Here is a 104,968-nt window from a genome sequence, read left to right on the forward strand (position 1 = left end):
TGAAAATGTATAGGCTAGTGTGCATAAAACCACACAAATATATAGGCCTATTTAAAAATGAACAAATCAGGCATTTTTGGGCCAAAAAATATAGGGTTTGGTTAAAGAAAATATTCATTTCCATCTGCATGTGACTAAAATAGGTCATTATAATCATGCTCCTGGCTAAATTAGCAACAGTGACAGGATTTGTGAACTTTCTGACATGGGTGAGTCAGTGAATACTGTATAGTGAGATAACCTTGGCACGTAACGTGAGGCTGAAGCCCCATGACTCCATCAGTAGTTCATGCAATCATGTAGGCATAAGAATGTCACTTACATGTTGGCTACTGTATGTCCAGAAATGCCATTTTTGGGTGCTTGCATTTACTTTTGTAAATCGTTTAAATGACAGATGTAGTTTGCTAAGTGCCATTGTAGTTGTATAACAATAAAAACAATGTAGTTGAAAACATTCAATATCAGCACTGTAATGTCTGTGATTTTCAGATTTTAAAAGCCACAACCAATTAGGATTGAATATCTGCTGACATCCCAATGTTTTATTTAACACAGCATGGAGCTCACATTTAACTACACCAAAAAGAAAAAGAAAAAAAAGACAGATTTGTCATGTCTTTGTCAAGTGTTTAAAAGTAATTCCTGTTGGGAATGTATAGTAACAGAATATTGCCACCCAGTGGAACTCTAGAGAAGTGCTAATGGAGGGGTTTTTGCATTTAATTTACATTTTCTCTTCTTTTTCTGCTTTTGAACACCTCTAAGTAAGAAGGATGTGTTTATGACAATAGATACAGTACAATAATTGTGAGAACAATTGTGAAATGTTAGAATCCGTTATAATATACAGGTGCATCTCAATAAATTAGAATACAGTGGAAAAGTTAATTATTTCAGTAATTCAACTCAAATTGTGAAACTTGTGTATTAAATAAATTTTCTGTAAAGTAGTACTGAAGTAGTTTAAGTCTTTGGTTCTTTTAATTGTGATGATTTTGGCTCACATTTAACAAAAATAATTCACTATCATAATTTACCTTACCAAGGGGGCTGCACATAATGTGTTGTGAAAATTTGAACTGGTAGTTAAAAAAAAGCTAAACAAATAAATAAAATATTGATAAATTAAACAATTTTGTGTTTTTGTTCATCCCAGATGTGAAATTTAGAAATATATTGTTTGCAACCATTTAAACTTATGATGTATCTGATTGCCAAACAGTGTCATGGACTACATATGGATACTTGCTGAGGATCAGTAATAAGAGCATAGGGAGCAAGCATTATGTTCTGTAATGTGTGTTTAGTGACTCCGTCTACCACACAGCATGTTACTACACAGTTACTGTAGAGTAAGAGCAACCCATACATCCCTGATGCAGGACAATTACTTAATGTAAAGTAGCCTTTGAATTTACGTCTCTAAATTTTTGAAAAGGTACTGCTCCATTATCAGCATACCTTTTTTTACTTAGAATTTAATGTTCATTTTTAGACACAATTCTGTTATATAATAAATATTCCTGTTTTGCTCAAGCCATCGAAAATTGTTTTAAACAATGCCACAACAGAACTGAATCAACATGTTTGAACGAATCAAGTGAGTCAATGATTCAGTTACCCATTTTTCTCCTCAGAGATGTCCATTATATAGGTCTGTGAATAATGTGATCTCTAGGTCAATTTCAGGATTAAAACGATTATTAACCCAAAAATTCCTCACCATGAAATATCTAAAATCTATTCCAGATGCTGTATCCCCCTTGCACCTGCTTCTCCCTGTACTCCATGCCCCTGAGTCCGTTCTCGAAAGACCACAAAACACCACACAGATGACATTTTAATACATGGGAAGGGGAATTATTTACATTCTAACATTTTTTAATAGGAGATCTGAAGAAGTTGTGTTCTACAACGCTTCTGTCACTGCAATAAATGACTGACTGAATTGAACGTTATTTAAAATATTTCAAAAAGAGAAAATTAGATGTTAAACAAGCAATAGAAGGTAAACATATGTGTCATTTATATTATACTCTAGGGGGCGCTGGTTTATAATCTGCGTAATTTATTAAAGACATTACTGATCTGAACTGTCAGAGTCTAATAATGGGGCATCTGAACCATGTCTAATTTCCCTAGGGGCTGATTAATAAGTACAATACTTAGTAGTGTAGTAGTACAATACTTTTAAACAATTGATTGGTTGATTTTGTGTGTGTGTGTGTGTGTGTGTGTGTGTGTGTGTGTGTGTGTGTGTGTATATATATATATATATATATATATATATATATATATATATATACACACACACACACACACGCACACACACACACACACACACACACACACACAATCATATTTTTTTACTGGACTGCACAAGCCTCAGTGCCTCAGTGAAATATCTCTGTACCCCAATAAAATATTACTCATAAATTTCTATGGGCTTGTATACCAACATGAGAATAATTTTGTCTTATAATATTGAAGTAATCAAGTCATGTGCATTTTCAATCAGCTGTTTATCTAGCGATGCCAGATTCTTGACTGAATCGCTCATTTGAACTAATCGGTCAAACAGCTTGGCAACAAGGTCTGAAATTATTTGCAGTTCAGTTTGATTCATTTGACAGTTCACTCACACACTGAATCATCACATTGAAAGAGTAACGGGATATTTTAATTGAGCACTGGGTGATGTGATGGAAATGGTTACAAAAATCTAATAGCTAATATGAACTAATATGTAACCATACAATAGGTAGTTATCGGCATAGGTATTTAAGGGAAGTCTTTGGCTAGGAAGAAAGGTTTGTTTGTTTGTGTGGGTCGTGAAGGAAACAGCTACTTCCTTTTGTAGACACATTTACAAGTGAGCAAGAAAAGTGAAAGGGGTTGACTGAGGCCAGAGGCGTACATAAACACTGACTTTGACATATGTCCCAAATGTTTTGGAATGATAAATTGGCTCCTGCTTCCCAACAGGGACTGTCAAAGGAAAATCTGATTAAGTGTTGCTCACACAATGTACTGTAGTGACTGTAGGGAATAGTATAAAATTAACCTTTTTTTCCTCATCTGCCACAATGACAACTTGAAAATGAGAATTTAATTTATTTTTACATTCAGAGTTCTGAATGGTCATAGAAATTCTGATACAATCTGAATGCTCGTGGCAATTTATTTTACAATCTATGCTTTTTATATCCGTATTTTAAAAGGTCTTTAACAATAATGATGTATTTTTGGTTAGAAATATATGACAAATTGTATACGCTCTAATAATTCATACTTATTTAGTAAGGAAGGACACATTCAATTTATTAAAAGTGAGAGTAAAGATATTTATAATTTCACAAAAGATTTCTCTTTGAAATAAATGCTGTTCTTTTTAAAGGGGGGGGGGGGTGAAATGCTTGTTTTCACTCAATATCCTGATAATCTTGAGTACCTATAGAGTAGTACTGCATCCTTCATAACTCCAAAAAGTCTTTAGTTTTATTATATTCATAAGAGAAAGATAGTCTGTACCGATTTTTCCCAGAAAAACACGACAGACTGGAGGCGTGACGTGTGGGCGGAGCTAAAGAATCACGAGCGCCAGTAGGCTTTTGCGTTGAGAGCGTTTGGAAGCTGTGACACAGATCCAGAGGCTGAAATTTTTACAAGAGCAGCATCAGCAAACGATGTATCTATGTGCTATGTACTAAAACTGTATATATTTGTATATCTGTATATACTTTTTTTTTAAGCTGTACATGTGGAAAGTGCAGTTTGATGACAACATCGCATGTTGTTTACTTGACGTGCTTATGCGCCGATAGCTAAGTTAACAACACAGAGATATTTGAAACAGTTTTACTCACCGCATGCGGTTCCAACACACGATCGTGACCCTTTTTCGTTGGGACTGCATTATCCTTAAGAAATACACAATGTGCAAACCCGGTGTCAAACTGGGCCATGTTTGTAAAACAAGCATCTTCGAAATGCAGGGAACAAACACAAACACTTGCACAACTCCGTTGATGCTCTGTAAAAATAAACTCCATCCACTGGTCCCTTAATGCTGTTTTTTTTTTTTTTTTTTGGTAATCTGTGCAGGGTTGTCTTGCCCTGGCAACCAAAAACACACTTCTGTGACATTTCGCGACGCTCTCGCTCTGATCAGTGATTGTCTGTGCTCAGCCTCTCAGTGCTCTGCTATATGGGAGCGCGCGCTCTTCCGGCAGAAGTGCACTTAAGACCCATATAAGGAAATTCCGCTCCATCTAACGTCACACAGAGCCATACTCGAAAAAAACTTTCCGAAACTTGTGACAAACCGGAAGGAGTATTTTCGGAACAAAATTCATTAAATTCATTAAAAAATTCATTCTATTCATTAAATGCTAAATCACAGGATCCATAAAAATCCACATTAATTGTTTTCAATATTAATAAAATGGAGCCTTGGTAACCGTATGTGGCTGCTTTTGAACAGTATGTGCATTGACAGTATGTAAGACAGAACTGCTCGTGGTCTCAGCCAACCCAGCACTTCATCACAACTTCTCTATTGAAATATAAAAAAATATTACTTGGGGAAGTCGTGGCCTAATGGTTAGAGGGTTGGACTCCCAATCGAAGGGTTGTGAGTTCTAGTCTTGGGCCGGATGGAATTGTGGGTGGGGGGAGTGCATGAACAGCTCTCTCTCCACCTTCAATACCACGACTTAGGTGCCCTTGAGCAAGGCATCGAACCCCCAACTGCTCCCCGGGCGCTGCAGCATAAATGGCTGCCCACTGCTCTGGGTGTGTGCTCACAGTGTGTGTGTGTGTTCACTGCTCTGTGTGTGTGCATTTCGGATGGGTTAAATGCAGAGCACAAATTCTGAGTATGGGTCACCATACTTGGCTGAATGTCACTTCACTCACTTATATATATATATATATATATATATATATATATATATATATATATATATATATATATATATATTACAGAAGTATTATTTTCTTTTTAATTTTGCAATATAACGTTACCTAACTATATGTTCACAGCATCAAAGATAATGCTATTTTCCTCTACTCTCGTTTTAGTTTATTCTTTCTGCTTATTTAACAATCTGGCACACATACAGCAGTCAGAGTATGTAACTAGCCATTGATCCCTCTTAAGGGTAATTATAATCACATATACTGTAGCCTATAAGCAATTGCTGGTATCACTCTACTACGTTAACATCTCTCATGATTAGTTATCTCCCATTTGATGTCAGTTCTCTCAGAAGACATGGACATCCAAAGTTAACCCCAGATTAACCAGGCCATAACCAGAAGCTTCTCTGTGATGCAAAGAAGTATTTAAAACAGTCAATTAAGAACGCAACAGTTATATTTTCAAGAGGGGAAAACATGCTTTTTCCATTATCGACCGCTCTCTACTTCATATCGCTTCCTCTGATTTACTCTGATGTGCCTTTCCTGACATTCTCCTCACTCTGAATGCGATGGCAATTGAGATGGATGGAATGTGTAAAGGCATCCTGTTTTTCGAGCGGGACAAAGATGGCTGTTGGCGGCGCAGCAGACATTGAGCTCAAGGGAGAGATGGACGCTGCCATTGTTTCAACCATGAACATAAACATCGTAAACACGTCACATTTAGTACTTGTGTGTTCAAAATGATTGTATCTTTGGTAAAATGAAGCTCTTAAAGTAATATTTCACACACAAAAAGAAAATTCTGTAATCATTCACTCACCCTAGCTGCAGTTAAGCGACATGAAATTATAATTAAAGTGGCCCATAGTTTGTGCTGTGCGAAAATACTTTTGATGCCATTTGACCATTTAGTCCTTTTGATCATGTGATTAACAGAACGAAATTAAACTTGTTATTCGCTGATCATTTGTCCATTCAGTAATAGGGCTTGGGCGCCGAGTTGCATTCTGGGGCATGGCGGCCCTGTTGCTAGCCTTGCGAATGTAAACATACAGCAAGTTGAACGAGAAGAGATGAGTAGAGAGAAAGAAAAAAAGTTGTTAAAATCGCGAAAATGTTGTGGGATTTATAGGGATACGCTATACGCTATGTGGACAAAATCGGCACTATTAACGGTTTGGATCCATATGAAATTCCCAACAAATAGTGGAGTACCGACGGGGGCTTGCTGCAGCACTTTTGCATTACAGATATCTTCGGCTACCTTGTTTGTTTTGTGAGCGCCTACACTTCAGAATAGTTCCGAAGCTACAAGTCATTGAAGTCTCATGTACAGTTCACAAATGGATGGGTATTTTCCTGTAAAATATACCGTTAGCTCTTCAATCGGACCTGTCAAGTCTCTGTGTTGTTGTCCTGTTGCTACTCCTTGCCCTTCCAGCGAAACAGATGTTTTCAAAGCATTGTTTTGCTTAATTGAAAGAAACCTTAGCGTGGTGTTGGGCTTTTTAAGATAGTGTGGTTGTTGTGAGAGCACGATTTCATGGCAATCTGTAACTAAAGTCATGTTAGACTTAGCTTCACAAATCGCTTAACGTTAGTTAATGCAGCAGTTTTGTAGTTCGAATTTTTTATGTCAGCAGAGGGATAGCAACAAAAAGATGAATGTTGAAATTTCCCGTATTTTGGATGAGTAACCCAAGAAATTTCCCTTATTTTCAATGTTGACTTAAGCCATATAAATTAATATTCAGATGTTATGGTCTCCGTAGTTGCGCCTCCAAGCAGGAAAGCTGTGTAAAGTTAATCCATTCTCATTTTATTTTCCCCATGGCGATTATATGTTGCACTATTACACCCCACAATACAGCAACGGTTTACCATGGTTGAAATAGATTTTTAATTAATCAAATTAAGACACACAGATGAGAGGGAGTATGTCTAAACACCGCGCAGTAGCCCGAGTAGCAGTAAAGGAGGCTACCAACGTGGCGGCCACGCCAAGTAATGACGTCACGACGCCCAAGCCCTATTCGAGAACTAAATCAGTCCGGTTTATGAATGAATCATTCAGGCTGGTTTTGGGAACGAATCAAAGGATTCATTGAAAATATTCGACTCAAACGAATCGTTTGCGAGTTGGATCAGCTTACAGTACAGTGAATAAGAACTTTTAGTCTGTTTGTCACATACAATACATTAAAGTGCACAAGATATAATATATATTGTAATTTGGTGATTGACTATGTCAGTCAAAATTATTTTGAAAAGAGTGGCCAGGAGAAACATCATGAAGGTAAGTAAATGATAAGAGATTTATTGTTATTATTATTTTTGGGTTCCTGTTGTTTTTTTTTTATTCATTTATTTATTTTATTGTATTTTATTAGTTTATGTATTTATATTTTTTGTTGCAAAATCCCAGAATCCATCAAATTCTTAGTTTTTACCTGTATTGTTCAATATTTGATAATTGGGTCCAGATTTACACTGAATAACAACTTTGGAATATAGTGTACAAGTCACAATATTTGGTGCTTGACTGTCCCATTCTTTCTTATTGTGAAAAGACTGGCCAATGACTAAATGATGAAATGTTCCTTACTCTCAAAATCTCTCAAGTTCTTTTACCTGTGTTGCGCAGTATTTGATAATTAAAAGCAGTTTTATAAGGCTTTTCATTTCAGTACAGTGATGTAATGTTGACGTATATGTTTTTCCTCAGTACGGTGCTCATTGAAATTGCAGTTATCTCACCACCGGTTAATGCGGTTCATTCATGTGGCTGCATTTCTCACACTTACTAAACACGTTTAAATGAGCAGACATGGTGAGAAACCTTGAGGCAATAAAGGTTATGAATTTTCTTAAGGAATGTTGGGATTGGTATGAAACACATACAGTAAACATGCAATGCATGACATATTAAATAACAGAACAATGAAGTAATGCCCATGTTTTTAGTCTCAGTTTAAATGTGCAATAGTCTTAGACTAAAAAGATGACCACGTCAAATAATTAGGATAAGGATAAGGTCTTGGAGTTTGGAAACTAGCCTTATGTGCACTGTTGGCCTATATAATCAGTCATGACAGGAAGATGGAAACCATCAAGACTGTTGTTGTTCTGGCATTGTTTTTTTTTTTTCCCATGCGGCTGCAAGCTTCCTGCTCAATTCACCTGCTCTACAAGACTCTTATCTTTCACATCACAACAACATGTCAATGTGTTCAAACTAATTACTTTTCAACCATGTACACACCCTTCAAAAGTCTTCATGCCAAGGTGCTTTGTCAACCAAGGAATAGGCACTGATCCAGGGTAATTATACAAACCTATGTATGCAAGAGATTATGCCAAGGATGTTTTAACATGAAGTGTTATTGAGGGCTATTGCTTTATTTTGAACATAATCTGGCAATTTTCAGTTTCTGTCGGTGACAGACAAGACTACAGCAGGGTGACATTTAAATGTACTTGAGAAGGACACAAAATTAGGGTCAGCAATAATACATAATTTAAGATGAATTTATTAGGATTCTTTGTTAATAACAAATCAAATTCAGAGTATGTGAAAATAAATATGGAATACATAAATTGAATCATAATAATAATAATATCAATTTTATAACAAAACCATATTGTTTATATACAATACAGGAATCTTTCTCTACAAAATTCTTAACGATTAAACAAATATATATGTATATATATTAGTATAACAGCCAAAAGTCTAAGATGTTCCAGTGCTAATAAATAGGAAAGTTCTCCAGCTACAGATTGCACAACAATATATATACACAACTGTCTGCATCACTTGAATACTTAATGCTGTAAAGCTGGATTGATATGAAAAACAAGAGCAAAGTCCATACAAAGTGGTCATCCTTATGCTATATTCACTGAAACATTCCATAACTATTGTATTACTATCATTACTATCTAAGCCAACTTTAAAGGTCAGGTAATACTTGGTTTAAAGTACAGAGACTTGCTACTGCCAGTACATCCACAAAAATGCTGCTGTGAGCATATAAGAAATACTGCTGCTGCACATATAACACATATGAAATAACCCTCACATATAATATACATGAAATCAACCCCCAGCAGATCTATACAGGTGGAGCTGGGGAAGGTGGAGGGTTTCTGATATGTGCTGCAATTGCTACAGAAAGCTTATTGGCTGCTAAAATTAAAATAACCATAACATCAGCTGCACCATGAGGATAATGTTGTCATTATGTCAGATTGTGTATTTGTGCTCTTCCAACCAACTTTTCATTAGCACTTGTCTATTTTACCTCAAACTGTTCAAACGTGGTGTTTTTGACTAGTTATGATGCTGTCAGGTATCTCTAGCATAGCCACTTAGCTAATGTCCTGTTTGCACTACAGGACTGTTGCTAACACCTAAACCTCATCTGTGCTTTCCCAATGTACAGGTCTGATTTGTCCATAACTCACAAGTATCTCCTTTACGTCGCACACAACTTCATCTCTGCCATTCTGTCTTAAACCTGCAACAGAGGCTCAGTTTCCACAGGACTGTCCTTGAGGAATACCACTTCCAGATCGCAGCCTATGCATGTTCTGCTGCCCCTGGTTTCACAAGGGTCAACTTTTGTTCAAGTGCTCACACTTCCATCTCTCCCATGTAAGGACTTCATCTGTAGCCAGGTTGACTGGCCTTGGATGCCTTTCCCATTGCTTTGGCTCTAGCCCTAACCAGCTTCCTGAAAAGTTAGATGGATTTGTAGTAAGTAATGGTACTGACGCATTTGAAGAATAAGGTGTGTAAACATGAATTTCATGGTTTGTGTAATTTGGCCTTACCTGAGGAAGGTTATGACATTTGACTGAGCTCCAAGGGAGGAAGACTTCCCTAAAACCAGAACTCCTGGACTGGCATTTTCGGAGTTAATTAGGGCAGTCACATGATCGGATTTGGGTTGTTCCTGTTTTTCAGGCACAGGTTCAGATGGGTGCACCAGCGTGATGGCATGGTTTTCAGAGCTTAGAGAAATATGTGCATTAGTTAAATTAGTCCCAATAACTCTGCATTGTCTTAGATGACTGCTATAATGGCTAATCAAATATTTAAAAAGTCAATAAGTGTAGGGGAAGCACCTTCAAAAAAAAAAGATATGTCACTCATATGTCACTTTAATTTCATAATGAAGGATTTGGTGATGCTCCACCACTACTCATTACAGGTACAGCTAAGCTACCCTTTAGGAAAGTAGTAGTTGCACTACACTACAAACAAATCATTGCTAACTATATCATGTTTGGTTGCGCTACAATGCTACTTTTTGGGAAAAAAACTAACTTTTTAAATGTAAAAAAAAAAAAAAGGTTATTTTGAAAAGCTGAAAATGCTATTAAAAATATATTTGCATTAGCAGCATTGTACTTGAAGCTAGTTAATGCCCTTTCACACCAATGAACAATATAGATGGAATCAATTTCAGTGAGCCCTTTTCCAGCTGATGAATGATTAAAAACACTGACACTAAACCAGCTATCCAGGCTGAGAGACCAGCTGAGACCAGTTAAAAGCAGGTTTTAGCTGTTTTTCTCAGCAATTAATAGGAAAGCAGTTCAGTTTTTGTGGAAAAATCTAATATATCATCTATCTGGTTCTCATAACAACAAATTACAACAACACAACTGCATCGTTTATGCATACATAACAGTGATTAAAAGCTGATAATAGATAAGACTGCCTTAATGACTTAGCAGCCTGTCATAATGACAAATGTTCTTTTCTTTTTTCTTGTGGGATCAAATAGCGGTTATAGCCTGAAAGCTATTAGCTAAACTCTGACTCATTAGATGAAACTCTCTCCATCTTAGTGATTCAAATTCAAAAACACTCTCCTTTCATATCGTCTGGGTTCTCCAACTGTGTTTGTCTGGTATCACCTCACGCCCTCATGCTATCTCTACACACCCCAATCGTGCACACCCTTACATTAAATGAGCCTTCTAAAGAAGAATACCAATGACTGCCACTTCCCACAAATTTGCATATAGCTGTCACTTGATAGGCATCATGTGAGATGAGAGATGAGGCTCACCTGTAGTGACAGAATACATTGCATGTCCGATCTGCAGGATTGGCACAGAAGCAGCGGCCTGTAGACCTGCGCCGGCGAGTTAGCGGACTGCCCAATCCATACACAGTAGTCTTACTGTGGAGGAGAGGAGACACCCAGAAAGCATGCAGTCAATGATTAATTCATCAGAAAAGGCATCACAGGAATTAACCACAATGGGACTTTGTACTTCTTAACTTTAAGAATGAGAATTACAACCGGTGTCAAAAGTATTCTAGATAAACAGCAATAAAATGCACAATAACTCAAAAATCAATCTTTTGGAATTCTAAAAACACTATAAATGAAGTCACAAATGTGCAATGATTTACTTAAATGGAAACAGATTTACTGAATATGTCCTTAATGTTTCCTTTCACCCTCCATTGGCTGAACCTTCACTTTGTGGTTAACGCAGGTTAGCCCATGCATGGGTGAACACTCACCCTGGTGTGTTCACCCAGATGATGTCCAGATGGCAGAAATAGTGGCATTCCGAATCCAGCTGGTTGTTGCAGGAGCAGCGTTTGCTCCTGACCCTATGGGTTGCAGATGGGTCACTTGGGTCAGTCTGGGGCACTAGAGGCAACCCCCAGCCTGCAGACAAGAGATATATTGCGGTCCATAAAACTCATCTGTAATCATTTTGGGTCAAAAAGCTCAGAAAGAGACTGAGACTGAGTCTCAGAGAAATGATGAGCCTCATAAACCACATGTTATTATTATACTTTTACGATTTTGATTTATCACCTCATTCTAGTCCCACTTCTATCCGCTATCTTATGTAATGGCGAACAAGGTCTCAGATGATCTTAATGAGTAGCGGGCAGCTGTAGTTTATAGCTTTATTACACACATCTGTGCTGAGTTATCAATTTTAGCTTTAATTGTCGACACTGAGGCGACAGATTTGAACAAAATGAAAATGAAAGTCCCTGACTGTGTCTACATATTGTTAGACAGATGTTTAAAATGTATTTAAAAAGCTAAGTTTAAAGTGAATTTAAATTAATCAAAATAAAATGACAAATGGTTTATCTCAAGCTTGAGAATGAAGGCAGAGTTAACATATTTAAAATCTCAAGTTTACAGGTTTAAAATCAAGTAAAACTTAAATCGTAATTCCAAAATAGTTATCATATATATATATATATATATATATATACACTTATAAATTAAATATTGTTACATTTAGAAAATAATAAAAAAAAAAAACACATGAAATAAAAATAAAAAAATCTAATGAACACACACACACACACAAATACAAATATTTTACCTTCAAGAAGAATTGTGCACATGGTAAAAATGTAGATCAGAGTAGTTCTAGATTCCATGTTGCATGTATGTTTCGATAGAAAAAAGTGCAGATGTTCACCTAAGCAATCCCAATAGATCTCTCAGCCGCAGGTGCCTGTCTAATGTTGAACCGTCCTGTTTGGCCACACTTATAGCTCGTGATATGCACCACTCCCCACTAGGCTGACTGTTATGGGTGGTAGTTACACAACTCCAGCTTGTCTTCGTAACCTGTAACATTCCAAACATCTCTGCTGCCCCCTCGGCAAAACAGGGCCACTGGATTGTTTGTGAGGAAGAGACCCAAGCTCACAAACAATTATGATCAAAACAAAAAATAACTTAATCTTTCTTGCCTGGAATTTAACAATGTGAATCTAAATCAGTTAAATGGGACTTGGGGTGAGAAGCTGTGTAGGGCCAGCAGGAAAAGAGGAGTCGCAAGAGGATATCAGCAGATTTGCTGCTTTGCATGATTTTTGTTGCATGGGATTTGCAGGGAAAGACAATGTCCCGTGGAAAGAAGGAAGATTCTGGAGCGTAGCTCCTGTCTATGAGTTGTGGGAGGACAGTGGGCAAAGAAGCTTCCTGTGTCCTCTGGCCACTATTTGTTTCTGATAATACAAATTAGTCACAGATATGAAATCATAATTCAAAATTGATTTGATTATTTTGTGTTGATGCATAAAGGTCCAGCATAAAGCAGTTCATTTCCTTTTGATATTATTAAAGAGCTGTTGGGGTACTTTGATCAAATATGTAACATTTGCACATACAGTAGTCTTGTATTCAATTGTATAATAAATCACTTACTCAATGTCACCACTTATGCTTAAAAAGAATAATTAAAAAGCAAATCATTAAAAGCAAAAACTAATAAAAAATACAAAGATTTTAACAAAAAAATGTTTAAACTTAAATTAAATTGAAATGTGAAATATAAAAATACAATCCCTACATAAAAATGAGAATATAAATAAAACTTAATAAAACTCTATTAAACTATCACTATTAAAGGTACATTCCATTATAAGGGTGACCATACATATGGAGTGCCTCTATACTGCCAAAGAAATCAACCTTACAGGAACTGAAGAGGAGCAATGTTCATCAGTACATGAGCAACGTTGGGTTTCCGTGAAAGTTTGCCAATTCCCCTGCAAAGATAAGAAACATGGGCACAGCCTCGCAGGTATCGGGCTGAGTTTGCAAATGCAGCCCCCTAGTGTGGGATGTGCACAGTGTCCATTCACAGACATCCAGCACAAGAGTCAGCAGCAGCTTCTGTGGGGCGAACAGAATCATCTCACCTCATGCTTTGATTAGCATGTTTAATCAATTGCATCCTAAAACACAGATGAAAGTTTGCTAAAGTATTTCTCTCATTGCAGCTGAGAAAAGTCCCTCATGCTGATATGAATATTAATATGGAAATCTTATTGAATTACTAATCAGTGCTTGGCATAGAGATTGCATACTTCATTCCACACTTAGATGGAAAGATGTTATGCACTGCAAATATTTGGAATTGTGAAGTAAAACTTTTTTCCCTATATATATATATATATATATATATATATATATATATACAGTCTTGTTCAAAATAATAGCAGTACAATGTGACTAACCAGAATAATCAAGGTTTTTAGTATATTTTTTATTGCTACGTGGCAAACAAGTTACCAGTAGGTTCAGTAGATTGTCAGAAAACAAATGAGACCCAGCATTCATGATATGCACGCTCTTAAGGCTGTGCAATTGGGCAATTAGTTGAAAGGGGTGTTCAAAAAAATAGCAGTGTCTACCTTTGACTGTACAAACTCAAAACTATTTTGTACAAACATTTTTTTTTTTCTGGGATTTAGCAATCCTGTGAATCACTAAACTAATATTTAGTTGTATGACCACAGTTTTTTAAAACTGCTTGACATCTGTGTGGCATGGAGTCAACCAACTTGTGGCACCTCTCAGCTGTTATTCCACTCCATGATTCTTTAACAACATTCCACAATTCATTCCCATTTCTTGGTTTTGCTTCAGAAACAGCATTTTTGATATCACCCCACAAGTTCTCAATTGGATTAAGGTCTGGAGATTGGGCTGGCCACTCCATAACATTAATTTTGTTGGTTTGGAACCAAGACTTTGCCCGTTTACTAGTGTGTTTTGGGTCATTGTCTTGTTGAAACAACCATTTCAAGGGCATGTCCTCTTCAGCATAGGGCAACATGACCTCTTCAAGTATTTTAACATATGCAAACTGATCCATGATCCCTGGTATGCGATAAATAGGCCCAACACCATAGTAGGAGAAACATGCCCATATCATGATGCTTGCACCTCCATGCTTCACTGTCTTCACTGTGTACTGTGGCTTGAATTCAGAGTTTGGGGGTCGTCTCACAAACTGCCTGTGGCCCTTGGACCCAAAAAGAACAATTTTACTCTCATCAGTCCACAAAATGTTCCTCCATTTCTCTTTAGGCCAGTTGATGTGTTCTTTGGCAAATTGTAACCTCTTCTGCACATGCCTTTTTTTTAACAGAGGGACTTTGCGGGGGATTCTTGAAAATAGATTAGCTTCACACAGACGTCTTCTAACTGTCACAGTACTTACAGGTAACTCCAGACTGTCTTTGATCATCCTGGAGGTGATCATTGGCTGAGCCTTTGCCATTCTGGTTATTCTTCTATCCATTTTGATGGTTGTCTTCCGTTTTCTTCCACGTCTCTCTGGTTTTGCTCTCCATTTTAAGGCATTGGAGATCATTTTAGCTGAACAGCCTATCATTTTTTTGCACCTCTTTATAGGTTTTCCCCTCTCTAATCAACTTTTTAATCAAAGTACGCTGTTCTTCTGAACAATGTCTTGAACGACCCATTTTCCTCAGCTTTCAAATGCATGTTCAACAAGTGTTGGCTTCATCCTTAAATAGGGGCCACCTGATTCACACCTGTTTCTTCACAAAATTGATGACCTCAGTGATTGAATGCCACACTGCTATTTTTTTGAACACACCCCTTTCAACTAATTCAACTAATTGCCCAATTGCACAGCCTTAAGAGCGTGCATATCATGAATGCTGGGTCTCATTTGTTTTCTGAGAATCTACTGAACCTACTGGTAACTTGTTTGCCACGTAGCAATAAAAAAATATACGAAAAACCTTGATTATTCTGGTTAGTCACATTGTACTGCTATTATTTTGAACAAGACTGTATATATATATATATATATATATATATATATATATATATATCTTGTGAGCAAAAGATGAGCTTAAGCAGACATTTGGCAGAGAGTTTCTTCTCAGAGCTGCCAAATCCCATCTTCTGCAGATGGATGAAAGAATGTGTGACACTGTGGAGGAAGTCACTGCAGAATGATAGAACACATTCCACAGACAGAGGAAATGTGCTCATCCCTCCAAAATCCTATCATGTTCTTTCCGGTCTCTTCCTTCAGAGCATGTAGATCAGAGAGCTGCTATTTCATATGATGACTGTTTTTTTTTTTTTTTTATTGCTCATCAAGGCTGAATTTATTCTATCAGAAATACAGTAAAAACAATACTGTGAACTATTATTTTTAATTAAAAGAATGGTTTTCTACTTTAATATATCTTAAAATGTAATTTATTCCTTTGATTCCAGTCCAGCCATGACTCCAGTCTTCAGTGTCACATGATCCTTCAGAAATAATAATAATGAATTATAATTATTATTCTAATATGCTCATTTGATGTTCAAGAAACCTTCCTCATTATTAGGCCTATCACAATTGTAAAAGGCTGGTCTGTTAAATAGTTCTATGGATAATGTGATTAGATCCACTGCGCTCAACTAATACAGTATCTAACCAGTGGTCTCAAACAGTGATACTTGAACAGTTCAAATGCTTTAGCCTTGTTATTTTCAAAGTACAAAGATAAACAGACACTTAAAGCATAGCAGGACATATAATGATTAATGAATAAATGTTGTGTTTCCCCGGAACTTCTTTTCATAAATGTGACCTTTACATTTTGGAATGCCATATTTTACATCTTATCTATTGATACAACTTCACATGAAACAAAATAAAAACATTTATTGATTGAAATAATAATAATAATTTTCTTACAATATTTTAATTATTTCAGTAAAAGTGAATAATCCTGCAAAAACTGTAGATTTTCTTTATAGGGATTTTCTTTTAACTAAGTAGCTTTTTTGCGTTCTTTAAAAAATTATGGGGAAAAACTGAAGTGTGTAATATACACAAATGCACAGCCTTGAGTCTGTATCTTCCAGTGTTGTATAAAGACAATCCCAAATGCCAGACTGTTTCGAAAACGGAAACAGAAAATAAAATGCATTGTTGTGGAGTGTATCGCTAAATGAGACTGGTTAATATTTACACCAGACTGTATTCAAGAGAAAGTGATAAGGATAAGGCTAATAAAGATCTGGGCATGGCACTAACTGCGCCTAGCTTGAACCACATTTAAATTTGAATCACTTGACCCATTTAACCTGTAGATTTCGATTTATTAATTATTGTATTACTTACATTTCTGGCTCATGGCATGAGAATGATAATTACACAAAGCCGTCCTGGTGGGATCATATAACTGAATATAACTCAATATCATTGCATTTCATATTGAAGGAATCCAGACTGACAGAACATGGCCTGTTCTTATTCACACAGAGCCTAAGTGCACTTATTTAGTAGTATTAAAAGTAGTGATCTAATATAAGCATGAAATTTGCCATAAATGATTACATATCTCACATGAAGTTTTTTGTCCTACTGTATGCTTATGCCGATAGCATTTCAGAGGAAATGAGAGTGTGGCTTCAAGGTCTGTGCAGCATTCTCCACGGCCAACACATCCATCACATGCAGCTGTTAAACTCTACATGGATAAAACAAAAACAATTACATTACAAGAAGAATGAACTAAAATAAAAAAAAAGAGACTGGAAAAGCCTTGGACAAACTGCCTTTAGGAAGTGAACAGATGATCTGCCATATCTCAGACTGTCCCTGTGGGAGTGGGAGCGCTAGAAAATGAGAATGAAAGAGGCATGAATGAACAGACTGCTCCATCTGCTGGATGCAAAACACTGGACACCATCATACGCAGGTTTAGTAATTCCTGATGCACCTTTATTGGTTCAGAAATGCAAAATGTCTGTGACAAATTTGGAGAGCATTTGATCCATCCAGAACCTCGCCTATTGACCAACTTCACTGAAAGCCTGTCCAGTTTCTTCATTTCAAGTCTTGAGGTCATAACAAAAAAAAAAAAAAACTATTAACAAAAAGTGTAAAGAATAATAAAAATGACAATAGAAATCCCTTTGAAAAGCAAAGTAAACAAAACATAGGCATTTTCTTATTTTCAAATGGCAATAAATAAGGACCATAGACTTTTTATATGTACAGAGACAATTGATCTAATCATTGAATCACTTGTATTATATAAAAAAAAATGACTTCAGTGCAATTTCCCTGCAAGGCTCTCTGCCGAAACCTGTTTCTTGTTTATTCAACAGCAATGCCTGTCTCATTTAACCTAATGTGTAAAGAAAAAAATAATCTATATTCATGAAAAGAATTCACAGCTTTTCTTCTTTGACACTTCAAGGAGTAAATCTGGACAGAAAAAGGCACACATCACTAGAATTTGTGCAATACTGGACAAGAGACGAAATATTGGAATTACTCTCGATTTAAGTTTATCTTGGTCGCTTAGAAATGTATTCATACCCATTCTTAATGTCTTACAAGTACATGTACATATTCAAATAGATATATTAGGATTGCAATGTCAATAAAGATAGGAGGGACAGACGTAATCAATTTAAGGAAATATTTTTTCCAAGAAAAAAAAAAAAAAGTGCATCATATTACAATCTTGAATATTGCAGAACAAACAATTACCAAATTACGAATAGTATTGAAAATTTTGGATATAAAAAATTAGCGCATTACAAAACAAAACAATAGTAGTATAAGCAGTAGAAAGCAGTTCACAATTGTGCACAGAGGCTTTTAAGTGCTATCTGGATCACCTTCCTGGCTCTGAGGTGCACTGTCAGATCCTGAACATCCTTCTGAAAAAGAGCCACGTCCCCTGAGTGCCGGCGCTACAGGCTTTTCAGTCTCACGCAGCTGTCTGTTTCACCTGAAGAACTCGCTCCTTCCTGTGAGATTCTCTCAGCTCCTGCATCGCTGTCTGTCACTGCTTTCCTAAAGGTTTCGGGACTGAAGGTGCGAGTCTTTGTGGCAGAGCTCGAGTCGCCATATTGCTTTCTGACCTTTGCAGTCTTTTGCTCCCCTACACTTTGTTGTAAAGGGGGGAGTTTGGATAACATTAAACTTGTACTGGGACAAGACCGATCAGACCGGTTGGCTCCCTCATCTTGGCTTTTTGTCCTTTTGTCTGCCAGAGTTCTTTGTGGACTGGTTTCCGGAAGCGAGATCCACGGATAATCCCTCCTGGTGAGGGAAAAAGGGGAGTCCTCTTTGGGAGAGGTGGGCGAAGGGGTGGAGGATGACTGTCGTTCCAGTTTGGGGCGTGATCGGGGTCTGAGCTGCACCATTTGGATGCCCCCAATGGGAATCATGTGATATGGCATGCGGGCTTGATCTTGGGAGTGTAAAGGAAGGTGGCTAAACATGCGGTCTGCGGTCCATGGCGTCACAGGAGCGGGAGGGAAAGACTCACTTGGAGAGAAGCGTAGGGATGGGGAAAGCAGGCAGGGATCCCGGGGTATACGCTCCTGTAGAGTTGGAGTGGCAGGCTTGTCCTGTAGAGGGAGATGTGACATTGCAATCAAACTTTTTTTTTTTTTTTTTTTAACTCTGAAATGGCTTCTAATTTTAGTCAACGAAAATAATTCGACAGTATAACTGACAAAAATTTGCAAAATGTTTACATTGTAAAAAGGGTCATTGTGAAAATCTGACACATTAGTAAACTAGTGTAAAAGAGTAATACAATGTTTCCTTGTTGAAATAATGTTGAATGCATTTGCAACATAACTCACATTTTGACTGGGATACATTGGATTCATGGATTATTCTCCTTTAAAAACACTTTTTGTGCATTGTAAATATCTTTCAGTGTTTTTGTTAATAATTTTTCCTCAACAGTATATATTCTTAATTTAACTTTTTTTAATTTTTTAATTTTTGTTTTTTAAGTTTATATACATAAATATTTTTCTAATTATCACAATTTTTTTTTCCACAAAATCCTGAAAAATCTGTCAAACACATTGCTTGCTGACAGTGGCATTTTGAAGCTAAATAAAATAAAAATAAAAAATCCAGCATAAGTGCAATATTATCTTAAGCATGCCTTTGCTGTAATACATACCAAGTTGACAAATTCACGTTCATGTTTCTGAGAAAACGGTGCTTTTAACTAAAGTTTGCCTTTGTTAGTTAGGATTAAGTAGTGTAGGTAGTACATTCATTTTAAATGTAACAAAGCACTTTTCATTTCTGAACTCACACCTTATGTACAGCAAACAACGTATAAAAAAAGTTGCCACAATCGCTTTAATCTGTTTCTGAGAAAACTGCACTTATCTCATGTTTGTCTTTTCTGGCAGCTGCTGTAAGCATGTTATTTTCAAACTTGACACAGCATTGACCTTTCTTTTCTGAGCTGCCGCAATCCGTACAACCACCAACATGATAAAATAATGCCACATCTCTTTTTTTTGTACTAGCACACTCACTGGACATTTCACTTTAAAAGTTCTACAAAACATGCAAGAAGAAATGTAATATATTTTTGCTGAACTGTCACCACAGACACAGTTTTCCAATAAGCCTGGACTGAAAATATTATTTAAATTGTGTTGTGTTACCCACCTTTGGACCTTCAGTAGCTGGTGGGCTAGGTTCCCAGTGGAGCCCTGCGGGTGAGCTGTGTGGCCGATGCTGGGGCTTTAGGGGCATATGAGAGGAGAGAGCTCTGGGACTCCTGTACCGCGCCGGGGATACAGGCCTCAGAGGTGAGAGAGGCCTGAGAGGGGAGAGGGCTCTGATGGGTGATGGGCCCCTCTCTGGGGAAGGAGAGAGATGACGGCTAGGTGAGGACAATTCAAGCCTAGGAGACAGGCTTCTAAGGGGAGAGCCTTCACTGCTAGGGGAGAAGGTCCTTGGGGAAACCTCCCAGCCCTTGCGGGAGAACGATTCATCATGGGATGAGAAGTCCTCTTCCTCATCCTCATCATCTTCTGTTTCAGAATCTTCAGCATCAGAGAACTGGTGACCCTCCTGTTCTTCTGACCCACACACTCGCTCCTCACTGTCCCCTGTTGGACAGAAACAGATGGGGTCATAAATATAACAAATAGACACAACTTAAAAATGAAACCAATGGGGAGACCGGGATCAGTGTCACACTTTTTAATCCAGTTAAGATTTAGAAGTCATTTTGGTACTACTGTTCAAAAGTCTAAGGTTGATAAGTAACGTATGCTCACAAAGGCGTTATTTATTTAATCAAAAATAAGAGTAAAAAGTAATATTGTGAAATATTTTGCTGAAATGATTGTTTTATTAATATTTTGAATTCATTTTTATTTTTATATTTTTTGGTTTTAATTTTAGTTAAATTTTAGTGATTTTTTATTTATTTTTTGTAGTTTTTGTTAATATACACTTACTGGCCACTTTATTAGGTAGACCTTGCTAGTACCAGGTTGGACTCCCTTTTGCCTTGGGAAATGCCTTAATTCTTTGTGGCACAGATTCAACAAGGTTTTGGAAACATTCGTCAGAGATTATGGTCCATATTGACATGATAGCATCAAGCAGTTGCTGCAGATTTGTTGGCTGCACATCCATGATGCAAATCTCCCGTTCCATCACATCCCAAAGCTGCTCTATTGGATTGAGATCTGGTGACTGTGGAGGCCATTTGAGTAAAGTGAACTCATTGTCAAGTTCAAGAAACCAGTCTGAGATGATTTGAGCTTGATTTGGTACTCAAGAAACATTTATTATTACTATAATTTTTTTTTTTTTTTTTTTCATCTTACTCCTGTTCTTCTTGTCATGGAATGTAATTTTGTGTGTTTGTTGGTTTGTTGTTGTGGTATTTTGTGTTGCATTACCATGAAAAGAGAATAAATAAATGAAACGAATAAATGTTAAAATCAGTTGTGCTGCTTAATATTTCTGCGTAAACTCTCTATTTTTTTTCAGGATTTGATGAACAGAAAATATAATTTTTTTATAACATAAATATCTTGACCATTACTTTTGATCAATTCGATACATCCTTAAAAAAAAAAAAAAAAAAAATTACTGACCAGAAACTTTTGAATGGTAGTAAAAAATGTTTGAAAGGCAAGTGGCAACTCAACTTGACATTTATGAAAATTTCCCTTGTCCTAAAAAATCATATAAACTCTCACTAATCCTCAAAATAAAGCTATATATAACATTCTAATGCAAAAAAAAAAAGAAGTGTTTTTGAGTTGTGCTTCATTCATCAGCTACATTTAAAATCTAGTGAATGGAGGGGGGCTGAATGAAATGTCCTTGTAGCTTTTAGATACACTGAGATTGAGAAATGTCAAGTGTAGACTAAGTAAGAGAGATATATTTTCATTGGCCTCTTTCAACTTTCAAGTCTGAAAGCACACTGCAAGGTTGACATCACTTTAACACCAATTAAGCAAACAAGCTAAAAAATATCTAAATATAGTAGAATATGATTCTGAATTAGTCTATCGCCCAAAGGGTGAGCATTGAGCAATATGCATGTACTTTGTATGCATGTACCTGTAAGAAAATAAACCATGCCTGAATGTGTATAATAATTCCTCACTTATGTAATGCAATGAATCATTACTGAGAAACGTTGAAGATGGTTTATATTATCAAGCTGCATTTACATATTACAGTTTCCATCAAAGCACAACAACTCTTTTTGGCAATCCTACCTGCTTCCTCAGTTTCCAGCTCATCCACAGATGACTCTGACACTCCCATCTCCAGGCATTTCTTACCGTGGGCCTTGGACTTCATGTGTTTGGTAAGGTTCCCTTTGAGGAAAAGATATTCTCAATGACAAAGGATATAACAAAAAACAAAAATAAAACCATTTTGTGCTAAGAGAGAAAAACATAGAGGAACTGTGATGTAACAGGATGCGATGAGTTTGAAAAAGAGGTATAGGTCTACCTTTGGTTTTAAAGGCGAAGTTGCAGTGCTTACAGACGTAAGGGCGAACATCTGTATGAGTGCGAATGTGCTTTTTTAGCATGCTGGGCTTCTTGCAGCGAATCCCACATTCCCCACAAACATATTTTCCTCTTCCCCTACCCCGAACATACACATAGTCCTCATTTGACCTATACCTGCTCAAGTGAGACAGAAGAGAGAAAGAGAGAGAGAGAGAGAGAGAGAGAGATACAGACAGACAGACAGAAAGGTTAATAAAAATAATAGACTCATTAAGATGAATAATATACTACACTTTGACAGGATCCTGATATGAATTTTCCAAAACATTGAATCCCTCATTAAAAGAGGTCTGGACTGCCACTATATTTTCAGCACTTGTCAGTCCACTGATGGTCTCAAGAAACCACGCTTTGGCTGAAAACTAGGTGTTTTTTTGCTGGCAAGACAATCCCAGTTCAGAACAGATAGATAAAACTGGCCTTACATAAAAACCTATTAACTCCATATCATGTGTCTACTGAAGCTCTCTTACATAAAATACAAGTTTACCCAATAAATAATGTGTTGCACAAGGGATTTAGTTGTGTTTAATGACATACCTATATGTTCTAAAATGAATTTATAAAACATTGCTCTTAAAAGGAAATTTGGCTACAACCAATAAGAGAGAGTTGGATGAGACAAAAAGAAAGAAAGAAAGAAAGAAAGAAAGAAGGACATGTTACACTGAGGCTAAATATGCTAGATTGTTAGTCCATAGAGAAAGTAATTTGTGTTGAAGATTAACAACATAATTTATACATATAAATTAATTTTGTAATATTGTTCTAGTGTTTGTTGTGCTGATTTTTGTCACATTGGACTATTCTTCTTAGCAGAGACCTTAACCTAATCTAAGATAAAAAGATAACAACCAAAATCCTCATTTCATACCCATATATATGTATTTATTTGGGATGAGCAGCCATGCAATAAGTGTAAAATTGCAGAGTCTGTCAGTCAGCATTGCAAACTAAACCCATTTAGGGTGAAATAAGACAATCAAAATGGTCTTAATCAGCCTCTTGGGGTTAACAAACATACTTTGTTTATGTAGACAGCATATGCATTTTGAAAGCTGTCTGTTGGCTTTCATTAAAAATGTAAAAATGGATGGGGTGGAGAGACAAAGACTCACTAAACATCTGTTTTTAGGTAAAAAAAAAAAAAAAATCTAGAACACTCCATTTTGTAGGACCCAGCTTTCATTCAGGACACTGCAAATGCAATCAGAGGGATGACATTAAAGTATTTTAATATACAAACACACCTGTCAACTATTTTTAGAAAGGTGCCATTGAAAGGGGCCGGTGACTACAGAAAAACTGGTACCTTTGATTGTCCTTCAGTAAGATTGTGTTCTACTCGTGAGGAAGAAAGCAAACAACAATAACAGCTATGAGAGGTGCAAAGACAAAAGAGTGCTGATGGATGTGAGAAGTTTTGGAGACAAAATGGAGTGTGTGTGCGAGACAGAGAGCGCAAAGACTGATGTGATTAGGCAGTGCGTGGGTGTGCAAGGTGGAAGAGCCGTATGAGAGAAATAAAGGCAGTGAGAGAGACAAAGGAAGCAGGGATAAAAATGCAGGCTGTTTAAGCCCTTAACCACACTGAGAGCCCCGCAAAAGCAGATGACTACAAGAGACCCAGCTAATGAATCCAAAGCTTTTGATGTTTACAGGTCAGCTTTCCTATTTCTGCTTTTTATTATCCATTAATAAAACATTCTGCTGTGCTTTAATTTTTTTATTAAAAATGATATTATTTGAATCATCTACAACAAACCCGGGCTGAAAAATTATTAAAATCTTAACTGTTTCCCTTTATAATGCACTCATGGCTATTAATGTTGTGTGGCATTTTGATAATCTCATCTCATCTAAACAAGTAATAGTTCCTAAAAAATAACAACAAATTATTATCTCAGTATTTACTCTATTCATTCAAGGTGATTTTTACTCTTGACGTTAGCTGTGCTATGCAGATATAGTTGGCATAACATTAATGAGCAGCAGACTTCAAAAATAAAGCTGCAGAGCTACTGTCTAAGTAATCAGCACCTGCTCAACATGCCATCCAAATTCATACCTTTGAGCAAGGCGTGAATTTTGCAGACAACTGAAAAAGGTAGGATAAATGAAGTCCCTAATGTTTCATAGTCTCAACTGTACCACCATGTCTTTGTCACTCACACAGCAAATAAACAGAAAACCTCAAGCTGAGCGGCAACTGTGCAGTAATTTGCACTTACAGAAATGCACCTTCATGGTGGGAAGATAATAAACTTCTCTTAACATGACTTTAGACTGTATATGCTATATATATATAGCTCAACTATTTTTAAATAATACATTTCCAGTAACAAGCTACTTGTTCTAATAAGCAGCAGTGTTGCATTACAACACTAAATTGCTATTTTTACAAAACTGTATTTTTAGTAGCTTGTAGTTTAACTATTTAAGCTAGACTGCATCTTAGCTTGACAAGCTAGTTTAAAAAATAACTTTTACTTAAATAAATTTACTCACCCGCCTTCAAAAATGCAAATACGTGCTGCCTCACTTTGCGTCGAGGTAGTGGGCACGTCATCAGCACTCTTCTCTTTTTCACCTCTTTCATATGGTGGTTCCTCTTTTACTTTGATGGGTGTGCTGGGCGGGGAGGCATGTACCTACACTCCAGACAGACAGGTTACTTAACCAACACTGTAGTAAATTTATACACAACAACAACAGCAGGCAGTTTATAAAATTTCTTATTTAACAATCTCGGCAATGTGTTGAAATGAAAAATTACAGTGATGTTTACCTCTGACGCACTGGTCGCCTTGTTGTCAGTTGGAACCAGCTTGTCAGTGGTTGGAGGTGGAGTTGTAGCCATAGTGTATGTCTCAGCACAATGTTTCTGTTTGGAGCGCAGCAGGGACAGTAATATTTTGGTGGACAAGCCAGGTATATTGGGGTTATGCATGCTAACACTCCATGAGGAATAGACGGAAGCTGAATCTCTATGTGTAGAGGGGTTGGGCTTTGTGTAATTCAGGTAGCACCAGCTGACAGATGTAGTGGTATGCAAACTGGGGAATGAGGGTTCCACAGATTTCTCTGGACTTGTTACTCTTGGAGAATACTGATGTCCTGCCTCTTTCCTTCCCTTCTCATTCAAGGTTTCTGATTTGTGTTTGGTTATGTCCTGCTTGCTTAACTTTTCAGCTTCAATAACTTCTCTTGGATCTTTGGCCCTCCTTACAATCTCCACTGTTAGCCTCTCTTTAATTTTTCCCTGACTCACCCCCTGAGATTTACTGTTACATTTGTTATCATCATCTTCCTTGTCAACCTCTTCTTTCTCCTCCTCCTCTTTCACCCGTTTTTGGTGACGCTGTGCCTCTAAACTGAGTTCTAGACTACCTGCAGGGGACAGCATTCGTTTGCTTCCTCCAGCACTGAGCTGCCCACAGCTGTCATCAGATGAAGCACCTGCTCCATGCTCGATAGGCAGCGGCAAGGGAATATAGCTCTTGGGGTTAGGTGAAGGAAGCCTAAGGTAAGATCTCTGAAGCTTGTCTTCCTCCAGCTTACCCATGATTACCATAGCTGTGCAGCAGACTGGATGTTGCGCTGTGGCTAAAATTTGTGAGATGGTTGTATACATGGCACTAGCATAGGTAGGAATGTGGGTCTGTAAGCGCACAGGCACCACAAGAGACATCTCTGGCATAAGCTGTTGAAGACAAGGAGCAATCACTGGATAGGGGTTGTGGCGGACAACTAACTGCTGTTGTGAATGACTGGGTGTACACAAGGAGGAAGGTGATGACCTAGACTCACTGAAGAGCGGCCCCGAGGGGACCTGAATAGTCAATCCACCTGGCAAACAAACAGCCTGAGCATTGTGATTTGATTGTAGAGGGAATAAAGTGGTGAGTGGCTGAATTGGTAATCCAAGGCGTTCTACATATTCTATGGGTCTCGGATGTGACAGAGGTGGCTCACTGTGAAGGAAGTCTTGCTGAAACATCTGAGTAGAAACAACTGCTGTAGTTACTGGAAGGAATCTATTGAAATGACTGGGGGGACAAAAATCAGGGTTTGCTTGTTGAAGGGGGAAAACTTCTGGTGGGAGGGAAAGAGAGGACTGGAAAAGCTGCAAGGTCTTTTCTATATGCCTAGAGGTCCTGCCTCCCATTCTATGGTCTGTGATTGTAAATGGAGCATGACCTGTGTAGGACTGGCAAACGGCTGAGATGACAGGTTTACATGACTCCTCCTGTTCAGTTTCACCAAGGGTTCCGTGCTTCACCAAGAGACATTTTCTCTTCTCCTTCCAAGTAGCAGAAGTGTGCCCTTGAGAGAGGGACCCATAGTCAAATGACTTACTTCTTGTTTCCTCTACTTGTGAAGGGTGTGGAGGACTTGCAGATACCTGTTCAGAGGTTGAGCGGCGCATCTCTCTGTGAGAATGATGGGGTTGATGGAGACTTGATGGAACAGTCAGCATGTGGGACACTTGGGAGCTCCAGGGACCACTTTGCATTTCAGAGTCTGGCCTTCCTGATTCCTCAAAGGATGCAGATCGACTGGAGGCATGGGAAACATTGCTCTCTTGGCTTGGGCTGTGTGGCAGGGATACTGACTCAAAGCTAGATTCTCCTGAGGATTGGGCTGCCTCAGCCAAACGGAGACGCTTCTTCTTTGGCGGTAGCTTCTCTGCAGGGAGCTGAGCCAGACTTAGGCTTCTCTGAGGCCACTGGAATTCCTCCACCTTTTCTGACTCTTTAGAGGTGTATGTGTTTGCTGGATGGGAGACCATTTTGGTATCTGGCTCCTCTGTAACCAGAATTTCTGGCACTTGAATGTTGGGTTGACGGATTAACCGGGATATGGAGGCTGGTTTTGGCTCCTGGGATTGCTCTTGTTCTGGCTGTGCTTCTTGACTTGCCATAGAGATGCTTTCCTGTTTTTCAAAGGATCTGGTATGCTGGATAACAGAAATCTCTTTCCAGGGACACCTCCTTTCTATCTCACTTTGTGAAAGGTCACAAGGTGGGCCCTGATTATCAATACTGACTAGCATGGATGGAGGCTGGGTGCTGAAAGATACTGCTGTTGGACCTGGACTGGGAGGGTCTTCCTCAAGACTTTCTTCTTTTTTTTTTCTCTTGCGCACAGCCATAGCCATTTCTTTGAATTTGTAGCTAATAGTTTGTGGCTGATTCTCAGTAAAAAAACTGTCTTCCTCACTTTGTGGACAATGTGGAAATTTACTCATACACACTAGTCTGTGTGATGTGTAAGAGTCCTGCTTGTTCAAGTGATTCCCACAAATGTCACACTCATGAAGGTGTAATTCCCTGTCTGGCTTCTTTCCTAATTCTATTTCTTTCAAATTAGAAGAAGGACCTGCATCCTCAATACTAAGGTCCACTCCAACCGGCACCTCAATAGCAGGTTGACGTCGTAACATTCGTTGATGTGGCCCAGTCCTCATTTCAGCTGCTATGGCCTGCTGATCATCAAAAGAATGACTTAGACGAAAGCCATGTGAAGCTGTATCTGGAGTATTACAAGAAGATGGCACTGATTGACTCCTAAAGAGAAGAGCACTGGACCTCTGACCAGCCAATGTTTCTGTTTCAGCCAGGTATGAGCCAGGTAATTCACTTGCAAAACCACCAGGAACAAGTTGAACAGCAGAGACGCAAGAGCCTGGTGCATCCACTTTTGGTTCAAAAACACAGGGTTCTTTGGGTGAAGAGAACTTTACAGACTCAATGCTACTTCTTCTAGAGAGTGAGGAACGTCTTGGTTTGACACTATCAATTTCACTTGTATCCACCACTGCTTCATTTATAGTAATTAGCTTAGTTATATGCTCAATTACTTGTGTCTTAGGTACAGTGAAAGAGACAGATTTTTCCTGTTGACCTGAAGATGATGATAATTGCAGTTGTTGATGTGAAATTCTTTGTTGTTGTCCTATGCGTCCGTACTTTCCTAGAATTATTTCAGCATATGTCTTAGCACTGGCATTTGGTGGGCTCACTTGGGAGTGCTCAGCACTCCCAGAACTGGAAAAATAGCCAGATTCTGTGCTCCCCTTACTGCCAGGACCCAGTGAGGATCGGGTTTCATCTGAAGATGCTCTGGGAGCTCGCTTCCTCTCACTTAGCCTCATTGCTAACCTTTGCCTGACTGCCTGTGAGTCCTCAGTTTGGGGACCCTCCTCTACAAATGACAATTCCACTTTACTACTTTTTTTCAGAGTTGGCCTGCCCTGTGAGGTAGATGGTTGGTGTTGCCCTGTCTCATCCTCAGAACCTGTACTCTCTCCTTCCGTACCTTCTTCTTGTTCATCTCCCAAAGCTCCACCTTCCGGCCCAATAAAACTGGTCTCTTCACGACTTGAAGCCATCCCTGCTTTTATTCGATGCGCATGGGATTTGCGGTGTTTGTACAAGTTGCTTTTGGTCTTGAAGGAGAAGCCACATGGGACACATGGATATGGTCTCTCTCCAGTGTGGGATCGGATATGTTTTTGGAGGACGCTAGGCTTTGCACAAGGACGGCCACAGTATGTGCACACATATTTCCCTGGTTTTTGGGGCTTACGTTCGCGTCTACATGGTGTGCCTTCCTGTGCTTCTACACTGGGCAGAGATTGAGTTTGCTTAACATTATGAATTCGGGGAGATGGATCTGAACAGCTGCCTCTTGAAGGACCGGGTACTTCTGTAAGCTGCCAAGATGACTCACCCACCTGTGACTGTTGCTGCTGCTTCTGCCTTTGGAGCATTTTAAAGTGTTTAGGCTGCCTGTGGCCATGTGATCCTTGGACAGATTGCGAGGTAGATTGTTGCTGTAACTGAGGCAGCTTTGCAGCTAAAAAAGACTCTGATGGCTGCTGCTGTCCACCAGACTGCTTCCCATCAGCTGACTGCTTTTCCTCCGCCTCCATAAGATGTTGGGAGGAGGCCTTAAGTATGCATTGAGAATGATTCTTTGAATACCAATCCGATAAACATCATTGAATCAATCCTCTTCTGACAGGAAAAAGTCTTTACACTCACTTTAGGGGGCTAATTGTCTTATGGCATAATTAATGTAAGATACTGGATGGTGTCTTAACCAACAAAGGCATAATTAAACAGTGTCAGTATGCAGCCGCCATAAATTTGAGTACTGGTTGTGTGCTAAATGTTGCCTCTCCTGTTCACATATAGCCTTGAAATTCATCTTTGTGTGTCTTTTGGGCTGATGCCTGGCAATGGGGCTTGACAAAGATTGTCTCAAGATGCTTTTGAGGCACTTTCTCTGCTGACATTGAATAATTCTATAATAATTATTTGTCTCCCATCTTCAGCTTGTCACTTTACTGGCCCTGTAGAGACACAGAAACATAAAAGAAGAGTTTAGTGTTGGGTAAGGCCCCGATATAATTTAAAAGAAGTCGAAGAACAAACTGATATGACGTCATTTCGAACAAAATCGGGCAGAATTCCTTTTTTGAGTTTGTTTCAGCATGTAGAAGCAGCTCACCAAAACATTCTGAGGGCATTCGTTTGGGTCCTAAACACCTTTGAGCTTCCACTGGTCTGTGGCAGTTACACAATTGGTGGGTGTGGTCTGGAACTCCACTTTCTTTGACGTGCAAATTTTTTTCCCGGCTCATTTCTCTTTCAACGGAGGTCAGCATGGTGCTGGGGGTGCTGCAGCACCCCCTAGTGACGAGAGGGAGATAAAAAAAAATGTAGGCCTATTAAAATATTTGGAACGCGCTTGTAACATTTATTTTTTTGGCAACAAGTGTGGGATCAGCTTTGACTAGCCAAGCAATTGTAAGTAGTACACTATAGTATTTTTTTAAGGTGGTGGGGATGGAGATGGAGAGTATTATTTCGTTCGTGTGTTCTTTGTGTAATGGTTGTGGAGAACTGTTAAATAACGTTTAAATAGTAGGGCTGGGTATCGATTCAGATGTTCCAGATCGATTCGATTTCGATTCACAAGCTCTCAAATCGATTCGATTTCGATTTTCGATTCGATTTTCTATTAGAGCTGTAATCGGGCCTTAAAAGTTAAGCCCGATATGTCCCGAGCCTGACACGTACATTTTGATTGACAGCTTTTTAAAAGCCCGAACCCATTTACAACCCGACATTATTCAAATGTACGCAGCACACAGCTCTTTTGCCTTTTATCAGGAATGAGTAATTTATACATAGTTTAACATAATTTATACATGACTAACGTAATAGGCCACTTGGAAGTTTGAACAAAGAAATAAAATAAGTCCTCTGTAACATCGTAACATCTCAGCACTCTATAAATAGCCCTAAGGTATAGGCTCATTTAGCATATAAATAGGCCAACGCACCAATAAAAACAAGTCTTTCTTAAAAAATTTAATTAAGATAAATTATAAATTTAAAATGGGTATTTGGCAATAACGAAATGAATTAAGATAAAGGCTCTGCCGGATTTGCTTCGCCATAGCAGCTGACATAATAAAATAATAATGCCAACATTAGCTTATATAGCCTACTCTGTCTACATTATGCATTTAAGACTCAAGTAATATTAAGTTATTATTTGAAAAACATTTACTCACCAAGATTAGGTAAGGCCTAAGTGTTTATGTGGAGGAAAATGATTGAATCCACTGTCTTCAGCGCGCTCCTGCGCTCACTGATGGTGCGTCATCATTCACTCATTATTCTCATGATGGTGATTCATAAACATGGTCAAAACTTTTCCAAACCTCAGACTTTGCTTTAGTTGCTGGTGCTACCAAAACGTAATCGTTAGAATCAAGCTCCGTTTCAACTACTCAGCACACATTTTCGCATCTTTCTCGCGCTAATCGAAACACATGACCGCTCATTTACCGCACAAGCCCAAGCCCGAACCCGATTGGTTCGATTGGCAATGGGCTTCTTCACACTGCCTGAACATGTGCAATTGTGCTTTTGAAGACAACTGACCACGCACACCTGTCCGCGCGGTTGTCTGCTCAGACTCGGTACACACTCTCCGATGGCGATGTTTACATCAAGCCATAGCGGACTCGAGGACGCAGAAAGTATAAGAGGCTTTAAGATGCAGTCTTTAAAACGCGAACGGGAGCATGACCTGATGCACATTGCAAAAATGTGTTCAGCATATGGTGAGCCGCATTTGAATTCGTGATGGAACCACTGCTTTAAACTGAATGAATGAATGAATGATAGATTCGTTGGTAACATCGCACAAGGCACATAAGAGGGTGACATCTAGTGGAGAAGATTTGTAATTAGATAAACGCTAATATTTTGGAGTTAATAGAGTTGCGTGTGACATAAACGTGCAGTGACTCAAGCCAGCTGACCAAATCGATTGCATTGTTTTAGCGTTATTGTGAAGTTTGATTAATATTATATTTTGTTGTAATATTATTTGTTGTATCTAAATGAGTTACATGTATGTATAGGCTATCTGAAATTGTAATGAAAGTAATAATTTCGTTTTTTTCGATTATTAAACTATTATTTAAACTATTATTTCTGCTTCTGCTTCAGATTAATAGCGCATTGCGCATATCTGAGAACTGATGTCTGTGTGTTTCAGACCCTGGTTGGCTGTGCACTGAAGTGTATATGACAATAAAGTAGTAAATCTCAATGTATATATTTTAAAATGTATTTTAAATAGGCCTATAGGCTCATAGGTTTTTTGTTAAAAAAAAAATTCACAGCACCCCCTGTTCAAAATTACTTCCCGCGGCCCTGGAGGTCAGGTGGCAGGAGAACAACAGATCCTAGTCACTAGCGACATAAATACACTATGTCACATTGCTGAGCTGCCACAGGTATATCTGCACCTGTACGATCACTCGCGGAGAGACTTTAAAGATTCAGAGATAGCATTTAATTCCTAGAAACCTCAGATGCAAGTTTTCCAAAGCCATGAAAAGAATCAGAGGAAAGAGTAAAGATAAAAGTTAAAAGTACCAAATACATGTGTTTCAAATAAAGATTACACCATACTGCTGCTGTTGTTCTTTCAGTAAGCAAATTTAAAAGGTATACAATAAATGAAATGCCACAGGAACGCACAATTATATACCTTTGTTTTTATCAAATCATGACACCAAATAAAATATAAAAAGGTTTAATAATTCATCCAGTTTAATAAAATAAATAAACACTAATAAAATAAAGTAAGAAACTGACTTTTTAGCCACATCATGCTTAAGTTTTCAGACTATTATGGAAATGAAAAGGTTCTTTTCAATTGCAAACTTGACTCTGAACTACTGCTAACCATTATTCTTTTGTTTATAATCAAACTATCGGTACCCATCTCACACCTACTGTACATACACCATCATTGCATTGTTGTTGTGTTTAAGGGTACCTGTGAGTGTCACGAGTCATGTTTACATTAATCTACATCTAAATCTCCAGCAGGGGTGTCGAAAGTTCGGAAACAGTATAACATCGCTTAGCCTTTTCAATCTTCTTTTTGCCCCCAAACGAAGAATGAAAGTTAACTTTGTTTGAAGTATATCGGGGCCTTTAGTCTATTGCCATTGTGTTTGCTTCTGTGACAGTGATGAGTGCTTATGAGGATCAACTAATCGCTGGATTTTCAAAATTATGTGAAATTTACAGCTTGCGGCATAGAATCTTTAATATATGTCCAAGAGTTTTACAGACCGGTCTGTTATTGTGGGGACATTTCCATATCCCTAAACATGACACACACAAAACAAAACATTATTGGTTGCTTTATATGTCCGTCATATGACCTTTTGGATGGTCCTTGGCCATTGAAAGTGGCTAAGGTTCCCAGACCTTCTGCTGTCAGTTTGAAGGTCTTGCTACGGGTAGTCTCAGCCTTAGACGTCACGTCCACGGTCCGTTGGCTAAACGTCTGATGCATATGGGACACAAAAGTGGACACACTTTAGTAGTGTCGAAGCTGTCATCGGATTGGTTGAGTTATACAGGATGTGCAGGCCTTGGCCAATGAAAGCTGCCATAGATTCCAGGCCTTCAGCCGTCAGTCTGAAGGTCTGGCTATGTGAGACTAGTCCATGGGAGACTAGGTAAACTATTCAAAAATACAGCAAGCTAATCTACCAACTACTGCTTAGCTAATTTTAAATTATTCAAATAGCGCTGTGTTCGATTCCAGGGAATACACATACTGGTAAAAATGTATACCCTGAATGCACTGTAAGTCACTTTGGATAAAAGCATCTGGTAAAATACATAAATCTAAATTTATATTAGGTAGAATTTAACTGGAAATCAACAAAAATGTTGGATTTGTGCAATTATTTGCTGTTTCAGTGAAGTGCCTTACACATTGTCCATACGTTCTCATAAACTACAGTATCTTCGGTTTCCAAACTTCCTGTTCACTGAAGAAAAAGCAGTGAGCAGAAAAACTGCTTTCCTCTTGAAATAACTTGACAGATTCTGAGTTTGCTCTCTCAAACAGCTGCTGCTGGCTGAGTGATGCGCAACAATTTAATGAGCATTCTCAGCGCAGAGGTAGGTTTTGGTTACACAGTGTTTTTATCAACAGCAAGCAATTGTTGAAGATATGACAATACTAAGACCTTCATCATTATTCATGAAATAGGTGTACATTTGACTTGAAAATTATCTGAACAACAAATTTATAACAAACGCACCTGATTTGCACGGGGTTATTACTGCGAATGGTGCATACAGTTAATTATAGAAATACATTGTTTGATGGTTGGAGTTTCTGTCTGGATTTATACAAACAGATCTAAACTAAAAGGGCAGAGAGAAAGACAAATGTAGACAAGAGACTACTCACTCTGTAATGTATGTCTATTCATTCGTCATATATAAGTGAGAGAAAACTTAATGACCTCTGACACAGTATTGATGTGGCTCTTAAACAGACCAATTAAGAGGCTTTCGGATGGAAAGAACATTATGTGAATTATTCATAGGTGTCTATTTGCAATGCATTGGATTGGGAGACCCTCTATTACGACATTTTCATGCAGACAGAGAATACTGAAAGTAAGTTTGCACATAAGATCTCCAATCTCCATCTTAGTGATCACAAAGCAGCAAACAAAAATTATCATTACTCATATCATCTTTATAGAAAACTAGAATTGCAAGCATATAGTCAAATCTTCACAATGGCAATAATCGCCATTAAGAAGAGACCTTAGTCAACAAGTTCTATTGATTTCTGGCTCTGTTTCATATCTATCAAGAAATAAGTATTCATTTAATATTTGCTTGATTATGTTTAAATCTCACTTAAATTATAATGATGATACTAAAATTGCCAGAGAGAGAGAGAGAGAGAGAAAAAAAAACAAGGCTTTGACATAAGAAAAAGAGAAGTGGAAGAGAAGGATTTGGACTGTGCGTAGGCAGCAGAAAAAAAAAATGATGCTGGACCATGAATACAGGAGCCCTAAATAAAAAGACTCTATTTTGACACTTTTTGTCAGCCTTTCTGTAACAGACTCATGAAACATCAACAATAGCGAGAAAACAAAGCCAGGCAGAGGTCAATTGAAGGAGTAACTGAGGACACAAGGAGAATGGGATAAAAGATGGTGCAAGATACTCTTTCCTTATTCTCTTGCTCCCTCTCTCAAACATATGGAGGAAGAGGGGAACTTCTCAAACTTCACAACACCATCCTACTTCCTATTTTGTTTCCTATTTATGTGTGCATGCTAAATGTAAAAAACAAAACAAAAACAAATGAAATGTTTAAATAATTACTTTAAGCAATGATATGTACTATTTTCACCTAGTGTAAAATAATACTTGTATCCCAAAGCACTATCAACATTTCCTTAAACTATAGTTAGTATTAATATTGCACAAATGTTTATACGCAAAGAAAAGTCACTAAAATCCAACTGTATTTTAGGTTTGGTTTCACTTTCAAGATATGCTGGCATGGTAATCTGACCTGGATCATAGACTGTGGATGAAATATATAGCAAACTTGCCTTTGTATGTAGAAAGTCTTACATATTGGGAAGACAATGTAAAATAAGTATGCTTGAGTATATGAAATAATAAAATCGTCATGCCATTTCCTAGAATAGCCCACAGACGCAAGACAGGAATGGAAAAACACGTTTTAAAGCTCTCCCTTCTTGCTTTTTCTCTGCCTCCCACTCTCCTAGTGACAACTCGCCAGATTTGATAACAGAAATGTCACCTTGTTCGTCGTATGCTAATTGCACCACCAAGAATGATATAAATATCTCTCAACTGGATGTGGTTGGCTTGTTTCTAGTGGTTTCGGTGAGCTGACCCAGCTGATCTATAACATGGGCTTTTTTAAGGAGTTGAGAGTAAATTCAAGAACCCCAGAGGCCGCGTGGCGGCTTATCAGGACTGTAGTAAATAAGTAGACCGTCTTGATTAAAGGAGCTCATTTTGTCTAATGCTTGTATAATTAAAAAACAATACTTACAAAACTGATGGCAGCGTGCTGGCTTTTAAGTGATCATAATAATCCGATCACGCTCTATTTGAAGACAATAACTCATTGTTGTCATCATGTCAGATCCATTAAAATTGTGTTTTTTATTGTTAGTTGAGCAGAATGACGAATCAAGAGTTAGTGCTTCACTTTCCAGCTCTTACTCTTGGCAACCTGGCCCCGGTTCCCATGGATACAGGCCTACAGCTAGCCACGGCAGATGGAGGGTGAGCTGGAGGTCTAAATTTGTCCCCCAGCATCCTATCTGAGTGTAGTGGCATGCAGGCAAGAGGAAGCAGATAAACAGGCTGACCTCCGCACACCAGTGGCAGAATCTCATGACCTCACACGTGTCCCCTTGCTGAGACCTCAACATGTTCATCAAAGACAAAACGGAGGAGGCAGTGCCACTGGCCCACGCCGCCAGAAGGCCCCTCCTGAATGTCACGCTGCAGGAGTCAGAGGCACATCTCTCCACCCCACCTGTACTGGCACAAACATCAACATTCACTAGAAAGCATGGGGGGAAAGACATCACGACCCCTCTAAACCGTGCTGGTTATCGTCTCTGTTCAAAACACAGGAAACATCCTTTCCTTGTGAAGGAATAATCACTTGTGACTTGTTCAGCTACATGCCAGAAAGATACGCTTCATAGTTATGTTTATAGAGCAATGGGCAGCCAATAAGAATATCATTTGCTTATGCAAATCAGTCAGTTTCCGCAATCTGTAGTCGACCGTACAAGCATAGAATTACACCTTGTGACTGTTTTCAGGACCTCACGTGGAAGTCCACACGCCACACCCTATTGCAGGCATGCAGTCTGTTGGCTCAGTGAAGTTTGTGCTTGTGTGCAAACTGTGATTAAATTACCACCAAAAAAATTAGTTTTTTGTTCTATCTGAACAAAAACATGAGCTTTCCAACTTTGTGTGAATACTCAGTCCAAAAGCAAAGCTGAACTTGGACAAAGGAGTAGAAAAAATTAATAGGCTTTGGGATTTAGGATAACCAAAAAAAGTGCTAAATGCATCAAACAGTTGTGTAACACAAAGGAAAATAATAGTAAACCGATCGAATCAAAACAAGATAATAGAACATACAACATCATTCAAACGTTCAGGTTCAGTACGATGTTTTTCTTTTAATCGATCAAATCAAAGAAAGAAATTTACAGTGTAACAAAAGATTACGATTTCAAATAAAAGTTGTTCTTTTGAACGTCAAAGAATCCTGGGTGGGAAAAAACAACAACAACAAAAAAAAAAAACAATATTAAGAAGCACAACTGTTTCAACATTGATAAGAAAATATGCTTCTTTAGAAGCAAAACAGCAGATTGATTTCTAAAGGATCATGTGACACTGAAGTAGTGGCTGCTGAAAATACAGCTTTGCCATCACAGGAATAAATTACATTAAAAAAAAAAAAAAATTATAATATAAATATATTATATATAAATGTTTAATTTAAAACACAATAATATTTCCTAATATTACCGTTTTATTATAATTTTTGATCAAATAAATGTGAAAATAAGACTTCTCGAAAAGAAAAAACTTTTGAATGTTTAATAAAAATAAACACACTGAATAGAATTGAGTGAAAAGGAAAATATCAATGTTAATATTGCAACAGAGCAAAACAGGCCTTATAAACGTACTTAAATGAGCCTAATATCACCATGCATCGCAAGAAAGACCACTTGTAAAGCACCACACATGCCGAATAACTCACAGACTTTCAGATGCTGGCAGACAGACTTGTTTCAAGAGGCTTTACTTTGATTAAGAAGCAACAAGGGTGAATCAGGTCAGCAGGTCTTCAGTTTCACCAGCCCATGGTGCTTGTTTCTAAGCAGGTATGCATATCAGCAAAGAAAAAACAAAAACAACCAAGCCATCAATCAGTTTATTTGTTCAGCCTCACCTTATTTAAAACGGAAACTAATGTTTTTAAATTAATAGTTCACCAAAACCAAATAATGTTGTGAATATTTCTCATATCCCAAACTCTAAACTTCAGAATCTGAGGTTTTCCTGATACTTTTAAGCCTTAAAAAGCACCATAAAAGTATCATGTGGTCTGCGACTTGTGCAATACTTTCCAGGTTTTCTGAAGTTCTACTATAGCTTTCTGTGATGATCAGCCCAAAATCTATGCAGTTATTAACTAAAAGTATTTTTCATTCATCCTAAGAGATTCTAAAGAGATCATGACAGAAGTAGTTATGTTTATGAACAAATCATTCTTTTAAAACCAGTTCACAAAACCAGTTTGAATGACTTATTCGCAAATCAAACTGATATGATTCAGTGAGCTAATAATCGAGTCCCAATTTATGGAAAATATAGATTTGAGTGCTTTCCTCACACAAAACTACCGTTTAGCTTGAGAAGATTTGAAATACTGCACACAAGTCATATAAATACTTTTTATATACCTATGGTGCTTTTCATTGTTTTTAAAGCTATAGGGCCCTATTTTAACGATCTAAACACAAAGTGTAAAGCGCACGGCGCAGGTGCACTTAGGCCGTGTCCAAATCCACTTTCGCTATTTTAATGACGGAAAAATGGTTGGCGCGCCTGGGCGCAAGGTCTAAACGGGTTGTCCCAATTCTCTTAATGAGTAATGGGTGTTTTTTGGGCGTAATGTGCAATACACTAATCAGAGTCTCATCTTCCATTCCCTTTAAGAGCCAGTTGCGCTCGTGCCATGATGGATTTGCTATTTACACGGCGGAATTTGGCAAGCACAAAGACAGAACATGTCTCCGAGATGAAACGGAGCTGTTCGTGTGCAAGGAAATAGATAACCAAATTCTGATACAGGCGATGACTATCCATTATGACATGTAGGCATTTTTATATTTGATTAGCCTATAAAAAATTATTATTCACTGCAATCCTTTAATTTTTTATATTTGGCATGTTTGTGTGCTGCTGTGCATACCTGTGTTCAATAAGCAGCGTGTACGCTCTTTAAATAACAAAGAAAAAACATTGCACCAGACTTTAGACTATGTTTGAGCTGGTCTATTGCGCAGTCTATTTTCAGCTCCTTAAAATAGCAATGCGTCAGCAATGCCTCTGAACACAGCTCTTTTTGAGACCAGCACGCCCATGGGTGCAAAAATGGGCGCAAATGCACTAGCGAATTAAACGACGTGGCGCTGGATGGGAAAATGCGAACGGCGCCAGACTGAAACTAGCAAATACACTTGCGCTGTGCCTTGTGCCGGTTGTAACGTAGGGCCAATAGTGTACATTCCTTGTAACCACACGGAAAACTGTCTTCAAAAATTATTTTTGTATTCAACACTACGGTGTGAAAGAAAGTCACAATAGTTTGGAACACCTGTGTACATAATGACAGTTTTCATTTTTAGATGAACTATTTCTTTAAAAAAACTTTAGACTACAAAAATACTGGGCGACACATGCTTACTAAACACAGCCTCTCAGGGCTTCCATAGTAACGCGAGACAAAGAATGAGAATGATGAGCTGTGTGAGTTTCATTCATTTACATTCACAGAGGAACAAGTGGAATGGTTCAGTCTTCCATGCCACCCACATCATCATGCTCATGGGCCTGGCAATCACCTTAACCCTTCGGCTTTCAGAGCACAGGGCTGATAGGAAAATTCCACCCACATCAGGAAATGAATCAAGCAGTGCTTCTAACAGGGAGCGATGGTGAATCAGGTGGCCTCCAGAACTCTAACAAGCGCACGGCCAGCCCACACAGCCGCCGCTGAGCATTCTGACATGATTAGTCATACTCCGGCTGCATTTCTGAGCTTCTTTATTCCCTCGTTAGTGCCACCTCTCAGGTCTCTCTTGGCTTTAACCTTCTAAAAACAAAGCAGCGTTAATGAGGAAGCCTCACAAGGCTTTTCAAGCGTGCACTTTACCTGTACTCCGGCATCTTTCTCCAGATGGAGAGATTCGCTAACTAAGACATGGAATATAAAGGTATCGGACACTGCAAAGGGTTCAAGCTCAAATTCAACACCTAGCACACCCAGTTAAAAACACATGGTAAAGATCCTACAATAACACAGCATCATGAGGTTTAAACTTAACAGATTCTTAAAAAAAAAAATTGTTTAGTTAACAGGTTTCCTTGAAACACTCTGCACAGCCCTACAGAGGGGCAGGAGGACGAGTGGCATTACGAGCACAATCGTGATTCAGGTGTGTGTGGGAGGGGGGTGGAAGTGGTTGGCGGGGGCTGATATCGAGGTCCGGGGGCAGCTAGATCGAGGGCACTTTAGTATTGCCGATTAAAGGGGCAGGGGCTAGAGCTTCCCTTCCCTGAATGCGCAAAACATGTGAAAACACTGCAAAAAATTATTTAATGTTCTTAGTATTTTGAGGTAAAATAGAAGCCTCCACATAACATGCGAGGGCAAACAAAAAAAATAAAATAAATATCGTGGCCATGATTTAAGAATTCGCTCCCACAATCAAGGTTCAGTTAAATCAGGGCTACGTTGAAATGAGGAAATTAATTAGTGCAACGTGGCCACAAACTTAGTCGTGGGAATGAATTGTTCATTTGTGGTCATGATAGCTATATTTCTTCTGCATGAATTTATAATTTTGTGAATTTACTATTTATATAGTAAAATACATACAATATACAGTACATATAAATACATACATGTGGTTAAAACGAAAACACTATTTTTTATTTATACAAAACAAGAATTAGAAAAATGATTTGACATCTAATTTCAATGAATTATATAAAATGACAATAAACAAACAATATTTTATTATTTACTTTCATTAATGACGTCCCAAAGCTGGTTTTTTGGAGTGAGCGATATTTAACAGATTGTCCAAGCTACTCTTTTCCACACAATTAAAGTGGAAGCAAAAAACAAGGTCAAAAAGGTTTGGAATAAAATAAGCAGATTATATAAGACTATATAATGACAGGAATTTATTTTAAAGGAACTATGTAATTTCAAGGTACATAATAATGCCTTAAATTGACTTAAGCAGCAAAACTACATAACATCCAATCTTACTTTAGATTTTTGATGATAAGATATCTTTACTGGAAAAGGAGACCAAAAGAATTACCAAACAAACAAAACAAGATTAAGAAAATGTTTCAGTGAACACACACATTCAGTCTGGTGTAACTTAACTCAGATGCCACATATTTAAAAAAATGTGATGATGTTAAACCTAAATGCACCATTAACAAAAACAGTGAAATACTCACTCTGAAAGCTGATCCCCTCATATCTAATAATTCCAATTAGCATTCATTCTTCAAAGTGAACAGATCGCACGGTTGGATAGATGGCAGTGCCGTCCATTACCTGAGGAGTTCTGCCACCTCACACTGCTAAAGCATGAATGAAAGCCACCAAACGACACAGCGGATATGAATGTTTGTGTTTGAGTGGGTGTACTTCTGTGAAGTGACGGAGGGGGAGGAGGGTGAAGAGGGGAGAAAGACAGAGAAACGCGAGGGCGAGAGTAAAAGTGAGAAAGACAAGGAGTAAGAAAGCGAGAGGGTGTGAGAGAGACATGGAGACACATGGCGGGAATGAGGTAGAGGAAAAGGGTGTGTGAATGAACATGGTTACAGTGAGTGAATAACAAGCTTCTCCTCCATGCACAAGGACAACCAGGAGTGTTATTGCTGTGATAACCAATTATGTATTCTGGCTTTGTCAGTTGGTCAAGTAGATTACAGGGCCATGATCATCATAGACACTGAGAGAGACATTTACACTTTGACATGAATGATAAATTATCATTACAATGTTAACTTAATTATGCCATTTCATTTTCTTTCCATTTTTCTTTTCCATTTTCTTTCCATTAATGATGAAAATTAATATATCTAAATAATTATAATATACAGTATATAAACAAATAGATATACATTATATTAAAATATATTTAATATATTTTAACTATATATTAAATCATTTTTAAATATATTAAATATGTATGATACATTTTCCTATTAGAAAGTTCTCAGTCTTCTAAATCTTACTGACTCTAAACCTATACTATTATCTATTATTTACAATAAAATACTTTAGATAAACGATACATTGTAGATAGTAATCAGTGACAGTGAGTAGATCATATTATCTCATTACAAATATAAGAATTTGTAGACTTACGGTTAGTGCATTACTGCCAGGTCAACTCAGTCTGGCCTAACTAACTTCCACTCTTCAAATAAAAAGCGCAGGTCCATATTTGGATGATAACATCATGATGAACTGACCACTGACTGGGTGCACAAGTAAGAATTTATATAAAGAAATGTAAACTGATTTTGAGCCAATTTTTTTTTTTTTTTTTTTTTTTTTGAGCTTTGTGAGAAGTTCCTAGATATTTAACTCAATTAGGATTCTGGAAAAATCAGAGTTTGCTATACTGTACAAAAGATTCAAAGCAAGATACATATAACTACAGATAGCTTCCGCCCAGCTCTCAAATATTTATTCTTTCAAACTTATAGTTGTCCACACATATTAATACACACACATCCACACGTGCACATGCCCAGATTTATCACAAAAGCTCCTGAGCATGAAAAGAGGTCATAGTTATAGGAAATTGCTCCAGGTCTGCGGCTCACAAATGTTGCTGCTGCACAAACAGAGAGTTGTGATTGAGAGTTGCATTATGGGCTATTGAATCAACTCACTCCAAATGGGGGTTTCTCAGTGAACCAATGACACAAGCACTAAGAATCCTGAACCAGCTACAGTACTTATGACACCAACTGCACTGAAAAAAACCTCTATATATAGGTGTTTTTAAATCAACAGGTTTTCCTGATTCTGGATTTCTAATTCATGCCATGACATTCTACTACAAATGATCAACTAAAATGCAAGTAACTTGCAGAGGTGAAACAAAATCTAATGAGAAAGCATGAAAAAGAGAAGCTTTGACTGATTTCACCCAGAAAGTGACACATTTCGAGCAGGGGACTATCAACCTAACTAAAAATAACGAAAATTGCATAGATATTTAAAATGCAGGGACAAAGCTTGTTGAATGTGTTGCTAATATTCAATAAAATAAAATAAAAAAATTGATCTCTAAAAATATCAAACATGGAGATTTTCCACTTTCCACGTGTTTTTACGGTTTGGTTTTTCTTCTTCATTTTGTACAACATTAATTTTGTGACCTTTGACGTCATCTTGAGCAGGGCAGTATACCGGCCCTGGGGCCGAGCAAGTATTGGCTCCATCACAATGTGATCTGGTCAGCCTATTTAAAGGAGGGGGGCCTGTGGCCAGGCATTGCCCATACTGTATCCCCCTGGGAGGGGAACTCACATTTCCATCATCTCTTTCTCTTCTGTTTTTCCAAGAAAAGATGGGACAACCGAGGCTATGTAGATCTGATCATCAGACCAAGTGCTGTACAACAATGGCATGATGGATTGTCTTGTTAGAGCGATCTCCTTTGCCACAGCATATGAAAAGAGCTAGGCCAGTGTCCTTGGACCTGGTTAGACAATATAAAATAAACTGCACTGAATTAGAATATAATCTACTGTAGACTGCCATTTCCACACTAAAACAAAAATAACTATTGGTATACCTTGATATCACAAAAGCAACAGCGATTACATAAATAAAATGGGTTTAGAGCCAGTGTTGTTTCTACAAACTGGAACATAAATGGTTTCAGCCTGAGGCTCTTCACTGCTGAGGCATCTGTTTGAACATGACAGGGTGCTTAAGGACCATTACCTTACCAGATGTGTTTGCTTCAGACCACATTGTACGTCAAGAATTCAAGGAAATGGCATTGTGACACAACAAAGATTTCGCTTTTCGTTTCTTCATAGAAGTTTCTACAAGTTTTGTCAGCCCTCACGCTAGAGTCTTGACAGTGGTTGCCAGTGTGTTGCTATGTTGCTGTTATGTGCATTAACAGTGTTGCTAGGGGGTTTCTTACTATCCAAAGTCAAAAGAGCCAAACCTTGCTATGATTTTTCATTCCCAGACTATTGTGACACAAAGCTCAAGTTCAACTTTTTAGACAGTCTCAGAGAAGACACACTTTGTCATTTTATACCTGGTCATCCCTTACCCAAAGCATGAGCAATAGTAATTACAAAGCAAGCACTACTACTAAGAATGAGCTTTGTGTGGTTGCTGAAAGTCGGTATTGCATTTCCTCCAGGTGGAATGACATGCATAAAGAAGCTTGCCATTAGTCCATACCTCCAGGGTGCCATCTCCACATGAATCCTGTTCGTTATTCTCCTTGAGACTCTTAAGCAACTAATGCATCTTCTCCGGAAATTCAGCTGCAGGCGCTAAAGCAACAGTTTAATCTTTTATCAATGTCTTTAGAAGCAAATAGATTTAGAGGGGTTTAAAAATGGATACTTGGACAAAAATGCTGGCACTACCGCAAATTTTTCCAGCATCCTAAAGCTAAACCATCACTTCTGTTAGTGTTCTCCTGAAGTGGGAGCGATGAGGGTTTGTTTTAGAGCGAGAGCAATATAGGAGGCCTTTGTCTCCTCACCTGTCACCACCCAGCCTCTATGGTTAAAGGTGGGGGATTGAAAGTCAAAAATAGCACGATCCCCAACAATAAAACACCCACACATGAAAAAATGAATAACTCACAGCCAATGACACTCCCTTACACCACTGATGGCAAACAGAGATAGTAGTTTGGTTTGGAACAAGCATACCACAATGCCCCTCATTTCGACCATTATGTGCCCCCTTGGGTAATTCCACACTATTTTCTCTCATAACCTGTCAGGTTTATCTGTCATTAAGGTTGCATGGTTAATCTTGTAACTTCGACTTGAGTCATACTTGCTAGATGGGCAATGTGATGCAACGTGTATGTATCAAGCTTTATGAGGCACATTTATGTCATTTTGGCCCAATCCTGGATTGTAATTTAAATCAAATTAGCGGTCTTGGATTTGTAGACAGATATAAAGTATTTTTGCACTGCCGCCCACAAAACGAGGACCTATAAAAAGGGAAAAGGTATAAATGGAACTGCTTGTGAAAATATTTGCTCAGAGATTTCAAATGTTGGACTAAATAGACAACAGGGTTTTGGAGTAAAAAAAAAAAGAACAAATCAACAATTCAGTAATCCTCAATAGTGGTAGACCGATTTATCGGCCAATATTTGGCATTTTTTCAAATATAGTTGTCGACCACTAATCCTCAATTTAAAGTGTGTGTGGGGGTGGTGATTGACACTTTGTAAATGCTTTTTAGGCAAGACTTGGATATCTTGAAGTCCAGGTCGTCAATTACCCCCACCTAAAACTGAGCTTGTGACTTTAGTAGCTCCACTGGCTAGAACTAGAAAATAATTTCCCAGTAACATTTGAATTGAACATTTGGAGTCATAAAAGCATCTGCTAAATGCATTCATGTAAACAGACATTCAATGTACAGAATGTGTATGGCTGTAATTAAATGGTAAAAAAATAATGATTGAAAATTAAGATTTTTATTTCACAAAATACCCAAGCTGCATTTGTTTGATTAAAAAAAGAATAAACAAATTAAAAAATATAAATTATTCAAATAGAAAATAATATATCTATGATGGCAAAGCTGTCAGTGTCACATGATCTTTCAGAAATCATTTTAATATGCAGCTCTTGTTATCAATGTTGAAAACAATAGAAACTAAGAGGCTTTTTATTGAATAACCACAGTTTCTACAATAATATTATGCAGCAATAATGGTTTTTAATATTAATAAAAAAAATAACCATTATTAATAATGCAGCAGCAACAATATCGGAATGATTTCTGAAGGATCATGTGACATTGAAAACTGCAGTAATGGCTGCTAAAAATCAGTTTTGGATCACAGGAATAAATCACATTTAAAAATATATATTAAAATATAAACCAGTTATTTTAAATTGTATTTATATTTTACAACACTTTTGTTTTTATTATATTTTAAAGTAAAAATGCAGCATTTGTGAGACTTCTTTTCCTTTAAAATAAATAAAAAAAATTTTATGGATTTATGCCAAAAATCAGGTCGACATGCATATATACATAAATACATACATACATATGTATATTCATACCGTATATACTACACACACACACAGACACACACACACACAGACAGGTACACATGCACATCCTCCCAACCTCTTGGCCTAATGTGAATGAGATCCTGACTGACTGCTGCATGCAAGTCCTTTTTGTTTTATGAACGATCAATAAGGCTGCTCTTTGGCTTTTATATGTGATCTGATTATGTCTGAACAGAGTAATCCTGATTCTGTGTGTAGTCTGCATTACACTAGAGCACCAATATCCCTCACAATTCTCTTAACCAAGCCGCAGTATACAGAAAAAACTCTTAGGCTCAATGCCAAATTCAAAGTACACACAAATCTAGTCTGTTCAAACTCAGGTGGCACAGTGCAATACTGCAGCTTGAAGCTTTCAGCAGAAGCATGAGTAGGAGTGAAGCTCTTCGGTGGTATGTGTTGTGTAATACAGCACTGGTGCATCCTCCCCAATCATTTGCATTACCGTACACTTATGCCTTTGGCAGACACTTCATCAGTAGGTGTGTTCCCTGGGAATTGGACACTATGTTCTACCAGTTCAGCTACAGGAACTACTGTTGGCATCTGTGTGTTCCATTATAGAGGTTTTAGTTGTATTGTCATTATGAGAGAAAAGAAACAGCTAAAATACTGGAGAAGATGGGAGAAAACTATGTTCAGAAAGCAACCATATAAAAAAAAAAAAAAAAAAAAAAAAAAAACTGGGACATCTGTGAAAGTAAAGGGACACATTCTGACAGAAACTTCCAGCTGTCATGGCAACAACCAGAATCTCAAGTTACTTAGCAGAAGAAAAATTAAAGGGTTCAACAAAGGCGAGAGAGAGAGAGAAATAAGCATGACATGTCATGGGAAGAGAACACAAGTGATAAAAATAGAAGGAGGAAGTCACACTTTTAGAAGCCGCCTACTCATTTCGAAGCCGACAAGTTTCACTTGTCACTGCGTGGGTGACAAGACTCAAAAGCACAGGGAAACCACAACACACACTGTTCTATACACTCCCCAGCAACAATTAAACTTGCTGAGACATGATCGACAAGACCAGGAAGTGGTACTGATGCAGGAAGTGACATTAAATTAAAGAGGGGGCACGAAGTCAGAAAGAACAAAACTGGTTTCACTTGCATTAGGTTAAAAATGAGGCGATCTGAAGTGGCCAGCTTTAACTAACTACTGATTTTTTTTAAATTCTGAACTTTACTGGTCATTATTTTATAGATTAGTTCCTTTCAAATTTATCAGATATTTTTCAAAGACATCAACCTGACCATGACCCAAGAGGGAATTCATCAGTGTAAAAACAACGGAAGCGTCAAAAAATACGCAAGTCTGATTCCCAACTTGGCACATGAACAGAGCTTCTCCAACTGTGTGTGAAGAAAAAGCAAACACAGCCAAGGTCAAGAAGACTAACTCATTTTTTTTTTTACTCATTTGCATGCATTGCCTCTCAACTGCACTAGACTGAGTCCAGCACTATGAGTGAGTATATCACAAAAACATACAATATAAACAGGCAAGACATTGATCCAAAACCTACGGCCAGAACAGCAGTATCCTTGTCGGTCCTGAAAAAAAAGACACCCTTGTCTCTGTGCCTTGTCTACCCATAAAGTGTGCATACTAGTTTCCTTAAAAGTAGTAATATGCACCCTTTATGATTAGAGAACAGGTACCAAAGTATACTTTTAATGGTATTGTCCCATTGAGGAACTAAAAAGGACTGACAGAGCACCAACCATTCAACTTTTAGGGTTAGTGCTCAGCTTAGAGCTGAGGTTAGGGATTAAACAATACTCTTATTAATTGACATAAGTTTATATCTATAACTATATCTATAGTTGTTAATCGCTATAGTAACAGCTGATTTAATATCTATAAAGCATTGGGCCAATTCAAACACATATAATAACTATATTTAGCAATGGCTGCCCGTAAAGCTGTTTATTTTAAATAAATGTTTTTTGGAGCTTTCTATTCATCAAAGAATCCTTAAAATGTATGACAGTTTAAACAAAATTAAGGAACACAGCTGTTTCCAAGAATAATAATAAGAAGAAACATTTACTGAGTACCAAAACAGCATATTAAAATTATTTCTAAACAAAATTTTTGCAAATTCAATAAATGTTTTCCACACAAAATTCCCCCCCCCATAATACAATTTGAATACATAAAATGCTCATTTACCATTAAGGCTGTAAGTAGTAAATCACAATGTGGTCACATCAGTGGTCACTGACCAATACCAATAACCTCAAAATGACATTATTATGCACGGTTGTAAATTTAATATTGGGCTAATGATACAATAAATTCCCTGTAATTCCCCTGCTGACAAATAATGTTGTCACATACGAGTGTTAGCACTGGGTTTTACAGTATCACTGATGGACACAGACATTTAATGAAATGGGAATTGAATTCAATCAAATACTTTTGTCTTTATTTCGCCTATTCCGTGCTGAAAGGCTTTCTGTTTATCTTTGTAGATTTATGTCCAAAGGGTAAATCTGGTTTACTACCTAAGTGTTTTTCAGCCAATCAGACTGCAAGGCCAGACCTCAATTGTAAAAAGCTAATTCAACGACTTCCTGGACAAATTATTCCTCTGTAATTCATATGTACAGCATCATGCTTGCTTATTGTCGCCTATTTGCACAGCTCAAATCATGCACAGCATATTCCCCATAAGGCTCTCATTCCTAGAGGGCCATCTCCGTGTTTGCATTTATCAAACACACGTTAACATAGTTTGCAAGAAAGCAGATATCATCTCATCAAGCGCTCCTAATCAGCAGACATAAGCTGTGCACCATCTGCTCTCCATCTCTCGTTGAGCGCTGAGCTAAAGACACTGTAAATCACGCATGGCAATAATATTAGGGATAGTTCAGCCAGTCGCACATTAAATTACAGTTGGCAGCCATCAGTGCAGTGCGTCTCCAGTGCAAAAATCGCTGCAGTTTGGTCCCAAACAACTCTCCTCGCAAATAAACTGCACATTCACAAAAAAAAAGGAAGAACCACAGACATAAACAAGTTAAATGGAGGAAAAAAATTACTCTCATGTGCCCGTTGGAAACGCTTAATTAGCTTTCAATAAGGGCACAATGGTTGGGAGTCAGTGACTTGTTGGTAGTTTTTCTTATACAAACGGCCTGAACAAAATGAGGCCTAATTCACAGTTAGCTGTCATTCAGAGACACATTATGCCAGGGTAGGTTACTTTACATTGTGTGGTTTATGTTCCTGGATGAGAGCCGTCTCGAGGACTCTCCCCAGATACCGGCGTCTATTTCCATCCTCTCTTGCTCTGGTCTCCTGGCTCACTAAAGCTAGCAGAGAAACTGGGGATTGACTGTGCACGATATCCACTGCAAGCCTCCATGGGGAGCATATGGATGGCGTATGAACACACACATGCAGACAAATATCATTTAAAAGGGTATTTCTCAAGTAGGGGTCTGAAAAGTACCCCAGGGGTTAATGGCAAGAAAACTCATTCACCACCAGAACCTATTACTCCATTTTGGAGGGAAAAAATGATGAACAGACCATTTAAAACTTCTCCTCCTGTAGACAAATCAATCAATCATTGTGGTGAAAATGAGCTAATGTTTCTTGGTTCAGAGTAACTCTAGGTCATTATTCTAAAAGGGTGACAGAGATTTGCAGCAACAAAGTCCCAAACAACGGGGAAGTCGTGGCCTAATGGTTAGAGAGTCGGACTCGCAATCGAAGGGTTGTGAGTTCGAGTCTCGCGCCGGCAGGAATTGTAGGTGGGGCGAGTGAATGGTCAGCACTCTCTCCACCCTCAATACCATGACTGAGGTGCCCTTGGGCAAGGCACCGAACCCCCAACTGCTCCCCAGGTGCCGAAGCATAAATGGCTGCCCACTGCTCCGGGTGTGTGTTCACTGCTGTGTGTGTGCACTTTGGATGGGTTAAAAGGAGAGAATTAATTCCTAGAATGGGTCACCATACTTGGCTGATTTTTGCTTAAGCAAAATATATCTATGGCATATATTTTCAAATATACTTTTTTTTTTTCTAAAGTCAAAAATGTATTTTTAATTGTGCATACTTATTTACACTCATCTTTTTACATTAATACTACCATTCAAAATGTTGAGGTTTTGTAATTTAAAAAAAAAAAATCTGAAAGAAGATTTTATACATTTATTCATTTACTGTTTTACCGATCCAAAATAGAGTAAAAAAGATAATATTGTCAAATATTATTACAATTAAAAATAATATTATTCAATTTATTCATGTGATGGCAAAGCTACATTTCAGCAAACATTACTCTAATAAGCTGAATTGGTTCTTAAGATTTCTTATTATTATTGATAAACAGTTGTATTGTGTTTGTGGAAACTGTGATACATTTTTTTCAGGATTCTTTGATAAATGGTAAACTCAAATGAACAACATTTTTATAAAATAATTTTTTTTGCAAAGGCGCAAAATAATAAAAAATAATAATAACAATAATGTGGTGGCTATCGGTCACACTGAACATAAAGATGAATTAAAAAGAAGCTGGCATGATGTGATATGGCAGTATCAATTCTCTCTGGCATTAGTGAAAGATTCTTCTCAATTACAGACCTAACTGGCCCAGTTTTCCACAATCAACAAGGCAGAAGTGTGTCAGAGGAGCGAGAAAGGCTCGCCGGTGTCAGGAATCAGGTTAGAATGGACTCCAGGGATGTGGTCACACACACCCAACAAGAAGCAACATTATTCACCGTAATCACACTGGCAGAGAGGAAGAGGAGTGGTTGGGGATCCCTTTCACGAGCTGAAGCAGTATCCCATATCTACTGCACAAGCAATGCATTTCAGATGACTGCTGACAGAGCAACTTTAGCCTACATTTCCATACTATGCCACATGTGTCATTGAGCAGTTGAGGGTTGGCTCAAGTAATTGAGGCAGGGGTCACATGACTCTTGTCAGGGGGATTGGCACCACACTCCAGCAGCTGTCATCAACTCATAAAAATCTGTTGAGGGGAAATCTGACCTCGCTTCCACCATGGCCCGTCGCTCCCAGCAGCTCTCAAACAAAACCCCTAGGTTCTCATCTTCCCTCTCACTTTGGGAGGGGGGCACATATAAGTGTCTCTGGTTGATGGCTCAGAGCTTCTGCTGTGTATCGATTTTGTTTTGTCTCTCTCGCTCTCTTTTTTTTGTGTGTGTGTATGAGTCAATGTGTCAACCAATACCAACAAAAGTGGGAAAAGGAGACTACTTCTTGAACACTGAGAACAAATGGGCGTAGAGAAGGAATACTTCAAATGAATCACTTGAAATGTTCCGTTGGAACCAAATGAAAAAAAATTTAAAAAATTGAAAAACCCACACCATCTACTGTATAGTTGAGTAACTTTACTTTTACTAACATCATACTTCTTTTTAGCCCCATTATTTAATTTTTTTTTATGGATTCACAGTATTTATGTACTGTACCATATCAGTTATTTGGCCGATATTAGATTTTTTATATTTGTTTTATAATCTGTCAACACAATGTATATAAGCCAATATTGGATGGTGTATCATTTTCTCTATTTTTACATTTAAATTATCTTTGCAGTCACCTTACACTCACATAAAGTTTAAAAACCATAATTGTTAATAACACTGTTTAATGTAATCTTTAGCAAATTTCTAAATGAATATCCATTTTTCATACTGTACTCTATTATGCTGGGATGCCTAAGTTCACTAAAGCCTTTAAATTCGTTTTTAATGTTTTACTTGAATTTATTTGAATGAAAATAGTGTAGAATTTGAATACAGGTTATGACTCATACTTGGAAATATCAGCTTATCTGTATTGGCCAGAATTTAATATTGTGCATCCCCAGTTCAAATAAAGAGGACCCTTGAATTAGACCAACATAATACAATGTTAATCTGTTAAGGTGTGGTGGTCACATGCACTGTTGTTAATACATTTTTTGTGGGTGAAATCCAGTTATTTTAATAGGAATTCATGCATTAAGGAATTTTGCATGGAGGCAAAAGATTTCCCCACACATATTTCACAACAAATCAAGTTATTCATGTGGATTCTCCTCATTGACCACCAGGAAAGTGCTTGGTTTGAAAGCGTTTCTGTGAAGTGAAGTTGTGCTGAGATGTGCAAACATCACTTCACTATTGGCAATCGGCAATGGGCATTTTAGCCTAAATTTTGACCTTAAGTCTGGGTAGACCGATGAAAACAAAAAAAGGTTAAAAAAGTTAAAATGTCAAACAAAGGTAAAAGCAGTGCAATGTCCTACCAATAAACTCTAAAGTGATAAATGACATCTCCTGACTTAGCCACCATGTTTTGACGGATGCTTGGTTTCTATTTTTAACGCATCACGCTGAATTATCCCACACACGGTGATGCGTCACACCTAGTTAGAAGGAAGACCTGTAACAATTTGAGAGGTAACATCTCCACATATAACTTTGAGAGAATCTGTATTCAGCAAGGCATACTTATTTTTCATTCTTCAGAGCAAGGACAAAGGATAACAGCTGTAGGAGGATGTCAATGTTACAGCACCCCAGAGAGATTGTTCCAGCCAGCCCAAAATTTGTTTCGTTCAAATGCATTGGGTGCAAACATTTATTAGATCCTACAACATTCACGTATGATAAACCACCTGAGGTTTATGATGCAGTCTTTATAGGTCCTTGGGTTGTTGATTTTGGCCTCATGCTGTCAAACTGATTTAATACCAGTCAAGCACTGGGCTCCAATAAAGATGCTTTCCAATTTAAAACACTGCCTATTCTGTCTCTGATCTACCCGCTGCTTGAAGAGCATTGTGTGTCTGTGTGTGTGTGTGTGTAGAGGAAATAGATGAGGAAGGGCTCTGATCCACTGAGCTCACAGCCTGTCTTTTTGTTATACTCTAAATGTGCTGTACAACGACATCCTGCTGTTACGGAGTCAAGAGTGACATAGTCAAAGTATTCTGTCTTAACGCTGACATAATGCTTCATTAATCTTTCCTGATGATCCCGAGGCACATCTGAATGATTATGATGGGTATAAATGGTACATGTGCACAAATATCAGTCATTTTAAAGGGATGGTTAACACAAACATTTCCAAATCTGTATCCTTCTTTCTTTCCTTGGACAATTTAGGAAAAAATGTTTGATATGTGTTCCGTTTGACAGGGCTCCTATGCAGTTTTCGCTGCTCCCTACTTAAATTTCAGTTCACTTGAAAAAATGCATTCATTCACAAAACCTGGCAGTGTCATCACACACAGATGAAACTTGATTCGCACACATTATAGAAGTTTTCTGTAAATAAAAGTAATATAAATTATTGTGGTTTCAATTAATATACATTTGTTTATAACTTACACATTCATTTATATAAATACAACATTATAATAAAATATAAACTGTAATTGTTTAAGTGCTAATATGTTTAATATGAAACGTAATTTTGTTATATGGGTATTTCATGTTATTTAACTATAATTATGGTGGTTGCACCTGTATTGGTTGCATCTCACACACATTATACCCACAAACAGCCGTGTACAAAACAAACCTGGTCATTAATAATTCTGAAAGGGATTGTTCACCCAAAATGGAAAATTCTGACATCATTTACTCCCCATGTCGATCCAAACCTGTATGACTTTCTTTCTTCTGTTGAACACAATAGAAGATATATGGACAAAAAATAAATAAATGGAAGTCAATGAGAACCAAAACGGTTGGATTGTCAACATTCTTCAAAAGCATCTTTTGTGTTTAGGTTTCATAATGTTTAGAATGACACGACGGTGAGTAAAAGATGTCTGAATTAATCTTTTTTGATTGAAATATCCCTTGAAGTGATAAGCAAGGACCAGTCAGTATGTACGTTTCCCTTTCCACTTCCTGTGAAGTGATGTTCCCTATGCGGTTCATTTTGCCCTTCAAACTAAACATGTGCATTCCATTCTGATTGGGAACTCACATAACATGGCAGAATACACTGTGAAGTCAAATGGAACGCACCTGTCGTTTTATTTTGGTTTTGTGTTGTTTTGACGGCACTGACTTTCAAAATCTCTTCATTCTGCAGAAGGAAGAAACTCATACAGTTTTGGAATGACATGAAAGGTGAATAAATGATGATGCAATTTACATTTTTGGGTGAACTATCCCTAAGGACGTGTGTATAGCAAAAACAAGCGTGAACTTAGATTGGTGCTTTTACCATTTATATTCCTGGAAAACATCATATGCAACTTCAAAAATGCTGCAAACTAATGCTGCTAATGATTGTGATCCATTTTTACCAACATAAGATTTTTTTAACATAATATAATTTTTTCTTGTAAAAGTGAGGGAACCAATATAAGGATTCTAAACCACAATATCTGATATCCCAGGGCCTCTATCTCTGGATCCCACCCAATGACCTCAGCAGCTCCAAGCAAGAAATGAGGAGACAAAGAAAAGACATTCTCTCTCTCTTTACTCCCGAACTCTTCTACTCATGAATTGCCACAGAATGGGAATGGGCCAAGGCCTTCAACTCCAGCACTCCACTCAGAAATCAATATACAGTATGTATTGAGTTTGGAGAACACACAGAGGAAGCAGAGATCAAGCAGAGATGTTTTATCGAGCACACCAATCCTGGGTTCCTGCCAGAAACTTTTCATTTCAAGGAACTGATCAACTTCTTTGACTTAAAACCAAACTGCTGTATAATGAGACCAGGGAGGAAGAAAGAAGAACAAAAAGGTCTTCTGAGAATGAAAGCTAAATGTGAGTGAATATTTGAATATAACATCTGGCCTGCATTTAAAGGTCCATGACATGGATTATTTCTTTTTCTTTAAATGCTTTTTAATGTTTCCTTAGGTGTATTTATATTGTTAGTATGATTTTTACATTTAAAATTTAGAAATAAAAAGGATTTTTATATCCTGACATTAGCCCTCTGGCTTGAATGCTCTGTTTGAAGGGGCGTGTCTGCTGTGAGACTCCGAGGAAACCACAGCTGTTGTGATTGGCTGACATCTTTGCATTCGAAATGCATATTACATGTGAAACCCCTCTCAAATATTTATATATTTTGTTTATATACAGCTGTTGAGATTAACGAATCGTGGTAGTGTTGATTATATAATTATTTTTTCGATCTTTTCCCCATCACATGAAAGGCTGCAGTGATGAGCATTGAGTAGACAGAGTCTGTTTATCGCGTGGATGCAGTGATCTCGTCATTATTGCAACACGTTTTCTCTCACAAAATGCTTTCACCACAGCTAACAGCAAACACATGAATACAGTAAGAGCTCCGTTGTCCAGCATAAGAGCGTCATTCATTGTAACGGCAGTTTTAGGCAAGAGTGCAGATATACTTGCGATGTGTAACAGCTCCGGAAAAAAAAAGAGCGTTCTTTGATCGCTCTCTGTAGTTAAATCACAATTTAAATAACAGATTTGTTTCATGCTACTAAGAGAAACAACGTGAAGTTGATCGTTTAGTCACTGGCTTGATTCACTGATGCATCAGTATTAAACGATTTAGAAAGAAAGTCTGTGTGAACTTGAATGATTAGCTACACATCAGAAATCACTGATCACAGATCATACATTAATGAACACTGTTACTCACTGTTTGTGCCAGTGCTGTCGAATCCATATCATAAAAGTCTGTTTGTAACGCCTGTGCTGAATTATATGTAAATATTTGGGCGTGCAAAGCACAGAAAGAGGAGGTAACAATTCTCGTAACAACGTCACAACGAGGAGATTCAAGATCAGCCCGTTTGAGCTTCCATTTTTTCAAAGGCAGAGAAAGATAGAAAAATTTCAATTTACACCGATTCAAATTTCTAGAAACTTGGGGAGCATATACAGGCTAGGGGAACTCATATTTATTTTTAAAAACCTCAGAAAGTGAAATTTTCATGTCATAGGACCTTTAAGGTCCTTTGATTGAAATGCCAAACCTTTTTTTCCAGTAACAAAAAGGATTTGATCACAATAATGAAATGTCCACTTTGATTTTAAGATTTCAATATTAACAGCTCTATTATGCTGCGGGCCATATTTGCTGATCTGAAAACCACCATGTCACTGTGTCCTTCAGGTGTTCAAAAAAAGTGTTTATAATCTCTCAGTAATACATTATTCAACGGTACTGTCCTAGGGTGAAGGTGGGGATTCCATTTTTGGGCATTTTTGATTCCATGAAGAACCTTTAAAATCAAATGGAAACTTTTCCTTGCACAAAATCTTTTTTTTTTTTTTTTTTTTATGTTGGAAAAAAAGTTCTTCAGAACATTGAAATGTTATTTAAAAAAAAGAAATGGTTCTGGCCAAAAAAGTTTTTAAGAACTGTTCGCTGAAAAGGTATTTTGACAAGAATATAAACACTGAACCTCTGTGACAATTTCAAATCACTGTTCTGATTTGTTGATTCTGACATGCCAACCAATGACTCGAGTTAGATCAGGGCTACCTGACCGAGGGTGTATATGAAACCCTGTTCAAAACAAATCACTATTTTTGAAATTTATATACAATATTTCAAATCAGACTTTTGCATCCTTGCATAAACATATTTCTGTTACACTGGAAAAATACACAGTATGTGCAGTACAAGGGAAAAATTATCCCTTCAGGGTGTGAAATACATTTCAAATTACATTTCATGACACAGTAACAGTAATATCTTGAAAATGATCCGAATAAATGGTGGTTGAACTCAACTAATGCTGCGTGAACTCAACCAGTCAGGATGTTTAGCGCCCAAGTCCTGCCCCAGAAAGTTCCGGAACTTTGAAAAAGTACTTCCTTGCCAGCAGGGTCTTTCTGAGAACTTTTACCCGGAACTTTATTTAGTTCCTGGTTCCTGCAGTGGAAACACACCGAGTACCAGGCCAAAGTCTCTTAGTCCCTGGGTAAAGTTCCTGCGGTGGAAACATGGCTTAACTGAACCACGCTCTTGCACATTTGCTACTGCTAAATGGAACGATCACACTACTAAAACAAACCAGGCTTTGGCGGTCAAACGCGATCTGGCACGGTTAAGATTGCCTAGTGTGAGCACACTCTAATTATTCTCCTCCACACACCAGTCTCTACCCGCTCCTCAAGTGTTGTCCCGCGCCGCACTCTGCTGCGATGGATCTCGCGATCGTGCAGGTCTCTTAAAGGAAGGTGCCTGTTATAATGTTATGATCGAGGCTCTTTACTCATAAATTGTTTTTCTATAACTATAAAATATTTGCTATAAAATAGTTAATGTCCTGGCAGTGACAAATAGCTTGTTTTATATATAATTACATTAATGTTATAAGTTAAGATTTACAAGAAATATTTTTACTGCTACTATGTAAAAGGAATACCGTGAAAAAAGCACCTAATTTCTATACACACACACACACACACACACTCACACATCTATCTCTCTACATATATAACTAAAACAAATAAGTTGGAGTTTAAGTGCTTTAAAATTACCAAAACTAATAAATTAATTGAGAAATACATTTTAAAAAATGCATTAAAGCAATAGAAAAATATATATATATATATTACATAAACGCATAACAAAATTACTAAAACGAATACTATTGCATAATCAAATGTATATATATGTATATATAAAAAAAAATTAAGCATTTTCAGAGTGTCAATAAATACTACTACAGCACATAAAAAAATACTGGAACACATAACCACAAGACAAAGAGAGCACAAAACCTTTTCTAAATTATGTAATACAATATTCCACAAACTGAAACACATGGGAGGGCTCAGTGGTAATTGGGAGGGGCACGAGAGTGTGAGTAGAAAGTGTGGCGCTCCCTACTGAGTGTGAGACACAGGCAGACTGTTGCAGAACAGGGCTGCCTCCTGTCCTCTGGCCCTCATCCAGTTACACATACACAGCCATCCCCCCTAACACTCCAGCACACATACACATATCATCCTTAATCTTATTTACTGGTGAGCTGACATGTCCATTTTCTGGGTGCTAGCATGGCTGTAAGGGGTTGAGGTGGGGAGGTCTCCTCCAGGCGGACTGAAGGGCTGAGTCAGCTCTAACAGACACAAGGCCAAGAGCATGATGGATAGATCTGGTCACGCCCAGCACATCAGGAGACAGAGGGGCCCCTGGGTCAGTCACATCCAGTCCACATACTGTACAGGGCCTCCGTTGAGCTGCTTTTGGACTAACTGTCAGTGTTTCCCCACACATAGACTTACTTGAGCGGGCCATATCGTTACATTAATGGCTGCCCAAGTTTATTTGGAGAAACATTTTTGCAATTATTATTTTTATCCTTTACCCTTTAGCAGTGGTCGACCGATATTGGTTTTTGTTGACAGTCGATGCCAATGCCAATATCTTGGAAAGCAGGGGTGGGGGCGATAGTTGATATAATCTTTTACTTTATTTGAATTAATATTTAAGAAATATGAAATAATTTGACAATGGATTAAAAAATAAATGTGTAAAATATACGTTAGATGACAAATTATTTTTCACAAACAAATAAATATTTAATAAAAATATAACTAAAAATGAAATGAACACTGTAACCAACAGGGCATTCAGTACTCTGGAAAGTTTGTGTGCATTGTGAATCATATTTTTCTAATAAAGCCAGGTCAACACTTATTTTTCATACAGCACACAGATAAAATTACATGAATATGGCAGTGGGCAAATGCATAAAGCGCAGCAAAATTTGAAACCACAAGTTTAAAGTTTAAAGCATTCAATTAACACAGACCGACCACCACACAAAGGACATGTGATCATGCTGGATAAAAATGCACACTTCAAACTGCTGCAACTGATGCTTCCTAGACAAATCATTCACCCCAAAAAAAAAAAAAAAAGTTGAAAATGACCAACAAACGGAAGACCTATTAAAAACACATAACTTGAAAATTGCTTTTTCTTTTTGTGAACTGGATCAACAGATTCATTGAATAATAATAATAATAAAATAAATTAAAAAAACTGGAAAAATCACAAGTCTCTTTTGTGAGCCCCAGCAAAAACAGAGTACATTGTTTTTTAAGTGCATAAACAGCTGGAATGAGTTTTCGGGGAGGAAAACCTCTACAGCGGCTAAGCACAGACGTTCCGGTATAGTCTTCCATAGACTAATGACACAACCCAGCTGCTCCAAGTTGAGAAAATGGATTGGAGTGAAAAAAAATAAATAATGGATGTACACAGGAACTTCAGACGAAAGGAATCTGCATGATGTGTTTGCAGCATGTAAGTCTGTACATCCCAATGCAAACACCCAAACAAAGAAAGGCAGAGACACTGAGGTTATTGTGCTACACCGCACAATTTTCTGAAAATCAAAGCATTCAGATAAGCAAAGTTCCTCCAAATTTAATACTGAGCCTATTTTAGATCATGGAAGGAAAATAGTAACAGCCGTTTCTCTGGTGAACAACGCTGCATGCAGCAAGAATTACTGCATCCTGTGATCTCCGCCGGGTCAGTTGTGGGGTGGGAGGATGAGGCGTATACATGAGCCAATCCATCTTCGTGTGCAGAGGGAATTCCTCTCAAAAACACAATGCTATTACAAATGGCCTTCTAGGTTGACCATTCAGGACATGAGTGAGTATAAACCGCCTTTTATGTTCCTAAAGAGCTGCAAAAAGCTGATCCACAAAGAGTGTAAATCAGCGTACTAATCAGGTGCAAAGCAAAAGTGGTGATTAAAATTAGGCTAATTGCTTTGTGTGTAGTGTTGTGGGAGTTTAAATTGAAAAACTTTAAAAGACAAAGGCAGTGTGCAAAATATGCGGTCTTAACCGTCCTGCTACAACAGTAAATCAAGTCTGAAAAAGTTCTGTAAGTAGTAGCCTATGCCTACGTATATTGTTGGCATTAAAAAACGAGCCGCTTTTGCCCGTCGTGTTAATCAGTAATTTTACACATGATAAAATGTGCAATTAATTTACTTGGAAAATACTTGCGAATATGGCACACACACACACACACACACACACACACACACACACACACACACACACATATATATATATAATGTAAAAAAACGGCAGTAGCCCAGCCTTATAATAATTTGTCTATATTAAAACCGATCTAAACAGACCTGTGTGTTTTGTATCAGTAGTGCAGTGTCCGTTCTCTAAGGATACAATCCCTGACCATGTGTGGCGCATCGCTACCGACTCGCGCTGTTCTGTAGTTTATTAAAAGTGTTGCACCAAAATGGAAAACTTCACTCCCTTGGGTCCGCAGCAACACACCCGCCACACGTGAAGTCGACTGGATGAATGGTTCTCGACATAATAGAAATGCAAACAGACAGACAGACAGACACGCAGAGATTTCTGCCTTTTTTAGAGAGAAGAATATGTTCAGCCCCTCCTTCCGGAGCTTCGAATATTCATTGTTGATTACTACCGAAGCTTCGGAGCTCAAAAAATGGTATTTGGACCAGCCCTAGACTGCACAATAAGGATTGCCCTAATTTCGGAGAAGCAATTTATGGATAGGACAGGACAATTTAAAAAAAATAAAAATAAATAACAATAAGGTTTTTCACCAACGAGGTGATTGATTTTTTGCAGTGTGCCATGAAACTGTATTTAAACTGAATCAAACAAACCAAAACCAAAAAAAATAATAATAATAACACACGTTCAGAGTGTTTCCCTGCCTTTGGCCCAAAACACTACATAGGACATGCGTTTTAGAGAACAAATGGAAAAACTTCAACAATGGTTGCTTCAAGGAGACTGACCCTGTTTTGAGTTCACGAAAGACCATAAACCAAAAGAAGTGTGATCACAGAATCTCAAAACTAGCCAACACATCAGGGTGAAATTCATTTCTGAGAAATGAGTCAACGACTGGACTAAGCCAGACATGCTTTCTTTACACCTCACATACTGACCCGGCATACACTCATGAAGTCATAAGTCTGTTGAGCTGTAAAGTTATTAACAAAACTCGGTCAATGCAGGGATGGTGGGTCAGTGTGTCAGTGCTCAGCCTATTCAAAGTCAGTTGATCGCTGACAAAACATTCTGCTTGGTACTTCACTGACCTTCCAAAACAGTCTATTTTTCACGAGTGGGAACAGTTGGGACCTGAGCCTGAATTAGAGTTATCTGAGACTTCCAGTGTGTTCCCATGGTTACTGGTTTAGCAAGTGTGTCTGGGTTCTCATTACATTTTAGGTTGCTAAGTTTAATATCAGCTCAGTAAAGATAGAGCCTAGATGAAGCCTGAAACTGGTGTGACATTTGTTTAACACTTTTTTTGGTTTTAATTCCATGAATGCAATTTTAGTGTGATTAATCGCAGCCAAAAATGAGCACATGGGTAAGACAGTCCTCTATTTGTCATCTTAAACCAGATTGAAGTGCTTTGCAGGTCATAACCCACAAAGACCCACTGCAGAGAAACTGCCACAAAGCGATTAAATACCTATTTCGACATAATATCACCTAAAACTACATAATAACAACAGTTCATACTTTTAAACGATTCAGATGAGTTTAGCATGACATCTTCCAGCCTGCAAAAATCACTGCTTACTGACACCCCAGGTAACTGTTTTGGATATAGTATTAAATATAATTTATAGTATCTATGCTATTCTTTCCCAACAATGTTAAGGTGATTTAAACGGTGTACTAAACATATATAATATATAAATATAGTACATACATGTAAAAATGACATTTTCAGAGCAGGAAACCAGCTTAGGTTGGTTCAAGCTGGCTTTTACATGCTAGCAACTTCAGCCCAGTGGAACTCTCTTTCCCACCTCACTATTCTAATCAAATACTCTCAGTTATTAATAAAAATTAAAATGAAATCAACCAATTTGAAAAAATAAAAACAAAAAGTGTAGGCCTATGTTTTATTTCCTCTTTGATCCTTTGACAATACGTTCTTCAAACACTGAGCCTTTTTGTCAAACAAAAGAGAGACCATAAACCACAGATCTAGTCTACTAAAGGACAAAATCGCTATTTACAGGAATATTCCTCATATTCAGAGATGGAGCCTGAACATTCATAAAACCTGGCCTATACAAATGTTACAGGGTGACAAACAGGCTTTTTTCAAATTTAGAGGCTTACTATAAACACACTGTCAATGCCACATGGACTAGCATTAATCTACTGTTTATTTTCTCTATATATTTTGCATCAGCGGGAAGAACGAGGGGAACCCAAGCCTCCCTATGGGTCCGGGGGGATTTCCTGAGTTGCCCTGTAACGCCACAGCATGAAGGCCCTTCAGCAATGTACACTAGACACAGCATGAGGCCTAAATGGCCCTTCAGTAGCTCAATTTGGGCTATAAAAACATAAACCTGGAGAAGTGCTGAACCCTTAGTGTGCATGCAGAGCTATGACGCATTGAGACACACATTATAAAACAATTCAAGCACTTATTAATAAATCTGGCTGCATTTAAGAAAGCATTATCAATACTTGGCGGTGATATGCAGCACTTCAGCTCGCTATCAAATGGGGTCACATTCTGAGGAAATAGGAATGAATTTGACACTAATGGCGGGCAGTTTACAAGCTAAAATCCGTTCCATTGGCTCATGCCATACAATGTTATATTTCAGCAATGCTGAAAATAGATGCTGTTATGGAAAGATGAACTGGCAGAGAAGCAGAGCAGAGACACGAGAAGGCGTTCGTTTGTCAGAAAATTTCTGTTCACTGAAATACCACACGGGTGTTGCGTAATGCAGCGCGGGCCATTATTGGATCTTGGGGTGAATCCAAGGAAATGAGCTAGCGCATTCAAGATTCTGTTTTACAGGTAAAGTGGTTCATGCAGAGCAGAAGGAAAAAAAAACAATTGGTTCTCAAATCTTCAAAGAATCAACATTAGCATTTTCTTTCTATTTTAAGCTTTTGCCACTTTTATTAAAAAAGAAAAGAGAGAGAGAAAGGAACTGGGACATCTTACAGGGTCGTTTCTAGGGATGCATCGATCTGATACTCAGGATCGGTATCGGTTCCTAAATGGCATTTTTATGCGGACTGGGTCAGACGAGACCAATCCAAATCCTATACTGTGCAAATACTATTCTGTGTTATTGTTGAGACCCATGAAAGGCACAAAAACAAAGCATCAAAACGTTTTTTTTGCGCACTATATTTCAAGTCTTCTGAAACTGTTCCATAGTTCAGTGTGAAGTACAGATTAATATTTAAGTCAATAAATTCAAGTTGTCATCCTCCATTTAGTAATCAAACTGTGTGTCACATTCGGTTACAGTCATAACGATGAAACTCTCATTCTGCACACGGGATGCGCATAAGTGATCTGTTCCGCTCTATATTGGCGCCTTTAGTATAATAATACTTTTCTGTGAAATCAAAGATTATTAAAAGCCTTTCTTATTCTGTCGTATCTATCACATGTTGCTGCCTATTACTGTACTATACATATTTTTATATAAATGTATAAACTTGTTTTTCATTCATGTATTTTACAACAATACGAAGTGCAATGTGCTTGTTATTAATTTGCAACAGAAAAGCTACATTCTAATGTGATACAGTCAAAAAAAAAAATAATATACAGTTTCATGCCCGGTAAACATTTGCAATTCACCTGCCACTGACGATTTTAGCATGCTAATGACAACATCTATTTAAAAATAAAGACAAAAGGACCCTATAGATAGATTGGTGATAGATGGTTAAGATATCTGTTGTCATTTAGCTTTGTATGGCCATCGTGTAGATCCAAATCAGGTTATTCTTGTCGTCTGGCACATGTCTGAGTTGGCACAGACGAGTCTGAATATGTGCCCTCTCTCTCTGATAACAGCTGTGTCTAGAGGCAGGTAGTTCTCAGTTGAGGAAGCTCAGTGGCCTAACACTGCAGTCTAACTTCACACATTACTTGAGTAGTTGTGTTTACAGAGGGTTGGGGCACAATGGCAAAACCAACATAACATAGACAAACTGATACCTGATCTTTAAACACTCAAGTGCACACTAGTTTAAATACTTAGACAAGCACGAGTCATGAGTTTGTTGCTCCTGTAACCAGGCAATGTGATGGACAAAGCAAACAAAAGTACATTATGCTAATCCATGCATTCTACATTACAAAAGAGTTCAGCTTGAGCGCAAACCACAAAATACTGCCATTTGCATTTAGCCAGTATTTGCATTTTTATTTACTTTGTATCTTTTGCTACCAGGTGCTTCCAGAAATGAAAAGTTATCATTTTGCTCCAAATCTTTCTTCTGTGGAACATGAAAGGGGAAAATGTGAAAAATGTAATTAGTCGTTTTTTTTATGCAATTCCAGGGGCGACAGCAGCTTTCAAGTTGAAAAATTATGCAAAAGCATGATGAAAGTACCATAAAAATTATCCATGTGACTTGTGCACTATTTTCCAAGTCTTCCAAAGTCATTTGATAGCTTTGTGTGAGAAATAAAACAGTCTGATTCTAATGCAAAAACCATTGTTTGAATTCAGAAGACCAGTAATATAGCATACAAACTTGTATACAACAATTCTAATATGTTTTTGAAACTTGGAAGCTTCAGCCCACATTGCTTGTAATTGAATGGAAAAGAGCAATCCACCACAGAAGGAAAAAAAAAGTCCAACACTGGTTTGGAATGACATGAGGCAGGGTAAAGAATGACTAATTAATTAAATCATCCATTGACACACCAAATAAGTGTTTCTGGGCCGATCATTCATTACAACAAGGCATGAGACTGACAGACTGGACTGTCAAATGAAGGTGTAAAGTCGGCTTCGGTGCTATAGGCAGCTTCTGTTGGACTGCGAGGATGTTTGGCAGCTCTCTGACTGCTGGCAGCTGGGCAGACAGCTGCAGCGACGAGCGACTCGTAGGATGTGTGGTTATGTAACCATCAACATAGATTTAGACACGCAGTGTAACATCAGCGTCTGTACAACCAGCACCACTGACTGACATCTGATACAAATATGCACAGGTGGCCGAGATGCACTAACAACCTGTGCAGTATATACAGCAAATAATGAAAGAAAAAAAACCCATAATTTTCCATGCTTGTGCACACAGCCAAACTCAAGACCACTGAAGACATAAAAGGCAAGGCAGAATTCAGATTCACAGGTGCGGCATATCACAACTAGATCACGCTGAGAGGCCGATCAGAGATTTAGGGAATTGAAGCGGACCCATGCTAATGACAGAGCTGATGCCAGAGATGCTTTGCTGGAGCACAGCCTGGTGCTGTTGATCCCCTCTGTGCCTGGGGATTTACCAGCCAAAGTCCCCTAAAGCCCTCCTTCCATCTGAGCGAAGAGAAAAGAAGCAGCTCCAGTCACACGGCCGATCGCCAGGCCCGCACCCAATCAGTGCGTTGATTTCCACTGAACTAAAACACATTCATTATTCATCAGCCACGTTCTACATATTCGCCACCTCCTACATGCTCATTTATTAACTATTTTGGCTAATCTGATTATGTTTCTAGCCACCAATAATGTCTCTGATATACTGTTCAAGTTTTTCCATTCTTTGCTTCTCTTAAAAAGAAGTTCAAAATAACCTTTGTTAGCGAACATTTCAATGCCACCCTGCTGGTTCATGCTGCTGGTTTAAATGAATTTTTACATATGTGCTGAATAATATTTAATAATGCGCTTTCCTCTCAATATCAAAATAAACACACAAAAAAAAAATGTCAGCAAAAACAAAAGTTAAGAAAGCATCCGATCATAGTGATGCGGATATGTTTGCACTAGCTCTGCAATTTTACATTCTCAAATCATGTCAAGTACAATTAGTCAAATTTCTTGGAGGCCACAATTATTTAATCGTTCAAAGTGGCAATTAATCATTCAAAGTCCACTTATGTTATTCTGCATGCTTAAGATGTGTTTTTTATTTCTAAATGTTATCTTAAAGGGGGGGTGAAATGCTATTTCATGCATACTGAGTTTTTTACACTGTTAAAGAGTTGGATTCCCATGCTAAACATGGACAAAGTTTCAAAAATTAAGTTGTACGTTTGAAGGAGTATTTCTGTTCCAAAAATACTCCTTCCGGTTTGTCACAAGTTTCGGAAAGTTTTTTTCGTGTATGGCTCTGTGTGACGTTAAATGGAGCGGAATTTCCTTATATGGGTCCTAAGGGCACTCCTGCCGGAAGAGCGCGCGCAACGGACATTCACTGATCAGAGCGAGAGCGTCGCGAAATGTCACAAAAGGAGTGTGTTTTTGGTTGCCAGGGCAAGACAACCCTGCACAGATTACCAAAAGAAAAACAGCATTAAGGGACCAGTGGATGGAGTTTATTTTTACAGAGCATCAACGAAGTTGTGCAAGTGTTTGTGTTTGTTCCCCTGCATTTCGAAGATGCTTGTTTTACAAACAAGGCCCAGTTTGACGCCGGATTTGCACATCGTTTATTTCTTAAGGATAATGCAGTCCCAACGAAAAAGGGTCACGATCGTGTGTTGGAACCACAGGCGGTGAGTAAAACTGCTTCAAATATCTCTGTGTTGTTAACTTAGCTATCAGGGCATAAGCACATCAAGTAAACAACATGCGATGTTGTCATCAAACTGCACTTTCCACATGTACGGCTTAAAAAAAAAGAAAAAAAAAAAGTGGAACTTAGTCATTTTCCAAAACCGCTAGGCAAATATATACAGTTTCAGTACATACCACATAGAGACGCCGTTGCTGATGCTGCTCTTGTTAAATTTCAGCCTTTGGATCTGATTCTGGATCATAAATATACGGCTGAATCTGACTGTTAGCCATGGTTTGTTTTGGTTGGTTTTGTCCTCACGGTAATGTCACAGCTTCCAGACGCTCTCAACGCAAAAGCCTACTGGTGCTCGTGATTCTTTAGCTCCGCCCACACGTCACGCCTCCAGCCGGTCGTGTTTTTCCGGGAAAAATCGGTACAGACTATCTTTCTCTTATGAATATAAAAAAACTAAAGACTTTTTGGAGTTATGAAGGATGCAGTACTACTCTATAGGCACTCAAGATTAACAGGATATTGAGTGAAAACGAGCATTTCACCCCCCCCCCCAAGAGTTTTTCCCATTGTTTACATTTTAGATTTATTATAACATTTAAATACCATTCATATTTTTACTTTTTTTATAATATTAAGAAGAAACCAATCCAATGTATAGTTGACATTTGAGGCTTAATACTATAGAAAAATTCTAAAAGTTTTTCAGTTAGAATGTTTTCCGTTTGTCATTCAATGTAAACTGTGATAATCTTAATTAATAAATCGCAATTACACTTTCAAGGGAATAATCGACAATTATGATTTTTGTCATAATCGTGCAGCCCTAATGTCAAGTTTATTTTTATAGTATTATATAAATGCTTTAGTTGGACAAATATTTTATGAATCTGTCTGTCTTTTGCAAAGTCGGACTAAGGTCCAAGCGAAGTTTTGATGCAAACTCATGAAAATGTGTACAGCTAAATGCATAACATTCCACGTATACTTTGGCCTTAATGCAATTTTTGGAAAATAATGTAACTGTAGCTCATCTTAGTCACATAATATGTATTTAATCCTTTATATTTGGTCAAGTATACTTGAACAGACCAATGAAACCTGTAGCTCAATGACACAAATACCAGCTGTAGTTTGATTATAACTGTACATGTATTTTGTACTTGTCGATTTTAAAAAAATATGTAGTTTACTGCATCTCTAGTAAGACCATAAGGGAAATAGGGAGGAGCAATGTGTGCGAGAGAGAAACAGACAGTGAGTGTCTGTCTCTGACTGCTGAGCTCAGCCGTGGTCAAGTGTCTCGCTCTCTTTTACACACACACACAGATCTCTCCAATGTTCAAGGAAGAAGTAAGGCCAGGTCAAGCGTGAAGACACATGCAGATACACACGTTTTCAGTGAGAAAAGGACAAGAGGCGGAGAAGTCTTAGGCAGAGAGTAGAGATTGCCCTTCCTTGGGGTAGAGAATCTTATTTCTGTATGATGTTGAAGTCAAGAGACGTTCATTCATGGTTGTCAGCACTCAGATTATGGGAAACCATATACATCTGACCCTAAGAGCAACAAGATAAGACAGTTTAAAATATCAACAGCATACACCAGGAAGTGCCGAGTGTTCTCCTCCCGTTTAATATGATCCATTTCAGACCAATCAATAATTATGCAAGTAAACCGCAAACAATAGGAAAAATGCCCATCAGACAAATGTCTCTGCACTACAGCGAATATCACAGCTGTGGCCAATCTAAATAACCAAAATGTTACTTTTGGGTAACGTTGTACATACAGGGCTCCAAGCTGTAACTAAAACATTACATGTGAAGTTTATGCTGAGGTCATCACTGACACGTTATAACTTAAAACTGAGTAATCAGTGACAGTAATATAGAGTGCCGTCTAATGGCCCGAAGATCATGGGCATCCAGTATGGTTTTTCCCCGACCTTGACCCTTACGCACAGAGATTGTTCCAGATTTTCTGAATCTGAGAAAATCCTTTCTGATATTGCTCCACTATTTTTTGCCACAGCATTGGGGGAATTGGTGATCCTCTGCCCATCTTGACTTCTGAGAAACACTGCCACTCTGAGAGGCTCTTTTTATATGTTGCCAATTGACCTAATAAGTTGCACATTGGTCCTCCAGCTGTTCCTTATATGTAAATTGAACTTTTCTGGCTTTTTATTGCTACCTGTCCCAACTTTTTTGGAATGTGTAGCTCTCAAGAAATCCAAAATGAGCCAATATTTGGCATGAAGTTTCAAAATGTCTCACTTTCAACATTTGATATGTTATCTATATTCTATTGTGAATAAAATACAAGTTTATGAGACTTGTAAATAATTCCATTCCTTTTTTACTCACAATTTGTACAGTGTCCCAACTTTTTTGGAATCGAGTTTGTAAAGATGTATGACCTAGAAGAGCCTCTGACAAATGGGAGCCATTTGTTGTCTTGAAACTGTTTAGGACAAAATATGAACCATTAAAAGAGCACAAACACACACACACAAAAATCAGTATTAAAAAGAACACGGGACCTAAGGGAAGAGTGAGGAATTATTGCTCCTACTTTATTAACTCCCAAGCCATAATTCTTGATCTATGTCTACCTGTTTTATTAATAATCATGCAACACAAAATATAGACTGCATGTGTTATTGTTTATGCTGTCATTAGTATTGGCCATGCACATAGTTATTTGCATAATGGGAGTTTACTATCCTTGCCTGTACCAGACAAGGTAATGCAATCCTCGTGAGCAGTTGCAGCCAACAGTTTCCTGGGATCATACCAGACGATGTTCAACACAACTGCACAGCACAAACACTAACACCTGACCCAAATTTTGCACAATAAAATGTAGCTAAACGATTAAACTAAAGTGTTGCGTATAGAATGATGCAATTTAAAGACATGAGGCATTTTCAAGGCATAAGCAAAACCACCCTGAATGCGCAAATGTTTTCTGTTTTTCATTTCCATAAAGTTAAACTTTTCAAAACTTTTCCACATTGGTGAGCACACCCACATTGCATCAGCGATGGTTGTCCATGTCACCGGAATTCGATTACGTTCACTAAAAATGAATGATTTCCATTTGCTTTGTCAGACCAACATTTAAACAACAGTCATGCTGGTACTTTTAAGATTACAATCATTTGAAAATTTACAGCAGTGTCAGCCTAAATGCTAATAATAAAACACAGATTAAAATGGAAGCTCAACAAAGGCATTAGTATAGTATTAAGGCTGAACCAGAAAGACAAAATCTTCAAGCACAATGCAAAAATTATGAACAGAAATTATGTTTCTAAACACTCTAAAACCCTTAAGGATCAACACAAGATCTCATTGGAATGTTATGCATCATGAAGCTAAAGAAGTTGACCTGTGAAAATACAATGCAGAGAGTGTGGTTAAAATGTGGGTAGTAAAGTATGTGACGGCACCCAAGCTGGTATGTGGAACTGCTGTGGAAGGACTAATTATTAACCCATTGCAGCTGTGGTCACAGTGCTTATTCACAGCAAAGCGTGCAGTAGTAATTGTGCTTAAATGGCATCTTTTAAGATGATGCACCAGAGACAGCACAGAGTGAGCGTTCAAGTATCAATTTTGTTTTTATTATAAGTTTTACTGACTGCTGCAGTACAAAACAATGCAAAATATGCAACAGCTAGTTGCCAGTGCAACATTTCTCATTTTTATTTGGTTTAACTTTAAGTTCTAAAATAACTAAAACTAATAAAAATGAATAAAAACTGTACATACATACATACAGGTGCATCACAATAAATTAGAATTTCGTGGAAAAGTTCATTTAAGTAATTCAACTCAAATTGTGAAACTTGTGTATTGAATAAATTTAATGCACACAGACTAAGTAGTTTAAGTGTTTGGTTCTTTTATTTGTGATGATTTTGGCTCACATTTAACAAAAACACACCAATTCACCATCTCATCTGCATTTTTTTGGTCTCTTGTTTCTCATTCTCCTCTTGACAATACCCCATAGATTCTCTCTGGGGTTCAGGTCTGGTGAGTTTGCTGGTCAGTCAAGCACACCAACACCATGGTCATTTAACCAGCCTTTGGTGCTTTTGGCAGTGTGGGCAGGTGCCAAATCCTGCTGGAAAATTAAATCTGCATCTTCAAAAAGCTGGTCAGCAGAAGTGCTCCAAAATGTCTTGGTAAACGGGTGCAGTAATTTTGGTTTTCAAAAAACACAATGGACCAACACTAGCAGATGACATTGCACCCCAGATCATCACAGACTGTGGAAACTTAACACTGGACTTCAAGCAACTTGGGCTATGAGCTTCTCCACCCATCCTCCAGACTCTAGGACCTTGGTTTCCATATGAAATACAAAATTTGCTCACATCAGAAAAGAGGACTTTGGACCGCTGGGCAACAGTCCAGTTCTTCTTCTCCTTAGCCCAGGTAAGACTCCTCTGACGTTGTCTATGGTTCCTGTGTGTGGTGGCCTCAGTCCATTCCTTGTGAAGTTCACTCAAACTCTTGAATCGATTTAGCTTGACAATCCTGCGGTCCTCTTGGTTGGTTTTGCATCTTTTTTTTTTTTTTACACACTTTTTCCTTCCACTCAACTTTCTGTTAACATTCTTGGATACAGCACTCTGTGATCAGCCTGCTTCTTTGGCAATGAATGTCTGTGGCTTACCCTCCTTGTGAATTGTGTCAATGATTGTCTTCTGGACAACTGTCAGATCAGCAGTGTTCCCATGATTGTGTAGCCTAGTGATCCAAACTGAGAGACCATGGTGTTTTAATTTGATTAGCTGATTGACATGTCACCTTATTCTAATTTGTTAGTGAATTGATGGATTTTTGTTAAATGTGAGCCAAAATCATTACAATTAAAAGAACCAAAGACTTAAATCACTTAAATTACTACAGTCTGTGTGCATTGAATTTATTTAATACACGAGTTTCACAATTCAAGTTGAATTACTGAAATAAATTTACTTTTCTACGGCATTTTAATTTATTGAGATGCACCTGTATTTTAAAAAAAATGGCAAAGCACAACTAATTTACTAAATCTTTAACTAAAATTAAAATGAAACCAGACAATAAAAACAGAATCAAATTCAAAGTATTAACCAAAACTATGGTAACACTGTATTTGTATGGTTCAGTTCTCACTATTAACTAGTTGCTTTGTACTAGGATATTGGCTGTTTATTAGTACTTATAAAGCAAGTATTAATGAATAATTCTGCATGATCATACATCCCTTAATCCTAAACCATACCTAAAAACAACTACATTACTGAACTATTAATAAGCAGTAAATTAGGAGTTTATTGAGGCAAAAGTTGTAGGTAATAATGAATGCGTGCTCCTCATACTAAAGTTTTACAAAAACTATAACAGTATATCATACTAAAATAACACTGATGTTACCTTAATAAAAAAATTAAAAGTAAAAAAAAAAAAAACAACAACACTGGACTTAAGCATTACAAAATAAGCCATAATATTTAATGAAAGAATATGCAAGTTCTCAATGATATGAAAAAAAAGCGATGAATGATGAATGATTGACCTGTTAATAATTAAATAATCTGTGTCCAAATCAGAAGATATTTTTTTTTGTCTGGCCAGTCAAGTTATTTCAAGGATTTTTGTCTGCATTCAAGCAACATTTTAAATATGTCAAGCAGGGGTGTTGCTAGATCTAAAACTCTGCTGGGGCCCAGGTCCCCATGACTTTTTCTATCACTTTTTTTCTTGAAAGCCTGCTGTGTGCAAGTGTGCGCAACACAATGCACAATGCACTGTAAAAACTTCCGTTGCTTTAACCACTATTCTTACAGTGCAACAATACTGAGGAAGGTAAACATGTATCTATTTACAAATATTTAAGTATTTTTTTATGTAATTAATATGAACAATTACATTGTTTATAGGCATAAATGGCATAGACTGTATGGAAATAATAAAAGAGAGAATTTTTCTTGCATTCTTCTACATTACACAATGATAACAATGAATAATGACATCTTTTCAAGAAATTACAATTACAATATTTCTAGAAACCAGCCATTTTATGGCTGGACTAATAAAGAGAATATTTAATCTAGAAAACAAACAAACAAACGAACAAAGGTATTCTCCGGTTTCCCAGCCAAGTCCAAACAAGGTTGGTTCATTTTTTAAAGCATTAAACTCTACTGCCTAGCACGTAGTTATCTCAATCATAATTATTTAACTTTTTATGTATTTATATCCTAAACTAAAGCTAGTAAATTAAATATTAATTTTATATTTGAAAGTACAGAACACATAAATGTTTTTTTTTTCTTCTAATGTATGAGACCTGTCTGGCTGGGGATGTACAGTAGTTTGTTTATCAATTCTTACCTTCCTCAAACTCATCATCTCTCTTTCACACAAAAAAAATCTGATCTTCATCTAAAGGAGATAATAATGATAGTCAAATAAGATGATTGATTACTTTTATTTCGTCATGTTTTCACAGCTTACCTCTGTAAAAAAAAATTTGTGCAGTTGTTGCAAGGAAACACAGATGCACTTAAAGATGCAATAAAAAAAATAAAAAAACTTGCTACAGGAGTGTGGGCAGGGGGAGAAACGTTGAACTTGATGTCCACAAACATTTATGGTGGTGAATATGTTTGAGAATGAGTAAAAGAGGAGAAAAAAGATGCAGTGAGGGCTAATAAGGACAGGGCACTAGGCACATCGGCCTACTGTGATAATAATGGCCATTGAGTTCTTCCTCAGATCTACAACACTTCATGCCATCCACCACTGATGGTGCCCGCGTGGCATGCTGGCATAAAACAAAGGACATTAACATCAGTAGAAAACGTTTTTATTTTTCTTCACAGAGTGAATTTCAATGCCATTGTTTTACTGAGACTTATCTTTCATGTCCTCCATTTTGCATGTGAAAGAAATGTAAATGGAGTAGTTAAAGCCAGGGAAAACTTCAAGACAAAATTCAGCCAACAGCTCATTAGTCTGACGGTTAGAACACACCATAGGTGCTGCAGTGTCCTGCCTAATGAGGAAAGCAATGGTCATTAAAGATTCTCTCACACTTACAGGAGACACACGGCCGTTAACCTCTGCAACCTCCGTGGATTTCAAGAGAGTCTGACTACAAAAGTTACAAATGTTTTTTTGACCTTGCCATGCTCTTTTCTAATGAAACCATTAGAAGGAAGATACGAAATTAAAATTCTGTTTCTTTAGAAATAAAATTTCCTTCAACATAATAGGTCCATCTTTGAGAGTTATAGGGATAGTTCACCCAAAATGTATTAGGGCTGACACTTTTGTGTAAAAACATTTTTGATTTTTAAGACATAAGTGTTCATTGAATCGATTGTAAAATCGATTTTCAAATGTCAAAAAAAAATAACGTTTCCTTTTTCAACGTCAAATAACGGACGAATGCAAAGAGAGCGCTGGAAACGCACAAGTCACCAATATTTCTTATTTATTGGCATGAAGTTTTATGCAGAACAGCAACAGGAGTGCAACATTCTCGAAAATAACAAAAGAAAAACATCACTGCAGGCTTCAACCCGGCTGCATTTATGATTTAGGCAATTCAAAAATCTCCAAGATTATTTTAAATAGGCTGTTCCAAAACATTAAACTTTAAATGGACTTGAGAACAGGCCACGTGTGTTTTTTTGATTGAACGTAACCGACACTTATAGGCAGCACTAGGCAGGCATAAAGAAATGCACCAAAAAGCTAGGACCATTACAAATTTATTGGACAGGAAAACAAGTCGATCAACATTTCGGGGTCCAGAGCAGAGCGTTTTTTATTCACTGTATGTCCAGCTGTTAAGAAGATGTGCTCCGACCGCCCTGATCAGAATCTCCTGTAACTAGATTCGCGAATGAGGCGAATTCACGTCTACCGCGCCGTGAGAACTCAAGACGCGCATAAACTCGTCTTTACATTGACTTAACATTGAAATCATTTGCGCCAGACACTATATTCGCGTTTGTTGTGAACGCAGAGAGGTCGATTTCGACGTCACTGGGTCTTTTAGGTGCGTAAAATTGCTGATATTTTATATCTAGCTTTCGCAACGCATACTGCACTTTCGGAATCTGCTTGCCCTGAGTTTTGTTACATCTATATTTTTTAATTGTTTAATTCTTTTAAAATGAATAGTGTACATATTTGGTTAAAATCGATTCCCTATTTCATTTTCGAAACTTTTTTTGGTTGGTCCGATCGATTGTGCAATCGATTTTCGAACTAAAAGTGACAGCCCTAAAATGTATTAATTAGTAATTACTCATGCTTATGTCATTCCAAAATTGTATAATTTTGTTTTCTACAAGGAAAAAAAAGGAATGGAAGGAGAACACAATCCAGGTATTTATTCTGTTTTTTAGTATTCAAACATACTGCCCACACACTCTTAAAAATAAATGTGCTTCACGATGCCATAGAAGAACATTTTTGTCTAAATGGTTCCATAAAGAACCTTCAACAACTGAAGAACCTTTCTGTTTCAGAACTAAAAATGGTTCTTCTATGGCACCTTCATGTTTTTTCTCTACAGAGAGCATACTTTCTAGCATCCATAGTAGGGAAGTAGGCATATTCAAATGCAGGAAGTTAGTTTTTGAATGAGTTCTTTTCAACAGAGCCAGTACCATAAATCAGACTATCCAATCACTGTTGCCAAAAAGTCACTTACAAATATTGCAAATTGCAAAAAAAGTATTCGTAATTAAAATTTAAAGTGTTTTAACTTAACACAATGCATATAGACAATGAGTAATTTAGTCTCTAGTCCATTTAAGGAAGATTAAAGCTTTAAAAATGAATTCTTTAATGCAGACTGCAGAGTAACTCCAAATTAGCAGGCTAAAAGCAAACATTTTTTCCTGAGTTTTAGAAAAACAAACTATCCTTCTTTACAAAAGTGTTGCTTATGATATATTTAAACAATTGTGACATTATGGTAAATTAAACAAAGGAAAGAGGCCAACACCATTCCTCCCTTTAGATTCTGCTCAAGCACCATTGCAACCTAATTCAAGCAATAACATGTCTCAATCACGGAGTTCCTCGCTTTGTGCTGATACACTCGAAAATAATATCATTAAGCTCTCCCTCCACACCACCACAAACTGCATTAAAGGAAACTAGCTCTAGCCAACTGTGTCGGGGGCGAACGAAGCCAAGTTCTTTATGTTACTTGATATAATGGAAACTGTTTGCATCACATTAGAGGGTTGACTCCAAACAAAACCAGCCTGTATCAAACATATAGTCCCTGACATCAAGAACAGTGCATGATTATATTATCACAATATGAAAGATGATCATACTCAGTTAATGATGATACATTTTCTAAGCAAACCTCCCAGACTATAACATCACTTTTTAAACCAGTGTCAATGTTAAAGTCACAATGAACGGAAGTAGAGACAGATCTGTTTTCTCTTATTGTGACATACATCTGAGTGAAATAGATTTTCGCAAAATAAAAATATAGGGCATGGACATCTGTGGTGCATTGGTTGTGGATTTTGAGATATGGGCGTTAAATTCAAAAGTGGAGGCAGATGACCGTCAGCTCGAAGGGGCAGGATTTAAATGGACAAAATGATTGGATAAGTCCTGAAAAGTCTGTCTTTTTCATCAAAAGGTCCAATTGTGACATTCATTAAACATTACGAGGTCAATATATATATACACACATATATATATATATATTTTTAAATGAAGCATGCACAGATTAATTTGTTCTATACATTTAAAGATCTATAATTGCATTTAGGAAATAAAGTGTACATTTTCATGCCAACTTTACTACACTTCAAAAATCATTAAAAAATATATGTAGGCTATGACTGAACTGGATTAGTGACTGTATTGTTCCAGATTTTTTCTCATATGGTTTATAATCGTTCACAAAACATGTTCGACTAACTAACTCTGGAAGTGGATGATGACTGAGGTTTGTCAGTCCCCTAACATCCCGTCTAACATCTCGCTTTGTGTTGGACGGAAGACAGTCATGCGAGTTTGGAAAAACATGAAGTTGAATATTTACATAATTTACAGTTTTTGAGTGAACTACCCCTTTTACCATAATTTTTCTATTAGCAGACGTCCAGTGCTCCATATGTATACTCCACAGACAAGGGACACCGTCTAGTCGTTTCCAAGAATTAGGAAAAAGCGTCAGATTCCTGCGGTCTGTGGTTTGCAATGTTACTCTAATGTAGCAAAACGTTATTCCTGGCTGACCGTCGGGACAAAACCATGGGCTCGCGCTACATTTTTCAACTTGTTTGAACAACCCAGCTGATTTGACTCATTGCCGCATTGTTTACAGGAAGTCAATCTTCATATTTAACGTATGAAAAGTGTAATAGCTTCTACGATTTTCACTTGAAGCAGCAAAACTGTTTTTCATGCAAAACGCCACGTCTAAGTTTTACTGAAAAACTCAAAATTTTTATTCCTGCCTAATCAAGACATAAAAGGAAAATACTTAACGTTACTAAATCTGCTTACTAATTCTCGTCCATCGACTAAGACGTATATAAAGAGAGACAAAACATTTACACTTTAGACCATACCTGACACAGATGCTGTAACCATTTACTCTCCAGGGCAACGTGCCGTGGTCCGCATCCCATCGCTTGTCAAACGGAATCGCCGCTGACGCCTCTCTCGGAGTTATTTGGCCGCTCGCGAGCCAACAGGGCTTCCCCTCCTGCTTGTCAAACTCGAAGCACGTATCGTGCGTTCAGCTGATCAGCGCAACAACAGCCAGTGTCGCGCAACGCAAACAGTCCACACCGCACCACCCTGCACGCGACTCACGCCCCGGGGGTCCCGCCCCCTCCCGTGCGCTCGCAGTTATAAGGGTGATTAATAATCATGAGGTAGTATACTTCCTCGACGCCCATTGGCCGAAGAAAGTACCTTAATTTTTTAGCTCCCTCCTCGCTGTCGTCCGCTGCGAAGTGACGTCATGGAACATTCCAAAAATTCCTTGTCCCGGCATTCTTCATTTCATCTGTAGATATTAGTAGCGAGTACCCAAAATGAAAATTCTGTCATGAATTCACCCTCATTTTGTTCGACACCTGTGATTTTCTATTTTCTTTCTGCAGTATTCTATTTAAAATATTATTATTATTAATAAAAGCTCTTAAAATGTTTTTGGAAAAGTGGATTTCTACATTAAACAGTTTGTGGGCATGTAACAAAACGAGGATGAGTAATGATAAGTGTAGATAATATTCACAATCAATACTCAAAAAAGGTGTATTATTATTTTATGTACTTTATTAAATAAAATCACACACACACACACACACACGTATATATATATATATATATATGTGTGTGTGATGTGTGTGTGTGTGTGTGTGTGTGTGTTTCGATGAATACCTTTGGGGGGGCAGCAGGGTCAAGTACTCCAAATAATTTCAAATAGTTTATGTTATTTCGAATTGCTTGTGGAATTTCGGTTAAACTGATATTATTAACTGTGATCATAACCAAAGTCACATATTTTATGGAATAAAGGGTGAGAATGCCTTAATACACACAGAGCAAGTGTTTCATGAGCAAGCCCTACTGGGGGATGCGTACTGGGCTGCTTATGTCAGCACAATTCCCTGACTAAGTGAGCTCTTTAGTAGGACTGAAGCTTCTCAGTTGCTCTAATGGTAGCATGGTCCACATAGGGACTTGCTACTTGCCCCACATTTTAAAACAGGACTCGATTTGATGCAGTTGAGTTCAGCAAAACACGATGAAGCTTGGGTATCTGTTTTTTTGTTTGTCTCTGAATATACTATAGTATTCACAACACGCTATGAATCTTAACAGTCACCCTGACTACCATATGACAAATGGTCGACAAAGGAATGCTTTGTTTAAAGGATGCAAATGCAGTACTGGGTCGATACCCCAAGGGCAGTTTAATTACTGTGCATAAATATAGCTTTTCAAACTCCACGCCTGTTGGGCCTCCAACCTGTTATTATGCTTTTTTATATTTATTTTACAAGAGCCAAATTACTTTCAAGGAAGCACAGTAGTGGTGCTTGATGAACTGAGCAAAAACTTGAATGTGTAAGAATAATAACCATATTTTTCATGTGGTCTCAGACTTTTGGACTCCACTGTAGTACCTTTGTTTTACATAAGATACCACCCAGTGTTACTTTAAGATTATTTATGTATTACTACAGTATTTATTAATAAAACTTTTACTTGAATATTTTCAGTTTTCAAGTTGATCTTACTGTATAGAAAGTTTGTTATGCACTTTCGTCATTTTTTTAAAAAGTTTTTGTTTCCTATTTTGTTTTACTATAAAATTAGCTTTAATTTATTTTCATTATATTACAGTATAGCCTATTGTATAATATTATTATATTATATTTTCAGTTTTACAAATTTTAGTTCATTTTTTTATGTAAGTTTTTTTTACATCCAATATTTCTATTTTATTTAAGCTTTACTTCAACTAACTAAAATAATATGTTTAATTTCCATTCTAGTTCAACTTGGCACCTGCCGTGTCAGTGTACATTTATATATATTTATTTCACAAGAGTCAAATTACTTTCAAGGAAGCACAATAGTGGTGCTTGAGGAACTGAGTGAAAACGAACTTGAATGCATAAGGTGGTCACCATGGGGTCAATTAGAGTGACATTGCGTGACAAAACTAGTGTGTTATTGTGCATTTTTCCACTGTAAAGCCCCGTGATGTCACAATAACGTAGGTTCAATGTTCTGGCTCTAAAATTAGCGAAGAGATAAGGTGAGACTCATCTCAGTGGGGTTAACGCTGTGAATTTAGAAGGATTAGACGGACTCCTGGAGCCTTTTTGATGTCCAGTAAAGTTCACCTGGCATTCTGGTGATAAGTCATATCCCTAAGCTGCCTGATCCTGTCACTGGATGCCACCGTCGTTCAGACAACCTATGGAGAACGAGAGGGCTGCTGGCTCCATTGTCATGACAGCCACCTTCCTCGCCTGAGTCAAACAGGACACCTGGTTGGGCGTTTGGCTGTGAGGTGCGTGACGCCGCGTGGGTGGGGGTTTTAGGCCACACAGAGAGGTCTGCTGTGATTGGCAGAACCGTGATTGCACAGTTCATGCTAGTTGAACTGCATTGGACCACACTTATGTTGGGCTTTCTTTCCCAAGACCTAGCGAGAGAGAGACGCACAGTAGCAAGGACACTGCGTTGTAAATGCACCACAGTGTGACAATTTGATCCTAACCGGCTTATGTAACAGGAATGCCTGCATGCTCATCTTCCAGCAGACAACGACTGCACCGACTGTTATATAACTAGATCAGGCTCCCCACAGAGCCAGGGTGCGCCTATGCACGGCACACAGCAGCCTGCCAAAGACAGCAAGAAAGACAGAGACGTAGAGAATAAGACAGAGAGAAACAATGCTGCCTGCTGCAGGAACACAAAGAGAGTCAAAGACTATGCAGGAGTGAAATAAAACATTCGGAAAAGGACACCATCAGTGGAGTAACAATAAAAGTAATGCATTTATTAATCTAGCCATCGCTCATGTAATACAGTTTTTTGGGGGGCATGTATGAACAATGGAAATACTGTTATATATTCAGAAATAATTCAGTATTTGTATAGTTTTATGTAATATTATTAAAAAAAATCTTGATTTCAAAATGTCTGTTTCAGATGTGATACACTGCATATGTAGTAATATGGTTACATTAAGTGATATTAGTACTTCAACTTAAAACTATTTTACTTGCGTTATTTACTTTTTCAGTTTTAGTTTAATTCTAGTTTTGGTTAACAATGGCGACACTGATAACACTGCAGTGCTTTTAGAATACTTTTTGTAAGGGACAGGAGACATTATATAGTGACCCTACATATCATGTTTGTAAATATTTAATTATGGTACACATGCAATATAATAGTGGAAAGTAAAATCAATAGGTTGTAATACATCTCTCTATGTTGGTAATTCACACACCACCCTTGTGGTATCTGATTTTTTTATTTGTCCATTAGTAGCAGTATGTACAGTACATCTGGGGGAAGGGGAAGGGGGAAAGTGACATTCAGCCAAGTATGGTGACCCATACTCAGAATTTGTGCTCTGCATTTAACCCATCCGAAGTGCACACACACAGAGCAGTGAACACACACACAAACTGTGAGCACACACCCAGAGCAGTGGGCAGCATTTATTCTGCGGCGCCTGGGGAGCAGTTGGGGGTTCGATGCCTTGCTCAAGGGCACCTAAGTCGTGGTATTGAAGGTGGAGAGAGAACTGTTCATGCACTCCCTCCACCCACAATTCCGTCCGGCCCGAGACTAGAACTCACAACCCTTCGATTGGGAGTCCAACTCTCTAACCATTAGGCCACGACTTCCCTAAAGTAGGGCTCGTCCGGGATTTGAACCCGGGACCTCTCGCACCCTAAGCGAGAATCATACCCCTAGACCGATCTGAGCCTTCTCCCCTACTGTACATGGAGTTCATATTGTCCCAAATGTATTCCATATTTAATGGCAGACAATATGATTTGATGAACAGGCTGAAATGAAAACAGATTATGAAAGAGGATCTGCTGAATTGATTTAAACATAGTAAAATGTCATATTGTCAAAATAGTGATTAAACACATAGGCAAGATGTGAGCCTGACAGTGAGGAATTACAAAAATGATCTTGTGTTTTCATCTATGACCTTTACATTCCCTCAGAATGTTCCTGCTGTATCATGCCCATGTGGATAATTTATGTAGTATTTTTGCATAGTGCAGCAAAAGCCAGAGGTGGTTTCTTGCTCTTGGGCTTCAGAGCAGATAATCCACCCTTATAGGAAGGCATCACAATCCTCTGGCACTCTGCTGCCAGACTCTGGGTTTTGTGGAGTTTAATGGGTGGTAATGTTGGGTAAATGTTTCCAGCATATACATATGCCAGCAGGACCAAAACTCAATTAGCTCTGCTCCATACTGCAGTCTAATTCAATGTGCTCGGGTGCTACACTTAGAATGCAATTACACCTCTGACAGCCAGTTTCAGTCATTTCACTATAAGAGCAGTGCCTGCAAATCGAGTACAGTTGCTCTCTAAATGATTTTTTCGCGTCTCAAAAAACGTTGATCTAAAAACCAGTTGCAGCTTGTCTTGTACAATTTCTCAAATGGTCACATAAAAACAGAAGACTCACAGGAAATGATTGTCATTGAAACTCTACTGCTTGTGGTGTAACTCCTGGATCATGTTAGAAAAGTAGTAGCCTCCCAAAGCCAATCAATGGGTCATACTGTGACTAATCCTGGAGTAAACCACCCACTTAGACAGGAAATAGGCATCTGACTGATATAGAAAGTGAACAATCACAGTTTTTCCGGGTGGGTAAATATGTATAGATGTACAGATGCATGAATAGACATGCAGACAGACAGACAGACATAGAATTTAGAGAACATTTGGTTTTTCAGATGATAAAAACGAATAAAACATTGTACTGTGTATATGTAACAGTTTTATGGTTGAAATATACAGTTTTTTTACAACAACTGATGCAGAATTTCTTTAGTGAAACTCGTTTTTAAAATGCACAACTGCACGTCTCATCCCACTGATAGCAGGCTGAGGATCAGTATTGTGATTTCACACTGGGTCAAAGGGATCCCTGGAGATACACTTACCCGTCTGGCTCTGGGAACTCGGGAGCAAAGAGGGTCAAAGCAGAGATAGAGCATCCTGAAGCACTGCTGAGTCAGTGTGTGTTTGCTGGTGTTGAGGGAGTGAGATCATTTGGTTGATGTGTCTCTCTCCCTTATTCATTGTTAGGCAAGCCTGCCAGAAAGCGAGAGTTTCCAGACAGGAGTAAGTAGTTTATATGAATTGATGAGGGGAGTTATTATTCTTTTATGTCTCTTCCAAAGTTTGTTTCTCATATAGCAATAAGACATTGTGTGTGCAGCTCTGAGAGAACAACAAAAGCCTTTAGATGAAGAGTGGGCTGGGAAATGATACAGTGAGAACACATTACTTCAGAATTCAGGGAGGAACACTGCATTATACAGAACTAAAGAATGTCCGAGATGAATACCCAGCATGGTTTGTTTGTCTTAGCTGGTTTACACTGGTCTCCCAAGCTAGAAAGCACTCAAATCTCCTCAAATAAACCAGCTGGCCAGCCTGAAAGACCAGCTAACCATATTAGGTTGGGGTTTTCTAAATGTTAATGGAGAAAACAGGAAAGACGCACATCAATGTTCAACAGTTGAAAGAAGTCTATTGTGCTCACGAAGGCAGCATTTTGGATACAAAGAAATTGAATTTAAAAAGTTATACTGTGAAGTGTCATTGCAAATGATATTTTTATGTAAATATAATGTAATTTAAAAAGTAATTTCTTCTGGTAAAGCTGAATTTTCAATCGTTTTAATATGCTGAATTAGTGCTAAAGAAATACTTATTTTTATTATTTTAATGTTGTTCTTGATAACCAAACATTTTTATAATTTATTTTTATTTTTTTTTTTACATATTTTAAACATGTAAGGTTTTAGAGGGTTCAAGCCGTGAGACCAGTTGACAACCCAACTAAACACGAGGTTGGCTGAACTGCGAGACTTTCGAAAGGCAGTTAAGACCAGCAAAGGGGAAGACTCCTAATCCCAAGGTTGTGGGTTTGAGTCTCGGGCCGATAATACCAAGACTGAGGTACCACTGAGCAAGGCACCGAACCCCCAACTGCTCCCCAGGTGCCGAAGCATAAATGGCTGCCCACTGTTCCGGGTGTGTGTTCACTGATGTGTGTGTGTGCACTTTGGATGCCTTAAATGCAGAGCATGAATTCTGAGTATGGGTCACATCACTTTCAAAACAGCTTTTCCTACATGGTTTTACTGCAGAGTTTCATTTTGTGGCATTATTGAAGGGATGAAAATATTTGTCATTCTAATAGTAAAATCAAAACAACATAGAAGAATGCTTTATGCTTACTCTGATTTCACGTAATATCAAGTTTGTTTTAGTCTGACATGGAGAAAGACACATAGTTCCGGCCCTGAACAGCTGCAAAGCCCTATTTGAATAGTATAGAGAGACAAACACAAACACACCCTCAGACACATTTATTATCCTCTGACCGTGTTGGCACCAAGTTCATATAGTTCTTAGAATCTCTGTTCCATTCTAGGCAGAGTCCCAAAGATCCTGAACTCTAACAAGAAGAAACCAAAGGCATCAGCTAGGAGACAGACCTGATTAAAAATGAGGACAAAGACAATGTGAAATGTTATATTCCACTACCGCAGCCAAAATCAACTGTACACTCTGGAGTTCTGTGACACAGCAGTTATGTGGATCAAGAGTAACATCCTACAGAGCATTCAGTCAATATCTCATGTCTAAGTGGGAAGCTTTATCTGTGCAAGAACACATTAGCTCTCTGTCTTTATTTTTCAGCATCAGAGTCATTACCATCTTTTCTCATTGGCTGCTAGTGTCGGTAAATTATAGCTATGGCCATTTAAATCCTCTCTCTCTCTTTGGTTTATTTTAAGTCAAAGTGAAACAGGACTTGCAAACCATTTAACTTCGGTTATGTGACCGTTTTCAGTAAGATTTTGAAAGAGTACACACACACACACGCGCACACAAAAGACTTAATATTTAACAATTTGTCTCCTCTGTGTCTCTCCGCATCACTGTAGCGCCATTTTGGAGAACTTCTGCCGAACTCAAACTGCATAAGAGGAACAAAAGTTTTGCAGGTTTGGAACGACATGGGGGTAAGTGATTAATGACAAAATTTTCATTTTGGGGTGGAGTATCACTTTAAGAGCAAGGCCAGTCCTAGAATTTGCTTTAAACAGCAATGACTTTTATAAATGTTTCATTTTATGCCATTCAATATTTAAACTCCATTGCTTTTATAAAACTACATGAAATACCCCCGAGTCTGCCCACAGAGGGTAAATAAAGCACCACTGAGCTCTTGACATCATCTCATTGGTCTGTTACACACCCACCTGGTTCTAAAGGAAAACCACAGAGAGAATCATGGAACCTTGACCTACAGATACAGACCTCAGCCGACCTTCTGTTGCGCTAGTGTTACACAAGTGTGCATAAACATATCACACTATTAGTAAAACACTATTGCATAAGCAAATATTATCTATACTTAGTCAAGCTGCCAACTGATAAACCACACATTTGAGAAGAGGGGCCTGATTTGCAGGGCCCAAAAGCACTTAATGTTCAATACCTTCCTTATCCGACCGCAAGCCACTCAAAACATCTCCAGCACTGAGAGGAATTCACAAAACTCGCTGCCTTTTGGTATCGCTGCTTTCGCAAAAGGTTCCAAGCCTGTTTTTTTAAGTTTCTCTGGCAGTAGTCAAGTAATTTTGCATTGCACTGCCAAAGGCTACACAATTGGTGGAGGTAAAAACAATAACTAAGTCACTATGTGAAGTCATTGATGGGACTTTTTATCTTTGAAATAGCGCTGATATGAAAATGCATAACTGGAGTAGTATCAATAATTAAAGCCTACATTGTGATGTCCATCCATACTGAGCAATGAATATCATTCAGAACATCAGTTCCACCTGGTGGGCAGAGAGACAAATAAAAATACAACCTTCTCATTCTGTTGTTTCAGACTTCATTTAAATGTTTGACATCCAATATCAGTGCTCAAAATTATTCACAATAAAAATAAAGTATAAAAAAAATAATAAAATATGCAATTTAAATCCCTTTAAAATGTTGTATTTGTAATATATATAAGATACAATTATTACAAATATTTGTAATAATTTTCGATTTATCATTCTATTTGTATTTCAATTATTTTACATTTTTAATCATTTAATGTATTTAAATGTTGTTTGGAGAGAGACCCTGAACATCAATCACTGCCCTGGCATTCAGTCTACATCCAATAATGAAGTGCAAGACTCTTAATTTGATTTGTAAAGACTGGACTCTGACTAACCAACACTTTGCATGAGTTTATTGAAATACAGCATTAGCACAGATTGAACAACACCATATCACTGAAATAGTACTTCTACTGAAATAATGAAAAGAGAAATATTGTCCATGGTAAGAAAAATGAAATGTTATAAAACAGCAAAGGCACTTTTTCATAGTTCTGAAATAAACCTGTTCACTTTTGATAAGTAGTTTTCGTAGAAAGGCACATGAAGAGATACTCATCTTGCATGTTGCTCCTAATAATAGACTACAGATGAACCGTCATGCTTGTGTTAATCTATTACTTTGGGAAACATTCAAATATACTTTATATATACACAACATACTTCAAAATCAGTTTCTTCCAATGTCACCAGCATAACACAGGCAATACAGAATAACTTGAGGCAGACACACCTACAATACTTAAGAGTTATGAAATTCATATTTTGCTTTCATATATTTTTAGCAGTGTTAAAAAAAAAGTGAAACTAAATGCATGGTTACTTTTAGAACTTTTTTTTTTAAATAAACAAAAACGTAAAAAAACAAAAACATAAGTGTCACAGGCTGAAGGATTAACAATCTGTTTTCAGAAACAACATCTACCCATTAAATATATATATATATTTAACATAGTACCCAGCCCTTAATTTATATATAAGTGATATTTAAATGTGTTACTCCACAATAAATGACCTACTGCCACACTAAAAACCTTTTACACAAGTATACTGCTAAACAACAAGCTAGATACTGTATGCTAACATGTGCCTCTGATGGACTGGTAGCACCATAATATATAAATTTGGATCAGCGGTTAATATTACAGCACAGTCTGTTGTTCATGGCAGTGTGGGAGACCCCGGTCAGAGCTTGTGACCTCACGGTGGAGTGAGATGTATGGATGAAGGGTGTGTCGGATAGGGCTTATCTGTTGGATGCACAAGTTTCAGGGGCTCTACAGAGGACATGAGTGGAAACGGCCCCCTGTTTAAGCCCCCATGACCCTCTCTACACATTGCTAAATTGTATGTAGCGAAATTGTATATTATAGAGTGTCTACTGTACAATGCATTGAAGAAGTTGAACCCTGAAGTTGAAATGCTATTACTGTAAAAAAAAGGTTTCTTCTTTAGGTAGAGTAGGTTTCTAGCAGCAGTATCATGCATAATTGAATTCGTGGCTAGGACCACTTTGTTGACGGTCTGTAGGATAGTTATTAAGTTTATTTGTAGCACTGTAAATGTGTGGCCTTAGGTTTGAGTAGCTTGCACCTGTTAAACCGAAGAGTAGTGCTGTTACCTTAATGCTTAACAAGATAAACTAACAATATAGACTTTATAAAATATCAGCAAAAGAAAAAAACAGCAAAATAACCCTTAAGGACCATGAGAAGTGAATTATAGAGGATAATAACAACACGGTAGAAGCAACAAGTACAGTAAAAGTCCTTTCATTCATTTATCCTTCATGTGTGGAGACACAGTGACTCCTATGATAGAAGTACACTACTGCTCAAAAGTTTGGGGTCAGTAAGATTTTTGGGTCGCATTTTTTGATGCGTTCAATTAATCAAAATGGCAGTAAAGACTATTTCAAATAAATGCTAAACAACTGTTTTCACAATTGCTAATGATAATAAATATTTCTAGAGCACCAGAATGATTTCTGAAGGATCATGACACTAAAAACCAGAGTAAAGGCTTTTGAAAATTCAGCTTTGCTCTCACTAAATAAACAGAGAGCAGTTATTTTAAGCATAAGTGACTTCATTCAAAAACATTTAAAAAATCTTACAGATGCCAAACATTTGAACAGTGCAAGAAGGGAGACAGCTGTGAATCATTCATTAAGCAAAAAGGGTGCTTCTCATTTCATTTATTGTCCATCCACTTTACTTTTTCTTGCAATTTAGCTTCTTTCTTTTTAGATCTTAAGGACGCGAGTATGAGATAAAAGGATGGAGGAATCAAAGGAAAACGGAATATGCTATTCACTCGAGCATTACTTCAAACTGACATTTTTGTGCACCTATATTACTTAAAAATATATCTATCAGTATGGCAACTATCAGCACAGCAGTAATCCTTACATGTTATGCGTCAATTTACTGAACAACTGAAACACTTTGGTGTCATTTTTGCGTTTTTAAATACTTGTCATGGAATCATATACTTTTGTTGTTGACCATGCATTTTTTTTTAATGACTAAGTACCTACCAGCCCTATGAGACTAGTCACCAATCATCTGTTTCAGATTCTAATTGCTTTAAGTCTTGGCGATTTAATGGTGTTTGCAGATTGCGATATTTCTAGCGCAACACAAACGGGAGTAGTTTGAACAGGTGAGAGAGAGTCTCACCCACTGGAGCTCAGTTGAAGTCTCGATTGGGTAAAATAACAGGAGCCACCAGCGTCCACAGGTAAAGCCCCAGACCCAGCCAGCTGGAGCTGATCTTCACCCACACTGCAGGCATAGTGCTCTGCATGGCTTGAGTGTTTGTGTCAGGTCTGAAGAGAAAAAAACACCTCAGCTAGTCTATGGTGCAGTTCTGTTGAATGCTTTGTGCCTGCTTAAAACATTTCCAGTACATCCTTCAAAATTTAAAAGAATCAAAATGAAAGAATGTCATACAGGTTTGGAACAACATGATGGTGCCCAAATGATGACTATTTTCATTATTCTGAGAACTACAGTATCCCTTTAAACTATGATAGGTGAAAGTATTTTAAAATGACAAACTTCACCTTTAACCTTTTCGGTTCACTCCAGAATCAAAAAGGGGAAGAATGAGCACTTACTTGTACCAGTTAGTGAGTGTCATCATGATGTAGAGAGAGGCCAGTAAGAGGTGGAAGTGGAAAAAGGAATAATTGTATGTGACGCCGTCCTCTTCATTATCCACAACACGCCGCAGTCCGTCTTCCCCCACCTCCTCTCCTCCCACGGTGCCCTTCCCCTCCTCCGTCTGCATCAGCCGGTTCACCTGAGCATTACTGGATGAACGGATGCTGAAAAGAGAAAAGACATGGACACTAGCATGACAACCTCTTTCAGATTCAATTTCAGTTTTAATTGAGGTTGAGCTATATTGGGGTAGGGTTCAAAGAGGTTGTTTTTTTCTGATATGGTAAAATGTCAAATTTTCTCACACTTGCCAATGAATGGCAAATTAACTGAGAATATTTTGGGGTTAAACGTTAATACTTAAAAGACATTAAAACTGACAGTAAAGAAAAAAATAATTTAAATAAATGCTATTATATTAAACTCTATATCCATGAAAGAATCTAAAAAAACAAACAAAGTTAATGATCATAGTTAAACGGCACAACGTAAACGATGTGAACAGTAATAAATGTGTCTTGAACAACAAATTATCATATTACAATGATTTCTGAAGAATCATATGACACTGAAACCTGGAGTAAAGGCTGCTGAAAATTCAGCTTTGCCATCCAGTGATGTGTCGTTCGTGAACGAATCGTTCTTTTTGAATGAATCTTTTAGGTGAACGAATCGTTCTCGTTCATGTAATCCACTGACTCATATTTCTCGTTCAGTGAAGTTCCTCCCTCCACAGCAGCGCGGCGCTATTAGTAGCGCATGTGCAGCTCGGTGCTGAACCATTTCATCCTGTCAAAGAATTACTCAACCTCGAGCCAACAGCCTTCGAGTATGAGATGTGACAGAGTATGTGATTTGTTAAATGTAGTGAACGAATATGCCCTTCAATGAACGAGTTTCATATGAGTCTGAACTAGATCTAGAGATCTTATCGTTCGTGAACGAAATGACTGATACCCATGTCGCTCTTGCACGGGTTGAATGATTTAGTACATCTCTCTCATGAATGAAATGACTGAACTGAAACACATGTCATTCGTGAACGAGCTGAATGAACGGATACATGTCATTCGTGAATGAAATGAACTGTTACATAGCTTATCTCATTCGTGAACGTAATGAATGAGAGTAAACCGGGTTAGTATGCCATTTAGCATGTCAATCTCGGAAAACGCAAAGGTAAAGTACTGTGACACATACGCTTGTTTTGATATTTAGCAACTCCACGTTTAATCCCCGATTTATGAATGTGAATATATAATATACAAACTGTCTGACCAAATAATTAAAATGCTAATTAGGCAAGAAAACCTTGTGCTTTGTTCATCTAAACAACTTAATTAGACTTTATATATTGAATGCTATTATACACACATTTTAATAAAGCCAGATCAGTTTTTGTAACAAGTGAATATGTTCATTGACTAAAGACATAATACACTCTTTTTTTGCCACCTGCTGGCATATTTTGTGTATTACGTAGAAATGATAACTGAACGAATCATTGAACGATTCTGAAAGAATCATTGAACGATTCTGAAAGAATCATTGAACGATTCTGAACGAATCATTTTGGTGAACGAACTGAAAATGAACGAATCTCTAGAAAGAATCATAATTTCCACCACTACATCAAAGGATTAATTTACATTTTAACTTATATATAAAGAGAAAAGCTATTTTACATTGAAACAAAATCTCACAATAGTACTGTTTAATTGGGTTTTTAATCAAATAAATGCAGCCTTGTTTTTTAATATATATATAAGTGCCATTCAAAAGTCTGAATGAAAATGAAGAAAAATAGGATTCGAAATCTGATTTTAACCTGCAAAAACTTTAGAATTTTTTTTTATTAAACACTTTAGGAGTCAGAAAAAATGAAAAATGTTGACACAAACTGAATATAAATGTTTAAGATCTTAAGAAGCACAATTAATAAAATAACACATATAAGACACTAACCATGTTAAAGGTCAAAGCTACCATTTAATGAGCGAGTAACTCTTTACCGTCTACTTGCCGAGGCCAAACTGAACTCACAGTTGCTGCTTGGCAAATTATAATTTTGGACCCTGCCTTCAGGTGTCAGCATCTGACACCACTAATCAATCAATCAACCATGTCTCTGTGCAGCTGGATACAAATGTTAAATTGTAATGTACAATGAATCAGCATGCAAAACAACAGTTAACTACAGTAGCTGATGTAGTAATAGATGGTCTTCATACATTTTAATAACACTGATAGTAACAAGATCTCAATTAAAGAAACCAAAGTCATGTTCAAAGATGTTTAAGCTTGATGTACCTGGCATAAAAGGTGCAGAAGAGGAAGATCACCAGTCCCACAATGCCTTGAGCATCCCACCATTGCACCATCCCAGGGGAGCTTGTGGGCATGGCTTCAGATGTGCTGATATTGGACACCAGGCTGAGCAAACTAGGGTTACACTCACGATCTATGGGTGGAGCCAGACAAACAAAAGGTTTGAACATAGTGAACATACAGAAACAAAATATAATACAACTACAACAATTAATCACTTACTTCTCTAATAAAGACTACGATCAAACACCTAGTCATGAGCTAATAATTTTTTTAAACTCATCTAGGTTGCTAATAGGTATACTTACTAGACCATAACAGAATGTGGAGCTAGTGGGTTAAATTTAAAATCTGGATTCTAATAGGTAATTTGGCTTCTTTCAGTAACAAGCATCAGGAGACTATAAAGGTTGAGCAGCTGGTTTGCATGAAACCACACAACTCACCAAAAAATGCATCAACCTGAGTAGGAACAAAAGGAAAGCTCATAAAATAAAATAAAAAAAGGAAAAAAAGTCAGACAGTAAATATTTACTGAGGTTTTTTTGCATGTGACTTACTAGGGTTGTTGGTCATGGCGGACCAGGTGACGTACATCGTGTACATAGTAATAATAGAGGACTGAAGCAGACCAGACTGAGGCGAGGCATCCTACAACACACACACAAAAATAGCAACATATTTAGTAATGCATACATCCGATTTGGTCTGCCCTTGTAAGAAACAACTGAATATAAACTGCAGATTTTCATAATGGCTCGCACAGTGAAGAAAGCTTGTCTGTCGTGGCAGGCCAGCATTGATATTCTGTATGCAAAGAAGGAAACAAAGAAGTTTCCTTACAAAGACAAAAGCTGGAGGGTAATGTCAACAGTAGATGACCTTTAGTACAACGGAGAGGCTTGTTTCTTATGCACATTATTATAAATCAGCATTCATGTCAGGATTTGTGTGCTGAGGCAATCGCATATCTTGAAACAGCTAGTTAAAGCGGTTTCGTCATTTCCTGTTTGGTGCTTTACGTTGAAGGACTTAATGCTGCTTAATATGGTGGTCTTTTATCAATATTGCTGATTAAAATAGTTTTATGCTTTAGTACTTTCCTTTTACCTGCACTTTAGGCAGAATGGAAACCACAGATATGATGACGCAGAGAATAAGGTTGAAGCTGATGAAGAACTTGTGTTCGGCGCAGTTGTCGGGTTTGGTATAGTAGAGATAAAACAGCACAATTGCAGCAAAGGCCAGGGCGTAATGCAGGATAGTGAAGAACAGCAAACCTGTAGGCATAGAAAATAGTCTCATAGTTTCTTTTTCTGAAAAGAGTGGATTGGGACACACTTGCTTGCAAGACTATTGTGATGAACAGGATGTCTTGCAGTGTATGTGCTCTCTATGTACCTGAGAACCAACACTTGCTGTTGCCTTCCTCAGCATTCCTCACCCACACCTCATTCCAGGAGTGGGCAAAGTCGATCAGGAGGATGAGCTGGATCAGGATGAACATGAAGGAGCCCACAATACCAAAGTAGAACCAAACTGTGATTAAAAAAGAAGTTATGCATCAGTATTATACTGGTTACGTTTGCTTAACAACAATACAACATCATGGTTTTTAAGTTAAAAGAATGGTGTTTAACTGAAATATAAATATTTTATAACTATTAAACAATTTAATGCAGGGATGTCAAACTAAATTCCTGCAGGGCCAGAATTAAACCTAATTAAAAGCAGGGCTGGGACAAAACTCTGCATGGCTATGGCCCTCCAGGAAGTGAGTTGACACCCCTTATTTAACCCCTTATGAAGTCGTCATCGGACTGGTTGAAATCTACAAGATTTCCGCGAGACGTGTGTGTTGCGTTCTTTAACATTCCACCCGGCAACAAAGATACTGCGGCGCCAAACCCCCTCAAGAAAGAAGAAAACCATCGTGTTTACAATTGTGACGACGAGCACTTATCAGGATCAACTAAACACTGGATTTTCAAAAGTATGTAAAATATTTAAAGTTCGCAGCATCTTTAGAATATGTCAGGGAGTTTTACACTGTAGTCTGTTACTGTGGCGACATTTCCTTTTTTTAAGTGAAACACAAGCGAAGATATTAAAAAAACATTTTGGTAATCAAACTCTTCTAGAGACCATCGACTTTTATTGTACAGACAGAAAAAAAACATATAAAGGAAATTTACACCGGTTTGGAACAACACAAGAGGATGAATTTTAGTTTTTGGGTGAACACGTTAAACTATATTTATAACTAGGCTTAATAAAACATGCTTCTCTGAAGGGCCCATATTCTAATACTTAAATTCACAATGCAACATACTAATGTCAAGATCTTGTTCTGGAAGTCACCCGTGTTCTGCATCTTTAATTCCACACCATGAGAATTCTGGCAAGGCAGTAACAACATGTTCTCACTGCTAATGTAATATGCTATAAAAAAATAACATCCTATTCCACTTTTAATACGGTCTTTTCCCATGCATCTCACATCTCAAAACAGTCATTAAAAAGTAATTGACTTCTTCCCCGCAGGAGACTAGGTGTTTTCTGCATCCCTTGAAATGTAACCCTGCCTTATGACAACGGCTTCCCAAAATAACATTATCATGACTATTGTTGCATTTAGAGTTTAACATCTTTGCCATGTTGTCATTGCCTTTTTTTATTTCCCTATGAGAATATATGAAAATGGAAATTGTTCTATTTTGTGCTGTTAACAGAATAGTTCAACCCAAAACGTACCATCATGAAATGTTCCATCCGGAATGAAAAAGGCTCCGACAGTGATGCCAACAAGTATCAGAAACTTGAAAAACCAGAACCTGACGAGACAGTCAATGATAAAATCAAGCTAATTTCATTTTCAATTAATTTAGCAAAGTTACAATAGTAGTAGCATAATAATTTAACAGTATATAAATAATATTAAAGGGCTTACCCGTTCTGAATAGCAGCACGAGGGTCTTTACTGCTCTTTACACGGATCATGATTGCAGAGAAAAGGAAAAAGAAGCATGCCATAGCAAAGCACATGCGGTACACTGATTTGTAGCCTACAATCACATCACAATTGACATGGTTCTCGATCCCTGGTATTGTGGTTCCTCCTTGACAAAAGCCAGGAATCTGAAGAGACATTAAAAGCAGAAAATTAACACACTGCAATGAAAGCACGAATGAGACAAATTTAGACTGATGGTGGGCCCACCTTGCGGAGCTGCGTCTCCATGCCAGGCAAGATCATGATTACAGACACCAGTGTCCCCAGCAGAAGGAAGAAAGAGAAGAGCAGCCGAGTGACCGTGGAGTTATTGGAAGAAGGACAACAGCCACAGAGCAGACATGGAGCGGAGCCACACAAACACGAGGCCTGTAACAGAGGGAGTAAGAGAAAGAGCAATTATATCACCAGTTCAAGCATTTATTGTTAAATTGCCATAGTTCACAAAAGAATCTGCAGAACATTCTACAATTTGATATATATTGCGCTTGGGTTTGTGAGTTCTTTTTTTTATTTTTTGGATGTCTCTTACACTCACAGATATTGCATTTAATTGACAAAAACTTTTTAAAAAGTTGAAATATTATTAACATTTAAAGTAACTATTTTAAGTTTTGCATTTTACTATATTTCAAAATGTATATTAATTCTTTGACTACAAAGACGAATATTTTCGTGTCACATGATCCTTCAGAAATCATTCTAATATGCTCATTTCTTATTATTAGCAATGCTGAAGAATTTGGTGCTTACTAATTTTATGGAAACCATAATACCATAATACATTTTGTTCAGGGTCCTTTAATGAATAGAAAGTTTAATAGAACGACATTTATTTAAATATAAATATTTTTAAAGAATATGTCTTCACTGTCACTTTAGATCAAATTAATGCATCTTTTACTCTGAATAACTATAAAAGCATGAATTTTTCAAAAGAATAAATATATATATATTATATTATATATATTATATACTTACACACACACACACACACACCTATAATATTTTTTTTGTTACAAGATATACCCCCCACCCCCAACAAAAAAAGGGTTTTGATAATGAGAACCTATAGTGTGTGTAAATCTAATGTATAATTTAATTTGATCTAATTATTGTTACATTTTTTTCCAGGCCACTTTGAACAATTCCTTTAAAGTGTAAGTGTATTCTTCTCATTTTCATGACATTCATGGCCTAATTTGTATATGACCTCAGACGGAAGGTTTGTTTTGCTGCAGGAAACAGTGAGGAAATGACGCTTGTAAATCCAGTCATGCATACTGTATAAATGTCATTTTAAACCCGTTACTCATGCTGGGAGTGGTTGATCAGCTCGGATTTTTTTTTACTTTTTTTATTGACACAAGTCAGACCTTAACTTTTTCAGTATTAAACTGATGTGTACGTTAAAGTTTTTTTTTTTTTTTTTTTTTTTTTTTTTATGGCCAAGGGACATTACAGTTTAACCCTAATTGTTATCTTCAATTACAAAAAACTGACTGCGAAAACTGAAATCCTGTATAACCTGATTATGAGCAAATCATCTCAAATAAAAATAACATCGAAAATAACTTACAAAAAGACCAAATCACACCAAAGACTACATCATACATAAACAATTAGCCTAAGAGCCAGCTTGGCTGGTTGAAATATCATCCCCTGCATAATTGCTGTACAATTTATATAAATAGTTCAGTTAATAATATCGTTTTTATTTGTCAGGAAGCCATGGAGGATCATCTATAACTAACGTTAATCTCAATGCAAATATGAGCACACCTCAGTATGCTGTTGTTTTTCAGAGTAACGTTAATGTTAAAACTCTTCGAAACCACACATTTTTTGTATTTACATATCGCCGTCCAGTACGTTATTTTCTTTATTCATATGTATTCATATGTTATATTATTTAGTTTTCGTTACAATTAACGTTAACAGTTTAGAGACGCTGTTGGGTAGCAACTCGGTTAGCTAAACCATGAAAAATAAACCAGAACACTTACACAGCTCGCGAGAGAACACAAAGCCATACAGGCTCCCATTTTGTATTAGAAACAACAACAACAAACGACTCCACGAACTTTCAGAGGATAAACTGACAGTAAATTACAGTATGAGCTATTTAACGTTCTGGCAGTTAATTCCGGTGTTTGAAGGTGACGATTGTAATGAGCAATTCGTTCTATTTCATAATAAAAGTCCATATTCTTCAATTCCCCCATAAACTCTACAAATAGATTGAAAAACATAAGTATTCCTCATTAACATAAGATTACTAGTAGGCTTGGGTATGTTCATATTAATATGTTCATATTCAGTAACTCCTGTTTGTGCTGAAGTCAACATGTAAATTCAGCAAAAATGTCTTTAATAATGTATTTTAAATTATTTGTTATTGGATATAACTATAACAATGACTAAAATACAGTATTTTAATAGTATTAATTTCTTTTTCATATTTACATCGGTTTAGAATACTTAGTAGGCAGTTTTAGGATACGGTAACTTTCATTTTGAAAAGTGAGCTTAGTTCAAAATAAACCTTTATATTACTTATATTATTTATGATAGTTAATATATTAAGCTTAAAAAGTATAAAAAAATATACTAAGCCATGTATCTATATAAATCAGTACACTAAGAGTAAATGTATATGTGATATTGATATTTAAATTAATTTGATATTATAGATAATTAAATTCCAGTTATGACATATGTATATTTCTATCAAACTGATAACATATTTTGATTGAGTGGTTCATGTGTTTCACAAACTGATGTAATTAACCCACATCTCTTTTTGACATTGCAGTGATATTTAAGTGAAAATTGTATTAGATTTATGAATGTGTAAGTAGATTAATTTAGATAACGATTCCAGAGAACGTAGGCATACATAGAATATGTGATAATGTCAGTATTTCTGAAACATAACAGTGTTGATCATAATAATTTTATATAGAAATCCTGGTATAACTGTTAGAAGTGGATAATGTCCCAGCTGCATCTTTGAGATGTAAGGTGGACCATAGACTCTCAGGGTCAGTTTGACTGTTACCATTTTGACAAAACGACCATCTATGATTTTGTGAGTTTTTATTAGACCCACAACAACTGTATATGTTAGATTTGTGATTTCACTCTTACTGACCAAATAACCAACACTGACCAAACAGCAGTAACGTTATTTACACATTTTAATGAAGCGACATATTTTGAAATCTGACTGGACAGACATTTGTGTGCGCAATGGGGATTTGTGCTGACATTTCAAGCTGAATTATATATATTATATTTTTCTTTATTGCAGAAGATTGTGCATCGGAGGCCCACCTCTCTGACTTGTTGAATCAAGCTAATCCGTTTGTAGAAAAAAACATATATAATAATTAATAATCAATAACCAGAAAATCATTACTTTGCCATCTTTATGCCATGGTTATTTTAAACGACAAGATTATAATTTTTTTAGCCTATTCATTCTCGCTGCAGTGTAGCGTAGCGTCCCCCCTACGAATAATTAATGGTATCGTCCTTTCCTCTTTGCCTGTCAATTATTCCTCTGAAATCTCGATGGCAAGCGGGAGCCGAGATGATGTCAGACCTTAGGACTGGGGCAGGTGCTCTCAAAACACACCGTCTCCCGTGAAAAAGGTATATTAATTTATCAGTAACGTGAAAAATCTGCATCCGTCGGGGATATTGTGGATATCTGTCAACACCGCGGGTAAGTTTTCGCCTCTTCCTTTGGCTGTTTAAGCTTCAATCACAGTTTACAGTTTATCACATTCATTATCATTATTAATGTGAACCACTGAAACGAGGCTTCGAGGCTTTGCTGTAACGATCACTTGCACGGAAATACATTCAAGATTAATAATAGTATAACGACATATCGGGAGAATAACCGCCCCCTTTATTGACAAAAATAAATGAATAAGGATGCTAACAAAATTCTACAAATACAAAAATAAACACATTATTAGATGAATCGCTGCCAAACTGTTGTGTGATGATGACAGAGCGCAGAGGTGAGAATCAGGGGCGGCGTGAGCAACCTTTAGACATGTACAGCCAGGGCTGTCAGACCAGTTTCAGCTGTAACCCGAGGGCAACTTTAATATATTCACTGTAAAAACGTGAAAAAATTAAAATGCTGGAGTAGGCTTCTTGTTACTGTCTAACTGTTTGTTACCTTAGTATAGAAGAAAAGAGTATGAATTACTTTATATTTTAGGACAACATTTTATCCTTGTTATACATATTACATTGTTACACACACACACACACACACACACATATACATGTTTGTTTTTGTGAAAAGTGGGGGCATCCCATAGGCGTAATGGTTTTTATACTGTAGAAACTGTATATTCTATGGCCCCTGTATATTCTAACCCTAGCCCTCACAGGAAATTGTGTGCATTTTTACTTTCTCAAAAAAACTTATTCTGTATGATTTATAAGCGTTTAGAAAAATGGGGACATGGGTTATGTCCTCATATATGTCATTATACAGAGTTGAGTCCTGATATGTCACAAAAACAAGAGCACACACACACACGCACGCACACACACGCACACACACACACACACACACACACACATATATATTAGTCAACATTTTGAAGTGGATCAAAACCTTTCATCAAAGTTGTCCTAAAACCAAAATTTGTTCCTGTCTTAGGACAATTTTGATTAACTTTTTTGATCGACTTCAAATGTCAACTACTGTGTGTGTGTGTGTGTGTGTGTATATAACACATAACAGCAACACCTGTAATTTATTATTTTATTATCCTGTGTGTTACCAGTGTTTTCTGTTTCTGTGTGAGATTCTGTTACCCAAACACATATTTTCTGGGTAACATTTTATTTTATGATTATTTTATTTTATTTTATTTTATTTGTATCTTTTTATTGTTGGATACCGTTTCCTGAGAGGCCCATTTTGAACTTGTGTCCCACTTGTCATCACACATTTTTATAATTATAATTAGAAATGGATTGCAGATTGAATAGGTTTGTGCATAAAACTTACATTAAATACAGTTAGAAACGGTTAAATATACAGTCACGCTGAAAGACGCTGGTAGTATTTGTTTAGCATACTTTTTATGAAGATGCTTTTATCTCATTAGATTTTTCTCTCTTTGCACTCTACATTGTCAAAAAAAAGTAGTCATTCCACAAAAAAGTGTCATCTTATTGGAGCAGCTGAAGAAGTAAACTAATACATTAATGTTTTTGTGTTTAACATCATGTGATTCTATTCCTAGTGTGTAATTTGTCTAATTATTTCTAAAGCGAATACGAATTTGTTCCAGATCATTAGACATGATGTTATGGTGCCTTGGAAGTCTGTGTGAAACCAGTGAAGGAAATACCTTCATACACAAACACTGCCTGAGAAGTACATGGGCAGTGAGGCAGCTGCCTTAGCTTCCAGACACAGTCATTGTCACTAAATATATATATTTTTTATGGTAAAACATGATTAATAGGCTTAATCATCTGCCCCAGTTTAGCTCAGATTCAAGTCTTCACTTCATCAGGGCTAAGCAAATTCTTTCGAAAATTAAGGCCTGCATTTTAAAGAAAACAAAAAGTGTCCAATTATGTTCTGTATTATTTTCATCTAGACACATGGAAATGAAGCGAAAGAAGGATCTGTCATCTTGAGAGTGATCAGACGACAGTTCTTAAGATGACTGTAGTCTCGTTCATGTTGTTGTCCTAAGATTCCCCTAATCCAGTGTCCAAATGTGTGTTGCCCAGTTTGAGAGACAGTATGAGGTCATGCCCAAAGCGTGGCCAAAGTTGTTCAGTCTGAATGTTTGGAGAAGTGAAGTGACTCCTGCAGGCCACCTTTGTTTACAAAGTCTGTCATATAAAGTCTGTCACTTCCTCTGCGTTTTATGCTACACTCTCTCTTTACACTCTTGTTGAACGGTTACTTACCGTGATGGACTTGTAGCATGATATTTTCCTTTTCTGTTGAACAATCACAAAATGAGATCTTTCAACAGAATGTGACATCAGTAATCTGGGTGCACCGTGTCCCCTCTAACAGAATTAGGTTTTCAGAGTGAAGGTCATTGCTTTGGGCTTCCAGCTGTTGCCTGACTGATCATGTGAGTCTAACAGAAAAACAAACACATCTCTCAAAAAAAAGAGCATTAAATCAACGCCATGTTTAACGTACAGCAGGTTAGATTATTGTTACCCAAACACAGATTGCATTTTACTTTTATTTGTGTGAGAAAGCAAACAGGTACAGATGGTGTCATTCTGCACAAGCTGCTCAAACGAACCAATTATTTTCTTACAAGAGTTATTTACAGATTCGTCTTCAAGCAAAAACCAAGTTGTCAGGGACAAACAGGTTAAATGGGTGAAATATCCATCACAGGACTTTATATTTTTATAATTAATCTGAAATTAAAATAGTTATTGTTGGCAACAAATTGTGAAGTACAATATAAAGATAAAAGTAATCAGAATATATATTTCACAACATCCAATAAAAGCAGCTTTGGTTACTTTAGAAGATCTTTTTCAAAAGAATGATAAAAAATCTTTTATTTGATTGTTTTGTATAACATCATCTTTTCTTGCATTTCTCCAACTTGTACATAAAATTTGAATCAACGACTGTGAACATTGTTTTATTCTGTCTTTCCTGCAGTTGCGTGATACAGGCACACTCACTGAAAGCAGTAGATTTCACCTTTCCACTTATCTACTAGTACTTATCTACTTATTCTTGGGTGAGGCTTTGGCAGAAATCAAGAGACACTGTTCTTTGTACCTTAAGTCAATGACATCAAGTTTAGCTGAAGATCTGTGATTAAGCACGTCTCATCTGGACGAATGAGAAGTTTAAGTAAAAATAAGGAGTTTACTATAAATAAAGTGTTTAGCTCAGATTGCATTGGATCCAATCCAGCGCTGTCTCTCATCCATAATCCTCCAGTTTCTTACAATATGGATTATAAAACTACAAGAGCCACAGCTAGTCATGCAGCCTGCCAGGAGACAGACAAACAGAATGAGAGCGGGACTGATGCGGTCTTAAACTGTGTTTAGCCTTGCTATGCTTTTAAAGGAGTATTCACCAAAAAATGAAAATTTGCTGGGGCCATCCAAGATGTTAGATTTTTTTTTTTCATCTGAAACAGATTTGGAGAAATCGTGGATTACAACACTTGCTCACCAACGGATCCTCAGCAGTGAATGGGTGCCGTCAGAATGAGAGTCCAAACATCTGATAAAAACATCACAATAATCCAGTCCATCAGTTAATGTCTCGTGAAGTGAAATACCGAAGTGAAATCCATCATTAAGGCGATTTAAAGGGTCATATGATGTTGCTAAAAATAACATTATTTGGTGTTTGTGTATTGAAATGTTTATGCGATTTAAGGTTAAATAAAAAAACACATTATTTTCCACAAACTGTACATTATTGTTTCTCCGCTATGCCCTGACTTCTGAAAACCCGTCAATTTTACAAGGCTCATCATTCTGAAAAGCGAAGTGTGCTCTGATTGGCCAGCTATCCAGTGCATTGTGATTGGCCAAATACCTCAAGTGTGTGAAAGAAATGTTACGCCCCTTAAAATATTGTGATGCTCTGTCCGACCGGATCGATGAGACATAAACCTAAAACCCATTATGAACGTGATATAAACATGATTTCTAGTCGTGTCCTCTTCTGGAAGGCCAAACAAAGTAGTTTCACTTTCACAGTGAAACACACAGCGTCTATATGACATGGCGGCGGCGCGGCAACAATACTGCAATGAGAATAAAAGCTTTCTTGCTTTGCGTGAACATATGGGCGACGTTATGGAAATCTTCCCACATAATGACGTAGAGATGTGGGGGCGTGTTAGACATTTAAGGAGCGCGTGGACGATTCTTAACTTTTATAAAGAATATCTCTGGACTTTAGACTTTAGTCTTTGCAACTTTATTATTGTGCTGCATTTATGAGCTGTTTGAACACTAATGGGTGGACTGAGATTGAGTAAATCTTCATCACATTAAAATTTTTGGGTGAACTATTACTGTATATACCTGAGAAGAGTTTTTGAGATCCTCAGCAGAGAGAGACTTGAATAATAATTTTTAATAGCATTAGTAGGCTGTAAAATGATGCCTACATTTATTGTTTATCTGTGTTGTATTGATGTTTTAGCATCCACCAGGCAAAAAGGTGCTTAGGAAAGTGATAAAAAGTATGATTTCCCTCAAAAACTGTACGATATGTGATATTTAAGAGAGAACAAAGTGTATGTATATAAACAATAATTGCGATGCTCAGAGGGTAAGGTTCAGTAAACAGAAACTTGCACGTTTAAATTATGCTGCTTTTACACTGCAGTAAACACTTGAATTATGCCATAAGAACAAATAAAGTTTTATGTTTGCCATCATAAAGATATGTTATCTTTGATAATATGAGTCAAAGAAAATCTCAGTAAAAAACACCTACTTTCAGTTTTCAGTTTCCATTCACCATGGCTTTAGGTGTCAATTATTTATTTATACTGCACAAGCACTGATTTATTAGTCTGTTTTTGGAACATATATATGTATATATATGATTTTTTTTAAATCAGTTACATACAAATGTAGCTTGTTCTAACTAGAATCCGAAAAATAAGATTGGTTACCCTTAACTAACTGTTAGTCGGCCAAACTAGTTCTTAAGACAGTCATAGTGGCTATGTTTATGCAACTGGTCTAAGTCTTATAAACCAGTTGAATTGGCCCTGATGTAATCAGCAGATTGATACTAGTCCTGATGGTCCGAAGATGCACTCGTGCCATGTGATTTCTGCTATAATTATGCACAGACATATGTTTAGGCAAGCACATGCTAAGACATATGAATGCAAGCATATGGTCAAGACACCCAAGTGTTCACTTACACATGCGTGTGATTACATATACAGAGACAAGCCTCGCATGGGAAAGGCAACGCATGTCAAAAGAAAACCGAGCAAAAGTGCATCTCAGCACTGTTTGTTAGAAGAGATTACCTGTTGCTATGCAATATAGGTGCTTCGTCTTGTTGCTAAGGCAACTGCTTCCTGTCTGAGAGAGAATGGAGAGTAATTTGGGAGGGCTTTGCGTTCTAGAGTGGCCTGTTTGTGCTTGTGAAAGACAATCTTTGGGCCACAGATGGGTCAAGCATAAAAAATTTTGCTTATATAATTCTGTTGTTCCTCCTGTGGGGGAGAAACAATTTCTAGGGTGTCACCTCCATCTGGTGGTCAGAGAAGACAATGCATGATCAGTTGTCACCATTGTACTGATTGCAAACTTCATGTCAGCTCTGCCTTATCTTTAGAGATGACAGAGGTGGAGCCGGTGTTGGATTTTGCCTCATCGGGCCGCTCTGGCCGTCGCAACGCATTGCCGGACATCCTGGGGTCTCCTGTTGGAGTCCCGCCTGACCTGCCTCTTAAACTGGCAGAACTATCCCTCACAGGTAATGCTTTTATACTTTGTATTTTATGTATTCTTTAATGAACATTTATTTAATATTTATTATTTTAATAAAATATTAGATATATGATTATAATAGATCTATTTATAAATAGTTGGTTTATATATATATATGTGTGTGTGTGTATTAAAATCAATTATTGATTTTATATATAATAAATATATTAATCATATATGTATGTATATATAAAATAGAAAAAAATATAAATATAATAATTTAAAATATTTTTTAATAAATTAAACTATAAAACTTAAACAATATATGTGTAATTATAAAGGCTTATAGACATTAGACTATAAGCTTTTTATGATAACCTGTAACAGTCCAAAATGTTTGAAAATGTGAAAATAAAGTAAATATTGCAGAAATGATAAACAGGTATTATATTATTAATGATGTCGATGCACTGCAAGTAGCTATATAGGGTTTCCTCAGTCATGGAAATCCTACAAATATCAGTTTTCCAGTCTAGAAAAATGTATTATAATTGAATGAATAAAATCTTAAACGGTTATTTAAAAAATATGTAATTCTTTATTCCTCAGTCTATTTGGTTACACTTTATTTTAAGGTGTTCTTGTTACAGTAATTATACATCGAAGTACTGAGTAATATGAATTAACTACATGTACTTACTATATGATTAGGGTTAGGATTAGGTTTTGGTTTAGGGTTACTTGCTTGTAATTATGTATAATTAACTGTTATTATAATAATAAGTACATGTAACGTGTAACAAAGGACAACTTAAAATAAAGTGTTACTGTCTACTTACTGTTACTGTTTCAGACGGTCCAGGTGATGCTCAGTCCCCGTCTATGGAGGAACCCCCCACTCCTACAGAGAGCCCAGAGGTGAAGGAGGGTTCCTAGGTGGCTGAGTCTATGCCAAAACCAGAGAGATGGGGCCTCAACAGCCCCCGCCTTTCCCCTGGAGCTCATCCTCTACCGGCTGTTCCTGATGCCTGTCAGACTGCATTATAGGAAGCAACAGAGGGCAGCTAAAATGCTAAATGAAGGACAAGGTCTTCAAAGGGTTTGAGCAGTGGAAAAAAAGACAGGAATGGAAGCAGAATATTGCAAGAGGAAGAGCAATCCTCACTTTTTGAAACACAGACAAGCCAAAACGCTGGGGGATCTGCTTGGGAACGCTTTAATGAATTTTACGCATTTGTTTGACAAAATGCTGTTCTTTTTATGAGCTTTCTATCCAATAATGACTATTGTGAGTTACGTATACATCCAGTTGTTGTTTGATATTGTATGATATTATGTGATCTCAGTAATGTGTCTTTAAAAATCGCCTCTGATTTTGGAAAGGGTAACCATGAAAAGAATATGAGCAGATGTTTGCGGCTATTCAAGCGGCATGTAGCATTATCTTCAGCCTTCAAATAATAATAATAATAAATAAAAAAAGATATATATATATATATATTGCAAAACCAAAATAGATATTTGTGAGTAAATTAATCAGAACTGCCAAACACAAAATGCAGTAGAAAAAGCATAAATCAGGAAGGGAA

General features: G+C 37.4%; 3 protein-coding genes across 5 annotated transcripts; all 3 read right to left on the reverse strand.

Annotated features, from left to right (window-relative positions):
* Positions 1-8,678: 8,678 nt before the first annotated feature.
* LOC113059655 (endothelin-2-like) lies at positions 8,679-12,577 on the reverse strand. The gene is made up of 5 exons (XM_026228201.1): positions 12,310-12,577; positions 11,477-11,627; positions 11,013-11,126; positions 9,766-9,945; positions 8,679-9,665 (listed from the first exon to the last, which is right to left on the reverse strand). Exons 1-5 carry the CDS (start codon positions 12,365-12,367, stop codon positions 9,596-9,598), a joined length of 573 nt encoding a protein of 190 aa, XP_026083986.1. The 5' UTR covers positions 12,368-12,577; the 3' UTR covers positions 8,679-9,595.
* A 4,885-nt stretch (positions 12,578-17,462) lies between these two features.
* On the reverse strand, positions 17,463-77,586 carry LOC113059194 (transcription factor HIVEP3-like). 3 transcript variants are annotated; one of them, XM_026227520.1, is made up of 7 exons: positions 77,328-77,586; positions 25,381-29,952; positions 25,101-25,243; positions 22,531-22,706; positions 22,290-22,391; positions 20,206-20,651; positions 17,463-19,130 (listed from the first exon to the last, which is right to left on the reverse strand). In XM_026227520.1, the coding sequence occupies exons 2-7, from the start codon at positions 29,527-29,529 to the stop codon at positions 18,468-18,470; spliced, it is 5,679 nt and encodes a 1,892-aa protein (XP_026083305.1). In that variant the 5' UTR covers positions 29,530-29,952; positions 77,328-77,586; the 3' UTR covers positions 17,463-18,467. The 3 variants fall into 3 exon arrangements, with proteins under 3 accessions (XP_026083305.1, XP_026083306.1, XP_026083308.1); XM_026227521.1 differs by lacking the exon at positions 77,328-77,586 and adding an exon at positions 41,306-41,819; XM_026227523.1 differs by lacking the exon at positions 77,328-77,586 and adding an exon at positions 30,111-30,330.
* An 8,164-nt stretch (positions 77,587-85,750) lies between these two features.
* On the reverse strand, positions 85,751-96,100 carry LOC113059195 (serine incorporator 1-like). Its single transcript, XM_026227524.1, has 10 exons — positions 95,927-96,100; positions 94,128-94,289; positions 93,858-94,045; positions 93,662-93,741; positions 92,309-92,446; positions 92,018-92,187; positions 91,468-91,558; positions 90,890-91,040; positions 88,534-88,743; positions 85,751-88,242 (listed from the first exon to the last, which is right to left on the reverse strand). Exons 1-10 carry the CDS (start codon positions 95,963-95,965, stop codon positions 88,104-88,106), a joined length of 1,368 nt encoding a protein of 455 aa, XP_026083309.1. The 5' UTR covers positions 95,966-96,100; the 3' UTR covers positions 85,751-88,103.
* Between the last annotated feature and the right edge of the window lie 8,868 nt (positions 96,101-104,968).

This window comes from Carassius auratus, chromosome 41, assembly GCF_003368295.1.
Source record: "Carassius auratus strain Wakin chromosome 41, ASM336829v1, whole genome shotgun sequence".
NCBI classification, from domain to species: Eukaryota; Metazoa; Chordata; class Actinopteri; order Cypriniformes; family Cyprinidae; genus Carassius; species Carassius auratus.

Excerpts from the sequence above, each read along its gene's own strand:
- LOC113059195 (XM_026227524.1), bottom strand. The coding sequence starts at position 95,965 with ATGGGAGCCTGTATGGCTTTGTGTTCTCTCGCGAGCTGT. Across the intron at positions 94,290-95,926 it reads TGTGTTCTCTCGCGAGCTGT|GCCTCGTGTTTGTGTGGCTC; the intron begins GTAAGTGTTCTG and ends CCTCTGTTACAG. Across the intron at positions 93,742-93,857 it reads CGTGCTGCTATTCAGAACGG|GTTCTGGTTTTTCAAGTTTC; the intron begins GTAAGCCCTTTA and ends CTGTCTCGTCAG.
- LOC113059194 (XM_026227520.1), bottom strand. The coding sequence starts at position 29,529 with ATGGAGGCGGAGGAAAAGCAGTCAGCTGATGGGAAGCAGTCTGGTGGA. Across the intron at positions 25,244-25,380 it reads AGGCGACCAGTGCGTCAGAG|GTACATGCCTCCCCGCCCAG; the intron begins GTAAACATCACT and ends TCTGGAGTGTAG. Across the intron at positions 22,392-22,530 it reads CTTCGCCTTTAAAACCAAAG|GGAACCTTACCAAACACATG; the intron begins GTAGACCTATAC and ends TTTTCCTCAAAG.
- LOC113059655 (XM_026228201.1), bottom strand. The coding sequence starts at position 12,367 with ATGGAATCTAGAACTACTCTGATCTACATTTTTACCATGTGCACAATT. Across the intron at positions 11,127-11,476 it reads ATCTGGGTGAACACACCAGG|TAAGACTACTGTGTATGGAT; the intron begins GTGAGTGTTCAC and ends TCTCCTCCACAG. Across the intron at positions 9,666-9,765 it reads AATGTCATAACCTTCCTCAG|GAAGCTGGTTAGGGCTAGAG; the intron begins GTAAGGCCAAAT and ends CTAACTTTTCAG.